A 123,189-nucleotide genomic window follows, 5' to 3' on the forward strand; every position below is an offset into this window, starting at 1 on the left:
TTCCTGGGGGAGCTAAGCATTCGACTGTTAAGGTCTTCAAAGCATTAGATGATATCTACCACATAGTGGCCATTCACCCACTTTACTCCAAATCAACTTCTTTAAATACAAATATCATAAAGGAAAAATAAAACTTTCACAAAAATACCAGAATAACGCTTGACCGACCAAGTATCTGGGCAATGTGGTCCAAGCCAAGTTAACACATAAAATTAAAGTTTAGTAATTTTGTAAATCTTAAAACCTCCTATTTCTCTCACCGTCTCACATGAAATGTCCCTGGTGTCTTTTTTTATACCCGTCAGTATCTCTGACATCACACTCAGACCATCAGAGTGGCTACAGAGACAGCTTAGTGGATGAGACCGTTTGCAGAGCAAGCAAAACTAAGCAAAGCTGGATCTGGGTCCCAGTGTAAAAAGCCAGCATGGCCATGTGATGCCTGTATCCCCAGCGCTGGCAGTTGGGGACCAGAGACAAGAGGGTTTCTGGAGCTTGCTGGCTGCCCGCCTGCCTAGATCCAGATTCAGGTGACACTGTCTCAAGGAAATATGGTAGAGGATGATAAAACAGGAGATACGCTGACTTCTACATCTGCACACACAGGCACACCACACACACACACACACACACACACACACACACACAGGAACAGAGAGAAACTATCATTTTCCTCAAACTAAGAATACAATGGTAAATAAAACACATGTGACTATGGGTGTCTTTAAATTTTTTGAGCACTATTCTTTATATTTTGGGGGGACACTATTCCCCACAAAGCACTCAGTCGTTTCTCAGGAAGTCTAAAGGAGTAATTTTAAAAGAAGGGGAGGAGAAGAAGTGAGGAAGGGACAGGAAACATGGAGGGTGGCTTGCTGGACCACTAGCTCACAATACAGCCTCTGTCAGCTTTCCAACTGCTCTTGAGAAAGCCCCGCATTTATTCGGTCCAGCATTATTCTCATAAAAAATTTACCAAGCACCTTTAGTCTCTCAGTTGCTAAATCCAGCTGAGCTGGGAACATCAGCTAAGGCTGACTTCACGTTGGGGTGCTCAGAGGCCAGGTGTTTCACCGGAGATAGGGATAAACACACAGGTGATTGTGTGTGTGTGTGTGTGTGTGTGTGTGATGTGTATTTAGACCCAGCAAGATGGCTCAGCAGTTAAAAGAGCTTGTCACTCAGTCTGATAACCCCGGTTTGATTTCAAGCACACACGGTGGAAGGAAGGAACCAACTCTGGAAAGCTGTCCTATGACCTGCTCAGGTATAGCTTATCATGTGCCTGTGCATGCATATGCACATCTGCACACACACGCACATTTTTAAAGATATGCATTTAGATTTTGATAGATTTTCAAAGCCATCCTCCATACATGTTTCACCAATAAACATTTCACCAGAAAAATAAAGAGTTGCTTTGCCAAATCAGTGTTTTGTCAAATATCTGAAGTTTTGCCTATACAAATGAGAAAAGTGATATTTGAGCATTATTTAAGTTTATACATCTTCTATTATGAGTGGTACGGAGACAGAACTCAGAAATTAAGAGCATGTACCACTCTTGCAGAAGACCAGAGTCTGATTCCAGAACCCATATAGGATGGTTCATAAATGCCTGCAGTTCCAGCTTCCGGGAACCTGAGGGGTCGGGAATCCTCTGGTGCCTATAGCTCATATACCCACACAGAGAGACATATACAAATATACATAACTTAAATAAACAAATAAAAATACATAAATAAAATAAACCATACAAATGGTAAACAAGTACATTAGAAAATGCTCACTGGCATGACCTGTCAGGGAAATGCTAGTCAAACCATAATGGACGTATCATCTGGCCATGGTTGGATAACAGATGAGGACTCTTGTGCTGTTGGTGGGAATGTAAAGTGGCCTGTCCATTATGGAGCAGAGTATAGAAGAGCCTCAAAAGCTAAAATACAGCTGCCAAATCTAAATATTCCAGTCCTGGGTTATATTCCAAGGAACTAAGATCAGTATATGAAAGGCTGCACTGTCGTGTTTCCCACAGCACAATCCACAACAGCCAGTCAGGGCTCATCAACAAATAAGTAGATACATTGTGTATATAAAACAGTGAAATATTATTGAACAATTAAATTAAATTATGTGATTTTCAGAAATGTGGATGGAACTAGAGGCCATCGTGGTAAGTGAAACAAGCCAGCTGTGTTTGCATCTTCTCACTGATGTATAAACAACTGATCCCTCATTAAGTCGGTGTTCTGCTGTTGTGAAGAGACACCATGACCACAGCAAGTCTAAGAAAAAGCATTTAACTGAGGGTTCTACATTTAGATCTGGGCTTGTCTTAGGCTTCTGAGGCCTCGAAGCCCTACCTCAGTGACACACTTCTTCCAACAAGGACACATCTTTTAATTCTTTCAAATAGTGCACTCCCCAGTGACTAAGCTCTCAAATAAATAAATGAGCTCATGGGGGCCATTCTTATGCTTGAAAATGTCATAATGAAGCCCATAATTATGCATAATTAATTGTAGTAGACTGAATGACAGTGAGCTTCTAGGCTCCTATATGTAACCCTTGGTTCCCAGTTGGTGGACTGTTTGGGAAGGATTAGGGGGTGTGGTCTCATGGGAAGAGGTATAACAGTGAGATTGAACTTTGAGGTTTCCAAAGCCCATGCTGTTCCCAGTTAGTGTTCTTTCTACTTCCTGTCTGTGGATATAGATGAGAGCTCTCAGCTACTGCTCCATTGCAGTGATTACCTGCCTACCGCCACACTCCCAGACATGATGTTCATGGGCTCCAGAACTCTGGAACTGAAAGTCCCCAATTACATGCTTTCTTTTATAAGTTGCTTTGTACATGATATCTAAAGAAGAAACAGACTCTGGGCTTGGCTTGGGCTTCTGAAACACCAATGCTCCTTACCCCCAGTGACACACACTTCCTCCAACAAGGCCACACCTCCTAATCCTTTCAAATAATGCACACGCTGGTGACTAAGCTTTCAAATAAATAGATAAGCCTATGGGGGGGGGGCATAGCCATTGAAAAGTAACTAAAATATCAATCTATGCTAATAAAATCATTTTTGCAGGTTTTGAAAAAAGTATTTAACAACTATGTATACTCTTCCTGTGGTCTCTGGTCATAGATAACATCGTCGTACGTTTCACTAATATGTCAAAGTTATTTCATTGTCTATAATATAAATGGCAAATATTTTACAACTTGACCTTTTACATTTGTTTTACAAATTTACGTAGAGTAGATTCTGTGCAAATCTTTTGCTTTTGTTAGATCATGTTTTAAGAATAGTTTTAGTTAGGAGTTGAAGTGATGACTTGAATTCATAGGTAAAGCATTTACCATACAAGCATAAGGTTCTGAGTTCAGGTCCCCAGCACCCACATAAAAATTGTGGTGGCCCATACTTGTAACCCCAGGGTGGATGGGTGGATTTGTGGAACTTACTGGAGAGCCATTGTAACCTAACTGGCAAGCCCCAAACCCCAGTACAAGACCCTGTCTCAAAAACCTAGAAAAATGGCTCCTTATCAGGAACAACACCAAAAGTTGTCCTCTGGCCTACACACACACACACACACACACACACACACACACAAGGCATGGGGGGCTGAATAAGCAAATAAATATATAATTTTAGTTAGGTTTGATCCCACTTTGAGGCGATCATATGAATTTCCTATTTTCTAATATCCTCAGAGGTTAGTTTTTTTTCAGCAACTTTTGGGCCTTTGAACATGTGAGGTTGGCAGACTTTTAAAATATTCCTTATTTTTGTGCTCAGAGTCATGGGCTGGTTTTGTCAATACAGTACATGGAACACAGCTGTGCTCACATGTGTGTGCATGTTTTACACTACAACAAAGACAGTTGGGCCCATAAGCCCTAAAATATTTAGCTTTCTGGCCTTTTATAGAAAAAAAATGACCATATCCTGATATAGGGGGAGAAAAGAAATGGACTGATTACTCTTGTCATAAACTGTGCAAAGAAAAAAAAGTCACTAAAAAAAAAAAAAAAAAAAATAGAACCGTGATAGTGGGTTTCTTTCCCCCATAGGAGCTGGGGCACTGAGCCTCGTTTTTATATTAATCACACTAGTTCTCCTTTGGGAATACCTCAGATTTCTCTTCATTTTCCTGCCAGCTTGGCCAGAAGCCCAGAGTCTCCCACTTGATCAGGTACTAATGAGATGTGGGTGGGTCTCGGGGGATCCCAGGGCTGTGGCAAGCAGGGCTCCTTTGTTTCAATCCGGTCCTATGGAATCCTAGGTTCCACCACCACTGGAACCTTTCTTTCCCCTACGACTGACAAGAACCCCCTTTAAACTGGCATTTCTCATTTCTTAAATGTGTCGTAACAGGAGCCGAAGATTTTTTTTTTCTCAGTATAGTAAACAAAGGAATTTCCCTGCGGGTCTCTGTGGGCTGTACCGGCCTTTAAAGCCCCAGCTGTTTGTTCTTTCTTTCTCCGAAGCTGAAGCTGCGCTTTTCTCCACTACTAATGAATCTCATTAAGCCCATCCCTGCCAGCCTGAGACAGCTTCTCCTTCTAGCACAGTGGCTCTGAAGAGCTGCCTCATATTTAAAGGAAAACTTACAGAGAACCTCATGAAGAAAGAGAGCTAAAATGAAGCACAGGTTGAAATGCTTTGAGTTGAGCCATCTTAGGGTGACAAACTCAAAAGCACTTGACAGATGTTTAATTTACTTTCTATTTTCATTCTTTGTTCAGTATAATGTTCAGTCCTAAACTAGAAATTGATGAGGGTAGGTGGAAAACCCAAGGACATGGCTAAGATACTAGACATAAATACTGTGCGGAAAGAGCAGTCACACTTCTCCAAGTAGTTTCCCAGACAGAGCTCTATTGACTTCCATGGTGATCAGGTGGGCAGAGGTGCCCAGAAGAGGAGTCATGGGTAGAGATGAAGCCGGGGATCTCATATTTGCTATGCAGGAGGCCACACCCCACTCTGGATTATTGTTCTTCTATAGGGGAGACCTTCACCTTATTCAAAATTCTCACATAAGCACAGTTCATGACTGCGGAGAATGACTCCCTTCTCTCACCCTCACCTGCCCTGTTCCTCCCGTTCGCTCTACATCCTGCTGGAGATGCCACATGTGTATGTATCTATCTACACGTGGCTTCCCTTCTTCTTACATGAATATACTGACAGGGGCATTATTGAGAAAACTCAACACTTTTCTCAGTGGCGTACCCAAAGGTCTTTCCAATGGTATCTGGTAAACTTACTTTCTTGTATGGTCTCATAGCATTTTATGAGTAAACTTTGGTCTGTCAGCATCGTTAGTCTTACGACCATTATCATTGTTATTTTCAAGGGTAGGGATTGAAAATAATATCAAGGCTCCTGGATATGCTCAGCTAGCACTGTGACCCCCTCCCCCAATCTCTGCCCCCTCCAGCCCTTTATGATTTGCCTAATTTTTTTATATTTATGAAATTTTAAGTTGCTTCTGATCATGTTTTCTAACGAGTAACCTTATACATGGGTCAAAACTCTATACATATGTAATGTATTTTAAAAGCCTTCAAGTATACCAAATTTCCATTCTAACTGTAAGATAGAACTTTCAAGTAATGGAGACAAGACTTTGGAACATTGCAGGAGAAAGGCTGTTGAGTGTTGAGAACTCAGTGGGATGTCCTGTAGGAGATTGGAAGATATGAGTGTTGAGAACAATGCAGATGATTGAGGAGGGCCTTGTGGAGTCTCAGAGGAAAGTTTAAAGACTCCATCTGAGACAGTTGATATTTTGGATTAAGAGTCCATGACTCAGGTCAGTTGGAACTAAAGAATCAGACGTGATTAATAAGAGACCAGAACTGCTGACTCAAAACCTTTGCTTTACTGGGACAATTGATGCTGTTCAGCTGGAGCTAAGAAATTAGCAGTGAGTAAGAAGAGACCAGCATCTCAACAAATGATTTTGGCTGAGGTTCATCTCGAACATAAGGCAAGAAGATGGTGGCCGCAAAGAAGACGAAAAGTCTCTGGAGTTGATCAACTCTAGGCTCCAGCTTGTTAGAAAAAGTGGAAAGTACGTGCTGGGTGCAAACAGACTCTGAGATAATCAGACAAGGCAAAGCAAAGTTGGTTATCCTCTCCAATGACTGCCCAGCTCTGAGGAAATCTGAAATAGAACACTACGCCATGTTGGCTAACACTGCCGTCCATCACTACAGTGGCAATAATACTGAATTGTGCACAGCGTGTGGGAAATACTACAGTGTGCACACTGGCTGTCATCAACCCAGGTGATTCTGATATTACTAGAAGCACGCCAGAACAGACTGGTGAGAAATAAACAAGAAAGTTTTCCCTTAATAAAACTTTGCCAGAGTTTCTTTTGAAAAACAAAAAAGAAGAGACCAGCATCCCTGAGGTGAAATTTCCTGAGAAGTGTTTTCTCAGAGTCAGCATCTGCAAGACGTGTTCAGAGGAGGTCAAGGTTGTGTCTCGAGTTTGCAGCCAAACTTGGTAATGTGTAAGACTCACCCAGGTTCTGGGTATGGGTACTGATTCTGATTTTGATGGTATAAAAAAATCAACTGAGGCATGACAATAGGTGAAGCATTAATGGTGCAGCCTCAGTAGAGAAGACTCAGGATTAAAGAGATCATGAAGAGAGGTCATCAAGCTGACACTTGGCACCATGAAGAGGACCCAAAAGCTACTGGTTGCGGTAGAAGGCCCTGGCATTTTGCAGATGCCAATACCATGGGATGACCTCCAAGAAGGGCAACAGCAGTGGCGTGCAATCTGCATGAGCCTAGAAGATCATCTGTGTGTGTTGCAGAAGGCAGAGCCAGGAAAGTGACCCAACCCCCTTGGAGGAGCCCAGAAGATCACGAATGAGTCAGATATTTGACACTGAGTTACTTACATTGCTGGAGTGTAGTTTTGTTTTGTTCATATTGTGACTGTGCCCTGCTTCTTCCCTCTTGGCAGTACTTAATTTATTTCTACTTTTACAGGCATCCCTACTTGAGAGATTAAAGAGATTTTGGAGTTTTACAGAGACTTTGGATTTTAAAGGAGATTAGATATTTTAAAAGAGAAAACTTGTAAAGTATTTGGACTTGTAAGCTATGAGACTTTTTAAATTTATAAAATTTGTTTATTGTGATACCTTTATTAAGGTGTGATCTTGGGGAGGAACAAGAAAGGAAAGATTGTGATTTGTTTTTGTATCAAGTTGACAAGGGGTCCGCTGTGCTAGCCTGCGTTTGTTCACTTGACTCAGACTAAGGTCAACTGAGTAAAGGAAACCTTAATAGAGAAACAGATAAGATGTAGGAGTTAAGGAAGACCTTCCCAAGATATTGTGGCCATTAACACCTCTTGGCAAGTTGTATACAATCTTTAGCAAACACTTGCCTTGACCTCTTGAGCCACTCTCCGTGGTGCTGACAACAGCCCACTGGCTGAAGCGTAATTGCTTTTTCAGTTCCTGGGGGAAGGCACAGTACTCACACAGAAAGAGACAGACAGACAGATACACACACACACACACACACACACACAGAGAGAGAGAGAGAGAGAGAAACATACATACACACACACACACACACACACACACACACACACACACAGGTGTACCTCTTAGAGAGATACAAGACCTTTAAGGTTAGATGGAGAAAGGGGTGGGGAGAAGTTGGTGTATGGTACGGTGTTCTTTACCCATTGTCATAGGTATTGAAAGATAATTCTTCCTCCTCCGTGGTAGGTATGAAGAGCCTAGGCATGCTAGGCATACGGCAGTATAGGCATGTTGTCCCATGCTCTTTGAGACAGCATAAATGAGTCCCCTGAGAACTTAAAGCAAAGCGAGGCTATTGAAACCACTGTTGAAAGAGTTGTATCAAATTTCTTGAATGAGCGATTTCAGGTGTAGGATGGATTGCCATCTGCCTGAGCTGCTTTCACTGTAATCCTGCCAAAGGCTGGGAATAGACTGGATAACCTCTTGAGACCCTCGTGGTATTTGAAGTTGGAATTTCAATGAAAACATTCATCCTGTTCTTGCTCTTCATCTCTGAGCTTCGGGCACCCTGGATTTAAACTAAAGTAACATCACAGGTTGTCTTGTCTAAAGTCCGTCACCTTCCCGTGTTGTTTTAATAAAAGCGGACGTTAAAAAAAAAATGACAACAAATAAAGGAATAAGCATGAAATACTTTCACATGGAGAATATCTTAATTAAAATTTTAAACCCCACTAGATTATTAGAAAAAAAAATGAAAGTCTCTGTCCTTCTTAGGGGAAAAAAAAAAAAAAAATATATATATATATATATAGCACTCTCTCAGAGTGTGGTACACCTGGACCTCAAATCATTAACAATCCAAAAGCTAAAATAATAGCCTCATGGCAATTTTTGGTATTCACAGATCATTATGCTTAATCTATACCCAACAATAAATCTGTTTCCATGTTAAAAAAAAAAAAAAAAAAAAAGCGGACGTTAACAACTCTCTCAACCTGTCACGTGTTCACCTAGCCAGCGTGAAAGGAGAACGCAGAACACAAATGCAATAAACACTATTCGTCACTCAGTGCCACCCTGAAATTGAGCAGTCTCCTTTCTGTTCTGATTATGTTTGAAATGTCTTATATTTCACCACCAAAAAAGCAATATCATAGAAGATTTCAATATAAAACCTGCCCATTTTTACATGCCTTCCCTTGGTTTCTTTTTCTTTCAGGTTTTAAATTGGAGAGAATATACAATGTTAAGGACCAGAACAGATAATTTCACAAAACGCTAGAAACGATTTTCCAATGTTTTAAAAATGGCCTCACTGGCAATGCAGTTGTCTGTGTTTGCGTGGCTATAATTGTTGCTATGGGACATGTAGGTTTTCAAACTGTCTGGACACAGTCTTGCCTATGAGCAGAGAAAGCAGCGATAAGCATCAGGTCACTAGACACAGTTCCCAGGGACTCTCTATCAGTGTGTCCTTACTGTGTGAGGTTTCGCCCTAAGCCTCTGGGAAGATGGCTCATTCTCTGAGAAAGCCGTCTGAGTCTGCTTGTGAGACTGATCCGTAGCTCATCTGATATCCTAAGCTTAGGAACTGTCTTCAACTTGTTCTCCAGCCCCTCCACCCCCACTGTGACTCAACTCCAATCTCAAATCCATCTGAGAAAACTATTTAAGGAGAATAAGATTGTCCTCCCTACAGATCACTGTCTCTCAACCATTCCCTAAGTGCCTGTAACCCATGTGGTTATTTCTCATCACACTATGGTGATTCTCTCTGTCAAACACAGGTGACAAAGACTGGATGGTATGTCCCTTTCTGTTCCACCAAAGCTTCTCAGAACAGAGGGACTGGTGAACTTCACGTTTTCCTGATTTTCAATATGTCCTCTACAAGACAGTTTCATTGTACTCTTTCCTGTTTCTGTACAACAGAAGGCCAACAAGCACCAACAGAAGCCCCGGGAGTCTGGGTTAACTCAGCCAGTGGGGACCGTCAGAAAAACACGAGGGGAAAGCAACTGACAGGCCAAGGACTCTCCCTTCCTGGATCTCACGGGGATTCCCAAGATAGAGTCATCCTTTTGTTGTTATGTTTCTTTGAGATATGGTGGCACATGCAGGCCACTCACTACACTACATGGCTGGGTATGAGTGACAGCCCATAAAAACCAGAAGCACAACTTGCAGGCAGTTTTTTTGAGGCCCTTACAGGGTTGGTATATTGAGGGAAAAGGGGGTTGGTGGTGGTAATGGTGGTAATTGCTTGGTTGGTGTTTGTGTTTTGTTTTTGTTTTTGTTTTTGTTTCTTGAGACAAGGTTTTCCTGTGTAGCCTTGGCTGTCCTGGAAATCACTTTGTAGACCAGGCTGTCCTCGAACTCAGAGATCCACCTGCCTCTGCCTCCCAAGTGCTGGGGCTAAATGTGTGTACCACCACACTTGACCCCCCCCCCCACGGTTTTAAATATTTCATCTCCCATGTACCATTTCAAACACACACAGACACACACACACACACACACACTAGTTGAGTAACAAGCCATTTCTGCTCCACAAAGGGGAAAGTGTATACCCAGGACTGTTGAGTTTTTTGAAGCAGAGTAACATTTCCATAGATGTATTAAACAAAAAATTATAGTTTAAATAAGAAAACACATGCCAACTCTCTGAGATATCAGATGGAAAAGAAATTTCGGATGGAAACTGAAATTGCAGAAGGACCAGGATATCCCCTTCCATAGAACAAAGCCAGTATAGACCTAGCATTCAAATATCAGGAAGTAGCCAGGCAGGATGGCTCACACCCATAACTCTAGCACTTAGGAGCCAGAGACAGACAGATCTCAGTAGGTTGGAGGCCAGCCTTATCTCCACAGTGAGTTCCAGGCTAGCCAGGACTACACAGTGAAACCCTGTCTCTAGTACAAAGCAAACAAGCAAAATTTAGTGTTATTTGGAAATCTCAGGGACAGTACAAACCCCAGGAATTTCAAATATTAAAAATGACTGCCATTTTCAGACAGACATATGCATCCAAAGCTACCCTCAAACTCACTAGCTATTAGCCCAGTATGATTCGAACTTCTGATTCTCCTGCCTCTACTTCCTGAGTAATCCGATGACCAATGTATGCGATACTCAGGTTAGCCTCTTTCCTATTGCTGAGATAAATCACCATGACCAAAGCAACTCACAGGAAAGGGAATTTCTCTGGTATTATGGTTCCAGAAAAGCAATAACCCATCATGGCAGGAAGACAAATGACTTCTGAATCCTCGAAGCCCACCTCAAGCAGCACACTTCCTTCAGCAAGACCATATCTCCAAAACTTACCCAAACAGCACCAACATATGGGGACCAAATATTCAAATATCTGAGCCTAAGGGGGGCATTCTCATTCAAACCACCACAGGCTCCAACCCAGCGTTGTATTTGCCTTTGGATCTTAGGAGTTAGCAGGAGAAAGAAGAGACCACACTACCTCTGTAATAAAGTCTAGCAAGTTATTCAACGTGGGTCTCTCTCTCTCTGTGTGTGTGTGTGTGTGTGTGTGTGTGTGTGTGTGTGTGTATCCAAAACAAAGATATTGTCTAACTTTCCCAATTAAAAGGGTTTTGTTTTTCAATTACATTTAATATGTGTCATTGTGTGAGTGCATGGTTGTGTGTGTGCACATGTACACACATATATGTGTTGTAGTTCCCATGTGGATGTCAGAGGACAACATGTGGAAGCAGTCCTCTCCTTCCACCTTTACATAATGGGTTCCTGGGGTCAAACTCAGGTCACCAGGCTTGCACAGAGAGCCCTTCACTTGCTGAGCCATCTTTGTAGCCCCAGCTATAAGCCAGAGCTGGTACCCAAACAGTGTAGTTCAGTGGTTAACTGCTTGCCTAGCATGAATACTTCTCAGAATAGGAAGGGAAAAAAATCCAGTGAGTGTTCCTTAACGGCTGTTGCTGTCCTGTGATGTCAGAACAATCTCAGAAAAGGATGTCAGATTGTTTCCGACATACATACAGGAGCAGAGCCCACGAAGCAGGAATGTAAGGATCAGCAGTAAGGCAGTACTAGCCGAAGCCAGAGATAAAGAGTCAGGAAAGGGTGCAGAGGGGCGGAGGCTCTGCAGGCTATGAATATGTGCTCTTTGAGAAGCAAAGAAAGATTATTAAGCATTCGTGGGGTCCCTTCACTGTGTTGAACCTCTGTCCATCACACATTTCAGTGACTCATCCATGCCTCCAGCCATCTTTAAGGTTGAAACAAGTGGTGTGGGGACTGAGGGTTTCTTCCTGTACTGTGAACTCGTTGGCTTGCACAGTGGTCTTGGTGGGTGTGCTGATTCTCCAAAGAGGCACAGAAGAAGCTGTGCCTTCCAACACAGAAGGCTGTGAAGGGGCTGTCCTGTAAGACTCTGAACAGCCAGGCAGTCTCCTTAGCATTCATGACTTTCTTGTCTTTAATGAGATCCCTGATCTCCACCATCTGAAAACCAAGGGTGCATCACCCAAAATGCTCCCCTGGAGCACAGCTAAAGCTCCGTGTTAATTGATGCACCCACTGTCTAATGTCTCTGTTAACCTTTTCTACAAACCAACTCCCAAACAAGATGAGGGCGGGTGACCAGGATATATATGTTTCTAACATAAGGGATTAGGTCAAAGGTGGGGGGGAAAATCATTAAAAGTAAACCTGCCTCCATATTCTATCCAGTTGAGGCTCAGATTTGAAAGAGGGCTCTGCTGCTCTGGTCCCCGTGTGTCAGTAAGATTGCAGGGGTCCTGGCAGCCATGTGTCTGCTATAAGAAGAAAGGGACAGTGCTCACTTCAGCAGCACATATACTAAAATTGGAATGATACAGAGAAGATTGGCATGGCCCCTGCGCAAGGATAACACGCAAATTCGTGAAGCGTTCCGTATTTTTATACATCTCCCCCTTCCATCTGACCAGATTCTCATTGTGAGGTGTAGTACTTGGATGTTAGAACCTATTCTTCTGTATCAATTTTACTTTAAAGTTCATTTGCTTACTTCTGTTCCATTGATTAAAGCATTCTAAATGTAGAAGAAGAAGAAGAAGAAGAAGAAGAAGAAGGAGGAGGAGGAGGAGGAGGAGGAGGAGGAGGAGGAGGAGGAGGAGGAGGAGGAGGAGGAGGAGGAGGAGGAGGAGGAGAAGGAGAAGGAGAAGGAGAAGGAGAAGGAGAAGGAGAAGGAGAAGGAGAAGAAGAAGAAGAAGAAGAAGAAGAAGAAGAAGAAGAAGAAGAAGAAGAAGAAGAAGAAGAAGAAGAAGAAGAAGAAGAAGAAGAAGAAGAAGAAGAAGAAAGGGACAGTGCAGAAGAGAAGGAGGCTGGTCAGAAGCTGACAGCAGAAGTCCCAGCCCTGTCCTCCAGACTGTTTTCCTTGGGCCTTCTGACTAAGGCAATGAGATACAGACTCCCCAAAGAGTGCAGACCGGCCTTCTGAACTGTAAGCTCCTCCAGAAGCCGTGAGGTTAGTCAGGTTTGGCTTGGAACCCTAGATCCAACACTTGTTACTGGCAGAGCATCTTCAAGTTTATTCTGCCCAGTCTGCCATGCACATCAGCAGAGCTAGTGTGTGCAAAGTCCCCGCCGCTGTGCTGGGCCTCATGTGTACCCCAGGGAGCTCATCAAATGTGGTCGAGAGCTCCCTTCCTTCCCTTGGAAGAAAATGCTGCTGCTTCTCTATGTGCTTTGTTCTGTTTCATTTTACTTGCAAACTTCAGAAACAGTCTGAGTTTCTATGAAATTTATTGCTCTGAGGTTGAAGCTTAAACCACGAGTCATGGTATAGCTATGAATGGTTGAATTGTGACACATAAATATATACATAAAACGTAATGACCTGTATCTATTAATAGAAAGTAAATGAAACATCCAGAATTCTTGTAGTCTTGGAGACAGCAAAGCCTAAGGTTGGAGCCTTGTTCGCTTAAGTAAACTGGAGTCAGCTACCTCTAGACCTCGGGGACATATCCCCCAGAAGGAACGCCATTCCCTCCTGGAGAGACTCATCAAGAAGACCAAAAAGCCAGATGGTGTTGTACGCTCAAGGTGGCAGTAAGGTAAGGCCATGCCAGGATTACTCAGCCTTTTTTCTTCTCTTCTCCAAGCATAGGTTAGTTTCAAAGTCTCAGTTGTGCTAAAAGGTCAGGCTGCATTTGCAAAACAAAATATTAAAATGAGTCACATATTCAAGTGGCCAGAGGACTGTTTACAGCACTGGCTTGGGGTGGAGGGGAGGGAATCACAGCTGACTGACCCTAAGCAAGCATCTCAGCGCTGACTGCACTGTGAGCAAGAGCTTGTGGGAAGTTGGAGATGGTAGCTCTCTTCTCATGTCATTTGAGCATCTGACCAGTGCAGTGGCGAGCATCCATCTGCCGTGGCTTCCTTCTGGTGACTGCTCCTCAGTCCATCGACTGAGTTTTCTAGAAAAGCATAGTAGTAGCTCCAACAGCAATAAATGTGCAACACACAGTACTCTTTGCTACGGTGTGTGTGTGTGTGTGTGTGTGTGTGTGTGTGTGTGTATGTGTGTGTGTGTGTTGTATGTATGTGTGTGGTATGTGTATGTGTGTGAGATGTGTGTGTCAAGTGTGTGTCAAGTGTGTGTGGTATGTATGTGTATAGTGCATATGTGTATATGCATGTGTATATATGCATGCGTAGTGTGTAGTGTGTGGTGGGGAGGGGTAACTGTGTGTGTACCTGTGTGTGTGATGTATATGTATGTGTCTGAGTGTGTGTCTGTGTGGTGTGTTGTATGGTATGTGTGTGTTATGTGTGTGCAGTGTGTATATGTCTGTTGTATGCATGTTTGGTGTGTGGTGTGAGGGGTGAGCGTGTGTGTGTCTGTATGATATATGTGTGTATATATCTGTGTGGTGTGTGGTATGGTGTGTGTTGTATGTATTATGTGAGGTATGTGTATGTGTTTGTGGTGTATGTGTGTGTTCATGTGTGTATGCATGTGTGTTGTGGTATATATGTGTGTGTGTGGTATCTGTATGTATACATGAAGATGTGCCTGTCACTAAGTTTGTATAGATCTGGTTTCAGACTAAAGTCACTGATAAATACTCTCTACTCAATACTTGCTCTCTAGCCTTAATTTAAAAGGTTTGTTTTACCAAAACCTGGAATGATTGGTGTGTCATGGAATATGACCATCCGTAAAAGAAAATAAACTGTTGGCTGAAAGTACAAAGACAAGGTACCTGGTTGACCAGATGTCTAATAAGGATGCTGTTCCCACTCTGGAGGCTCCACCTCCATGACCTGACTAATTGCATCCCAACAATCCAGTCTCTTGCCGCCATGCCTGGCAAACATTTTGATGTACAGTCGTTGTTTATAAAGTAGGAGAGGAAAAGAGCAGAGCCCTCAGAGTAGCAAATATAATATAAGGTCAGTTACAAATGCAATTACACAAAATCAGGCAGTGACATCATATTATAAATTACAAGTCCCTTCTGAGGATATAATTTTCCATACTGGAATGTTATCCCATTTACTCAGAAGTTGCTCCTAAAGTATCTAGTGGCCCAATCCATGCGCGGCAGGAGCCTAGGACCTGGAGGATTTACTTGGCCATCCAAGACCCCTTACAGGTGTTCCAGTTTAAAATAGTAAAAATATTTCCATTCAGATAGGAACTGTTGCCTAAATAAAATCCCATTTCTTGCTTTTTGTTTTCATTTGTTCGTTTATGTTCTGAGACAAGACCTTATTCTATAGTGTAGGCTGGCCTGGAATGAGTTATGTAGACCAGGCTGGCCTCAGCTCACGACAGTTGTCTTGTCTCGGTCTTTTCTGTGCTGAGGCTCCACAGCCAGTTGGTTTTCTCTTCTTTTATAGAGGGATGGACACATAGCTCAGCAGCGCCTTCCTCAAGTGTGGAAAACCCTGGGTTCGAACCCTGGCACTAAAAAAAAAACAGGCTTCTAATTACTAAACAATAGTTTGGTTTATCTCGCACTGTGGTCCTGGAAAAAAGAAACCTGCACTGAACCTAACAATACTGAGCTATCTGAAAGAAGGAAACCGCTTCCCTTCTTGTCCGTCTAAATATGTACCTGGGGTTTACCAACACAAACGCACCATTGTAAAATGACCTAGGGAGCTAGTTGACTTGGGCAAAGTTCCCATTTACAACCAGACTAGGCAATGCTGTTCAAACATATCACCTACAGAACATATTCTTAGCAATAGAAACACCTAGGCCTGTCGGCTTTCTGGCCACGTGTGTTTCTGTCCCAATACACGGAGTCTGTGCCACCTGTTTAGGGGGGTTTGTTTAGACTAAGTGTAATGATTTCATACCAAAAGTACATAAAAGCGTTGTTTTACTCTGACATTCAGTGACTGAATTCTTGAATAAATTAAAAGAGCAAGAAACTTTCAAATGTTACACAAATGTATCATTCATATACATATATATGAATATACATATAGGTGTGTATATATATATATATATATATATATATATATATATACATATACATATACATATACATATGTGCAAAGGTCAGCCTAATCTCCTTGCAGGAGACTTTGTATTACTTTAGTCCAAGCCCAACCATGGATGTAGAAATAAAGGAACACACTCAGCCTAATAAATTCCAGTCCTTGCTAAGAAATCCCCAGAAAACTTCCCAACAGCAACCTGGAAGCCCAATGAAGGCAGTGCCCAGTGCCAATAAGCCGGTTGACTAAGGCCATCTCTACTTGCCAACTAGTAGAGCCGCAAGGGAGAACACTCCCATGATCCAGCAATCCCTTGTCTATGTGGAAACTGAAAAATGCAGGCACAGTGAGATGAGCTGGGAGAGTCATGGCAGCAGGACTGGGGTGGGGAGTCTTTCGGCAAGAACTAAGACTACAAATTGCAGTGTAATTAGAGAGTAGAACTCTCAGAGCTGATAAGTACTAACGGCATAGATCACACTCTGGCAGCTGCTTCTAGGAACACAGAGGAGAATGAGAGCTGAGAGAAGCCTGTGGATGCTTCTAGAAACACACTCATCTGCAGCAAATGCACCAAAGCGCCAATATTCATATTTATTCAGAGTGTGAAAGCCCAGGACATTCTAACAGCCGCTGCACCTTCCTGGACTTACTTAGGTTTTCCTCTCCGCTCCAAAAAAATAGAATCATTTTGGAGTTTCATGTTTGCTTTTCCTGGTTGTCCGTCTCCACTGGAAACAACAAGTCTTATTTTAAAATCCCCTTGGTCGTGTAAGTAGAGCTCACATCCTTAAGAGAGAAAGGCAAGATAGTCGCATGCTCAAGGCTAGCTAGCTTACAGCCACATGAGTTCCAGACCAGCCTGGGCTACAGGGGAGAGAGAGACAGAGAGAGAGAGAGACAAACAGACACAGAGAGAGAGAGACAGAGACAGAGAGAGAGAGAGACAGAGAGAGAGAGACAGAGAGAGAGAGACAGAGAGAGAGACAGAGAGAGAGAAAGAAAAACAGACAGGGGAGAAGGGAGGAGGGAGAGAGGGAGGATGGGAGGAAAGGAGAAAGGAGGAAGGAGGGAGGGAGGGAGAAAGAAGGGAAGGAGGGAGGGAGGGAGACAAAACAAAATGGAAACAAACAGGAATAATAAATACCAGGTTAAGAAATAATATGGTGTGTGCTGCAATCCCAGCTCCCAAGGATACATTAAGGTTTCAGTCTGGGCTTCATAGCAAGACCCTGGTTTCCTGCTGTTGTTTTCCTTGTTGCAAACAGATTTCTAAGGATTTAACTTAAGTTCCTTGACAATTACTCTCAATAACTTGAAGTTTTTGTTTATTTAAGTGTTTTTAAAGAAGTTGTTTTAAGAGTCATGATATGGGACTGGAGAGATAACTGAGCAGTTAAGAGCACAGGCCACTCCTTCAGAGGAGAACCCAAGTTCAATTCCCAGCTCATATGACAGCTCACAACTGTCTGTAACACCTGTTCCAAGGAATCTGACACTCTCATACAGACACACATGCAGGCAAAACACTAATGTATGTAAAATAAGTTAGCTTGTTAAGAGAAGTCGTAGTATACGTTTATGCTATAATCACTTTGAAAAGATTTTTTTAGATAATAAATTGAATTTACATAAAAGCTGATTTTCTCTTAAACTCAAACTCTCAGGTCCAGATTCACAGTCAGTGCAACTCTGACCTGCTACTGTAGATAGATCAAGGCCACCTTGGTCAGAGTTCCTTTTAGTGTATAATGCTCCCAGACTAAACTGGGCAGGAACCAGTTCTAGCTACATTAGGTCCCAGGGACTCAATTCTGGATACTGAGAACCACTGGGAACCTATAGCCAAAAGGGACCACGGCAAACATCCCCAAGACCAAGAAATAAACTATGACACCATGTGATGACCTACTAGGATGCTCTACCTCTTTGGGTTTAACTCTGATCTTCAAGATGAGCCAAAAACACAGCTTTTGTGGCAGGCCTACAATAGAAATCAACACAAAGCTTTCATTGAAGGCTGAAAGGAAAGAATCACTTGGAGAACGTTGCAGGCTAAAAGGAAGGGAGGCCTGGGTCTCGAGCAGTTGCCGGGCGAAGCTGAAATCCAGTGAGAGCAAAATTGTGGAAGTAGGGGCTTCCCACAAGCAGCTGAGCATACAGACAGCCATGGTTCATTTGAAGCCCATGGGGGGAGGGGGAGTTATTCCCCCAATCCTCTTCCTGAAGCCCTGCTATCTTTTGCTCCTTGACTTGACCAAAGTCAGTCGCTACAAGTCTGGAATGTCTGGGAGAAGCAGTCATCAAGGCAGGGCATTGAACAGGGCAGAGAAAAGTGGAGAATGGTTCTCCTGTGCCAAGCAGCAAATGAAAAACATCTTCCCTGAGAAAACAGAATGTTACCCAAATGCCAGTAGCATCATCTCATTGCCAAAATGCACGTGTGGCAGAAGATGGAATATCCCAAAGCCTTTTATCTGTGTTTCTTAAGTGTTAACTGATGTCAGAACAAAACAGTTCATGTTATCCAGTTACAAAAAAAAAAAAAAAAAAAAAAAGTGACCTAACCTTAGTTTTAACAGTGTATTGCAAGTAAAACCAGGCAAAGTTGAGCATTCCACTGGGGTGTGCCCTTTTAGATTGGGAGTAACTGATAACACCTTCATTACAAAGTTTCTAAGCTAAAATTTTGTCCTGTGAGGCAAATAGGAACTGGTATGAGCTTTCTTGCTCATACATATATACACAGGTATAGTGAGAATTCTGAAACTTTAAAACACAGAATATTCTAAGACTATGTTTTCCTTTTAATCTGGGTGTGGGGATATGAGGTTGCTTTTCAGTAGATGACTTACGATTTGCTGATTTGCCTCATGCTCTAGCCAAGGCATGAGGTAGTTTCTGTGATTATGTGGTGCTTGGAATTCTGGGAACTTTTCAGGGGATACATAAATGCTGGAGCCCCTATTGGTGGGGTGGATTGTTGGTTGGTTTTTGATTATCACAGTTTAGTAAGTAGTCATGTGCAAAGAAGAAACAACCAGAAGAAATTAGATAGCCTGACAGTGAAAACCAAACTTCCCCCAAAGACCTTGATGCACCTAATCAGCCAGAAATAATGTAAAGATAATGTCACCCCCTTTCCAACCCTTGACTTTATTCAGGGTTTCTTTCCTTTCCTCTCTATTTTTTCTCTCCTGTCTAGTTTTGGAGAATTGAAAGGATAGAAAAAGGGTGGAGAAGGGTAAAAGAAAGAACCCACAAAGTGACAAAAGACAGCTACATATAGGTATAGTCATGTACCACACACACTGTAAAATAAAAATGAGATGATAATGGACTGAACCCCTGAAACTGTGAGCCAGCCCCAATTTAGTGTTTGCCTTTATAAGAGTTGCCTTGGTCACGGTGTCTCTTCATAGCAATGAAGCCCTAACTAAGACAAATAGCAAACACTCTTGCTCACTGAGCCCAAAATCTGAGTTTTATACCCAGCACTCAAAGGTGCTGTGACAGGTTCCAGTGATCCCATCTCTGCTGAGGCCAAGACCCTGGTGCTTGCTGGCCAGCCAATCTATTGGAATCAGCAGACCTCCAGATTAAGTGAGGCCCCCCATGTCAAAAAATAAAGCCAGAATAAATGGAGAAAGAGACCTTATAATTATCTCTGAGAAAGGGCGGGGGAGGGAGGGAAAGAGGGAGGAAGGGAGGGAAGGAGGGAGGGAGGGAGGGAGCATTTCTGTTTCTAACCCTGATATTTTTTTTTCTTTCTACTGAGTCTTTAGACAAATTCCTTGACATCTACCCATAAATTCATGGGTTTTCTACCTTACTTAGGCTGTACTTCAAATTTCTCATTTATTTGTAAACTTAACATAGTGTCTTTTCTTATAAGTTGACCCAAAACTTCATTTAAAAAAAGAACTGAGACAAAAATAAATAAATAAGAAAATAAACATTCATAAAATGAGTATGTCCAATCCAAAAATCCCAAATCTAACATGCTTCAAAACTCTAGTGAGTGGCAATGTAATGTCACAAGTGGAAGCTTTCAAAAAAAATGTGACACATGACAGTCCAAATGCGGTAACACTGAAAATGCTGCATAAAATTGCTCCAGATATGATGTAACCCTAGCACTCAGAAGGTGGATTCAAACTGGCCAAGGATTCGAGTCCAATCTTGGCTACATAGCAATTTCGAAGCCAGCTCGTGCTATTTGAGACCCTGTTGCAGCAAATTAATAAATATAAATAATATACACATACATAAAATTAGCTTCAGGCTGTGTTTAAAATGTATATATAAAAATGGTTGCCTGTTTAGACATTGATTCAACCACTGAGATATCCAACTATAAATATTCAAATATTCCAAAATATAAAACACAATCCCTCAGCCTTTCAGATAAGGGATCCGTACTGTAGAAAGTAAATACAAAACCCTATACATACTGATAAGCACCCTGGTTTCCTGATTGCATTTATACCCATGTGTCAACAAAGTGTTGAGACACTGGCTGTCTTTCGTAAGCTCCATCGGACAATTTAAAGTTGTTTTCCTGTGTTCAAGCAGACAGCAACTACTAATTAGAAAGTCAATTCTGCAGATTCATCAGGAGAAGAAATCTTTCCCAAGTCCTCACTAAGTATGGGAGGAAATGAAACATGGCCACCAAGTCACTGAATAAGAATGATAGTGTTTCTAGGGATAATAAAAAGTGAACTTATATTCATTTTTGTGGGCTCAGCTTAGAAGCTCTATGCCCAAGTATTTGTGAATCGAAGAGCAAGTTTACGTAAACTTGGAGACAGGAAAGGCCATTCTGAATTGTGGAATTTTCCAAGTGGAATGGAGTCTTCTTATATTTGGAAAAGTGAAAGGTACCTGGGCAAGTGAGATCTCAGAAACACAGAGATGTTTCCAAGAGCCTTTGCAACACACTGACTGCCTCAGGGCTGAAATCAGGATCTTCAGGAAAGGGTGTCTCCAGCATTGGACACGGGTGACTAGTGCAAAATCCACACAGCCATTCAAACAAAGCCTACTGTGACAGGACCACACTTCCCGTTCCGAGGGACCACTTAGTTCATCTTTCAGCTAAAGAATACCCTTGAATATCATTTATTCGCCAGCTCAAGAGAGCATAACCCTCCATGGATCTCCATGCCCTCAGGGAAGACATTGCTGCACACAGACCAGAGCCATGGCACTGATAAAGGTCTTTGCTGGGCACCAAGATTTGACCCTGCCTTCAACTGATCTGACGGCAGCGTTGCGCATACCCACGCCCAGTGCTTATCGGCTCAGCTCAGCTGCCTAGCGCCTCAAACTCTCAAGAACTGGGCTCCACCCAGACCAGTTTATCACAGTGTCCTGGGCAGGGAGGAGCAGTACACATGAGTATTTTCTGAAGTTTCCCAAGTGGCCTTGATGTGTGCTGTCACTCCAAGTGGCCCTGCTGTGTGCTGTCACTGAACCCCGGTGCTATAGTTAGCGAAAGGCTCTTCTCTAAGGCAAAGATGTCCTGAGAGATCAGCCATTTAGAAACAGTGCCAACTGCTCTTCAGACCTAATAGGCTAGCAGCGGACTGGCCTTCCTCTTCCCCAGATATCCTTGCAATGGAGTGTCACTAAGTTCTATGTCACTTAGCATTTGTCACATACCTACCAGGAGCCAAGGAACAGGACAGTTAAGCTACTTCAGACCCTCCGCTCTCAGGGATATTTCTCTTCACAAAGTGTTAAGTATAAAAACTTCCTAAAGTTTCTTATATATGCATTGAATTTAGAATTGAGTTGTAATCTGAAGGGTAGACAAGAAGCAGCCTAGGAAGGCAATGTTTGATCATCACAGCCAAATTAGAAAAGAAATCCTTTATACGGGATAACCAACACAACCCCAAATGAGGTCTATGAAAAGGGAAAAATAAAAACACACACACATTTGTCAGCCGCCCACATGGTGTTAAGTTCTATTTCAGGACAGTGGTGACCCTGGGTGTGGGTCAGGACATGTTTACTTCTAACCACATCTTTTGCATCTTTACTTAATAACAGTGTACCAGCTCACTTCTTGCCTCTAGTGTCTGCTTTTGTGTAACATGTAAACTTGGGTGACAAAATGCTTGACCAATGTCATTTATTACCAACCTCTCAACTTAGCAATAAGTTATATAACCAGAATTTAAGTGTGAATGTGGGAACTGTAGCCACAAAATGATGAGATGGATCTTTTCTTATCACTGGAGGACCTGATGGTCATTTAAAACAACGTTCCAAGAACAGTTCTTCAACTACCAACCATTACTTTTTAAAAAGTGTGCATGTGGTAGGTGTGCCTGTGTGTGTGTGCTGTGGGGGAGGAAAATGTACTGTATGTGTATGTGTGCTGTGTGTATATGTTTGTGTGCTGTGTGTGTGTGTAGTATGTGAATGTGTGTGTGCTGTGTGTGTACTGTATGTGAATGTGTGTGTGCTGTGTGTGTATGCTGTGTGTGTATGCTGTGTGTGTGTGCTGTGTGTGTAGGTGTGTAGGTGTATATGGGTGTGTGTGTACTGTGTATGTGTGTGTGCTGTATGTGTGTGTGCTGTGTGTGTAGTATGTATATGTGTGTGTGCTGTGTGTGCTCTTTGTGTGTGCTATATGTGTATGTGTGTATGTGCTGTGTGTGTGTAGTATGTGTATGTGTGTGTGCTGTGTGTGCTCTGTGTGTGTGTTATATGTGTATGTGTGTGTGTGCTGTGTGTGTATGTGTATGTATTTGGGTGTGGGTATGTGTGGGTATGTGTGTGTGCTCTGTGTGTGTGTGTGTGTGTGCTGTATGTGTATGTGTGTGGGTGTGTGTACTGTATGTGTATGTATATATACTATGTGTGTGTGTACTGTATGTGTGTGTGCTGTGTGTGTGAATGTGTACACATGTGTGTAGACCAGAAGAAGACATTTGATCCTCTGGAACTAGAATTACAAGTGATTATGAACTGGGAGTGTTGGGGATCGAACTCTAGTCCTCTGAAAGAGCAGCTACAGCTCTTAAGTGCTGAGTCATCTCTTAGCTCCTGACATTTCCCTTCTTAAATCTTACTCTCACTTGGGATGTGACTCAGAGGTACTGTTTTTACCGTCATTCGCAAGGCCCTGGGTTTGATTCCTAGCACTACGAAACCAGTATACTAAGATGAAGATACACTTCCAGTTTTAGTTCCTTTTTAATAAGCATTTTAGGTCAAACTTGCTGTGATGGTCAGTGCTCAGATGTCAAAGCAGATTCGTTCTGTCTTCTGCAGACCAAGACTTCTGTGGTCTTAGGAATTCCTGCCAAGCAACTGTTCCAACCTCAGCTATACCTTCAGCCTCTTTGAGCTCAGAGTCACACTTAGCTTTTCCACACTGGCTTTGAACTCACTCTGTATACTGGCAGGCCTTGAACTCTCCAGCCTCCTGTCTCAGCTGCCCAGCAGCGAGGACAAGTCTTTGTGCCTGCCTGTGATCCTGCCTCTGACCCTGTCCCTGTCCCTGACGCTCTTCCTCTCCTCCTCCCCATCTCTTCCTTTCAAACACAGCTGTTGATTCCTTACTGCGCCTTAGCAGAAACTGTACCCTTAATCAAGGGCCACCATTGCAACATCTCTTCTGAGATTCAGAAATCTCTTAACTAGGAGCCTCTGGAAAAACAAAAAAGCAGGGACACATCCTCACAACACACAGTGGCACAGTGGTAAGTATTTCCACTGGAAAAACAGATGAGCACGGCAAAGGTCAGCCGGACAAACAAACCTAAACCATCAGGGAAAGCAATACATTCTGCAACTCCACACCCAGCGTGGGAGACCCAGTCACAATCTCGGTGTCAGAAGGTTCCAGTGGCCTGCCATCCCCAGTACTCATACAACCCCAGCAGACCACCCAACCAACCCAGACAGCTCCATTCTGTACCTACAGCTTTCCTTGGTGGACATCTCCCACCCCTGACATCTCCTGCATCCTGGGGTCTCCAGTGCAATGTAAAATTCACCTTCACACTATGGCCACTCAAGGCCTCCTGCTAGAAAATCTGACTCTGCCACACATTGCTTTCTGAAACCTTGGCGCAAACCTCCACTGTTCCTGCATCTCTTGTGCCTGCATAAGCCCCACTGCCAAGTTCTGCTGCCAACTTCATATGTAGCATTGGACCCCTAGGAGTGCGGCCACTGTGACTTGCATGTGCTGACCCTGGGAAGCATTTTGAGCTGGGAACCCCTTTATGTGCATTCTTAATTCAGTCTCTCTCTTTTCAGATGATTTTTTTTTTTTTTTTTTTTTTTTTTTTTTTTTTTTTTTTTGGAGACAGCATTTCTCTGTGTATCCCTGGCTGTCCTGGAATCCGCTCTGTAGTCCTGCTGGCTTTGAACTCAGAGGTCTTCCTACCTTTGCTTCCCAAGTGCTGGGATTAAAGTTGTGCACCACCACTGCCTGATGATTTTGCACTCTTATAAGCTGCAACCTTCACTGAGTGGGCTCTTGCCCTGATGTCCCAATACAAGATAACAGTTTCTTTTTTATAGTGCTAATCTCTAACAATTACAGCTGTCTGCACACTTGTCTTGTCTATAACCTTCAGTGGCTTTCTTGGCCAGACAGCCCATTTGTATATCTCCCTGCCCCATTTGCTTCCCTATCTTGCCTCATAAGAGTGGTGAAGAGAACCAGGTAGACAGAGTTCTACCCTGTCTTGAGATCCTGCACTAAGCAAATTACTTTTCAGTTCCCCTCATTTGTGGTCCCAGAACCCGGGCAGAATGTGAGCAGGTTCTTTGTGAGACCTTAACTCTGTGTTCCTCTCTGAAACCTCATGGGTTACTTTTAGCATCCTGGCTTTCCAAACTCTCCCCAGAATAGCCCACGAAGTAAGCTAGAGCTTTTCTAGTTCCGAACACTTCCATAGTCTGCAAAGCAGCTCTGAAGACCTAGGAACCACGTGGTCATGTTTTTTTTTTTTTTCAACAGCAGCACTGTTTTTCCTGTATTCGTTATTTTATTTATGTGCTGTAGTTATTAATGGCTGACAAAAACAACTTAAGGGAGGGTATGTCTAGCCTCACAGTTTAAGAGCACAGTCTACCATGGTTGGGAAGAGCTGTCATAAGGAGCTTGAGACAGGTGGGTGTCCCATGTCCACAGGGAAGAGTCTGGGAAAGACGAGTGCAGGAGCTCAGCTACCTTTCTCCTTGGAATCAATCCAAGACCCAGTCCTATGGGATAGTGTTACCCTCGTTCAAAGCAGGTCTTTCCTTTGTCTACACCTTTCTAGAAACATCCTTCCTGGCACACCTAGAAGACTGTTTTCATAATGATTTTAGACCTAGTCCAGTTGACAATGTGAGATCAGCCAGCAGAGTGGTCTAACCCTCTAGGCAATGAGTTACCTGTGGACAGGAGAATCAGTCCACTGTGAGGAGCTACACAGAAGAAGGCTCTGGATGCACAGATAACTTACATGAAGAAAAAGTTGCGATGCCTTCATGCCCCCGCCACCAGCTGTTCCACCTTTTTCTTCACAGTGTGCACCAATAGCCTCATGATCCGCTGACCAAGAAAGAGAAGACTTGGATCCCGCTCTACACAATATGCTAGCACCACACAAATGCAGACAACAACAACGGCTTTATAAATATCTCCAAGACATTCCTGGTGGTCACTGGTGAATCAAAGTGTCCCCCATGGGCAGAAACACAGGCAAACATCTGACTCGTGGGCTATGGTCAAGTACTTGACTGGATAGACTTTGAAGATTCATGAGTAACAACAATGGTAGCCAGAGATCTAGGGTAGATGTAAAGAATGTGATATTTTTGTCACCTGTGAATGTTCACTGAAAGGGGCCTTTGAAAGTACTTGTATAACCAAGAAAGTAGATGGCCCATTTTGTGAAGCTCAGATTCTTACACTACCCAGCCCTGGCTGATGAGTTTCAAAATAGCCAAAGGATCAGGAGCTCAGGAACATGGTCCTGTATGCCATCCTGGCCAGAGCCATTGTCCAGTGATCATGGCCAACACTCAGTCCCTAACAGTCACTGTTCTGCAGGCTGGCCAGCCCCTCGCCTGAGGAAGGTTAATTATGTTGAGTCTCTTCCATCACTGGAGGGGCACCTGCATCTGGTTTGTACTTGAGTCTGAAGACTTACTCTGGATGTAGATTTGCTTTCTCTGCTTGCAGGGCTCTGAACCGACGCTCTTCTGTCCTTTGTCCTCTCTCATGCTACTCCCCACAGCGCTCCTCACCAAGAAGTTCACTTCACAGCCACCGATGTGTGACAGTGGGCTTGGAGTCAAGAACTAGTTAATCTAGTCAAAAATCCCTATTATCCCTAAGCAGCTGGCCTAACAGAAGAAAACCAAAACAAAAAAAGCTTTGAAAATGTATTGGCATGTCAATTAGAGGCCAAACCTTTCCAGGATTGTGTCTTCCCAGAAGCTATACGTGCTCAGATATGGTGTCTGTCATTCCTCCAGTGGATCTACAGGGCCCAGAATCAAGGATGGCACCACTATTTCTCCCAGTGATTCACTAGCAAAAATTTTACTTCCTGCCCAAGGTCTCATGCTCTGCTCATCTACAAGTTTTGATTGTAAAAGAAAAAATAATTCCACCCAAACTGGGGTCTAGTTCAGTGACCCCCATGCTCCCTGCATCTGTGAGGCCTTCCTTTCCATCCCCAACATTGCAAGTAACAATGAAAAGAAAAACGATGGAGAAGGTGAGGAAGAGGGGGCTTCCGTCAGGAGACAAGGCTACGCTCCCACTGAACGAGAAGTTGAGAGAGTCACCAGTCACTTAGGGACCCTCGAACTTCTGCATCGAAGTTTGATCTTGTTCTAGTCAACAGCAGCACAATATGGCTTGCTCTAGTCAACAGTGATCTAGTTACCAGGGAGAAATTAGGTTGCCACTATACAAGGGACGTTAAGGCGAAGTGAGCCTGAAAAACACACCTCTGGACCAAACATAGTTGTCACACACCTAGAATCCTATCCCCTGGGAGGCTGAGGCAGGAAGCGGCCTCAGGCCTTAAGTTCCAGACTAGCCTGGGAAAATGGAAGAGCAGAAATAGAGAGGGGAAAAGGGAAGAGGGGAGGGGAGAGAGATGGGGAGAGGGTCGGGGAGGGAAGATCTCAGGGATTCTCTTACTACTACCTTGCTCCATGATTAAAGTCAGGAGACAGCTACAACAAACTTCAAATGAAAGCTCAGGTCACTATGCCAGTCTCAGACCCACAGCTAGATGAAGTGCTAACAGACAGAAAGAAAGTCCCCAATTGGTGAAGAAAAAGAAATCTGGAAATGCTAGCAGCAGCCATGTAGCCCTAGTATCTTCAATTGACAAGACTCAGTAATAATTTTAATAATAGCTAACATAAATGACAGGATACTAGGAGTTAGTACAGGCCCGACACAGTGACATACATCTGTAACTCTAGCTCTCAGGAAACAGAGGCAGATGTTCATGGTTCAAGGCTAGCCCAGGCTACGTAATATGCTAAAGACCAGCCTAAGTCACATAGCAAGACCCTGTTCCAAAAAAAAAAAAAAAAAAAAAAAAAAAAGAAGGAAAGAAAGAAAGAAAGAAAGAAAGAAAGAAAGAAAGAAAAGAAAAGAAAAAAGCTGGGTGTGATGGCACAATTCTAGGGCTCAGTAGACTGAGCCCTAAACTTGAGACTGGCCTACACTTTATACAGAATGAGGCCGTTTCCAAGACAAAAACAGAAACTTAAACCAAAGTAGAACGGGAATGAACAGCCTTTCAGACTGTGGAGCTTCTTCTGGGAAGTGTTTCTGTTTGTGTGCAACACACTTCTATGCTAGAGAGAGGCTATTGTTCATCTAAAGACAAAACATGCCTCAGTAATCTGAGACGAACTGCAGTGACCAGTTTACATGTCAATGTTAGTCCTCAGTTACCCCAACAGCAACCTAGTACACTTCGTGTCGGGTGGGGCAGGGGTGGGGGGCAATCTGTAGATACAGTTGAAGAGTACTCCAGATCATCTAAGGACAGACCTGAGGATTCTTATGGAAATCTACCTAAGGACAACTGTTTCCAGACTGCCCTTTCTGATGATCCCTGAATCGCTGCAGTAAAGATGTTGGGAGTCCAGAAATTTGTTTGATGTGTGGAAAAAGTTGGAGGGAGCATCCAGTTTAGGAAAACAAAGCAATGTGTACACCTCCAGGCAGGTAAGAGAAAGTAGGACTCAGAAGGTGTTGTTTATTCCACAAGTTTCCCCTCACATTCTCCCACCACCATCTGCCATTCAGGCATCAGATTTAAGGTTCAAGGCCATTGTGGTTTCTCAATCCAGGGTCCCAGAGCCCTGCCCTGCAGATGTTGTCCTAAGAGCACTGCCTGGCAACATGTAGACACCTCCCATCTCAGAGGCGTTCTCCCTAGCCAGCTTCACCAGTCATGGGCACCTTGGCAGAGAGCTGGCTTTCAGGTTCTGAGCAAGTAGGTATGCAGCCTTAAAGGCTTAAAGATGTCAACTAGAGGTAGGTGTGGTGGTACATGCCTTTATTCCCAGCACTCGGGAGGGGAACAAAAAGGAACTCTAGGAGGAAACCAAACCTGCTGCTAGCTGGCCTTTTAAAAATAGACAGTGTGTAATGTTCTGGTTAGTAGGACAAGATACATCCCTTAGTAACAGCAATGTTCACCCATAAGTATTGCTCAAGAAACACTTTAAACTCAACAACCTGCTCTTTCAGCCATTTATTTTTTATTTACAGTTTGTGTTCAATGCAAATCAATTCCATAACATGAGAAGTTACTATGAATCAAAGCATAAATACACAAACACAATATACAATCAAATAGGTGTACAGCATTCAGGTATGAGGCAAGGGGAGTGTTCATTCACACACACAGTAGCTTCGGGTCTGTGAGGTCACCTTGTTCCCGGGTAGGTTTCTAAAGATAGAGAAAAATGATTCTGGTTATCAAGACTACTGTGGCCTTAACAGAGACCAGAATGGGTAAGCATCAGTGTGTGACCATGCGAACAAAAGATATTTTTCAGGAAATGTCATGTTTTGGAAGAAGGTATGTGTATATCAAGGAAATTGGGGAAAACTGTAGAACCAAGCCCCCTTTCAGGCATAGGACCAATGTCAAACTATCTAAAAATATGAACTGATAACCAAAGTATTCCAAATGTGGCTATTCTGATCCATGGTTTTGTTTTTTTCTTTAAAAAAAAAAGTATTTACAGAAATTGTATAAAAGACTTTGAGAATTCAGTGAGAGTTAGCTTCCAGTCTTCACATCCCAAATGCTGGGTTTACAATTTTGGCTTCTATGCATATTTGCCTATAGAATTTCAAGACGCACAATTTCTGCCTTGCTAACAGACCACACTTTAAATTATAAAAAACCCTCAACATAAGCCAAAATAAAAAGAAGCATTTTGAAATTAGCCGAGACCAACATAATTCTGCTCTCTGGAACCAGTTTGCATAAGTGAACTTGGTACTCATGGTGAGTGAGAAAAGACAATGGGAAATGTCTACCATTTTGACTTTTGAAATCAGATTTATTCATTGGCGGCTGGATTTGGGGGTGGGTTCCAATCTGTCATTGGCTGGCACAGGTCAATTACTAGTAAAGGTCAAGTACAATGTCAGACCTAAAGCCACAGAAGTCGAGTGTAAAACGTTCATTACTGAAGAGAACATAGTTCAACAACATAGAACTTTACCTAGAGTTTAGCATATTAAATTAGTAGTAAGGAAACAACACATCAGGAATTTAAAAGTAACACCTAGTGGTTCCTTCCAACATATACATAAATAGCATCAGAGAAGCTTCTGAATATGACCTAACTGTGTTATGGCCTTATAGGTCGAATGAACCAATGAAAAATAATGGATCTCCATTCCACACCTCATCTGTATCTCTACGTCTAACCTATGCCCGATCTCAAGTGAGAGTTTTAAGTGTCCACATTTCTTAAGCCACATTCAAGGAAATCACATCAATTTTGGATGGTGTCTTCATCTTGGACATAAAACTCCAGCAGATTCAATATTGGCATGTCTCAGCTCTCAAACCCTTCACCGGTGAAATTTCAAATTTTCAGTGTTTTCTGTTGAGGTATGGTAATAGCCGATTTGATGTGGACCTGTTTCTTCCTGGTCATTTTGGACTTGTGGTTGCCATTTGGGGTGGGTCTAGAAGATGGGGAAGTCGAGACGTTTCTTGGCCTGAGTCTCTAACAGTAGAGATGTAGGAGAGAGAGAGAGAGGGCCAGGAGACCGGCTGTGGATTGCAGGGAGCTGCCACCCGCTCTGGTGGTAGCATTAGTTGAATTTGGGACAGCAGAGATACTCTGGTTACCAGAAAATGGTGTAGCAGATGTTTGGTTGCAATAGATCTAAAATACATAAGGAAAAAGAAGTCACAGATAAAATTTCAGAGCCATCCAGCTTGCTCCATTTGTACTCTGTAATAACGTTCAAGCAGATAATAATCCCTGTGGTCACAGTAGAAGTCAAACACAAGGTCTTAGGGACACTAAGTAGTCAAGCTCCACCACTGAACTACCCTCTCCAATCCCTGGTCCGTCCTAAGACTGCTTTTTCCCACACTGTTCTATTAGCCACAGTTTAAATTCTGAATTCTTACTTGGAATCATTCTCACTTGAAATCTCACCAAAATGATTCTCTTTAGTTTTAAAACTAGCTCCACAGATACCTGTGGAATAAAGAATCAAATAGTCACAACAAAAGTTCTAGAAGCCCAGGGTGGTGATGCATCTCAACACTTGGAAAGCAGAAGAGAAGAGTCAGGAGTTCCAGGCCATCTGTCTCAAAAACAAGGAGTCCTCCAGACTACATAAAAGTTTCTAGTTCTGCACAGTGTAATAAAGTATCTGCTTGGTCAAAGTTTCAGATAATATATGGATTGCCTGGTGTTGCAGGCAAGGTTTCCTGTTTCCCTAGACAAGGAGATATTTTAAAATTTTTGATCTTTAAAATACCGCAACTGAGCCAGGTCAGTGGTTCTGAGAATGAAATCTGAGAGATCTAGACCTTAAGGCCAGCTTAGGTTTTATGCCTAGACTCTGCCTTAAGAAAATAAAGCCTAGACTGGAGAGATGGCTCAGAGGTTAAGAGCACTGACTGCTCTTCCAGAGGTTCTGAGTTCAAATCCCAGCAACCACATGGTGACTCACAACCATCTGTGATGGGATCTGATTCCTGAAGAATGAGGGGAGGGAAGGAGAATATTTACATGTGGCCAAAAATTGTGGCACACACCTTAAATCTCGGCACACAGAAGCATTCAGATCTTTGTGTTAAAACAAAACAGCCCAGTCAGCACTACATGGTGAGGCTTATCTCAAAAAATAAGCAAAACCGTGTGTGTGGTGGGGGGTATAGGGACTGTGTGTCTGCACACACTTTTGTGCCGTGATTGAGATCTGTGAGTCTGTTGGGTCACAGGCCATCCAGTGTGCTGAGTCTCTGGCTTCACACTGCCTGGAAAGCATTGCCTTAAGGAAATATCTTAACATTTAACACTTAAAAGCACATATCTGCTCCTTTGAAATCTTAAAATTATAACCCTTCCCAAAACACCCCCCAAAAAATTTTGTCTTGAATTGAAAAATGGGAGCTGACCACCACCTAGGGATGTTGCTCAGTAGCAGAACATCTGCTAGTATCTTCATGCTCTTGGGCTCGACCGCCAGCACCAGGAGTTAATAATAACAATGATTAATTTAATCTGAATTTCAAAAACATATCGGAGAGTCCTTGTTCTACGGCAGGATTTCAGTTAAAATGCTCGCGCGCGCGCACACACACACACACACACACACACACACACACAGGAGCGCGCGCACAAGCGCGCGCGGCAGGGTTTAGTGTTAAATTTCACCAGCTCATTGCTGGTGACTAGCTAGACGCTGTGGCTTCTGCTTGTGTGGCAGCAACCTAGTGGCGGCATATTTCACCGCTGGTTTTGCAAGCCATGAAATGCACAGTCCGGCGAGGCACGTGATACTCTCCTTTGTCATGGAACAAAGGCTGATCCGAGTTTTCAGCCCTCACTGAACCGAGGGTTTGCCAGGGCTTGCTAGAGCTTCCGATTACAACCAAGAGGGAGGGCGCCGTGGCACCAAGTAAAGAATTTAGCCACACTTACTTTCAGCCACCCCTTGATCCAAGGATAAGCCTCCTACAGGAACATTACCTCCTTTTGTTCCACAGTCGGAAGGCCATTAAGCAAATATTGACTAAAGAAAGGTGCAAATTGTACCCAAAGTAGACTACCCACACCAAAATCCTGATCCAGTTCATTGTACTTACTGGGTGCCTACTGTGTGTAAGATAAGAAAGAGCCTGTCCTATCAGGAAGTGACATTCCCACAAAAAGAAAAACCTTAATATGCTAAGTTGTTTAAAACACGGATCCTGTCTTATGGGTACCGGAAAATAACCGTTCTTTATTTATACAAAGAGCTTTTAGTACAGCAGCAGGTGACAAAAAACAAAAAGAACTAAATAATAATGATGATGAGGAGGAGGAGGAGGATGAAAAGGAAGCCTAGTGCTCAATCTGCGTGCAAAGGTCCTCTCCAACACCATCAACAAATTTTGACATGTTAATTATTAAATTGGCATTAAACAGTTTTTCTCCAAGCTCCCTTGATTTGCTTAACCAACACTTGCCTCTCAAGGTTTCTATGGGGGAGGGGCTTGGGGAGAAGGGAATCTGAGTGAGACCAGTTTCAAGATGCCAAGCCCCTCCTTGATGGGGGTCCGGGAGGACTGAGAAAGGCCCCGAGGCACAGCCAACCCACAGCTTGAAGACAATGGGGTACAGTTACCCTGCCTGAGCTGGGGGAGACGAAGCGCGCTCCAAGCTCTTGGGCTGCTCTCCCAGGTGAGCCCGGAGCCTGGATCTCTAGGGACCAAAAACCTGACGTGCCCAACTTTTCAGGGGCGAAGCCCGAGGGACATCCCTAAGCGAACCAAAGGCTGTGGAAAGCCACCGTCTGCTTCTGTGTCCCGCCCCGGTCTCCCGGGCTCAGCTCCAAGTCTCATTCTGGGCGCGGCGCCTTCACCCTTTGGCTAACGCAGATAGAGCAGCGCCACCCATGGTGTTGGGGGGCGAGATAGGTAGCCGGGACAAATCTAAGAGAGGAAGCGGCTGTGGACTAGGACAAAGCCTGACGGAGAATCGGGACACTGAAGTTCTGACCTCCGTCTCTATGGTGCCAGTGGGTCTAGACTGAGATGGGTCCCCTAAGGTGGCCAGGGATGGAGGTGTGGGGTCTCACCGCGGGAGTTTGTGGAGTCGGGAGGTCCCTAGCTAAGCTTCAGGACTGAGGACTCCGGTGGGAGATAGAACCACAACCAGGGCTTCCTGGGCGATTTCCAAAACAGTTTGGACTGTGGAGGATGGGCGTGTGCCACGCTCCCCCGAAGGGGGCCTTCCCTTCTCTTTGTGTGGTTCGTAGGGAGCGCGAAGAGCATCCGTGGGAAGGGAGGGGGCGCTCTCTCGAAGGAGTCCACACCACGAGTTTCCCAAGTCAGTTACACAAAATTCTCTTCCTACCCCAGTGCGTGGCCGGAGGTAGGGACTTCACCCCTACAAACACACACACACACACATACACACACACGCGCGCGCGCGCGCGCCCTCAGGACTCGGCCCCATGCCACACCGAGAGCAGGGTCTCACCTGCGTGGGTAGGAGCAGTGCCAGAAGCAGCAACCCCAGCCCTAGCCTGGCCACCATCGCTCTGCCCATGTCCGCTCCGTCGGCGCGCGGGACTCTCTGGATGTTCGGTGCGGAGAGATCTGCTCGGCTCACGGGGGCGCAGGCAAGGTGGGGAGCGCGGCCGGCCGGCGGGACCTTATATACCGGGACAGCCACAATAGCCGTGACGTGCGGCGCCCGCCCACTCGTGCTCTCCTCCTCCCCCGCCGCCTCCCCGCCCCCCACCCCCTGCGCGGCTCTCGCGCTCCCTCCCCCGCCGCCTGCTCCGGGCCCCGGGTGACTTGGGATGTCCTGGGGCGGTCAGCGCGGCAGGTGGGCGGGCGCCCGGGGCTCTGGCTCCGCTAAGGTTTCCCCGGGCGGGCTGCGGGCACAGGCGCCGGCGACTCCCACACGGGACCCCGGGCGAGCACACGAACCACACAGGCCGCCCAGCCCAAGTTTCCTTTGTTTCCCCGGCCCTGCCTTCTTACCCCCCAACACGAAAAGTCGAAGCCGCGGGCGCCGCGCAGACTGCGCGGAGCTCAGGGCTGGGTTTTCTCAAGTGCCCGCTGCAAGGGGGAACTGGGCAGGCTTGTCAGGTCCCTGGGCCGTAGCGCGCGGGTTGGCGAGGAGACCCGGCGCCACCTCGCGCTGTCCCTTCGCAGCCGCGCGGCAGGGATCGCGGGGAACCCCGGGCCCCAGCCGTGAGGATGCTGGGCTGGGCGGCCGCCCCTCGCTCGGCTGCTTGCTTTGTGTCTTATTCTCCCCCCACCCCACCCCCCACAGCATCCACCCGGACCCAGAAAACAGCCAGCTGCGCACGGCCACGGGGCGGGACACTGTGAGGGACTGGCTTTAGGTCCCAATATTCTCCCCGTTTCTGGGGACGCGCTTGTTCTGTTGGAAAGCTTTCATGTTCAAGTCCTTTAACTCCAAAGTTGCCGTTTTAGTAATTTGACAAACCGATGCAAAAAGATTAGCCATCCGTCTGTTACATTTTAATGGGATCTTTCTTTCGATCCTTCTCTTGTGAGAACGTAAAAGCAAATTTTGAAATAATTTAGTGGTAGAATTTTTTTTGTGTTTTTACATTTTAATCGCAGGGTTTAGGACCTTCCTCTTTAAAGTCTAGCCCACGTGTTTTTAACAGACCGTAAGGTAAAACAAAACAAACCTAGCAACGGTGGAGATTTGTTTAAATTTCAATTTTTGCGGAACAGTCTCGTAAAAACAGTTTTATGGGAGCACGCTGACAATGGCTGCGTTAGTCTGAGCCTCACCGCGCCAGCCACAGCCGCTCAGTAACTTTCCACGTGTGAGATGTGCTTGGGCACACAGGAATTTTTGTATAGCGCCAGTGAACCTTCCTGTTTCACAGTCACCACAGTGTATAGAAAGGTCGTTCTGTGCCCAGCTTCGGCGATCTTCTCCCAAGGTGGAGCAAGGACTGACTCACCAGCGCCTAATCCCAAGGGACCGGTCTTCAGAGCTTCTCCAGGTCAGCAGGCTATGGGACGACTGGAGTTACGCCCAGCTTCCATTAGGTTTTGTCCTCGGCCTGTTTTTTCTGCCCCTCTTGTCAGCTCTCCACCACCACCACCCCGCCCCCCTTCCTCTTACTTCATCTCCCTCCCCTTTCTTGGTATTAGCTTAAGGAAATGTGCTGGTGGCAGTCGTTAACAGTACAGCCTCTGGAGCCAGGTATCCAGGTTCAAATGCTGTGAGATGCTTTTTACTTGGCAGCAAAAAGCTGGGGCTTCTTCCCCTGTAAAACGGAGATGATGGGGCTGGAGAGATGGCTCAGTGGTTACTGGCACTGACTGCTCTTCCAGAGGTCCTGAGTTCAATTCCCAGCAACCACATGGTGGCTCACAGCCATCTTAGTGTGTCTGAAGACAGCTACAGTGTACTCACATACATAAAATAAAGAAAGAAATCTTTTAAAACAAACAAAAGAACGAAGAACTGTAACCGATGAGTTATTGAGTAATTTCCCACCAGCTGTGGGAAAATCACTCCAAGTTCAAGGCCAGCCTGGTCTACATGAGCAAGTTCCAGGCTATCCATGGTTACAGAGCAGACCCTGTCTCAAAACGAACAAAGAAGGCCCGTTGTGTATGTAAGTGCTCTAGCACCTACCTCTCTTAGCTCTCTCCCTTGGCACTGGCTCCTTGGCTGGGGATAGCAGGGAACAGAAAGCGTTTACCTTCTTCCCTGTTTACCTCTCTGTGTTCTTTGTGATCTGAAAGAAACAGAGCTGAAACAAAGCCCCAAACTGATGAGGTGTACAGGATCGTCTCCACAGAATTCTGAGCAAGGCCCCCTTTTTTCAACTGCCCGAAAGCCCCCCTGGAACTTTCTGTGCTTACAGGATGTTGGCCGTTCTGTGCCCAGAAGGAGGTGTCCTGACCTATGACCTCAAGCCTCAAGTATAGGACTCTAGAAACTGACTGCTCTGAGCTGACTGTGGTTCCGTGTTCTTCCTGCCCCTCCAGCTTTTCGTGGTTTGCTTGTCTCTCAGCCAACGATAGCTCAAGCCGCTGCTAAAAGGAAGCTAACCACTTATCTCGGCTTTTCTTCAGAAAACATCCAGTTTTTATGGAGAAGCTATGGCACGGGGTGGTTTTGAAACTGGCTATTCACATATTAAGAAAGTCAGTTTCCTTTTGTTTTCTTTTTTTTCATAAAATTGTCTAAGACATTCTTTCTTGTGGCTGTTTGACAGTCACCGTGTAGCCTGGGCTGGCCTTGAACTCCGAATCCTTCCACCTCAGCCTCCAGAACGATGGGATTCCAGCATGTTAGGCATTTTGGATGTTGGTCCTGCCAACGCATACAACTCCTCTGTGCTCAATGGAGAGGAAGGCTGGCCCACCAGATGGATGCAGAACAAAAAAGACCCTGGGTCCAGCCTGTTCTGCCAGTCCCCAAGATCCTGTCTGACTTCTGAGGAGCTTCCCCACCTTACAGCACCTGGAGTGCACACCCGCCAGGTGTACCTATGTGCACGGGATGTGGCCTAACTGCACGTTTAGCAGAGTGCTCCCTCACAGGGTGCACCAAGCTGCCTCTGCTGTTGCTATGGGCATTCAGCCATGCCCCTTTCCCTCCGAGCATCTTTGTATTCTGTGTTTCTTTTCTTTTCTCTCCCTGCCCCATGTATTTACTATTTACTTCCTTTCTTATCTACATGTGCCCCAACACACATATGAAGGTCAGAGGGGTGTGCTGTCTCGATACCTTGTGGGTTTCAGAATTCGAACTCAAGTCATCAGCCTGGATGGTGACACCTTTTCCTGTCAAGCCATCTGTGTGGCTGAGTGACCTGAACTACCCCCGTGTGGCATTTTGTTTGTGCATCTGTGAGGTCAATATCACAGACAGCACCGGTATCTTTTTTTTATTCTGAGACACAGAGATGTTAAGAAACTTGGCCACAGCCCCTGAGCCAGTTATGATACCACCTCTAAAGTCACAATGTTTCCCCACCCAGGTTTCAAGTCCTTTCTGCTTAGCTAGAAAGAACGGAGCAGGAGTCAGGGTGGATGACAGAGCTCCGTGTCACAACGGCCTAGCATTTACAAGGCCCTGGGTTCGAGAAAGCAAGACTAGGTCCATCCCATAATCGCTTCACCTAGCACTCAGTATTGGGTAAATGGGGTAACATTAAAGAATAAGGCTCGTTTGCATATTGGTTTTAGAAAATAAGTCTTACTCTTCAGGAAAATATAAGATTAGATACAGAGCTAAATTATCTGACATTTTTAGCGAAAATGGGTGTGAAGTAAGATGTCAATACAATAAAGTATACTTTCTAGACTGTATTGTGCAATGACTGAAATAACCACATTTAATTAAGACCCCCTTCCACCTAATGATGCTGGTTTCACAACACTCCTTCCTTTCCTATCTCTATGCTGCTCTGCACTTGGCTGGCATTCAGTTCTTCAGTTTATCGTGGTCTTTTAGACAAGTTCTGTCTCTCCCTTTCATCAGGGCGGGGGAAGAGACAGAGTGGTATTAAGTCCCTGCTGAAGCCTGTTCAAACAGCTGCTGGCGTCTCCTGGACACTCTGTGGGGATGTGCTGCCCTCTGCTGGCCAGATGGATTGTTAGCGCTCATTGTCAAAATTGGATGGATGGATGGATGGATGGATGGATGGATGGATGGATGGATGGATGGATGGATGGATGGATGGATAAATGGATAAAATATTTTTTCATCTAATAAAAAAATCATTGAATCTTGTGCTGACAAAAAGTTCTAAATTTTTGATCCTCCGGAAGCTAATAACCTCAATGCGTTTCTTTTGGAGTTAGGTAGGTTTTTTTCTCCTATAGCTTTTTTTTTTTCCAATTTCTCCCAGATCTTCAGCTCCACCCAACAAGAAGACAACTGTAAATAGAAAAGGTTCAGACTATTTTTAGATGCAGATTAAGTAAGGTGGCCCCTGCTGAAGTGTCCCAGTGTGGAAGCATTGCTATTGTTTACGGGAATTAAATAAAAAGAAGGAACCTTCTTGATGCCTTTGGTCAATATGCAAGTTCAAAGTTTTAGGAATTGTTGTACTTCAGGGATATGAGAGGGGAGGCAGGAGAGGATGCAGCTATCGGTGTTAATATTGTATGTCCACCTCTAGCAACTCTAATGTGAAATATAGTTGAAAAATAAACTTGTACAGCCCAGTGGTGGAGCACCCTTTCATTCTAGCACTTGGGAGGCAGAGGCAGGTGGAGCTCTAAGGTTGAGACCAGCCTGGTCAACAGAGTGAATTTCAGGACAGCCAGGCTGCACAGAGAACCTCTGTCCCAAAGCATCAACTACAATAAAACTGACTTGTACAAAGAATCATGTGCAATGATTAGTTGCTATTCAGTAACTGACTGAAAAATCACATAATTATCCAAAAACTGAGCCCTAGCAAAAGAAATTAACATATCTATACTATTAAATAATATAAAGACACTAAGGATTATAAAAGAACATTATATTCTTTTATATAGTATCCATATTATGTGTATATGCATATATACTATATAGTCATGTATGTGTATGTATTGCATGAAAAAAATCTCTATAGTAAATTATTAACCTATTTTATTTTTACATGTATTTATTTGTTTACCGGGTGAGGGACATGTGAATGCAGAAAACAACTTACAGGAGTCAGTTCTCTCTTCCAGGGGGATCAAAGTCAAGGCCATCAGGCCTGTGACAAGAACCCCAACCTGGTGGACTCCAATGACCGTGTTTCCCATAGAGTTCATCATGTGCTGCCAATTACTCCTGGGCATGGGGCCGGCCCTGGGGTGTATAATTTATTATTGTATGTGTTTTATCTTCATGTATGTCTGTGCACTACGCATGTGCAGTGCCCAAGGAAGCCAGAAGGTATCAAATCCCACAGAGCAGGTGATGCTTGTGAGCACACACCGGTCCTCTGGAAGAGCAGCCAGTGCTCTTAACTGCTGAGCCATCTCTCCACCCCCAAACATTTTCCCTTTCTTTTTCTTCTCCTTTTTCTTTTTCTGTTCTAAACATGGTCTCATGTACTCTAGCTGGCTTTGACATATAGCTAAAGATTACCCTAAACTTTGTTTTGTTTTGGGGGTGGGATTTTTCTCTATGTGCTCCTGACTGTCCTGGAACTCAGTATGTAGTACAGTCTGGCCTTGACCTCACAAAGATCCACCTTCTTCTGCTTCTCAAGTGCTAGGAATAAAGGCATGCACCACTACACTCAGCTCATAATAAATTATTAAGTTTTTTAAAAGTCAGATCTATGGCATGAAAGATGGCTTAGCAGTTAGGAGCACTAGTTTCACTTACATAGGTCCCGAGTTCAATTCCAAGCAATCACATGGTGGCTCACAACCACCTGTAATGGGATCTGATGCTCTTTTTTGGCACTCAAGTGTATATGCAGATAAAGTACTCATAAGACAAATAAATCAATTTTTTAAATAAAAATCTGGAGTTGAAAAGATGGTTCAGTGGTTCAGATTGCTGACTGTTCTCTCAGAGGACACATGTTCAGTTTGCAGCACCTACATGTTAGCTTACAAGCTTTTGTTACTCCAGGTCATGGGCCTCTGACACCTTCTCCGCATCTCCATGATCACTAGGCATACAAGTGGTGCACAGACAACGTTTATACAGACCAAACACCCATATACATAAAAACAGTAAAGATTTTAAATCTTAAAGTACAAGGGTGTTATTCCAGCCCTCAGAAGACTAAGGCAGGAGGAGTATCATGACCTCAGTAGCAGAATGGGCTAAAGACAGAATCCAGGAGTCATTGGCCAGCCAAGCAAGCTGAGATGGCCAGGTTCAGGACCAGACTCTGGCTCAAGGGAATAATAAGATAAAGATCAATAGAGGGAGAAGATGCCTAACCTCCAGACTCTCCAAAGCCAGTATAGACATATAGATGTACAAACTCATTTTTTATGTTGTGACTTGCTCTGGTGATGTTTTCTAATATTGTATTCTGATATTAATTCTGCTTCCTCAAGAGAGGTTGTCCCAACAAGGAATAGATCATGTACTACTCTGGTGACCTCATGTGAACCTTCTCCCCATTTTAACTGGTCAAATAAAGGCCAGAACCTATGATTGAGCAGTGGAAGGGAAGGAGGGAGCTGGAGGTTCTAGGGAGTGGGGGAAAAGTAGAAAACAAGGGAGGAAGAGGACAGAGAATAAAAGAGCTTTAAAAGAAAAAGAACAAAATTGCATAACCTAGAGAATAACAAATAACAAGAGATTAGTGTAGTGGCAGATATGCCCAATCCAGGCATACAGCTTGTAAATATTATAACTAAGTAGTGTGTTTTTGCATGGATATATAGGGGTTGGAGATTTACTATAACAAACTGGCACCCAATGTGGGGCTTAAACACCCCCCTCCCCTGCAACTAACCTGAGATAAAAGTCCACACCCCCAAAAAACAGCTGGAGAGATGATCTAAGGCTGCAATAATATATAAATTAAAGGCTGATTGGGTCTGAGGGGTCTAGAGATTGCTACAGAGAGGCTCCCTCCCCAAGCCCCAGACAGACAGTTACAGCCAGGGTTGTCCCTCAGCCTGCAGCTGGGACTTGGCAGTGCCAGTGTCAGGATTCCCTGAGCCAAGGGAGGGACAGAGAACCCTAGAGCACAACTGCCTGAGAGGTGATTATCTGGCAGACACTGAGCTGATCGGGGAGGGCATCTACGCCCCGAAGGAGTCTTTCTGTGTTTGCTCTCCCATATCCCCCAAGTCTACACAGGACACTGGACAGCCAGACCTGCTCTCCCAACTGTTTGCCCTACAGGCTATCTGAGACCAGTGCACATGCTGCCAGCTGCAACCCAAACAAAAGATAGAGTGGGGGCCACAAGAACAGGTCTTTGTACAATCAGCCTCTCCCTGTAAATAAAAAGTTAAAGAGGACTGCAATGTCCTAAATAAAACAACAGAAAAAGACAAAGGAACAACTGAGTGTTCCAAGACAGCTTGACCAGTTCGTAAAATACCCTAGCTTCTGATAATACAAGGAGTTACTACTTCTGAAATCAGGAAGGTCCCTTTCCAGCTACGTGGTTCCAGTCCCCACCCCCACCCCCATCCCCTTGCTGTCAGATTGGAAGGACAGCACTCTCTCACCCCCTCCCCAATCATGTAACGCCAAAGCTGGAAAATGCCAGTTTATGCATACTCCTATATATATATCTCAAGCCCCTGGATGAGAGCATTGAGCATCGCATTCCTAACCTGTGGAGCAGGAAACGCTTTCGATCAGGTCAGACTCACATAATAAAGACCCTCTTTGTTCTTGCATCAGACTCAGTTCCTGGCAGTCTCCTGGGGTTCCCAAGAACTGGGCACAACAAGGGGACAGCCTCCTGGGAAGGCCTGAGCCTTCTTTCTGATAGAAATGGCTTCTCCTGCAGCTCCTGCCCACCCTGGGAATAATTAAGCTCTATAAATGAAACCCACTCTCACCTCACAAAAGGAGTCTACTGACCTCCAGAGTGCAGAGGCACATGACACTGCAGGTCGAAGCCAGTGATCCTCTATTCAGTCCCATAATCCTCTGCTCAGGACCCGTGAAATCCCAAGTGTACGATTCTGTGGATATTTTACACCACATGGTTTAGTCCCATTTTTACATCCTTCTGTTTTCTTCCATGTGGGGGCTTTATTTTGGTGGTTGGTGCTGGGCACATTTAGCTTAGGTGCTCTTGCCCCTGAGCTACCACCCACGCTCCTTTCTAGGATTTTATTTCGATGCTGGGGTTAAAGCAGTAGCAACTCTTAGGCTGTGAGAGATTAGTGAGGTTTGAAGTAGGCTGGAAAGTTGGATAGAATATTTTTATAACCCAGAACAATGGCATATTGGGGGAGATGTTACAGGAACCTGAATCCCAACCACATTTCCCATCTGTATAAAATCCCTTCTAAATTAGTTAACAGGGCTCTTCCAGGATCGCACTCAGAGTATCTAAAGCAGATGCTGACTTACATCTGGCTCTATACAGTGTTACCATGTCTAAGGAAAGAGCATTTTGTTCTTCTGAGCCATTAAAATAGGACCAGATGGATTTAATCATTTCTGCTGAAGTAGGTACCTCCATTAAAGTCATACAGAGCTCTGATTTAAAAAATAAATAAATAAATAAAGGTTCTTCCCAATATTCATTTGTACATTTCTTTGCAGGTAAAAGTAATACAGAGAGATGGCTCAGTAGTTAAGAGCATTGGCTGCTCTTTCAAAGGACCTAGGTTCAAACCCTGACGACTCATAACTCTTGTAAGTGCAGTTCCAGGGGATCCACTGCCCTCTTGTGGCTGGCTTCCGCCTGCATCAGGAATGCAAGCAGTGCACAGAATTCAGCACAGGCAAAACATCCGTACAGGGCATTTGTTTGTTTTTGTTTTTTTAAAGAGTAATACATGTTCAATACAGAATTTGGAAACTATATAAAGATATAAGAATATTATAGGGCTGGAGAGATGGATCAGAGGTTAAGAGCACTGACTACTCTTTCTGAGATCCTGAGTTCAAATCCCTGCAACCACATGGTGGCTCACAATCATCTGTAATAGAATCTGATGCTCTCTTCTGGTGTGTCTGAACACAGCTACAGTGTATTTATATATAATAAATAAATATTTTTAAAATAAAATAAGGATATTATAGAGGTCACTTACACCTTTAGTGACATCACTTTGGAGGCAGAGGCAGGTGGATCTTTTTAAGCTCAAAGCCAACTTTCAGACCAGTCAAGGCTACATAGTGATACAGTGTAGATGCTTGTAGATGCTTGGCCCAGGAAGTGGCACCATTAGGAGGTGTGGCCTTGTTGGAGAAGATGAGTTTATGGGGACTTTGTTTTCAAAAGGCCAGGCCCAGGATTGCTCTGTCTCTGTCTCTGTTGTCTTCCTGGTACCCGTAAAACCCTGGGCTCCATCAACACCACACATGTCTGTTCCCCACAATGATGACCACTAACCCTCTGAAAGCCTCTAACTAATTGCAGGCTTCTTGCATGCTTCTTTGTTTTATTCTTTTTTTTTTTTTTTTTTTAAATCTGAAACAAGGTTTCTCTGTATGGCCCTGGCTGCCCTGGAACTGACTCTGTAGACCAGGTTGGCCTTGAACTCAGAGATCCACCTGCCTCTGTCTCCTGAGTGCTGGGATTAAAGCTGTGACCACCACAGTCACTATGGATATAAGTCTTTCCTGTGGGTTTTTCTGTGACATGTTTGCCAATTTTACTTTTCAAAGAATCCTTTTTCCCCCCTTTGGTCTCATTGGTTCTTTGCTTTTTTTTTTTTTCTTTTTTTTTTTTTTTTTTTTACTTCATTAATTTCTGCCCGTTCTTAATTATTCTTTCCTCCCTACTGACCTGAGTTTGGATTGTCCTTTTTCCTGGGCCCTAAGGTATATTAAGGTTACTTAGTTAGACTGTCACTGTTTTTTTTTTTTATTTTGGGTTCGGTCTTTGCTTATTTCTCTTGTTCTTAGTTTTTGTCTTTTCAGTAGTATTTTGCCTGTGTGTGTTACAGCGCATACTTACCCAGTGACCATGGGAATCGGAAGAGAGCATTGGATTCCCTGGAACTAGAATTACAGATGTTTCTGAGCCATGTGTGAGTGCTAGAAACCAAACCAGGACCCTCTTAAAGAATAATGTAGTTAGCTTTTAACCATTAAACCAACCCTCCCCCAATTTACTTTCTTAAAGATTAATTTATTTATTTGACATATGGTTGCTCTGCCTGCAGGTACACCTGAATGCCAGAAATGGCCATTAAATCACATTACAGATGGTTGTGAGCCACCATGTGGTTGCTGGGAATTAAACTCAGAACCTTTAAAAGAGCAGCCAGTGCTCTTAACCGTTGAGCCATCTCTCCAGCCCCCTTCTCCAATTTCTTAATCTAGCTCTTGCCTAATTTCTTCAGTGATACATTTATCATCCAATAGTGTGTAGGTTTTTTTAGCTTTTTAAGATAATTTATTGTTATACGCATATGAGTCTTTTGCTTACATGCGTGTCAGTGAGCAATGTCCATGCAGTACTCACAGAGGCCAGAAGAGGGCGTTGGATCTCCTGGGACTGAACCACCACAGGCATTCTTACAATCAAATCAGGCTCCTCTGAAGGAGCAGCCCGTACTTCTAACTGCTGAGCATCTCTCCAGCCCCACAGATAACCTCAGTAAGGAGACCTTCATCCTTTCTAACTACTTTTAGCTTAATGTCTAGTTTGTCAGGTAAACTTGAACACTGGTAGCTGCCTTTGTTTGGTTTTGTTTTTCCTGGTCCCGTTTACTTAGAATATCTTTGTTTTTTTCCATTTTTTTCTCTCTAAAGTAGTGTCTGCCTCTTAGGATGACGTGTTTTCCTTGAAGGCAATAAATAGGAGGCTTCTGCATTTTAATCACTTCTGGTAGTCATCTGTCTTCTGGCTGGGGAGTTGAAACCACTTATATCAAAACTATTAAAATGTATGTCGAGGGCTGGAGAGATGGCTCAGCAGTTAAGAGCACAGACTGCTCTTCCAGAGGTCTTGAGTTCAATTCCCAGCAACCACATGGTGGCTCACAACCATCTGTAATGAGATCTGATGCTCTCTCTGGTGTCTGAAGACAGCTACAGTGTGCTCATATATAATAAATAAATAAATAAACAAATCAATTTTTAAAATGTGTGCCAAGCACTGTTAGGTTCATTTTGTGCTATGAACGTCTTTGTCTTCCTCGTCAGTCTGAAAGATTTTTTTTAACAATTTATTTTTATTATATTATATGCATTGGTATTTTGCCTGTATGTCTGTCTGTGTGAGGATGTCATGTCTTGGAGTTACAGACAGTTGTGAGCTGCTGTGTGGGTGCTGGGAAGCGAACCTGGGACCTCTGGAAGAGCAGTCAGTCTTCTTAACTGCTGAGCCATCTCTGCAGCACTGAAAGATTCTTTCAAGGAATCTTTCAAGGAATACTACATCTGAGTAAGGCCACGAACTCCTGTTTGTCTTTATCACATAGTTTTTCTTTCTCCTGTTACAGAACAATAATACCCCAGACTCACAGTATGCGAAAGCAAAGAGTCTTTATTCAGCTGAATTTCCTGCTTGTAGAGGTCTCCCTGGTTGGGAACGAAGACCTCTGGTGGACTCTCAGGCCCTGTTTTTATTGTCACAGAAGGGAATTCCTTTTACCTTGATTGGTTACCTCTGTCTCTAGGGGTCTGACTTGACTCTACAATTGGGTAGGCTCTGGAGACTTCCCAAGGGGTTGCTTACTCATCCTAGCTACCTATTCTTACATCAGGCTGGATGTCCTCAGATTGGCTGTCCACAGCTGTGGTTGGCTGACCACATGTTCCTGGATCTGGAAACAAACTTAGGCCTAGTCTCCCAAAACTGCCAGTTTGCAGCCTGTCATGGAGTCAACCTGGCTCTGGCTAATTCAGTCCTCCCAAGAGAACAAGATTTAGGGAATGCATTGCCCTGATGGAGTCTGTCAGCACCTGCACTGTGTGGAGGAGTTGACGCCTTCCTGCGGGCTTTGCTTGGCTGAGCTAGTGCTTTGTGTTGGAGAGGCTTATGGAAACCCGTGGCTTTCTGTGGCAATCTGTCTTCCACAGCACCGGCATGTGAGGGGGAGGGCTGGTTACAAGTCATTGCTCGGTGGTTGGTTTCCATATACCTCACTCAACCTCACAGTCTGCCTCAACATGTCTTCCCGAAGAGCCAGTGTGTGTGAGGAGAAGGATGTTCTGGGAATATGGACGCTGGTTAATCCAGGTTCCCATCTGTGCCAGTCCTTAGCGGCTCCCCCACCTCTCTGCAGAGGTCTTCCCTCCTGAGTGCGTTGGTTGCCTCTGGCAAGAGAGATTACAGTGTGTTTTCTCTCAGTGAGCCTTCTAAATCTTTTATCCCAAGTTTCTATTTTGTTTTGTTTTAAAGATTTATTCTTCAGACACACCAGAAGAGGGCATCAGATCTCATTACAGATGGTTGTGAGTCACCATGTGGTTGCTGGGAATTGAACTCAGGACCTCTGGAAGAGCAGTCAGTGCTCTAAACCACTGAGCCACCTCTCCAGCCCTCGTCTTGTTTTTAAGACCAGGGTCTTAAGTCTTCCAGGCTGGCCACTCTACATAGCTAAGGATGACCTTGAACTCCTGACCCTCCTACTTCCCTCTCCTGAGGGCTGAGACAGAGGTAATGCACCACCAAGCCTGGTTTATGCCGAGCTGAGGAATCAGACTTAGAACTTCACCCACACTAGACGAGTAAAGCTACCAAGCTCTTGGGCCCCATTTCCAGTTATTGAGTAAAATTTCTAGGTTAGAAAACTGTCATAGGCAGGAGTTGTTGAGAGGCATTTTTTGAGTCTGTCTGTGAGACTGACTGTGTATTTTACACTCACAGGGTATCTCCTCAGACCATCCATCAGTGGCCGCTAATTAGCAGCTGGAATAGTGGACCGCACTATCCTTTACCACCAAACCTAGAGCTGTGGAGATCACAAAGTATCCACACACTGGTGTAAACAAGCATGTGTTTGTATGAAGAATTCCATCTCAAAAGAACCAGAGGTGTGGGGAGATAAAAAGGTGAAGACGCGTTGTTAGCCGGGTGTACGGTGCATGCCTGTGAGGATAGAGAACACAAATGCAGGTCCAGGCTGGCCTGAAACTCAGTGATCCTCCTGCCTCAGCCAGCTGGGAGACTGGGGGTCAAACCCAGGACTTCACACAGTACTGTACCACTGGGGTATGCTTCTCAGCCCACCCCGTCATTGCTTACAAAGATCACTGACCTGCAATCTAAAGAAGAGTTTCTTTCTGTCTCTTAGTTCACAGGTACAGTTCATCTTGGCAGAGAAGGCGTGGCAGCAGCTGCTCACATTGTCCATAGTAAGGAGCAGAGAGAGAAAGGGAACTGGGCCCACTTTCTGCTTTTTATTCAGTGAAGGACCCCAGCACGTGGAATAGTGCCACCCACAGTGAGAGAGCATCTTCCCCCTTCAGATAACCTAAGGTAGAAACTCTTCCAAGGCAGGGCCAGTGATGTGCTTCCTAGGTGGTTCTAGGTCTGTCCAACTGAAAGGTAAGCTTAGTGGATGCACCTACTGAGTGTTCTCGGTGAGTGCACCTACTGGGTGTTCTCGGTGGATGCACCTACTGAGTGTTCTCAGTGAGTGCACCTACTGGGTGTTCTCGGTGGATGCACCTACTGAGTGTTCTCAGTGAGTGCACCTACTGAGTGTTCTCGGTGGATGCACCTACTGAGTGTTCTCAGTGAGTGCACCTACTGGGTGTTCTCGGTGGATGCACCTACTGAGTGTTCTCAGTGAGTGCACCTACTGAGTGTTCTCGGTGGATGCACCTACTGAGTGTTCTCAGTGAGTGCACCTACTGAGTGTTCTCGGTGGATGCACCTACTGAGTGTTCTCAGTGAGTGCACCTACTGGGTGTTCTCGGTGGATGCACCTACTGAGTGTTCTCAGTGAGTGCACCTACTGGGTGTTCTCGGTGGATGCACCTACTGAGTGTTCTCAGTGAGTGCACCTACTGGGTGTTCTCAGTGGATGCACCTACTGAGTGTTCTTTCAGCCTTCAGTTTTGCCTCTGTTCCACACTATTCAAGGAGTGGTTCTGAAATGCAATGGATCTTTGCATTTCTCTGTCATTTACAATCTGGAGATGGAATTGGAGTGTAGCTCAGTGGTGAGTGCACGCTCAGCTTACACAAGATTGTGCACTCAATCTCCAGCCTGCTGACACGATCCATTCTCCTGTCACTTGGGGCAGAAGGAGGGAATGGACAAGCAGTTAAGGCCACCTTGGACTACACAGCAAGGACCAAGACCCTGTCTTAAACAGAACAAAACCTAGGCCACATGGTACACACTGTAATCGCAGAACTTGGGAAGTGAGGAAGGTAACAATCAGAAGTTCAAAGGCATTCTCAGCTACCTGAGGCCTGTCTCAAAATACAATGATGATGGTGGTGGTGGTGGTGGTGGTGGTGGTGGTGAAGAAAAAGAAGAGGAGGAGGAGGAAGACCTTCCAGAAAAAAACCCCAAGCCAAGATCCTTCTCTGCTTGGATGGCTCCTGTGCTCTGGTGTTTTGTTTTGTTTTGTTTTGTTTTGTTTTGTTTTGTTAGACAGGGTCTCTCCCTTTAGCCCTGGCTGGCCTCAAACTCACAGAGAGACTCGGCTTCTGCTTCCCTAGTGCTGGGGTAAGAGGCTTGTTTTGCGGCAGTGCTGGCTGCACACGTTTAATCCCAGCACTCAAAAGGCAGAGGCAGGCAGATCTGCAGTTCATAATGCAGCCTGGTCTACAAAGTGAGTTCCAGGACAGCCAGGGCTACACAAACTTTGTCGCAAACAATAAGGACAAAAAGAGGGCATTGCCACAGCCCCGCCTCCTGAGCATTCTTTGGAGCCCAGGTTTGGTGTAGTATACTGTTGGCACCCATGGGTGATGCTCCCTTCTGTACTAGAACCATTCTGCAATGCCCCCTCTAAAGTCCCATGTCCCTAGATTTGCCTCTGTGAGTCTGTTCTGTGAACGTCTGCCTTCTCACCACCTAAGCTCCTTTTTCTTTTTCTTTCTTTCTTTTAATATTTATTTCATGTATGTGAGTATGATGTCGCTGTCTTCAGACACCCCATTACAGATAGTTATTGGCCACCAAGTGAGTTGCTGAGAATTGAACTCAGGACCTCTGGAAGAACAGTCAGTGCTCTTAACCACTGAGCCATCCTTCCAACCCTCAAGTATCTCTTAAATTAGGATATGACTAATCCCTCCAGACACTATTAGGTAGGTTCTTTCTTTTATCTTTATCTTTATTTCTTCCTTCCCTTATTTCTTTCCTTTAATCCAGAATACATCATGAGTTCAAAAACAAAAGCAAAACCAAACCAAAAAAAGACAACACAATTTTCAAAAATGGGTTATAAAAATAGCTAAAAAATCAAAACAAAAAAAAAAACTTTAAAGATGTTCAACATCCTTAGTGCTTAGGAAAATGCATATTAAAACTACTTAGATACTGTGGCTTATCCATTTATTTCATCTGGACCCTACGAGGCTGGCTGCTCCGAGCTTAGCACAACTCCTTATACTGTATTGTGTCTCCTATGAGCTGTCAAAGGAAGAAAATGGCCTTTATCCCCCTCAGCTCAATAGGTTGTGAAACCCATTTCAAAAGCAACCCAAAGGCCTTCAGTAACACAACTGGAACCAACTCCTACATTTGAGGAGCCGCAGTGGGGAAGGGCTGTTCCCCTTGCCCGTAGCGAAGATAGGTTCTGTGAAGCCCACTGGGATAGAGGGGCCCCGACTCAGATAAACCTGGATCCTTGACTTGAACGCGAAAAACAAGTTTCACAACGAGCCAGAATGAAGCGGAGTTAGACGTTATTAAGACGAGAAAGAGGCGCCCAGGAAAAGACACACACCTGGGCGCCTTGAGAGAGAGTCACCGTGGCTCAGTGGTAGACAGACACACCTTTTCAATGGCTTTCTGGTAAGAACCCAGTTACCAACTTTTTCCTTTTCCAAGTGAGAGTATAGGTTTCTCTAGAGATGCCTCGAATGGGAGGATAATTGGCTGAGGTAAAAACCTGAGCATATGGGACCACGCGAGGTTTAGGGTGTGCCTTTTGCTGTACACGCGGTATCTGTCTGGTGAATGTAAGAAATAGGTCACTAGAGAAAACTAAACAATGCGTTCCGTGGGACCTCAAAAAGGCAAGGGCAGACTTTTTGGAAATGAGAGGTTTGTGGCCCCAACCCTGTGGCTTAGTATCTGAGGATATGGAAGTGTAGGGCAGGGTCTGTGAAACTCTTTCTTTTTTTTATGTCCTGGAGAATGCTTGGCTCAACAGCAGCTCCCATCCCTGCCCCACCTTTGGGTAAACTGCAGGGTAGAAGACACTTCAGTTACCCTTGCTCCAGGGTGTATGATGGGGATCGGCCACTTCCCAGAATTCCAAGGATAGCAGGATCCTTGAAGGTCCAGCCTGTTTTATGGCCTTCGTTATGCAATGGGAGATTTCCTTTAGCTAGAATACCAGAAGATTGTAGGTTTACAGTGGGAAAAGGCAAAACAAAAGTTAATTGTGTTGGCATTCTTGGTTCTCAGTTCAATCAGACTCCAGAGTGAGAGCTCCTTTTTTTCTACATCCCATAGTTTTCTTGTCTTTCTTATTCTGCCTTAATTTTAGATCCTGTCGAGTGAACCGTATTAGCCATCACACGTTAATATCAACAGCCAATTTCATGAGATCTAGAATCACTAGACCATTTTGCATCTGGGCACACCTGTAGGGGGTTTCATTAAGTAACTGAGGTGGGAACAGCTGCCCACTCAGTGACACCGTTCCCTAGAGAGGGATCCTAGACCATAAGAAAGGGAGAGTGGACTGAGCAGGAGTATTCATTATTGTCTTTTTCCTGACTGTGGGCACAATGTGACCAACTGCCTCAACTTCCCCACTGCAATAGTTTGAGTAAGATTGGCCCTCATACGCTTATGAATATGAATGCTTAGTCCTTAGTTGGTGGAACTGTTTAAGAAGGATTAGAAGGTGTGGCCTTTTGGAGGAGGTGTGTCATGGTGGGTGGGCTTTGGGGTTTCAAAAGCCCATGCCATGCCCAGTCTCTCTCTCAGCCTCCAACTTTCTGATAGGCTCTCAGGCTTCTTCTGCCTGCTGCCATGCTCCCTGCTCTGATGATCAAGGACTCACCCTCTAAAACTGGAAACAAGTCCCCAATGAAATGCTTTCATTTATAAGTTGCCTTGGTCATAGCGTCTCCTCATAGCAATAGAACAGTAACCAAGACACCCACCATATGGGACTGTGCAATGGCTAGTCTTGGCTATCAACTAGACATATGTGGCAAAAGGGAAGTTCCACTGAGGACTGTCTCCACCAGATTGGTTGGTAGGTGTGTCTGTGGGGCATGCTAATTGACATTGATTTTCTATTTGATTTCTACATTGATTTCTATTTTCTAATTGATATAGGAGGCCCTAGCCCGCTGTGGATGATAACATCTCTAGGTCAGTGGGTCTGAGATCTATAACAAAGGTATCTGGGGACCTGGAGAGATGATGGCTCAGCAGTTAACACCATGTACAGGATTTCCAGGGTACCAGAATTTAATTCACAGCATCCGCATTGGGTGGTTGGGGGGATATGATGCCTTTGACCTCTGAAGAAATTTGCATTCATTTGCACATGCCCACCCACCTTATACACATAATTAAAACTAAAATGAAGGAAAAAACAGTAGCTGAGCAAGACAGAGAAAGCAAGCAAGCAGTGTTCTTTCCTGGTCTCTGTTATAGTTTGCCCACTGCTGCACTTGCTGATGGACTATAAGCTGAAATAAACTTCCTCTCTTCCCCAATCCACTCTTGGGAAATGTAGTATCATCAACAGAAAGCAGGGTTGGGGGTTGGTCTGGTGCTGCTGTGCATTCAAATGCTAAATACTGGCTCCCGGGATCCGGTTGCCTGCCTCCCAGCCCCCATCCCGCACAAACAGATCCTCACCAAATGATGCTATGTAAATCTTGCTTCCCAATTTAAAGTTAATTGGTTAATAAAGGCTAAAGCCTGTGATTGGGCAGAAGGGAGAGAAAGGTGGGACTTGAGGATGGAGTGAGGGGTCTCAGGAGAGAGGAAAAAAGAAAGGAGACAAAGAGAGGAGGAGGCCACCGTGAGAGAAGATGGTCCAAGATTATGTTGCCTGGAAGTAAGTAACAAAGTAACAGCAAGTAACAAAGGACATGTGACAGGATATAAGTTAGTGCAGCTCCAAGCCTGCCCAATCCAGGCTTGCAGCTTACGTGTAAAATACCTGGATTGTGTATCCTTTATATGAGCTAGCTGGAATAAGTAATTTGCTTTACAAAGGAGGCTACAACACACTGTATCCTTAGACTGTTATCCGAAATAACTTCTTTCTTCCTTAAATTGCCCTTGTCAGGGAATTTTATCAATACGAGGCAGGAAATTAATTCAGGCCCTCTCCCTGACATGGCACGCAAGGTGAACACATCAGCCGGCAGGGGCAGGAAAGGTACAGAGCTGACGTTGCCATGGCACCGCAGTTCCCACAGACCTGGAAAGTTTTGCATATGTACAATGACTTATGCAGCTACCAATGAGAGTATCCCAGAACCCCCCAGGGTCGGAGACAGAAGGTAGTGGTCTTAATGAGCCTTGGGGCAACGTCACCACACACCAATGTCTATGGGGGCATCAAGAGTCCTGAGAGAATGGGATAAAGAGATTCTGGTTACCACAATCCACTGTCCAGAAATCACCCCCAAACTCTTCAGCTGTAAATACTAGTCAGGTAAAATGCAATTCTCATAAAATAGGTCTTGTTTTGTTTTGTGCTTTGAGACAGGGTCTCCCTGTGTGTAGCTCTGGCCTCAAACTAGTGATTCCTGCTTTCCATCCCATACACCTGTCATAATTTTATATTTCTAAAACCAGGGTAGAAGGCATAGAGGTGTATCTCATAGGTAGAGCATTTGGCTCGAATGTGTCGGGCCCTAGGTTTGATCCCTGGTACCACCAGAGAGAAAGAGAGGAAGGGAGGGAGAGAGGGAGGGAGGGAGGGAGGTAAAAGGACAGGGAAGAAGAAAAGGAGGCTGGGAGGTTGGCTTAGCAGATGGGATGAAGCATCCCAAGCTTGAAGCATGAAGACCTCAGTTCATATCTCCAGAACCCATGTTAAAAGCTTAGCGGTTAAGTGGACATGTAATCCCAGTGCTGTGGGGGCAGGGAAGGTGAGGGAGATGCAGGAGAGATCTGCAGTTCCCACTCTAGCTCCAGCTCCATTGAGTGACTTTCCGTGCGACAGAGGAGTAAAAAACACAAAGAGAAAGCAGGAGATACAACACTGTCCTCTGACCACTACACACATGCACAGTTGTGTATACCTGCACACACTTGCTAATATGCATATACATACATACACACAAAAGGCAGGAAGAAGGGTAGGAAGGAGAGATTACAGTGGCTATGTGGTGTTTTGTGGCAAGAAGGTAAATGGAAAAAAAAAAAAAAAAAAAAAAAAAAAAACCCTAACTGCTAATATTTTGCCAAATACTCTTTAGGCAAAGATTTCACCTGGGTCTGAGGTAACACCTTAGTGACAGACAAATTCTAGTTGCAGAGTATAGGCCAATCAATACAGGCTGCCCTCAGACACAGACAAGTGTGACTCTGCCTTGGGCTCAACTCTGTCTTGGCGGTCACTTCTCAGGCAAGCTCTTTTCCACGACTCTTCCCCCATGTCCTCAAAGTAAATAGCACCTAAGGACAAACATCAGGACCATCATGCGGCTGAGGTGCCAATGGCAAAGTCTAAGGGGTCATCAATTGGGATTGTGCCAAGGCTACAAATGGCAGAAAGACCAGGGTAAAAGGAAAATGGAGTTGACCTGTCATTCTTTTCTCTTGGATAACAGTTGTTTTGTTGTGGTAGTTTGTCTTTCAAGACAGGGTTTCTCTGTGTAGCCCTGGCTATCCTGTTGACCGAGCTGGTAATAAGAACTCACTGGGTCCACTTGTCTCTGCCTTCCAATTGCTAGAACTAAAGGTATATGACACCACCGCCAGGGGGCAACTTCAGGTTTTATGTGCTGGATTCCATCTTCCCTGTTTTCTTCCTTCCTTTTTTGTTTCAACTCTCTGGGAAATTGTCAAGACTTAAGATGGTAGGCTACGCATTGGCCCCTGGCTGCTGAAGATCTTGCTATCTATTCTGCGACTCAGGAACCCTGACCCCAGTTCTTCACGTGGAAACAATGTATACTTCCAGTGCCAGAACAGAAATAACTTGGTAATCTACTTGCTAGTATTTAATTAGGGGCTAAAGTTGTGGCTCAGTTAGCAAGTTTCCACGTTCAGGAGATTCTGTCTCAAGGAAAGGAAGCAGAAACTCATAGAGCAGGACACCTCCCAAAAGGGGAAATTTAAATTTAATTTAATTTCAAAAAGATTTCTTCTTCTTCTTCTTCTTCTTCTTCTTCTTCTTCTTCTTCTTCTTCTTCTTCTTCTTCTTCTTCTTCTTCTTCTTCTTCTTCTTTGAGACAATGTTTCTCTGTTTCTCTGTGTAGCCCTGGCTGTCCTAGAATTTGCTCTATAAACCAGGTTAGCCTCTAACTGGAAGATCCTGAGTTCTGAGATGACAGACTAGCACCACCACCACTGTGGTGTTTGTTTCTTTTTAAATTTTCATTTTATTTATTATTTTATATGGGAGGTTATTCAATAGCACAGTTGGAGGGACGCTTTATGGAGTCCATTTTCTCCTCTTGTGGTGGGCTCAGGAACTTGACCTTAAGTCTCCACCTTTACTCACTGAGACATGTTACCACCCCTTGTTTCTTTCTTGAGACAGGGCCTCATATAAACCAAAATGGTCTCAAACTTGATACGTACTAAACAATGACCTTCAACTCATTACCCACCTTCCTGTACCTCCCAATTTCCAGGACTACAGGTCTGAACCATAATGTTTAGCTTCAAATTTTAACTTTAAAAACTGGGTGAGCCAGTCATTTTAAAAGCTGGGTGGGCCAAGCATAATAGTGCATGTCTATAAATCTCAGCACTTTGGGAGAAGAGATGGAAAGATCATGAGTTCAAAGCCAGCTTTGCCTATATAGCAAGACCCTGCTTCCCAAATCCCAATAAGTAACTATAATACTAATTAGCTTACAACATCCATGTTTCTATTTTTATGTCTGTTTTCTATCACTGTAACAAAATGTCTGTGGTTAGCAATTCTGAAGGAGAAAAGGTTATTTTTGTCTCCAGCTTTTGGCTGCTTTGGGACCCATGGTAAAGCAGCACTGCAGGGCAGGAGCCTAGAAGAATAGTGCTTACTTAACAGCCAAGAAACAGGAAACTGAGAAGATGCTCAGGTCCCAACATCCCCTTTGCAGCCTCCTCGAAGGCATGACCTCAACAGCCTAAAGATCTCTCAAGGGTCCCCATTTTTTAAACTTTAAAGTGTGCATACTCATGAGTGTTCCCAGGGCTTTGCACAGACTGAGTGTATTTTACCACTGAGCCATACCTATAGCCTCAAACTTCAAATTCCACCAAGCTTTTAATTCCTGGGCCCTTGAGGAGTATTAAGAATCTAAACTGAAAGATGGGAGGTGGTAATGTACACCTTTAATCCAGGACTCAAGAGGCAGAGGCAGGTGGATGGATCTCTATGAATTCAAGGTTAGCCTGATCTACAGAGCAAGTTCCAGGACAGCCAAGGCTACACAGAGAAACCCTGTTTTGAAAAAAAAAAAAAAAAAAAAAAAAAAACTTGTTTAAAAAAAAAAACAAAACTCTCCCAGAACTGTCCAGATGGCCCAGATGACCTGCATTTGATTTCCAGCACCTACATGGTGGCTTCACAACCATCCATAACTCCAGTTTCAGGGGACCTGACATTCACTTCAGGCAGAGACACATTTACAGAGAACACTCGTGCACTAAGATAGCTAGATGGATGGATGGATGGATGGATGGATGGATGGATGGATGGATGGATAGACAGATAGATGGATAGAATCCAAACCACACTTCCTGCCTGTTGTCCTGCTACTAAGAAAGCTGAGAAAAGAGGCCACTTGAGCCCAGAAATTTGTGACCAGCCAGGCTGGGCAACATTAGCAAGCTTTTTCTCTCAGCAAGCAAAGAAAGGGAACTTTAAAGAATTTTCATTTAGCAGGGCAGTCAGTGGTGGCACATACCTTTAATCCCAGCACTCAGGAGACAAGTGGATCTCTCTGAGTCTGAGGCTAGCCTGGTCTTCAAGGGGAGACTCAAGACAGCCAAGGCTACACAGGGAAACTCTGTCTGAAAAAAGAAAGCGAGGAAGAAAGGAAGAAAGGAAGGAGGGAGAGAAAAAAAGAGTGAATAGTTTCTGCCCCCCATGCCCGTCTGTTTCCTGTCTGCTCTCCCTGAATGTTGGGGTCTGGGAATCACCACACAAACCACTCAGACACCAGTCTCAGTCAAACAGGGACAATTTGTTGAATGCCACACCCCAAGACTGATCAATCAGGGACATAGATCAGATTTGGGAGCTGTTTGTGACCTTGAGTCAAGATTGTATAGGGCTTATTTATTTATTTGTATGTGTACACTGCCGCTGTCTTCAGACACACACTAGAAGAGGGTATCAGATTCCATTATAGATGGGTGTGAGCCACCATGTGATTGCTGGGAATTGAACTCAGGAGCCCCGGAAGAAAAGCTAGTGCTCTTAACCACTGAGCCATCTCTCCAGCCCTGTATAGGGCTTTTAAGCCTGATCTACAAGCATCTGTGCCAAGTTATTTCACCAATCAGGAATGAGGGTTAGGGATTTCCTTAGGTACATGTCTTTGTTGTACATTTATCCTGTGCCCACTGGATGGGGTATTCAACTGAGGCAGGGGACTTTCCCTGTCTAGCATTCATGTCTTCACTGGCCCACCAGGATGTCAGTTACCCACATACACGTCTCTTTCTGCCAAGTAGGATGTCAGTTCCCAGGGAGGTCTTGGGAACATAAACTTTACTCAACCCCCACTCAAAATGGAAGTGTTATTCCAAACCCTTTCTTATATTGGCGCAGGTGTCTCTCTTATGCTGGGGTCTGTCCCAGGACCAGCTTATAAAGGCAAATACCATAAAAGCTCATACACAGGTGCAGGAAGTGCTACTGGGTGGTTGGTTCCAGTCCAAGCTTATTGTGGGTAATTATACAAAACAGTTCTTCTGACTTCTGTCGTGATTGGTTTCCAAGGGCACAGAACATAACAGAATATGTAGTCAATATTGGCATTAGAAAGTCTCCTAGTAACAGCAGAAACAGCATATGAGAACGTTTTCTTATAATATTAGTAACAGCACAAAATGGCAGGCTCGCTAGGTAACAGTTACCTAGGCCTTAACATTCTATCTCGGCCTTAATAGTTGACCTAGGCCTTAACACTGCACATAAAAGAATTCTGCCCTTGTACCACATCACTGTGGGGCTGTGCCCGCCATTTTTCTTGCAGAAAACCCAGTGGGTCATAGGAACATTCATCATGTTCAAGAAAGTGACATAGGCACAGAAAGGTGTTTACTTATTTTTAAAGATTTGCTTTGGTGGGAGTGGGTGGTTGGGAGTGGGAGCATCTTCATGGAAGCAAGGGGAGGGGGAAAGGGAGGGGGAAAGTATAACATTTGAAATGTAAATACAGAGAATATTCAATAAAAATGATAAAAAAACAAAAAAGATAAAGATTTGTTTTAAAACTATGTGCAGACGCAGGGCAGTGGTGGTGCCCACCTTTGCCCACCTTTAATCCTTTACTCTCAGCACTAGGGAGGCAGAGGCAGGTGGGTCTCTGTGAGTTCAAGGCCAACCTGTTCTGTAGAACTAGTTCTAGGACAGCCAGGGCTACACAGAGTAACCCTGTGCAGAAAAAAAAAATCAATCAAACAAAATAGAACAAAACAATAAACTATGTGTGTACATGTATGTGTGTATATATGTGTTTATGCATGTATATATGTGTTTGTGTGTATGTATGTATGTATATGGGGTGGCTGTGTATGAGTGCAGTGCCCTGAGAGGCTAACTGGATCCCTTAAAGCTGGAGTTACAGTTGGGAGTTGCCTTCCATGTGTGATAGGAACCAAATTTCCGTCCTCTGCAAGCAAGGTATATGGTCATACCTGTAGTCCCTGGTCACTTATTTTTAGAAGTAAGCCTCATTCAGCCCAAACTGCCTAGAACTCTATTTACTCGAGGATAGCCTTGAACCCCTGACTCTCCTGCTTCTAAACTCTGGGATTACAGATCAGAGGGTATAAATCACAACACCTTGGGGGAGCAGATGAAGTCCTGAGTGGATGTGTATTGTTGGCTTGAGCATGGCCCCTGAGATCAAGGACTTCACACCTCAGACCCATGGGAATGGCAACAGCTTCTCTCCATCCAAGTCCAGATGCTAGACAAATGGCAGACCTGTAGCTAAAGCCAGTATTGCAGGAACTGTGGGCTGCCGCCCTCATGACCGGATGTTGACATGCATCAGTAACTGCAGCTTCCTCCTCATAGATGACGTCAGACTGAGACTTCCCTCTACAGCTCACCCAGCCTACCTCCTCCACTTGTGACATTTTCAGGCTTCTCCACCAGCATGCACACTCTCAGCTTTTAGGCTTGCAGTTTGTGGGAATATCTAGCTTATGTAATGCTGGGGCTGAAGTCAGAGTCTGTACAGGCTAGGCATTCTACCAACTGAACCACACTGTAAGATTGTACTGGCTGGTATTGTGTCAACTTGACACAAGCTGGAGTTATCACAGAGAAAGGAGCCTCCCTGAGGAAATGCCTCCTCGAGACCCAGCTGTAAGGCATTTTCTCAATGAGTGATCAAGGGGGGAGGGCCCAGCCTATTGTGGGTGGTGCCATCCCTGGGCTGGTAGACCTGGGTTCTATAAGAAAGCAGGCTGAGCAAGCCAAGGGGAAGCAAGCCAGTAAGTAACATCCCTCCATGGCTTCTGCATCAGCTCCTGCTTCCTGACCTGCTTGGGTTCCAGTCCTGACTTCCTTTGGTGATGAACAGCAATGTGGAAGTGTAAGCTGAATAAATCCATTCCTCCCCAACTTGCTTCTTGGTCATGATGTTTTGTGCAGAAATAGAAACCCTGACTAAAACAAAGATCTTGTTTTGCTTTTGAGACAGGATCTTTGTAGTCCAGGCTGGCTCACTCTGTAGCCTAAGCTGGTCCGGTTCTCCCAGAGGTTCAACTGTCTCACCTTCCAAGTGATATAGGCATGAGCAAGTCACCATGTCCAGCTTTGTTTTTAATTTATTTGTTATTTATTTATTTTTACAGAAACCCCGGACCACACATACACTCTGCAAGTACCCCACTACTGAGCATGGATGTATATTTTAAATAAAAGTCAGGTGTGATAGAACAGGCCTACAAAAGAAGAGCTCGGGAGCTGGAGGCAGGAGAACAAGAAATTCAGGCGTATCCTTGGCTACAGAACAAATTCAAGGGCAGTTAAGCTCTATGAGCTAATATTTGAATAGACATAAAATAAATGTTTCTTTAAATTACACATATAAAGGCTCTTGTATTTACTATGTTTTCCTTTCTACAGAATTACTAGTTGCTATACACAAGTGTTTTCCTATAATACCTGAAATATTAATAAAGAAAATAAATGTGTGTTCAAGTATTAATTGTGTGTGTGTGTGTGTGTGTGTGTGTGTGTGTGTGTGTGTGTGGTGCCCTCATTAAAAGAGGGATTGGTCTCTTGGAACTGGAGGTACTTATAGTGTAGGCCACAATATGGGTACTGGAAATCAAACTCACACCCTCTGGAAGAGCAACCAGTACTCCTAACCACTAAGCCATCTCCCCCGGTCCTCTCTATGTCATCTTAAAAAAAGATTTCACCCTGTGAGATGGCTCGGTGGGTAAAGCCACTTGCCACCAGACCTGACGGCACAAGTGTGATCCCTGGGGCACACAGCGGAAAGAACTGACTCCTGCAAGCTGTCCTCTGGCCTCCACACAGAGATAACATTTTTGTCTGTTTTGTTTGTTTGTTTGTTTTGTTTTTCGTTTATAGTGTAGAATAGAGTTTATTCAGGGCATGGGGAGGGGAGTTAAGAGGGTAGTGGGGCAGAGAGAAGGAAGAGAGGCGTAGAGAAGTAGGTACCAGTCATGAATATGTGGAGAGAGGGGGAGGAAGGGAATGGGGAGAGGAGGGGATAAAGCGGGTAAGAGGAGGAAGAGAACGAGAGGCCATAGCACTTGTTCTGTTTTTTGAGACAGGGTTCCTATGTGTAAGGAGCCCTAGCTGTTCCAGACTTCTATTTAGACTAGTTCTCAAACTCACAGAGATCCTCCTGCCTCTGCCTCCCTCGTGCTGAGATTGAAGGTGTGGGCCACCATACCCAGAAACCTTTTTATTTTATTTTTATTTTTCAATTCTCCCAAGGGGTGGTGAGCTAGCACAGAGGGTAAAGGCCTTTACTGCCCAGACTAAAGACCTGAGTTCCCTGGGTCCAGCATAATAGCAGGTGTTGACCTCCAAGTGAACGCAACTGTGTATCCCTCCCAATCTCACAATAGCAACAGTGTAAATGTATCATTTCTGCACTTGAAACCATTTGCAATCAAGCTTTCCTCTTACACAGGCACAACCAAGAAGCCACTGTGTGAACCTAGGAGAAAGATTAATGAGCAGAGCTCACATATAGACTTGGAAGGAAACGTCTGAGAAATAAGAAAACGAGCAAATGCCCCCCACAGACATTAGTGTAAACAGATCTGAACCTGGGGCTGGAGAGATGGCTCCGGAGGTAAGGGCACTAGCTGCTCTTGTAGACCAGCCAGATTCCATTGCTAGCACCCACATGGTGGCTCCCAACCACCTGTAACTCCAGTACCTGGAGATCCAATGCCCTCTTCTGGCCTCACTGGGCATATAGGCACATGGTACATGCAGGTAAAAACCACTCATACATATACAACTAATTACGTAAAAAATAAATAAATAAACCTTTTGTGAAACTGACTGTCCTCCGGTGTCCGGACTATGTTCCATTGGAGTCCCAAGGTTTGTTTCGGTTGTCCCCACAGGTCACACTAAACCATGTATTCCTAGACCCCTGACCCTGTCCAATCATTTCCTGTATGGCCAGAAAACCGAACAAAAAAGTGTGACTTAGTTGATTCTTTCCGGGAGTGAAGTGGGGGTGGGCAGAGGTTGATTTATTGAGACTGGGTTTCACATAGCCCAAGCTGGCCTCAAACTTTCTATGTAGCCATGACAAGTCTGGTGGCTTGATCTTCCTGCCTTCACTTCCCCAGTGATAGGAACACACCCAATGTGAGGTGTTTTATTCCTATTCATATTTAGTTCTTTGTAGTTCAGCCTGATCTCGAACTTTCTAGTCATGTACCCAAGGAAAACCTTTAACCCCCTCCTTCCAAAGTGTTGGTATTACAGGGTTACCTATACACTGCGTTGGAACTTAAACTCTGATATCGATATCCTAAATTCTGTAACATCAGACCGTTTTCTGGAAACAACATCTATAACTCAAGGCCTTTTGGCTATTCGAGAGAAAGAATTTTTGCTCTCAAACCAAGTCCTTCTGGGACTGACTGCTAAGCTTAGCAGGCCTGGAATGGTCCTCCCATTTCCCCCCCCCCACTTCCCCTCCCCCCATCCCCCACCAGGACAGCGTAGTCATCCAAGCCTCCGCGTCCAGCAGGGGCCGCTGTGACGTCGCCACCGTACTCAGATGCGCCTCGGAGTCCACTCTCGCTGCGCAGGTTTGGGCGGAAGAGGCGGGGCAGGCGCGGAGGCGGCTCCCGCCTGCGGTCGGCGCGGTCCGGGGAGGGACCAGCGGACTTCGCAGGTGAGTGCGCCCCTACTGGCCCTCCCGCTCAGACCCTCCGGGGGTGATTCGCCCTCGGCCGGTTTCTTCTCTGCAGCTCTCCGGTCAGATCTGCGAGCGCGTTCGGTTCTGCAGAGTCGGGCTTCCCTCGGGACGCCTCTCGAACCCCGGGGACCGTGGGAATTGAGCTGGCCCAGGCTGTGCGTCCCAGGGATTGGGTGCAGCTAGCTGCAGACACACTGACTCGGGGCTGGGCGGCGTGGGAGTGTCCAGTTTCCTTTGACCTTGGGGGACCTAAGGAGGTTCAGGATGGGAGAGCTCCAGGGGAACGAAGGGAAGGGTTTCGTGGCTGTAGACCCAACCAGCCGGGAACCAGGCCCGGGTCTTACCAAGCGGTGACAGGCTGAGAAACGTGGATCCACTCCCAGCATAGTGCAGGTCAAGGGCAGTTTTACTTTTGTTTCCTAAACACTGCTCTTCTGGCAGTCTTAGCCTTCGTTAGCAGAATCTATAGCTTTATAAAAATCTCACCGGAAACGAACTTTTTACGGGCTTTCTTTCCTAGTCATCTCTAGTGCAAACTCCCGCCCAAGGAGACTCCTGCCGGGTTACTTTACTACTAAAACTCTGTATCTCTGGGGCTGCCCGGGTCACCTCCAAACTTAGGTATATAAGAGATCTAGTGTCAGTCCAGGTACTTCGTTCTTTTTCTGAACTCATCCTAATGCAGCCGTCCTCTGGTCGTACAGTTATTCTACAAGCTCCTTTTATTTATTTATTATTTTTTTTAAAGACGGTTCCATTGTAGCTGGCATCTTACTCCATTTGTAGTGAAGGATGTCCTCATTGTAGGCTAGCAACAATCTTCCCAGCTTCTACACGTTTCTAATTTAATTACCAGGCACTGTTTCTGTGCACATGAGATAAAAAGGACAGGGATGAAGTCTAGTCTAGTGGAGTGTGTGCACATGCAGACAACATCTGGTTTAAGCGGCAGCCCTTAATTAATTCTGGGGGTGGGGTAAGTATAGTAAAGGGGGACTGGTTGGCCTGGTGGAGTAGAGTTAGAATGGGCAGGCCCCTCCGAGGGGATGTTTGAGTCTAGACTTGAAGTTGAGTTTCCTTGCAGATACCTAGGTGAGAGTGTTCTATGCCTGTATGGAACAAAGATCCCTGGTTTGGCCAGAATGTGTCCCCCGGGTTTCACGTGTTGGGAATTTGGTGCAGTACGTTTAGGAAGAGGAGGGTCATGAAGGTTCTTCCTGATGAATGGGCAAGTCTGCTCAAGGATTAGTGGTTATTAAGGAAGTATGTGGCTTTGTTATGAAAACAAGGTCTCTCTGGCGTGTTTACACTGTGTCTCTTCTTATCTTCCGTCTTGTGATGCGTCTGTGATTCGGCCAGAAACCCTTCCATCAGATACCAGCTTCAGTGTGTGCAGAATGGAAGGGTAGTTTGTTTGAGGGGAGGTTGGGGGAGTTAGATGCAGTTAACTTGAATTTCCCAGACTCTAGAGGCATGAGGTAAATAAATCTTGACCCTTTAGAATCACCCCAGCTCTTGTTCAGTTGTAGCTACGGAAAGCATGCTAAGAATAGTCCCTTGTGTATGTAGACCACTGTCAGTGTGGCAGAGGCTGAAGATTACCAACTAAGGTAGACACTTGTCATTGTCCAGTTTGTTTAGTTTGGATTTTGTGTGAGGGGATGTATCTCATTTCTGAGCAGTAACAGGCACTTAAGTCCTGACACATTAGTCGGTTTACACTTTAACTGACACCCACTGCAAAAAGAAGCTTTTCTGACTAATTATTTCTGTGTGTGTGTGTGTGTGTGTGTGTGTGTGTGTGTGTGTGTAAATAGTTAGAAGGCACTACAGATTTGTGTAGCAAAACAACAGGTTTCCCCAGCACCTTCTCAGTGATGGGCCGTTGGACCAGGTTTATAGTAGCACCTTTCTTAATTCTCCTAATTTTGATACAGGCTCTCATTAAGTTACCCAGGCTGGCCATGGCCACACTCTGTGGACTTTACATCATCCTGCCCCACTGGGCCCAGAAGTGTTCTTTTCTTTTGAGTGCTTTGGAGGAGCTGGTTTTAGAGTCTTGCCTGGTAGTTCATGCCAGCATGAACTTTTACCATGCCAAGCCTAAAGTCATATTCGCTCCCTGAATCCCATGCGGAAAAGCCAGATGTGTGGTGTGAGTACGCCGTTCTAGAACTTTATTGCCAAAATGAGAGGTGGGGACCAGAGATTAAGCCTAGAGTACACAACTGTGCAAATGAGAGACCTGCACCCTGATTTACAGACAGCACTTACACAAACAACAGAAACTGACATGAATAAGGAAACTGTCCAGGAGTGGACACCTGTAGTCCCCAGTCACCAACACTTGGATGCACAAGAGTTTCAGGGCAGCCTAGAGACTTTGAGCTACCTGAGAGCCTGTCTCTAAGCAAGATGGTGGAAAGTCATCAGAAGCAGGACAAGGCATGACGTGCTTGTAACCCAACATGTGGGAGCCCTGGGGAGGAGGGCTGTGAGCTGAGGACACTAGGGCTAGGTAACAGCACCTTTCCTTGAGGAAAAAAGAAAACTATGAGCTTCTGTTCTGAGTCACCAGACAGATATTTTATTAACTGAGATGAAGACTCCAGGTTCAGCAGGTCTGACATCAAGAGTGCTCTGGGTACGGTCATGTTGGACACTGTAGGTCTCAGTGTATAGCCGTACCCGAAACTGATTTATTACAACATGGGTTTATAAAGCAAAGTAAGGAAAATGGAGAGACATGGGTAAAAAGAAGACCAGGCCTAGTGTTATCTACCAGTCTGCCTTGGCATCATGGAGGAAGCATGTAGTTCCTCTACAACAACTTAGTGGCAGGCTTCCAGGAGAAAAGCTAGGTGTTCAGTGTGAATCAGGTCACAGTTTCAGTCTAGGGAGTCACCTCTCAGTTTGGAGAATGTGGGGAACTTTGCCGAAGCCCTGTTTTGCAGACAGTAGTCAGCACTGGCTTGGCAGCAGGCCTTTGTACAAACAGCAATCATGGCTCCTGTGCTAACTCTGCTCAGGTGTACAATATAGTAATCCGTACCTGGGAAGCCAGTACTAGAGGCTGAGGCAGGAGGATCAAAAGTAGCCTTTGCTACATAGTTTAAAGCAGCCTAGAGTACGTGAAATCTTACCTCAGAAGGGAGGTGTGGGGGCAGCGAAGGCAAAGGACATATTGGCACTACCACAATCTGGAAAGGGACAGATGGTAGGGGTGGCGGAAGAGTTTAGATAGTCAGGAGGCCAGACCAAAGGAAAAGAAGTGTGTGTGTGTGTGTGTGTGTGTGTGTGTGTGGTGTGTGAGAGAGAGAGAGGGAGAGGGAGAGGGAGGGAGGGAGAGAGAGAGGGAGAGAGAGAGAGACGGACGCTGGGTTAGGTCCTTAGGCCTCCATCACTGTCTGCCTCCTTGCCTTAAGGCTAGTCTCACTGAACCTGCAGCTCACCCCGTGTCTGTGCTCACCATCACTGACTGGGCTGGCTGGTTAGTGAGCTCACCCCGTGTCTGCTTCCCAAGGCTTGGATCATAGGTATGCACAGCAGTGCCCAGCTTATTACATGGGAGGGGGTCAAACTCATGTTCTTTGCAGAGCAAGTGCCATTAGTTGGCACTGAGCCATCTCTGGCCCTCGTTTGTTTTGTGTTTGAGATGGGCTCTCCTATGTATGTAGCTGACCTGGAACTTGCTGTGAAGTTGGCCTGGCCTCAGACTCACAGTGCTCCTGTCTTGTCTCCTAAGAGCTAAAATTACTGGCACTGTGCCTTCTGCCCCTGTTGGTGTTTTATAGTTTGGTTTGGATCCCAGATTGACCTTGAACTCCTGAGCCTTTATTCCCTGAGTGCTGGAACGCATCCGTGTTCCACCTAAAACATCCTATTTCTTCAAGTGGGTATAACTACTCAACAGCCACTGCGTTGACTTAAGCTCCGGAGCCTGGCCAGTCACATTTTCAGATACCCTGCTCCCTATTCAGGGTTCTCCCCACCAGCCTGTTCTCTGCTAGCATCTACAAATGGTCATCATCTCTAGCAAAAGCTAGAGTAATGCCTTCCCTGGGTTTTATGGGTTTTATACATTTTTATCTAGACTACATCATTTGGGATGTTTGCCTGCTGGGAGGTGAGGGAGATGAGGGAAAGGGAGTGGGAGTAGCTAATAAAGGTAGCATTTGGCTTAATACTTTGAAGCATTTGTTATATATACACATGAACGTGATTTAAGCTGGTCTCATCAGCTAGGTTTCCTAACATAGGTAAGTAAGCTTCTGCTTGTGGGGCTGGAGATGGCTCAATGGATAAGAACACTGGCTGCTCTTTCGGAGGACCTGGGTTCAATTCCCAGTACCTACATGGTGCTTCACAGTAATTCACTTGTGGCCTCTCTGGGCGCTTCACATACACAGAGCACAGATACGCTTGCAGGCAGTGCCCACAGGAATAAAATCAAAGTGAACAAATCTTAAAAGTTCGGCCAATGATGGGCACAGAAAGAAACACATCCAGATACACCCGAAAGGGCAGAGCTGCAGGCTGTGAAGCAGGGGTTAACATTCCTGTATGTAGTGTTTGTACACACACGAATGTAGAGGTCAGAGGACAGTTTGCAGGAGTCACTTCTCTCCTTCTACCACATGATTCTGGGGCCTGGACTCTGGCTGTCAGGCTGGATTGGTGACAGTACCCTTAACTGCTGAGGTGTCTCCCTTGGTCCCAAGCGAGGACTGAAGGGGAACATAAGACTGACCAGGACTGTCTCCTCCCTGGTGCAGGGGCTGCTGGGCATTTCTCAGGGGAGGTGGCAGGTCCCCCCCCCACATGCCTTTTGGGCTTTCTGCTCTCAGTTGTGTGACCATGAACTACAGCATCACAATCTCCTGCTGTTCCAGCACAGAAACTGTGCAGCTTCCTTTTCCTTTTATTCTGCAGTGCTAGGACCAGATAGGCAAACCGTCCATAACTGGGCTACATCTCCCGTGGAGAACTAGGGTATTTTTTTTTTTTTTCTTTATCCTAATTCTACAAAATTAAAAAAAAAATTTTTTTTGTGGGGGGTAGGTCTCTATTAAATGGGAATCCATTGAACTGTTGTTTCTTGGCAGGCATGGCTTCTGTGCCTGTAATCTCAGCACTCTGAAGCTGAGGCAGAAGGACCTCTCATCATCTGAGACAAGTATGGTCTACATAGTGAGTCCAGACCAGCCTGGGCTTCAGTATGAGACCCTGTCTCAGAATCTAAAACAAGAGGCTGGGAATAGATGGTTCGGTGGTTAAGAACACTTGTTGAGGGGCAGGTGTAGCGCACACCTTTAATCTCAGCACTCAGGAGGAAGAGGCAGGCAGATCTCTATGAGTTCAAGGCCAACCTGGTCTACAAAATGAATTCTGGGATAGCCATAGCTACACAGAGAAACCCTGTCCCAGATAAACAAAACAAGAGCACTTGTTGCTCTTACAGAGTCTTGGTTCGATTCCCAGCACCCAGAGGATGGCTCACAGTCATCTTGGTTCCAGTCCCAGGGTTATAACACCTTTCTGACTGCCACAGGGGCCAGGCATGCAGTTGGTGCACAGACACACATGTAGAGATGCATAAATGAAGCAATATATATTTCTTCTTTTTTATCTTTTTAAATTCTTAAATTTTTTATCTTTTTCTGTATTTCTCTTTTATTAATGGAGCTGGAGTGTTGGCTCAGTGGTTAAGAACACTCTGATCCTGCAGAGGACCAGGGCTGGGTTTCCAGCATGCATGTGATGGCTCATAGCCATCTGTAACAGGGAATCCAGCATCCTCTCCTGACTCCTGAGGGCACCAGGCATACACATGGTACGCATATGTGTATGCAGGCAAAACATTCATACACATAAAATAATAAAGCTAGAAAAAGAAATTTTCAAAAAAGAAAATCCTGGGTTAGAGAGATGGCTCAGTGGTTAAGAGCACCAACTGCTCTTCCAGAGGTCCTGGGTTCAAGTCCCAGCAACCACATGGTGGCTCACAACCATCTGTAATGAGATCTGATGCCCTCTTCTGGTGTGTCTGAAGACAGCTGCAGTGTACTCACATTAAATAAACTTTTATGTTAAAATAAGGAAAATCCTACTGATTTGCTTAGCTGTTCCTTTGACAGTACATCAAATAAATAAATACCATGAGCCCTGAAATTCTTGTACTTTAGGACTGATTGGGGTTCCAAGGATGGAGGAGTCAGAGCTGAGCCTGTGCTGTTTGCTTATTTTACCCTCTAAAGCTTAACCAGAAGTTAGAAGTAGTAGCCACCTGTGTGCTTTCTGTGAGCCACACAGACATTGTAACTATTGGAAGTTAGGAAGGAAAATCATGAGGCTCATTACCAAAGAAATAAAGGAAGCGAGTCTCAGACCCCAAATACGAAGAGAATGACATCGAGTATGTCAGGGTTTGTATATGTACGTATTTAAGCTTATGAAATCCTTTCTCTTTTTGGCAAATCTTGGTCTTTAAAACCACCTTGACCTGATGTGGTCCCACACGCCTTTCATCCCAGCCCTCAAGAGGCAGTGGTAGGTGGATCTCTGTATTTGAGTCCAGCTTGGTCTATGTAGTGAGTTCCAGGACGGCCAGGGCTAAGTAGTGAGGCCCTGTCTTGGATGGATGGATAGATGGATGGATGGATGGATGGATGGATGGATGCATACATAACATACATACATACATACATACATACATACATACATAGAAGAGAGAAAGAAGGAAAGAAACAAAGATAGACAGACATTTACATTTCGATTATTCTGGGATGCCTGCCACCACTAATAAGATGGGTTCTGTTGCATTTGTAGTAACTAGGATTTGGTTGCTCTCTGTGGTGTCCACAAATGACTGCCCAGTTTGTGCTGAGCAGTAGGAAGGAGACGCAGAATGTGCACAGCAGAGCTGACTGTCGCTCGCTCTTTGCTAGCCCTGATTTCCCAGGGTCTGGGTTGAAGTAAGGTTGGAGACTCACTGGACTTTATGAACTCCTTTGTTTGTTTGTGTTTTTTTTTTGTCCAGATAGGATTTCTTGTGTAGCCCTGGCTGGCCTGGAACTTAGAAATCCCCCTGCCTCTGCATCCCAAGTGCTGAGATGAAGGGTGTGCACCACCACTTCCAGCCTTTTTTTTTTTTTTTTTTGAACAAATCATTAATAACTACTGTTAATATTTTTTAGTTCGATACCCAGTGCTATTTGAGGTGAGGAAGAAGAACCAAAGCAGTGTTCCCCATAGTTTTGGGGCCTCGCCGGACCCCTGAGACAGTCGTATGAGCAAGCAGGCTGGTTGCAGCTAGAAAGCTCCCCAGAAGTGCTTGGCCTAGTGGACTGACCCAGCCTTGCGCAGGGCGAGAGAGACACAGTGCTTGTTATGTAGTGCCTGGGGCTCGTCCATGCGTGTGGCTCGTCCATGCGTGTGGCTCGTCCATGCCGGTTCTAAGCACCTGTGACAGTGCTCTTCTGACTTCCATTGCAGGTCCTGAGCAGCATGGCTATGCCTGGTGTTAGGCTGCTCACAGGTGCTCTCAGAAAGCCCGATGCCTGGACCAGACTCTGGGGTGTGATTCAAGGGACATCTTCACACAAACTTTGTGCTTCCTGGAACCGATGCTTATATTTTTCCAGTAGCAAGTTAAACACATTGAATTATAAAACGTTTTCCCCTAACATTTTCTCTCTGCGACTCCCAGAGTTTTTAGTATCTCCAGAATGTATTTTTCCATTTTCTATACGACTCAAAAGCAATATAAACTCCAAGAAATCTTCTAAAAAGACCCTGCAGAAAGATGCAGATGATGAGGACTCCGATGAGGAGACCAGTCACCCCGAGAGGAGCGAGCAGGAGGAGGAGCTTGAGGGTGAGCCCGGTGTGGCCAAGGACTACAAAGACCTGGAAAAAGTGGTACAGTCTTTCCGGTACGACGTCATCCTGAAGACAGGCCTTGATGTTGGGAGAAAGTGAGTATGACGTGCGTGTCACCATGTGACATGTGATATCACCGTGTGATACCATGCACCGCTTAGGTGGCCTGTCTTGGGGAGAAATACCATAGATGTGAAAGGGCTTTACAGGTGACAAAACTGCAGTTCACACACACAACTGCGGTGCTGTGAACCATTGATTTAATGATAGATTTTTCTTCTCCACAGTGCTGGGGATAAAACCCGAGTCTTGTACATGGCGAGCGTTCGTCCACTGAACCATGCCTCTATCCCTAGTAATAACCTCTTAAAGAGAAAGGATGCACAGCCACAGAGAACCACCAGAATTTCCCACTGCAGCATGAGAAAGTAATCCCAGAACCAACAGGAACAGGCGGTGGTAGTTAGGAGTGCAGGTGCTGGGCTAGCATGTTGGCTCAGTGGGTCGGAGTGCCTGTCGTTGAGTCTGACAACCCAGGTTCAGTCCTGGGAGCCACAGACATGTGTCACGGCAGACATGGACCCACAGTCACTCACTCATACATCGCCATATACATAAACCAGAATGCAGTTTCTGGGCCACTGAGGTCGCTCCATGGGTAAAGGTGCTTGTATATAAGTGTCCTGACCTGACTCTGGTTCCGGATCCCAGGAAGGAGCAGGAGAGAGCTGGTTCTTACAAACACACAAAGAATGCAGGATTGACCTAAAGCTCAGGGTGATGCCTGCAGTCTGAGCATCTGTGAGGAGCCTGCCTGAGATGCATATTTTGAAGCTGTCTAAAGGGAAAAAATGGGTTCTTGGGCCAGACTACTAGTATTTCATACTACTAACTAGTAAGCAACCTTCTGCATATTACTGAAATGTCCCTGATGCAAAATAGGACTGAGAGAAGCTACTTTAGACGGTAATGGCTAGGGCCTTTTTAAAAATGCATTAAATGTCCATGTATGACAGGCGGGGTGTGTGGACTTGGAAGACTGCTTTGTGGAGTGAGTTCTGTCCTTGCAGCTTTGGGGGTTCCACCTCGGAACCCCTTTTACCTTCTAAAGCCATTACCGCTCTATAGCCCATGCTGGCCTCACACTCACTGAAATTCTCCTGCTTCAGCCTCCCAAGTTCTGGGATTGCAGGTAGAAGCGGTAGGATTAAGGTCTGTGTACTAGGCCTAGTGTGCAGTAGGCTTGCGCTGTCACAAACACCGTGCCCCATGCAGTGCACAGTGTTAGGGTGTGTGTTTCAGTCATTCTGCTGGGTGCTGGTTCCTGGTAGTGACCCAGCCACTTGTTCCCTCTTTGTTCTCTGTCACTGTTGGGGTACATGCAAGTTAAGAGGGAATTTAAGATTTCCTTCTGTAATCATTGTGTGTCTTACTTCTTAAGTCCACAGAACATAAAAGACTGTAGGCCCTACTCTGAGCATCCTGATCAGGGTTGCTGGTTACTATCTAACATCTGGCTAACTCCTCTAGGGCCTGAACTGGCTGCTCCCTTTATTAAGCTGAGCCAGATGTCAGTCATCTGGAGTCAGGTCATGTCTGTTGTCCTCCTCTGGTCACCAGGGGGTTAAATTCAGAGGCGAATGGCTGTCAGAGTGGAATTACTCCACCCTCAGCACACACGCGCACACACTTACACACACGGGCAGGGCAGTTCCATATGTGTGATGCCTGGTTTCTCATTCTGAGTACCAGGCAGGTAGCTGAGGGGCAGGGAACACCCACTCAATCTGACCATTGTGACCCACCGGGCTACTCTCATGCCGTTGCTTCTAAAACCGCCATAAAACCCCATGTAACAGCCACCAGCCTGAGAAGCAGCAAGCCAAATCAGAATCGGAAGTGCCCTTTGGTCTCCCTGTTTAGATGTGTGTAAGTGATGGCCACTCTCACTTTGTGTCTCGACTTTCACTCAAGCTCAGGGTATTGTGGGGACTTGCCCAGTAGACGCTAACAGCAACTGTTTTTCTCACAGCTGTGTGATCGTTGAGTGTATTTCAGTTTTTAAGTGTTTTTTCTTTCTCTTTAATAGCAAAGTGGAAGATGCATTCTACAAAGGTGAGCTCCGGCTGAATGGGGAGAAGTTGTGGAAGAAGAGCAGAACGGTGAGCCATCCCACCTCATGACAGCCCGTGACCACGTCTGCTGCTCTGCTAGTCAGTGCTGTCCCCAGACCCTTGGGCCCTGGCACCTTCCTTCTCTGAGGTCCTGATGATGCTGGGAACCGTGTCCAGACCATGTCCCTTCTCAGCCACGGAGAGCTGATGAGGAAGAGGAGCTAGGACTCAGCCCCCCTCACTCAGACCTGTACAGTGTTAACATCAGCTGCACAGAGTCATGGCAAGTAGATGGCCAAGGTTGACTGAGGCTCACCTGAGCAGGGGTGTGACTCGGTCCGGTCACTTCGGCAGGCAGCTGGCAAAACAAGATGCCCAAATTTTCTAGCAAGTTCTGTCTCGTACACACACGCACGCACATGCACACACTCATGCTGGAAGGCAGAGTGAGGAAGATGACCACAGATCCAGGCAGCCAAGACTACATTACACCAAAACAAAACAGTGTGTGCACGTGTTAATATCCGCTCCATATATTTTGAATTAAATACCACTCATATTCTTCTGAGATTATTATGAGCTACATTGTTTTCAAATGCATTTTATTCTGTGTGTTTGAGTGCTTCGGTTATGTGCACAGGTGCAGGCAGTTGCTGTGCAAGTCAGAAGGTCCCCTGATACTAGAGTTGCAGACGGTTGGTTGTGAGCTACATTGATGGCTGGGAAGCAAACCAGAGACCTCTGCAATAGCAACAGGCAGCTGGCAAGAAGGTGCCCGTGACTGCTGAGCCGCCTCCAGCTAGTAGTCATTCTCTTCATGCTTTCTATGTTTTGAATTCTATTTTTTAAATTTATTTTATGTGTATAAATGCCTGCAAATATGCATGTGCATAATTGTGCCTGCCGCCCACAGAAGCCAGAAGAGGGTACCAAGTCTCCCAGAGCTGGGATTAAGGATGGTTGTGAGCCACTCTGTGTGTACTGGGAACCAAACCCAAGTCTGCAAGAGTAACAACTACACTTAGCTGCTGAGCTCTAGCCCTCCTCTGTTAATTTCCTTCATGCCTTTTGAATATAGCTTTAAAAAAAAATGTATTTAGTCAGGGAATGGGGAGTGTAGGGACATGCATGTCACAGCATCGATGCGGATGAAGGCTAGAGGGCAATGTGACACAGTGGCTTCTTTTCCTCCATGTTGGGTTTGGAGTCAGGAACTCAGGTCAGGCATTGCTGCAGGTGCTGAGCTGTCTCACCTTCCCTCTGAGATACATGAGTTTTATGTGTGTGTGTGAGACAGGGTCTCACTGTGTACATTAGGCTGGCCTGAGTGCAGAGAAACCTGCCTGCCTTTGTCTCCTGGATGCTGGGATTAAAGGGTGTGTGTGTTCTGCCACGTTTTTAACCATGAGATTATCACTTAACAAAACTCAATAAGGAAGATGTAAGAAATCTTTAATGAAACATTTGAAAGCAGGACGAGGGACACAGCTCACCTGGTAGGATGTCTGCAGAGCGTGTGAAAGAAGCCTGGGTTCAGCATCACAGCAACTTAACCCCAGCAGGCAGAAGAGTCAGAAATTCAAGGGCATCCCCACTACAGAGTGAATCTTAGGCCAGCCTGAGATACTTACGATAGATACTTGTCTGGGGTAGAGCGTGGCTTAAAACTAAGGCCCTTGCTTAGAAGCATAACCTGTTAGCATTGGGAGGTAATGAGGAGGCCCACTGTTTCGAAGGGTGGTTTTTATTTTTTATGTTCCAGAGGCCTGCTAGGGCAGGATCTGAGCTACCTTGAGTCGCCTTGGGGTGTGGAACATTAAGCGTGTCTGTGTGCCCCTGTGAACACTGAGATTCTTTCAGTGCTTGCTCCTGGGGACCATGCAGAACATTGCTGCTGCCCACATAGAAGAGGGGAGGCTGCCTCCATTCTTGTCTCAGCTGTCAGTCTGGCCAGGGAGCTCTCGTAGCCTTGGGCTGGCAGGTGCAGGCTGACCCTGCATTGTTCATTGAGCTGCACAAAGGCCAGTGCTCCAGATGGCCCTTCACCCTGCCCTGTTGCTTTCTGGACTGTGGCTGGGCTGCCTTCTCTACTGCTTTACCTCTGAAGGCCCCTCGTAGCTGGAGCCTCATTTGCAAACTCCATAAGCCTGTTTTTCTTCCCCCTGCTTTGAGGTATTGTTAACCACAGCCTAATTGCTCTGCTTCATCCTGCCTTGGGTGTTCTGTTGTCTCAGCCACTTTCCAGATTTCTCCTGAGGGTCAGCAAAGGCAAAGGCCAGTATTAACACTCTGCCTTGTTACTAGGAGGCCTGGTAGCCATAGAAACGGCAGCTAAGTGGAGATTTGAAATGTAGATATTTGAAACAGCCTCTAATCCCAGCCAGTTTTGCTTTGTGTCCGAGAGGAGCAGGCTATGGATGGGACTAAATAGCGCATGCCTGCTTCCCCAGCCTGCTCCGTGGAGCCAGGGCCTGGCTGCAAGCCCCGAGGGTCCAGCTTGTCCGGTGCTGCAGCTCAGTCCCCTACTCCCCACCTGTCACTGAGCAAAGCTTCTGTGTTCCGCACACTAGGCGGGGTCCAGAGGGCTGTGTTGACCCTGGTGACAGGGTAGCAGCTTGAGAAGCCTAAGGGAGTCAGCTGGGCTAAGAGGAAACGTTTGAGCCCAGAAGGGAGAAACGCCATCACTTTTTTTTCTATCTCCTTTTAAAAACATTTTATTAGCACATATTAATTTACAATAGCATTTCATTACGGCATTTTCATGCATACGATGTGCAGTGATTGTGTTCACCTCTCCATTAACCTCTTGTGCCCCACACTCCTGGCTTCCTTCCTTTCTCAGCTTTATGCTCTCTCCTCTTCTTCCTTTTCCTCCTCTTCTTCCTCCTTTTTTTTTTCTGTAGTATGAGCTTATTAAAAACTTGCAATCCTCCTGCCTCAGCTGGGTTTATAGTTATGAACCATAATCCAGCCTAAGTAAATGTTTGGGTTGTTGAGATGGCTCAGCAGATAGAGGGGTTTACTGCCAAGCCTCATAACTGAAGTTCCATCCTTAGACCCCATGTGGTTGAAGGAGAGAACCAGCTCCACAGAGTTAGATTTCAGCTTCCACACAGGCCTTGGCACACACGTGTGCCCTACACCCCAAAAGAAATGGTTTCAAAATTTTTAAGTTAGGGGCTTAAAAGACAGTTCAGTGACTAAAAGCGCTTGCGATGACCCAGGTTCGATTCCCAGTACCACATGGTGGCTCACAATGCTATAATTCCAATAGCAAGAGATCCATTCTATCTCTGACTTTTAAGGGAACCAGTCATCCACATGACACCTAGACATGCATGCAGGCAAAATGCCCATAACATAAAATCTAAAAAACGTAAGTGAATTTGAATGAAATATGCCAGTTTTTGCTGTGCATTTGTTTGTGGGAGGGAAGGCTTGGTTTCTTGTTTTAATATACTTATTTTAAAATTTTTAAATAGCTTATTTTACGTGAATGGGTGTTTTGCTCACATGTACATCTGTGCACCGTGTGCATACTTTGGTACCAGGGAGGCCAGATGAGGGTATCATGTCCCCTGAAGTGCAGTTGCAGTCAGCAAGAGCAGTGATCACTGTTAACCACTGAGCAATCCCTTCAGACCCAGTGGCCCACATATGAGTTGCTATAGGTTAATAAAAGCAGTTGGGGACAGAACCATATTCTTTCTGGCCTAGATTTTGTCAGAAAGAGCAGCATGTGGCCAGGCAGTGTTTAGCCCCGCTTGGCTAAATTCTTGGCTGGATTCTCTAATGAGCTATTTGGACCAGGTATCTACAAGGTGTTTCCCATGTACCCACCAACACGGACTAAGTCCTTGTAGCTGGGCCCTGGAGGTAACGTGGCTCTCCAGGGTGACAGCTTTAGCCGACAGTCCTCTGGTAAGGTTAATCTGGCCTCAGCCCCTGGATCCAACCCTTCCTCTTGTGTGCTGCCCACCTTTGGTGTGAAGCTAGTCTGTCCCTGAGTCTTTCTCATGGGGCAGCCAACACTAAAAGGTGTGGCTTACTTGAAATTCTCTGCAGCCAACCATGGTGACCAATGTCTATGAAACTGTCTCATCCCATTTTAGGGCATCCTGGGTAGAAATCAGTGCCGGCCTTCCTCCTGGTGCATCCTTTTGCACGTCCTTGCTTGCTAAGGTTGTGCCCCACTTTTCAGTGTTTTCCCAGTGTTTCCCAGACAGACAGATTTGTCCCCGTGCTCCTTCCATGACCTGCCTGATGACCTTCTAGCCTGGACTTCAGACGGGAGCCACTGTACTTGAGGCTCCTGTGTGCCCACCTACCATGCAGTCCAGAACCTGGGAGCCAGCCTGAGAGGAGCCTCCCTCTGTGACAGCCACCACATTAAAGCAAAGCAGGACTTTTACATTGGCCTAGGTTTCCCAGAATGGAGTAAAGGTTGTTTCCCTGTGTTCTCAGGTGAAGGTGGGAGATACTCTGGATCTCCTTGTTGGAGAGAACAAAGAGACAGGAACAGAGGTGGTGATGCGGATTCTCCTGAAAACCGTTTATGAAGAGAAGACGGAGAATGATAAGTACCGGGTGGTGTTGCGCCGGTGGAAGAACTTAAAGCTGCCTAAAAAGACTAAATAAACGTGGCTTCTCCTCCTAATGTCCGGGTGGGGCAGCATAAAAAGGACATTCTTGCTAAAATAAAGCTCTCCTGTCGTTTGTGGGGTCACTAGAGCACTCTGGAAGCTGGGATCTGTGTGGTTCCCTTCTGGGCTGGCCTATGCTCCCTTAGACATTCTGAGAACCCCCTTGTTCTGTGCAGAGACCAATTCTGGATGAGCCCAGGCCAGGAAGGATATTACAGCTTGCCTGCCATTTCCCACATTAACTACCTCAGGAGTCACTGTAAAATAAATTGGTCTTGTTTCTTTGTGGGTTCTGTTGTTTTGTTTTATTGTTGGTTTTTGTTTTGTTTCTTATTAGTGTGTCTTAGGGTTTTATAGCTGTGATGAGGCACCATGACCACAGCAACTCTTACAAAGGAAAGCATTCACCTGGGGCTGGCTTACAACTTCAGAGGTTTAGTCCATTATCATCATGGCAGGAAACAGAGGCACACAGGCAGACATGCTGGAGAAGCAGAGAGTTCTGCATCTTGATCTGAAGGCAGCAGTGGAGACTTCATTCGCCACACTGGGCATAATTTGAGCACATAAGATCTCAAGTTCGCCCCCCACAGTGACATACAACAAGGCCACACCTAATAGTGCCACTCCCTGTGGCCAAGCATTCATAGGAGCCTATCTGTGGTGGCTGTACCTGTTCAAACCCACACAGGGTCTCACTGTGTAACCCCGACAAGCCTCAAAACCGCCAAGATCCACCTGCCTCTGCCTCCTGAGTACTAGGCTTCAAAAAAGAAAGGCATCACCACACCTGATGGAGTCTCATAGCTCAGGCTGGCCTTTGGCTGCTGAGCCTTCCTCAAGAGTGAGGATTATAGAATAGACATTTAACACCATATCTGGCTTCTTGGTGCTTGTTTAAATATTTCCCTGGTATAGGGACTTTGATTCAGGCATCTTATGGCCAAAGCCAGCAGAGTCAAGGCAGCCCGTCAGGTCTTGACAAGACGAGCTCTGGAACCTTTTACCAGTTGTCTTGGATGTTAGTGTTGGTTCTTTTCTTTGTCTTCTGTAGTCTGGAAGGAGTAAAATTGTCCCCTCCATCCCAACTGGGCTACACATTTTATATTCAGAGATTCAGTTCCCATCACCTGCATGGTGGCTCACCACTACAGTCCTACCTAGGGGATTTGACATCTTCTTCCAGCCTTCATGGGTACCAAACATGCATGTGGTTCACAGACATATAAGCTTTATCTAAAGCACCCACTTATGTAAAGTGGAATTTCTTCATGTTCTCTTATATAACTATATTGTGTTTGTATACATATGTATATCTATATACACACATATAAGACCATTTGACCCACAAAGCAGACACTGTTTACTATCTGACCCTTCACCGAAAATGTTTAACTCCCGGCTCAAGAGAACAAGCAATTTAGTTTGAGGTAGCAATAGGAGATACACAAGGTCTTCTCAGGCTAGACCAGTGTGCTAACCCTCATGAGAGTTACACAAAGAACTGAGTCTACCTGGAGCAGAGTAGAGCCGAGCACAGGTGCACGCCGCACAGTATGTGTGCTGTATACACTCAGGTCTGTGACCTCCCCGGAGCCAAGCCTTAGCACCCGGTAGGAGCAGTTCCAAGAGGAGACTCATGGTTCTGTCCCCCAGAAGACTGGTTATCCCAGGTGGGCTCTTGTTTGTTCTCCATAACGTCCTGAGATCTGAGTCTGGAAATGAAGCTTCTAGAACCCAAAGTAGTTAAGTTGGAGGTCAGGAGTCTGAAGGTTTTCACCACTTTGGTTTGAAGAACCCGGGAAAATATATCTTTATCTGAGAGCTTTTAAATTCTCCAGAGCAAGAGAGATGCCTGGTGACCTATGTGAACTCAATCCTGAAACTCACATGGTAGGAAAACCAACTCCCCACATTTGCCCTCTGGCCACCAAACACATTCTAAGCTACAACACTAAAACTAGGTATAGTTTGCATAGTTTAATCCTAGTCCTGAATCTCTGAGTTCAAGGTCAGCCTGGTCTACATGGTGAGCTCTAGCCCAACCAGGGCTATCTAAAAAAAGACCCAGTCTCTCCAAAAAAAAAAAAAAAAAAAAAAAAAAAAAAAAAAAAAGAGGTTTTTGTTAAAACATTTAAAAGATTTAAACTCTCAGGAAGAAATGATCAATACTGTGTAAAGGTCAACATGGGATTTCTGCACAAATCACTTTGTTATTTAAGGTAGTGACAAATTACATTTTAGTTCTGTGTCCATACTTTACCTTCTCCATCTCTCTCCCCACTTTCCTCTCGGCTTCTCTTTGCACTTGAAGAAGCCTTGGATGGTGAGGTACAGTACGCTGAGGTACTGATCTTTAACCCACAGATGAGCTGTGGCCATAACTTTACCTTATCTCTCTCTCTTCTCTCTGCATCTCACAGTCCTTGCTGGACAAACAAGGATCAGGACAAAGTCAACGCAGGAAAGCCTTTGGCATTTTTGGAAGGCCTCGGTCAGTATGTAACTGGGGCTGGCCTTCAATGTGGCGCATAAGCCTTGACTGTCTAAGTGCTGGGATGACAGCTGGGCACCTCCATACCTGGTACCAAGAAGGCCATTTGAAAGCTCATTAGTAACTTGTACCTCACTTAACGGCTTCCCAGGTCAGACCCTTTCCCGACTAGAGTTTTTAAAAATCAAATTGAGCTGGGCCTAGTGGCACACACCTTTAATCCCAGCACTCAGGAGGCAGAGGCAGGTGGATCCCTGTGAGTTCAATTCTCAGCAGCCTTATCAGGTAGTTCAAAATTGCCTGTAACTCCAACTCCAGGGGATCCAATGTCTCTGTGGGTACCCAAACTTCCCATATACACAAAGACCCATAGTTAAATATAATAACTTTTTAAAACAACCAAACAATGAAGACATCTGGCCACAGATGATGCTAGTCTGGTCATAGCATGTGGCAAAGACTGATCTCAAGAGACACCGACAGTGCAAGGGACTGGAACATATTTATTAAAACTAGCAGACACTTAAAAGCCACTGGTGATGATTTTCATGGCACTGTTACAACTCACCATTACTGAGGTTGAATAACAGCTGCCTTTTAATGTGGCAAGACTTCTCCAGTCCAAATGTGAGCAACAGGTGATGACCGGTTCAAAGACAATCTCTGGACATCTTACAACACAGTCGTTCTCAACTGGGGCCATGTGCCCGTCCTCCCTGGGGGCATTTGACAATACCTGATATTTTTGTTGTCATGACAGACAGGCTGCTAGAGACCCCAAGAAAGGAGAACCTGAACATGATACTAAACATCCCATAATGTAAGCAGACCAACCTTACAGCAAAGGACTGTCAAATGAGCATCATGTCAGTAGTGTGGCAATAGGGAAAGCCTGGTCTATATTTCTATATAGGATGCCGAACGAGAAAATATTTTAAATATATCGTTTGGCTACAGATGCTGGTGCATGACTGGAATCCTAGCACTTGATTGGTAGAAGCCGGAGGATCAAGAGTTTGGGGCTATCAGGGGTGATATGGCCAAAGAAACCACCACCAACAACAAGAACAATACCACCACCACCAACAAGAACAATACCACCACCACCAAGAACAACACCAACAATAATACCACCACCACCAAGAACAATACCACCACCAACAACAATAACAAGAACAATACCACCACCACCAACAAAAACAATACCACCACCACCAACAAGAATACCACCACCACCACCACCAATACCACCAACAAGAACAATACCACCACCAACAAGAATACCACCAACAACAAGAACAATACCACCACCACCAAGAACAATACCACCACCACCAACAACAATACCACCACCAACAACAATACCACCACCAACAACAAGAACAATACCACCACCACCAAGAACAACACCAACAATAAGAATACCACCACCACCAACAAGAACAATACCACCACCACCACCACCAAGAACAATACCACCACCACCAAGAACAACACCAACAATAAGAATACCACCACCACCACCAACAACAAGAACAATACCACCACCACCAACAACAAGAACAATACCACCACCACCAAGAACAACACCAACAACAAGAATACCACCACCACCAACAAGAACAATACCACCACCACCACCACCAAGAACAATACCACCACCACCACCACCAAGAACAATACCACCACCAACAAGAATACCACCACCACCACCACCACCAATACCACCAACAACAAGAACAATACCACCACCAACAAGAATACCACCAACAACAAGAACAATACCACCACCAAGAACAATACCACCACCAACAACAACAATACCACCACCACCACCAGCAGCAGCAGCAGCAACAACCTACTTCTCATATCAAAGGATGAATTTTTTAACCAATATAGGGAGGCAATTGTTCATTGATTGACTATTCTTATTTTATTCGATTATGTATTTTTAGCTCATGTGCATTGCTGGCTTGCCTGTATATCTGATGAGAATGTAAGATCTTGTGAGTTGTCATGAGTGCTGGGAATTGAACCCAGGTCCTCTGGAAGAACAGCCACTGCTCTAACCTGCTGAGCCATCTCTCCCACCCCCATGAGTGTTCACTGCAAAGTCCTCAGCTCTAAATGGACTGGAGCTTGTATGTAGACGAAGCAGGCCTTGAACTCAACAAAAACCCAATGTGCTTCTGACTCCCAACACTGGCATTAAAGGTGTTCTTTACCGTGCTAGGATTTTTCAAGAAACTAAAACAGTTCAGTTCAGTGGATGCTCACCAACCTACCTAAAGGGTGCAATTATACTGAGCAAGGAAAAGGAACTCTGCCTTACCTTGGCTTTACAGTCAGAGAATTCCCAACTACCTGGTCTCCGGGGAGCAGCGCCTGGAACACTGTGTTCCCAGGACAGCAGGACTCTCTAAATGCGTGAGTCCCATAGCTTGCTCACTAGCTCCAATCTGTTTGGAAATCAGCAAACGCTGCAGATCAGGGTTCATTATTCCCCCTCAGCAACGCTGTTAAACATTCACCAACGCCCATGTGAGGCTTTCCTTACGAAGCACTTTGGCCCACTGTCCCCTTCTGAGGTCCCCACGTCCCCCCCCTCCCCCAACTCCTGTACACACTTCCACATCGTCCTCTCCTACTCGGACAATCATTTCACTGGTGTTTAATGGTGTCATTTTGCCTGTATGAAATTGTGAAATGCATTTCAATGCTTAGAGGAATTTTATAGAAGCTTTATTGTGTCCCATTGCATGCTCTTTGCCTTGCTGCGTCTTGAGCTCTAATTTGTTTCACGCCATTGCCCCAAAGTGCATTTACATGTCTCCAGCTTTCTTTCAGAGGGACACCGTCCCAGGCAATGTCCCCTTCCCCTGTTAAAGGCTTGCTTTCTCCATTAGAATGGCTCTGCTGGCTGCCTTCCTGTGAACACTACTCCAAGGTGTTTACAGACCCATTGCCTTACTAGGCTCCTGGCATTATCCAACTTTCTCATTTGCTGCCAGTGTAATCTCTAGCTCCTGGCACCCCTTCACTCCTTTTAACTAACTCATGATCCCCGGCCTCAGCTTCCCAAGTATTGGGATTACTGGCATGCACCAACAGACTATCTCCCCAAGACAGTCAAATGAAAGACTGCAGCCAGGGCAAACAAGAGTTTTCTAAAACAAATGCTTGTTCTTTAGATGTTCCAAAGAGAAGCAATACATGTTTCGGAAATCAAAGTCACTATTATACAACCTATCAACTTGGGGATGGGGGGCCACTGGTGGTGTATGCCATTAAGCTCAGCACTCAGAAGGCAAAGGCAGGCAGATCTCGTGTTCGAGGCCAGCCTAGTCTACAGAGGGAATTCTAGGATAGTCAGGGCTACACAGAAAAACCCTGTTGTAGGGGAAATCTCCTAGTTCTTGATTCTGAAGCAGAGAAATTGAAGGTTGCAATGCCAACTTTGAGCAATGTATTACTACCGATGGCCACAGGCCTTATGCATAGCAGAGTGCACCGTCTCTCCCCGAGCTTAGCAGCGGCAACACTGAGATTTTGGCTTGTCCAAACCATGGATGGAAGCTCCTCACACCTTGCAGCACAAACAGCACAAGCCGAGTTCTCACAGCATGCTCACCAACATCATCTCGGCCGTGAGGAACTGGAGGGTCAGGAAAGCACTTGCAGTTGTGCCTCAGGCCCAGTTCATTATGCCTGGCTTGCCTTCCTGTACATCAGCTTCAGGCAAGACCTGTCAGGTTCTGCACTAACTCAGGACCTCCCAGCCAGGCTGAAACTCTGCTTAACCAGTAACTAGGGGCAGGGCCAGTCAGAGCTGCAGAGCAGGCCCTCCGAAGGCATTTGCGAAGTGATGAGCCCCTTTCTAGAGGCAGCAAGACTTCTCACTGCGTTCACCCACTTAGGTTCAGCGGCACTCTGGCGTCTGCTTCCCAAATGCTAGGATAACAGGCAGAGCCACCAAACTCCATGTTCAGTGTGTTTAGCCTTTCCCCTGTAAAACCTGACTTCCTCCTATCCTGTTATGGAGAAAATTCCAAATCTAGAAATGAAAATTAAGCCAATTAAGAATTTAAATTGAGCTTGTAGTCCCCACTCCAGTAGCGAAGGAGTGTCAATTTAAGCTTACCCTCTGATAGACAAAACCAGCAAGGTGGTGGTGTGCATCTTTAAAAAAAAAAGAAAATCTACCACCCATCCATCCACCCACTCACCCATCTATCGTGTGTCCATAGAGGTTAGAAGAGGGTATTGGAACTAAAGCTAGAGTTGTGAGCAGACATGTAGGTGGCTGGGAATTGAACCTGGGTCTTCTGGAAGAGAAACCAGTGCTCTGAACTGCTGAGCTATCTCTCTAGCTCCTTGAGAACAGCGTGGGGCTTCAACAGTAAAGCCATCTCTCCAGCTTGATACATGCTACTTTCTAAAAGTTACTGATTTTTAACCAAGAGGGAAAACATGAATCTTTTGTTACCAGGTTAGCTTTAAGAAGCTCCATCCCATGTAAAATGGGGTCAAAGGGAAGTGATGTCCTGCTGGTACAGGCAGGGCTGGCACCAGGCCAGGAAGGAAAAGATGAAGAATTTATTTGGTGAGTTTTGCCACTTGCCTGTGGCCAAAACCTTGTGCCCCCACATCCAGATAGACAAATTCAGACACACTCCACGAGGCCTAAAGAAATGAAATGTTAAAGAGACCACAGTTTTTTCTATTTTTATATTTTATATAATTAATAAAACAGTGCTTGTATAAAAATTCACACAAAGTTGCTAGAGAGCATACAAGTTCCAAAAATGTCCTGGGTTTGTGGTACATTCAGTTTTCTAAGGGGACACTCAGATAAGTGTAACAGGCAGACATGATGTGGTATCCATTCTCTTTGGTAAAACTGTTCTTGTTACTACTTCTCACAGTAGTCATTCTGATACCCACTTTGTGCAGGGTCTGCGCTTCCTGGGCTGTCAGACATTAAGGCTGGATCTACAAGAGACAAGGACTGCCCACAGTGGTGACAGCCTCTGGGCTCTCAACCCCACTTCAGAATGACCCAGTGACCTCCAACCGGGGGTCTCCAGGTCCCTCTGAATCAGGTAAGAAGCAGTTACCGGGGGAATGGTAGAAACTGAAGCAATCTCTACAAGAACCCGAATGGCCACACTGTGGTGTGATGAAGCTAAATCCAGTTGCCACTAAGTAGATCCCATTGGTCGGTTGATGATTGCTGCTGATATGGACCCCTCACCCCTATCTTAAAAGGAAAGCAAGGTTTGGGGTTCCACACTGAAGGGGAAGGGCAGCGAGCACTAACAACACTAGACATGGATTCCCTGACAAACGTGTGCGAGACAGACACGGCCACATGAACTAAAGCAGGACTCAAACACTGTACATTCAAGAGTATCTTTAGACATTCTTCAACAGCTTACTAACTGAGAAAACCCAGACCACTACCACCTACCGTGACATACTGTTTTAGTGAACACCAGGATGTCGGGGCTAATCTTCAGTCCTCTGGATACAAGGCAAAAATCATCCAAAACACAAAGAATTTAGATGGGAATGGGGAAAGCAGTTGCCAACAGATTTCATAAAACCCATTAAATTCTGAAAAAATAAGTATTTTATATTTGTATTGCTTCATAAAAAAAAATGCCCACTGGAGCTACCTGTACGGATGGTTAAGTGAGGAGATCATACAGTCTAATAGGGGCAGGAAACAGCTCCCAGACTGTCTAGCTCTTTTCCCTGAAAGGGATGATGGGACTAGGGGGTGGGAGTGAAGAGAAGCCCTACATAGTTTAAAATTTAACATGCTCTGAGTTACAAAAAGTCCTGCTCAGTTTCTAGAGCCTGCCATTTCTCTCACCTGAACAGACGGGAGTTCTAAAAACCTCGTGGCCGACTGTGCTTCTGATGTTGCAGGGCCACACTCCACTTTCTAGAAAGCAGGACAATTTTCACATGGCTTGGAATCCTCTTGGTTACATCCTCAAGACCAGAGCAGATACCCTGGAACTGAAGCAGGGAGAGTGCCACAGCCATCTTTGGGGCAGCGTGCGTGCGTGCGTGTGTGACTAAGGCATTGGAGAGAGGCCAAGTGAGGGGAAAAGGGCTGCCTTCTGGCCACCCCATTACCTTCTTCCTGGGCACAAGAAGGTTACTTTGTTTGTGGGGCTTCTCACCTCCGTCTATAAGGAGATAGGTGTGCCCGGGTGGGTATGTGACAGTGCCACAAAGCCTCTGTGCACTTCTCAATGTCAATAACTTAGGTTTACAATTATAGCATAAATAATCTGAAAATGACAGTGAATAGAAGCTTTATAGTCCTGAAAACTGTTATTTTTTAAATGCCCATTGGGTACATGCAAAATTATATCATGTTATCTACTAGAACTAAGGTTCTTTATGAGAAAATTCATAGATTATTTCTATCATTTCTGCATATTAAGGTAGCAAAATATTACGTTATCACATTTGTAATGTTCCACGAGGGTTTTATGACTACCCTGGGCAACTCAATTCATCTTCTAGGTCAAGGATGAGATGCGTTCAGTGTGGGAAACACCGTTCCCTTTCCTTCTTAGGCATCTGGCCCCAGTGCAGAGGGAGAGAGATGTGCACTCCAGGCTAGGGGTGGGCCAGGGGAGGACAGCAGAACTTCCTACAAGGTTTGAGGGCAAAGGTCTGGTGAGACTGGGAAGGGGTGTGGACACTCCATTTAAGATGGTTTGGGTCCTTCCAACAACTGCAGAAGAGCCCAAAGCCTGGGCTTTGGAGGTTCAAGACCATGCTATTCATGGGAGGAGCTAACACTGAAGTCTGGGGACATGGACTTTGTACAAACACATGGAAAGTAAACAGTTCTTGGTGAACCCAAAAGCTCACCCATAAATCACACAAAAATGTCCCTACACATTGTGTTCCAATGTGTCCCTCTAAACCAACATCTCTGTGTGGAGAGGGAACGGGTCTGTGGGAGGGCACAGCTCCCAGGAAGGCCTAACGACCCATTCCTCCACTCCATCTACATTCATAGCATCTTCCAGTGTTCTCGTCTACACAGTGAGCACCGCATGGCCGTGGCGGGCAGGCTGGGCCACAGCAAAGGGAAACTCATACACAGTAAGAAAGGGGCTACATACTACTTAGAATCCGCCCCTTCTGCTGAATCTAAGGGGCCTCTGGACTCTTCCAAAATCAGATGTCAAACACAGGATTAGGAAATCGAGTCACTCTACCACCTGAAGCCAGTTACCCATAATGCCTGACTGAATATAGCATTTCTTAAAAAAAAAAAAAAAAAAAAAAAAAAATAGCACAAATCTAAAATCATCTTTAAAAATTCCAGCAACAAAAGTAATCTTACAGCATCTTGTCTCAAATATTTTTAAGATTTTTTTTTATCCTAAATAAAATGGCTCCCAAAGAGCCCAATGATTCTTTCAAAATTTCATTTTAATTAAAAGGAAAATAAAAATAGAAGATGTAAAACCTGGGGAGAGAAACAAGTTGCTGTGCTTGAATTTTGTCTTTTTTTTTTTTTTCTTTTTGAGACAGGGTCTCATTATTCAGACCTGGCTGGGCTGGAATTCACCATGCAGACTAACTAGATTCCAATGGTCTCTGCCTAGAGGTGTGGGCTACCACAACTGGTCTAAGGGTTAGTTTAGGGAGGGCACCACAGCCCTGTGAAGGGACCCTACCCTAGCAATTCTCTGATTTCACAGCTTGGCTACCCCCCAAACTCCCACTGTACCACCAGGGAACACAGAACAAAGTCATGAATACAAAACAAATTCAAGGCTTCTTTCTTGTGGCTCCATAGGTGTTTTACGTGTGCAAATGTAGGAGACCACTCCCCACTGGCATAAGGTGCCGGTCTGTTGGATACCAAACTAGAGCTTCAGAGCAAAGCTCAGTCCCAAGGGCACCCATTGCTCAGCCTGTGGTGACCCAAATCCCTAGGCAGCCCCAACCCTGTCATTTCTCCACTTTCTTGGCTTTCTTGAGGATGTCGCACTTTTTCCTGTTGGGGCGGCGACACCGCTCATCAATGCTAGGTATACATTCATAGTGCCACACCTCTTCCATCTTCTCCACGGGGTAGACAGCTTCCACGTAATGGCGGATGAGCCTCAGCCTCGTGGGGTCCAGCTGCTTCTTGTTACAAGCCCCGGAGTGGTTGTATTGCAGACGGAGGTTCTCAGCTGTGAAGAGTTCCGGGAAGAGCCTGACCAGGAGCCGGGCCGCGAAGTTGCCCACTGACAGACTCTGCTGCACGATCTCACGTACCTCCTTGTCTGACAGCAGGTAGGGGGAAGGCACCGGAAAGTCAGGTGAGGGGACCACCAGCTCGTCCAAGGGTATTTTGCAAAAGTCTTTGCTGCTCCTTTCAGGAGGCAGCGGGGGCCCCTCAAACTCCTCACGGAACCTCTCGGGGTTGATTGCATAACTTGCGAGATCCCGGCACTCGGGGCCAGGCACGTGGACCTTGCGTTGCTGCTGGTAGGAGCGGCGCTGCTCCGTGTCCCTTCGCCGACAGCGCTCGTCCAGCTTGCCCACAAACTCCAGGGTCCACACACGGTCGTTCTTGGCTCTGGGGTAGAGGAGCTGCACGTAGTGGCGGATCAGCCTGATGCGGGCAGGATCCAGCTGCTTCTTGCCCAGGGAGCCGCTGCAGTTATACTGCTTGCGCAGGTTCTCGTGGGTGAAGAGCTCCGGGAACAGATGCACCAGCAGGCGGGAGGCAAAGTTGCCAATGGACAGGCTGCTCTCATAGATGCTGCGCAGCTGCTCCTTGCTCAGGAGGCAGTCTGAACCCGGCATCTCGAAATCAGGCTGTGGAATCTCTAGCTTGTCAAAGTCAATGGGCACCAGCCAGATCTTTTTGGAGCGCCGGCCAGGCCGCTCACCTTCGAAGCTGTCCTCTACCTTGACCACTGAGATGTCGTCTGGCAGGCTAGAGGAGTCGTAGCAGTCGTCCCGCGGTGCCTCACCTTCGCTGCCTCCCTCCAGCCCCAGGCCCTCCAGCTCATCATTGAGGCGCTGGGCACACTGCTGCAGCCAAGCCTCCTCCTCTTGCATATCAGGAAAGTAGATCTCTGTGTAGTTGCGGATGATCTGCAGCCGCTGGGGATCCAGCTCCTGCTTACCACCGTCCCCATAGCAGCTGTACTGCTCACCCAGCTTCCGGTGGTCGAACAGCTCCGGGAAGAGCCGGTGCAGCAGGAACACAGCAAACTCACCCGGAGAGGAGGCTTCATCTAGGAACTCGGTGAGGTCCTGTGTGTCCACCACATGGTCCGAGGCGATGGTGCTGCTTCGGTCCAGAGACAGAGCTTCCTCTTGGTCCTTGTTGTCCAGGAAGTGGCCGGCATCGACTTGGTCAGCTTCAAAGAAGTTGGTAACCTGGCCGCCCGGCTGGCTGTCTTCCATTTCCCGCTGAGCCCAGAAGCGGCTGAAGAAGTCGTTCAGCTGTGGCAAGCACTCAGTTTGCCACACAGCTGGGTCCTTCACAGAGGGGTAGTAGACCTCCACGTAGTTGCGGATGAGCTGGAGGTGCAGTGACTCTAACTTCCGCTTGGCGGCAAAGCCACAGGCGCTGCAGCCACGGGAGAAATCCACGTCGCTGAAGAGCTCAGGGAAAAGCTGCACAAGCAGCCGGCAGGCTAGGTCGCCACAGGTCAGGCTCTGCTCCGCTATCTGTTTCAGCTCCGCAGCAGTGAGCTGGTACTCAGGGGGAGGCTGGAACTTGGCCATCAGCTCAGAAGGGCTCACCAGCTTCTTGATCCGGCTCACTTCGAGGGAGAGCACGTCCATCTTGCTGTGAAGTTGGGACATGTTAGACGTGAGTGTGTTGAGCATATAGAACATCTTCTGGATCAGGAAGTAGATATTGGGGTCCCCATCTGTGGTAACCCCGACACCACATTCCCGCTTCTGAGATTCGTTGAGCAGGCGCAGAGGAGAAGGGTTGTTACTGGAGTTTGCCTTCTCAAAAAGCTCATAGGGGCTGAGCAGGTCTCCCGAGGGAGGGTTCTTCTTCTCCATGATCTTGTGGGAGATGCCGTACAGAGGCTTCTTGTAGGAAGGAGTACTGGCCTCCGTGGAAGGCTCCTCTTCTGCAGGCCACACACAGCTCCCACTTCTGCTTCTGCTGGCAGGCTCTCCATTTCCCTGGCAGGGTGAACTGTTCTCACGGGTGCGCATGCCTGCCAGGAGTGCCTAAGAAACAGAAACCATGGTGGAGTTAGGTGTGCGTTCTGGATACACTGCACTACAGAGGGTTGGACTGCACTAAAGACCCAAGGTCAGTGCTTCCTGCTCCAAAAATTCTTCCCAGAACATTCTACAAACACACAGTAGCATCTGAGGGCCAACCTGTTCCATGAAGGGAAGTTTCTCAGTTACTAGGGGACACTTCAGCATTACCACTGCTACAGTATCCACCTCAGTATCTCTACTGCTACATCATCTACCTCAGTATCTCCACTGCTACAGTATCCACCTCAGTATCTCCACTGCTACAGTATCCACCTCAGCATCACCACTGCTACAGTATCCACCTCAGCATCACCACTGCTACAGTATCCACCTCAGCATCACCACTGCTACATTATCCCTGCTAGCCAGCATCCATCCTTTGTGACAGATGAACAGTGATCCTGAGTCTATGAAGTGCTGGCTGGGGACTACTTTCCAGCCTCCTTTGACCAAAGCTCTGGAATAAGTACTATGACAAAGGCTTGGGGAGGATGCCCTCCTCCAGCCCAGAGCAGCACTCGCATCGTTCTCCTCGAACTGCGTGCTCACACAAGCTCAAACTGCCCTTCAGAGGCTCCTAGACCATGCTCCTTCAACATTCCGGACCTCGATGCCTTCCTCACTGACTGCCACTGGCTTCAAACTAGACAACTAGAGATTTGTTTCTCTGTATGCAGAAAGACAGGAGACTTGTGATAAAGAATCAAGGGCAATCTGGGGGCAAAGGGCGAGTTTTTGATGAAATAATCTTAAACGATGGATATATGTATGTAATAAGGATTGAATAAATAATTTTACTCCAAACCTCAAGTTCAATACAAAATTAACAAAAATAGATCAGGCTTGATGGCTTTTAACTAATATCCCAGGAATTCAGGAGGCTGAGGCATGAAGTTTTGCTGTGAGTTTTAGGCCAGCCTTAAAAAACAAAACAAAACAAAACAAAAACAACCAGAATTTTAGATGATTTCCACCTGAACTTAGACATTAACTAGATAGTAATACATTATCTATAATCCTTGGATGTGGCTATGGGAAAAAAAAGAGGGGCCCCAGAGAGGTGAAGCTCAGTGGTAAAATGCTCACTAATATCCAAAAGACCCAGGGTTTGGCCCCCACCACTGTCCCCTGCTAAACAACCATCACACCAAGCAAACAGGTGAATTTTAAAAGTAGGCATGGTGGTACATGTCAGAGGTGCCGACACGTGAGAGGTGGAAGCAGCAGGGTCACAAGCTCAAAGCCATCCTAGGCTTCGAGACACCATATTTACAAAGAACTGATGAGCCTCAAAATAACTGTCAAGTGGAAGAAGCCATATTATCCAATGTCACCTAATAGATTCTAGAAACGACATCCAGTGCAGTCGGAAAGCAGATGGAGGGTGCCTTGGGGGGTAGGGACAGAGGGAAAGAAGAGACCCATAGACTGCTGTGTTGACTGACGCAAACACAAGCCACAACCTCACATTACGTACTTGACGTACTATTTACGGACCTCGGTTATAAGTTAGTAACTATTTTTAATAAATATTTAATTTGAACCAGGAACTTGCTAGAATATATATGAGAGTTTAATTAAACAGAAGTACTGACTGGCAGGTAGTGGCAGGTAGCAGAGGAGCAAGCAGCCTCCAGGTATACCCAAGGATGCTCCCTCCACACCTGGGTTCAATCCCTGATAAGCCCAGTGGTGCGGAAATTGTAACGCCCACACAGTATAGTTTCTGCTAACAGACTGGGAGCCGCGGCTCTGCATTAAATTCCTGGGTACTGGAGGCCCTCAGGACCTAGAAGACCTCAGTTTACCTCACCAGGGCAGATCAGAGTCATTTGTAAGTCCCAGATAACCAATCCCAGTACAAAACTGAATGAGTTCTTGGTAGCATCAGCAAACACAGGATAAAGATACTCAAGAAGAAAAGGTTTCCCAGGAAGAGGCAGGAAGGCAGAAAAACAGCCCCAACAAAACAAAGGCTCCTGCGCCTACCTCATATTGATGAGTGAGGGATTTCCTGGACTCCCTTTAAGATAAAACAGAATCACTCAACTCACAGAGACCTGGAAGAGATTCTTATTTTTCTAGGGATTGAACCCAGGGCTGTTTATATATGCTGTACTGCGAGCTACACTTCATCCCCCACCCAGGATTTTTTTCCTATTTATTTTGGTGGTTTTCAAGATGGGGTCTCTCCTCCTGCCTCCATCTGCCGAGTAATAAGAAACACAAAGGGATTCGTGAGGATGCCCATAAAGCTGGCCAGGTGACAGCTTTGTGCTGGATCTGTACAGGCTGCCACAAAGGTCAAAGGTCAGTGCCATCTACCCCCTCCTGACTCTTCTAACACATCTTCCTTCTTGAGAGCAGAAGGTTCTCTGGCTTGGGTGGAGGGAGAGGTTGTGTGGTCTGCATCTGCTCCTTCCCGGTGACTCCTCCTCTCTCCCAACCCACTCAACAATGAAGCACACCATTTCTGATCTACCCCACAACTAACAAAGTTAAAGACGGGGTGTGTGCTCGGATGTCCCAGAATTAGCTCTGCAGACCAAGCTGGCCTCAAACTCACAGAAATCCACCTGCCTCTGCCTCCCAAAAGCACGTGTCACCATCTCCTGGCATAGGGCAGATATTTTACCACTGTCCAACTCTGCCTGAGACAAGAACCCCTGGGAGCTAGAGGTGGAACACTGGTAGAATGCTTGCCAAACAGTCAAGAGCTCAGTTCTTGTATCTCCTACAACAGCATTACACTAGAAACCAATTCAGAGTCTGGAAGGGAGGATTATATAGAGATTGAGCGGAAGAGGATTCAAAACAATTTAGAGAATTCTTTCATTTGGCTATTTGCCAGAAAGGGAAAAAGGGATTCTTTCCCTAACCCCGCCAGGACAGGTATTGAATCCAGAGCCTCAGACCTCAGAGCCTCAGCTTGTTAGACCTCAAGCACTAAGCTACCATAATGCTCTACCACAGAGCTAAACCCAGCCCCTTACCTTTTATTTTAAATAAATGTACTTATTTACTCTAGGAGAGATAGCTCATTGGTTAAGAGGCCAGGAGACCCAAGTTCGAGACAGGTTTCTTTGTAGAACCCTGGCTTTCTGAACTCCAGCCTGCCTCTACTTTCTGCATGCTGGGATTAAAGGTGTGCACCACCTGGCCTGTAGGTAAACTTTTGAAAAGCAATGTTTCCTGACCAGCACTTCCAGCAGCACAGATGAAACAAGACTGCGTTCAGGTCCCCAGAGGAGCACTTACAGCAGAGAATGTTCTGGAGGGAGACTTGCCTTCCAGACAATATGGAAGGGAGGAGCCACAGGGTAGGATCAAGGCTGGACTCTCCCACATTCCTATGCAGGGTGAGAGATTCCTCCACCATTCTAACCCAGTCTCACTCCCTATAACACAAATATTGCCATTCCTACCAAGCATGATATAAATTCTAGTATCAGTGGAAACACTGCTTACTAAACTACTTAATAAAAAGTTGGGCGTCCCAGCAGAGGGCAATGTTCTTCACCCACGAAAACCCCAAGCACACAACTCAGCACAAACACAAGCATCAGAGGGGACGTCCTTAGCCATCCCTACACTGGGATCCTGTCAGCTCGGTGCTCAATTAATTCCACAAACGCTGCCAAGGGGGTAATGCGCTGGCTGTGTTTACTGCTGATGATAACAATCTCTGCTCAGCTGTCTAGGAATATCAAGAAATCTTTAAATCTGTGCTACTTGGCACACCGTATCTGGCTGACAGTTCCCAATTCTCCAAGGTGCATCTTCTAGCCAGATGGGAACTCTGCGGCACAGCTCCGGCTGATGCCAGCATCTTGCCTAGATCCTGACGGGTATTTCATTCAGAAGGGAAGGCCAGAAGACCAAGTGAGAGGCAGCAGACCCCCTGGGCAGACACCAGGGATACGGCCACCAGTGTACTAAGTACTGGTCACCACCAGATCTTAGAGCAGTTACTGACTTCAGTTCAGTGACTAATGAGCTTAAACAGTGTCCAGGGAGTCAGCCAAGTGGAAGGCCAAGAAGGCAACATGCCTGTGGGAATCGAGTAGAAAATTAATGTGACCTCAAGAGTAGGCTGTGTGATGCGGCAGGAGGCTAGCACCACCCTTCTGGAATCGTGAACCAATGTATACCTTGCACTTCCAACAGAATTCTGCACAAGTGCCCGGACCCACTGTGATAGGTCTCTAGGGTTTGTTCTACCTGCAGCTGATAGAAATGCTTGTGTGCCTGGGAACTAGGTAAGACCCTGGGTGCACTAGGAAGGAATCACCTCAGACTCCACCTCAAACGGTGCTTTCTCTCAGGTCTTCCTGATGCTGCTCACAGAATCTGGAAAGAGTCCCCATCAAGACTCCTGTGACACCTCACAAGCACCTCTGCAGCCCTCCCGCCACCCTACTAGCTCTTGACAGGGCAGGCTTGGCAGCACAAAGCTCTCAGCCTTCCCGTTTTCAATGGGAACAACTGTAATTCCCATTTGCCTCTGTCGCTGTGAGGAACCTTGGGAAGCCCAGATAGTTCACCAGTCACTGTGTGTAGCAGGGATGAGATGGCATCTCTGCTCTCCAACTGAAGGTCCAGCCACAGTCTAAGATGGTCTGGAAGAACAGAGCTAACCTCTACCTGGACAGTTCTTGACTATCACCTCCCCTTATGGGAACGGAAATGGCAAGGTTAGCTCAGCAGGTAAAGGGGCTTGCCAGCAAGTCTGAGTACCCAAATTTGTTCCCTGAGACGCACACAGTGGAAAGAACCAACTCCTGCAAACTATCCTTTTACCCCCAATACATGCCACATGCTTTGGTGAAACACCCACACCTACACCCACACAAAATCAGTCAGTCAATCAACCAAAGAAATTAAGAACAAATATGATACCAATAAAAACTCTACCTCCATTCCAGGGAGGGCAGTCAGTCCTTCCCACAGTCCCTGTCAGACTCTTCCAAAACCATCAGTCATAAAACAGCAGTGTCAGGGCGCTGGAGTGATGACCGGGTGGTAAAGAGCACTGACTGCTCTTCTAGAGGTCCTGGGTTCAAGTCCCAGCAACCACAAGAAGCTCACAACTGTCAATAACTTGAATTCCAGGGAATTTAACACCCTCTCTGACCTCCATGGCCAACAGGCATGCACGTAATGAACACACATACATGCAGGCTCAACATCCAAACACAAGGGTAAGTTTCAGTGAGACACAACTCTCCACAGTCCCTGCTTTGCCTCCTTCCACAGGCAGCAATGGATGGCCACCTGGGTGTCCCAGAAGGCTTCAGACAGCTTCCTAGGACAGTCCTTGCTAGTTTCCCTCTGATAAGTGCAGAAGGCGTGTGAAGACTGATACGTTGGAGAGTTAGAGCTGCAGGTTCGGGAAGAAGAACAGGGTTTGGCTTTGTTTTCTAAAGATTTATTAGCAGAGTGGTGGTGCACTAGGGAGGCAGGGGCAGGTGGATCTGAGTTTGAGCCTAGCATTATCTACTGACTGAGTTCCAGGACAGCCAAGGCTACAGAGAAAAATCCCTTTCAAAGCAAACAAAAAGTTTTATCTAGCTGGGTGTGATGGTGCACACCTTTAATCCCAGCACTAGGGAGGCAGGGGCAGGTGGATCTGAGTTTGAAGCCAGCCTGGACTACAAAGTGAGTTCTGGGATAGCCAGGGCCACAGAGAAACCATCTCAGACAAAACAAAAACGAAATTAAAATTATTTTTATTTATTTTGAAACTGTTTGTTCTCTCCCACTACGTGAGCTCCAAAGACCAAACTCTGGTCATCAGGCTTGAGTACAAGTGCCTTTTCTTTTGAGACAAGGCTGCACTTGAACTCACTACACAGTGCAGCTACCTCAAACTCTATCCTCTGTTTCGGAGGGAAGGAATTATAAACCTGAACTTATATAATCAGGCTTGTTGACTACTGTGGTTTAAAGACTGAACCTGGAGCTGTGTTCACATTAGACATGCGATACATCTTAGCCCTGTCACAGACTTGCTAACTGCTAGTGTGCCCCCTTGTACTCTTCCATGAGCACCTTCGAGCCTCCACTCCCCACACCCCACTCCCCAGATGGTCAAAGTGTAAGAGATCTTACGCCCCCTGCCTGGCCCCACTATCACACCCAGAAGGCTCAGGAACTCCAGGAAAAGGGTAAGCACCAACCCAATTTGACCCAGACTGGTGTTATTTTAGAAACAGCCCACACTCAAAAAAATTCAACAATTATTCTTCAGTCACTCCTGAAAATACTGACCTACTGACACAGAAATTTCCACAAACAGGCTGAAGCGATGGCTCAGTGGTTAAGAGCACTGACTGCTCTTCCAAAGGTCATAAGTTCAATTCCCAGCAACCACATGGTTGCTACAGCCATTTGTAATGAGATCTGATGCCCTCTTCTGGAGTGTCTGAAGACAGTGACTATATATATATAAAGTAAATAAATCTTAAAAAAAAAAAATTCTACAAACTTTCAAACAGGCAAATAGCAGCCAGCCACAGAGGAACACAAGTTAAGCACGTAAGAGGCTAATGCAGAAATTCTAGGATAGCCTGAGCTACAGAACGAGAGAGACAGACAGACAGACAAAAGTGTGAGAGAAGTAGTGATACATACCTGGAATCTCAACCCTTGGTAGGTGCAGGCAGGAGAAAAGTTCAAGGTCATTCTTGATTCAAATCGGTGCAGGAGATTGGGTATGTTGGCCTTTGACCCCAAGCACTAGTGTTACCTACCTCTCTGAACACTCTCCTGTAGGCATATATATTTTATACCCACTTTAATAAAGTGGCAACCTGCCCTCTAGCCCACCGTCCGCCAGAGGTGGGGAGGTGGAACTGTTTAGAAATAATTCTTTGGTGTGATGCCAATCTTTGTTGTCCTCAGTCCAGTTCACTAGCAAACACCACACACGACTCAGCAAGGGAAGTACAATCCAGAAGAAACCGAAAAGCTTGCCAATCAGCCTAAGTCTGCAGAAGCAGGAAGAAGCCACAGGAACCTCAGGAGAAGCTCTTCTGGCGAGTCCTGTCTACGCGAAGCCAGGAGTGGAGCTCAGCAACACAATGTGAGGTGAGCCAGTACGTGCGTGTCATCAGTGAAGACTAGAGAGGCGGAGCAAAGCCAACCAATGGTGTAGCTCCCCCTGTCTGTCCTCACATTTATAGTCCTTCTAAACATCATGCATCCTTTCGGGTGTGTCTGCCCCAGCAAAACGTCATAATAACCCAACTGAGTCTCCAAAGTAACTTCCACGTGGAGAATCACTCACACACGTGATGAGGTCTATATGTGAGGCTGGTGGTCCCTTAGCAGAAGTCATAACATTATAAAGAGACAACACCAATCCTTAGGAAAAACAAAATAAGCTGTTACCTAAAAGGTGTGACAGATGGAGTATATGGTCAGTCAGTAGTGCTTACTAGCAGGTACAATCACCACACACATCAACAGGACACACATGACACAACTGTAATCCCAGCACTGGGAAGTGGAAGCAGGAAGACCAGGAGTTCAAGATCACACTCATCTACACAAGAAATATGAAGACAGCTCAGGCTACATCAGGAGAGTCCAGGACAGCTCAGTAGTAGAACTCTGGCCTAGCATCATGCGGCCCCGGTTTTGAACCCAGCACCAAAAAGGAGAAAATGCAAACAGCAGCGTGCGTGAGGCCTTTAGTTCAAGCCCTAGCACCAATGGTGCACACAGACAAGTGAATGTTGAAAAGCCATGCAGTGGCAGCCTCCAATACTGCTGCTCAGGCTGTGCCCCCCCCCCCCCACACGCTGTGGCTACACCTGTCTGATGTTAACTTTCAGGCAGAAGGTTCCGATAACCACTCTGTGGCATCTGGAAGTCATTGTCACTGGGAATGACCACCTAAGCATGGCACCTTTCCCCAGATCACAGGGGAAGAGGAGAGGGCTGGAGTCAGAGTGAAGGGTGGGACATTTCTAAGTATTTCTTTATAAAAATGCTTAAAGGCAGTGAGGCATGGTGGCCACACCTTTTATCCCAGCACTCTGGAGCCAGAGGCAGGTGGAGCTCTGGGTTCAAGGGCAGCCTGGTCTACAGAGTGAATTTCAAGACAGCCAGGACTACACAGAGAAAATCTGTCTCAAAACAAAACAAACAAACAAACAAACAAACAAAAACCAACAACAACAAAAAAAAAACCAAAACAAACAAAAAAACTGCTTAAAGATGTGAAAAACATAAGCATTACAGTCTTTTTTTAAAAAAATGTCTCACTGAGGCTTGGGACACAGCTCAGTGGGTAACACAGTTGCTGGGCTTTGTCAAGAACTGAGGTGGGACCCCAGACCCTATGAAAAGCTAAACACAGTAGGAAACATCTGAAATACCACAGCTCCTAAGGCGAACTGGAGGTACAGACGGCTCTGTACAGACAGCCTGTTGTGCAGAGGTGAGCAAGGAAGAGAGCTGGTCAAGGTGACACACCTGCAGCTAGTCCACCGACTTCCAACCCAGAGGCCCTGTTCAGACACACCTTAAATTCTCTTACTTAAGTATCACTCCTAACAGATACAAAATGGGACCAAGGCAAAAGTCCATCAGTCCACGAATGGGTAAACAGGATGAGATGCAGCTACACAGACCTACTTACTATTTAGTCATAAAAAGAAACCGTGTTTTTGGAAATCTGGATCTCCACGCACAGAGCTTGGAAGTCCTGTATCATTTAACAAGTAAACAGCCTGAACAAGCCAACAAACAATTTTTCTAGGAGCCAGTTGGGGACCAACAGCCACCCCCTGAAACTGGAGAGCAAGCATAGAGAATTACAGCCAGGCAGAGGGTAGCCAAGAGGAGATCTCCAGGGGAGGCCAGGGCAAGGACGGGAAGGCAGACTGATGAGTCAGGAGGCCACGCCTCAGAGTTAAACACTTCACCAGGTCTGTCACAGTGCATCCACATTTTTGTGGGTTTTACCTTCAAAAGTTCTTGGTCTTCAGTGAATGTCAGAGAAAAATTCCTTTATAATGACAGCGGAATTAAAAACAGATCCACTTCGGAATGTTCTAGACCACTGTGTATTCCTCTGCACAGGTTTTATCAGAGCCTGTGAAACCTGGGGAGAGGGAGACTCCAGCAGCAGGGGAGCGTGGGAAGTGGGAAGGAGGACTCAGCAGGACCTCAGGCTGAGGACAGAGGCAGTACAGGTCTGCCAGACAACTGGGAGCAAAGCAAGACACTGCCTGTCTGCCTAGTGTGTATCAATCCTACACCTCACATAGTACCTATTCCTCCAAGCTGCCCTCTGACCCCAAAACCACGTGCCCTGCTGAGCATGAGCACTTACACACAAAGGAACAAGAGACGAAAACAAGAAGAGACAGAGACTCATGTGATACGTGCAGGAGTACTCTATGCGCACTTGTATTCCTGCTACTGAAGGTGAATAATAAATATTCTTTATAGGTTTTCAGTGGAGCTGGAGAGATGGCTCAGAGGTTAAGAGCCCTGGCTCTACTTCCAGAGGTCCTGAGTTCAAGTCCCAGCAACCACCAGCTCACAACCGTCTGTAATGGGAGCTGGTGCCCTCTTCTGGCCTGCAGGCACACATGGAGGCAGAACACTGCTTACTAAATAAATAAATCCTTTTTAAAAAATGTTTAAGTGTAGGTTGCATTCTAAGGCACCACTGGAGAGAAAAATAGTTGATACAATAAAAGAGAGAAAATGACATCATGCAAATGCTCAATTAAAACCAAAACAATAAAACAAAAAAGCCAGCGTGGTGGTGCCTGCCTTGGCCCTAGAAGAGAGAAGTAGGGAGTCTCTGAGCTTGAGGCCAGCCTGGTCTACACAGTGAGTTCCAAGACAGCCAGGGCTATGAAAAGATACCCTGTCTCAAAACAAGCAAGCATACAAACAAACAAACTAAAAAAGAGCCAGGTGTGTTGTAATCCCAGCATTGGGAAGACAGAGGCAGGCTGATCTCTATTGACTTTTAAATTACATAGTGAGCAGTTACCAAGGAGGGCTGCAGATGCCAGAGGGGCTACACCGTGAAACCATGCCTCAAAAAACCAAAACAACACACACACCACCAACACACAACTTAAAAGGAGCAAGGCACCCTGACAAATACCTATAATCTCAATACTCTGAAGACAGGCAAGAACATTGTAAATGTTAAGCTGTTCTGTGTAGAGCAAATTCAAGGCCATGTTGGCACATGCCTATGACCCAGCACTTGGAAGGTAACATCTGTTAAAATTAATATAAGAAACAGACAATCTGAATGTAGCCGAACATACTAGGGAAATGAAACGGTAATCAGTCTTCCAAAACCGAAGCCGACTGGCCCAGATGATCAGAGGTGCATTCCATACACACTTGGAGACTAGTATAGGTGTAAGTCCTCCCAGTCCTCCGAGGCAGGGCAGGAAAGCCAGAACCCAGGTCAGGGTTGCTCTCTGGCAGGTAGCTGCATAAGCTACGCAGTGCTAACTGAGCCCCGCATGGAACACATGCACACGAAGTCCCGGGTCAGGGCTGTACGGGTCTTATAATATGAAGATGTAACGAATGCCCCAGGCTGTCCTATGATCCTCCTGCCTCGGCTTACTAGCCTGATAGTCCATAGTGAGGAACTAGAACCTTCTAACATTTGGAAGAAAACAGTCTCCTCTCATCATTTCTGGTCAACATTGTACTAAAGCTAATAAAACAAGAAAAGAAAAGTGAAGTTACAGAAAGAAGGTAAAGCCTTTTCATGTCCTGGGGAGATGGCTCAATGGTCAAGAGCAATTCACTGGCAGCTCTTCCAGAGGATCACACTTTGGTTCCAGGAGATCCAATGTCCCTTTCTGCAAAAGGCAATCATGTGGAACACATACATATGTGCTGGCAAAAAACTGATACACATAAAATATAATAACTAAGATCTAAAGGTGCCTGCCCTCGAGACTAATGATTTGAATTTTAATTCCCAAAACCTGGTGGAAGAAGAGAAACTCCTTACAAGTTGTACTCTCTCCTCTCCATGCACATCAGGACATGTGCACGAACACACACACACACACACACACACACAGACACACATACACACACACACAAACTTAAGTAAATGGAAAAGAAAGAAAGGCTTAGGTATAAATGTACAAAGATCCATCTATATAAATACTATAAAAAGTTACTAAGAGCTGGTGTGGTAGTTTGGATAAGAATGGCCCATATATTAGTTCATATATTATTCACCAGAGTGGCACTATTCAAAGATTAGGAGGTGTGGCCTTGTTAGAGGAAGTGTGTTCACTGGGGGTGGGCTTTGAGGTTTAAAAAGCTCATAACAGCCCCTCACAACCACCACCACCACCAGCAGCACCAATCAGGATACAGCTCTCAGCTATTGCTCAGTACCTGCCTCTATGGAACCCATACTCCTCACCAATATATCATGATGATGGACAACCCCCTGAAACTGTGAGCAAACTCCCAATTTAATGCATCCTTTCATAGGAGTTGCCTTGGTCCTGGTGTCTCTTCACAGCAACGGAACAGTACCCAAGACAGCTGGCATGTAGCTCAGTTGGTATACCGTTTGCCTACCGTGCAGTGCACAAAGCCCTGGGTGTTCTATCCCCAGCACCGATGGCATACACCTATAGACTCAGCACTCCAGGGGCAGAAGCTTCAACTTCTGCTTCAGTGTTTAGGGTTAGCCGGGCAGCCCGAGACCCTGTCTCAGGGAAAATGAGTGAAACAGAGAGAGCTGAATCCTGACACCCGGAGGATGGAAAACTACAGGTTACATGCACATGCAGGTTGGAATGCATATCTGGTTCTTCCCAAGGAGCAACATGGCAAGGGGGTGTGGGCGAAAGGCAGATTTGGAGCTAGGTATGGGTGTCTGGGAAAATGTTTTCTAGAATAAGGGTGTTTGAGGGACCATAGAAGGCTTCATCCTGGGCTAGACACCTACCTAAGCCTCATTCCCGGCCCCTGTTACTTTATGTAGTACATTTTACCTGCCCCTTGAACTACAGAAGTACTGTGAGAGGCAGATGTGCCCATCCATTCTCTCAGCCCTTAGTCAATTTCAATACAACAGGCAACTTTCCATGTCTCTGCTGCTGGGGCTTGTTGCTGAGGTCTGTTTGACTTGCTAAGGTTTTCGTTTCCAGTTCCATCCTAGTTTGGGCTCCGCCCCCCCAAAAGATTTATTTATATATTTTATGTACACTGTAGCTGTCTTCAGACGCACCAGAAGAGGGCATCAGATCCCATTACAGATGGTTGGGAGCCACCATGTGGTTGCTGGGATTTGAACTCAGGACCTCTGGAAGAGCAGTCAGTGCTCTTAACCACTGAGCCATCTCTCCAGCCCCAGTTCAAGTTTTCTTAGTGACTCTATTTCTTTGTATTCATTAGGCTGCCTGGTGGAGTGTGCTTCTGACAAGTCCGTAGGTGGCAGAGATGAACAGAGATGAGCTAAGAGAAAAGGCTAGAGGACTTCTGGAAAGAACCAGGGGTGTCCTCACACCTTGAGGAGGTGTGGGTTCACAGGAATCAAGAGGTATGGCGAAAAGAGAAGATCCTGTATCAAGGCTGCAGTGGGCAAAGAACCACCTGGAGAGACAGGAATGAAAGGGCTTAGGGGACCCTGGATCTGACCAGGAGTTGGGAGGCTCCCATGAGGTTAGAAAATGGCACAGCTGGGTGTGGTGGTTATTAATTCCAGCACAGCAGCAAGAGGCAAGTGGTGCCCTGCAAGCTTGAAGCCAGCACTCCTAAGGCCAAGGCAAGTGCATCTCTGAAAGTGGGAAGGCAACCTGAGCTAGATCCCTGTCTCAAAAGAGAGAGAGAAGGAAACTGTGGCAGAAAGATATTTGCTTGGGACTTCCTTAGGAGCAATTCCTTTGTATCTATAAACACTGGGCTTCATCTAGGAAAGACCTGCTGCCCCAGCTTTCCAATGGCCAGCCTGGCACACATAGCCATGGTTGGCATCTGCTAACACTTCTTGCCATTAACAAACTCTTGCCCCCCACATCCCTAAAAGCAGCACAAAACAAAGAATTCAAAACGGTTCTCTTATGAAGACCCTGCTCTTCCCCTTAAAGACACAGCATTTCAGCTGAATCCCTTCTAAAAAGTATTCTCACTCGAAGCTACACGTGAGACGGCTTAAGTCAATCCCTTTTCGGACCCAAGAATCAGTGCCTGGCCAGATACGCCCCTGAGTGCAGAGAGCCACCAAAGGGAGTGAGTGAGATCCTCACCTCAGGTATCAACCGCCTCCTCTTCACACTGGGGACAGAGTCTGGCTGGCCGTCGCTGCCCATCTGCTTCCGCTTGCTGGAATCGTGGAGGGCAGTGAGGACGCTGTCCAGAGGGTGCTTCTCAGAGGCCCTGGAGTTCCGGGAGCAGTCCAGCGCAGCATCGCCGCCCTCTACCTTCACGGGGTTAGCTTTTAGAACTATGGCAGAGAAGAAACGGGGCTCAGTAGGGAAGATCAGGGCTGCGGTGTGGGCTACCCTCTAGCCTTGTCAGTAAGGATGCTGCTGACCGGCACCTCCCAACAACACGATCCCCCTACTCCCTGCCAATGCTGAACAGTCTGACCACATGTCAATTTAAAATGTGGGTTTAAAAATCTTTTGGGGTGTTGGGGGGAATAGATGGGTAATAATAAATGTGTGACAGCTCTTATCAACCAACACAGAGCCAAGGACTCTCAACTGAACTACAACCCCCACCCCTGAACATTACCACCCTGTACTTTTAAAAAGCAGCTGGGAACAGGTGTGTAGACAGAGAGGTGGCCAACAGTGGGAGGAAGGCTTTTCATTAGATGCTTTTTAAATTTGGGGCTATATGAATATATAACCTATTCGAAAATATTCAATTAAAAACGTTTTGTTTTTACCTTCATCTACATCTTCACTGAATTCAGTTGAGTTCATCTTCTATTCCACTAAATGAAAAGATAAAGACAAGGTCTTCATTGATTGCTTGATTTATTCCTTAATTTTCTTTACACACACAGAAACTCCCTCACCCCCAGTCCAGCTTTGGGACCAGTGATTAAAGGCTTTGCCACAGGTTTAAGTAAGTGTGCACCCCACCCACCACCTTTTTAGACAGACAGACAGACAGAGAGAGAGAGAGAGACAGAGAGACAGAGAGAGAAAACAGGGGGGGGGGGGTCTTACTGTGTAACCAGCTGTCCCGAAACTTCCTATTTAGACCAGGCTTGCCTTGAACTCAGAGTTCTGCTGATTCTTCTGCCTCTAGCACTGGGATTAAAGGTGATACCACCGTGTGTGGCCAAAGCACCCTCTGTACCAGGTTCACAGAAGCATGCCTTTCACCTGCTTAGAGCAAGATGCTGGCTAAGAGCCGCTTACTAGTAAAGTTCCCGAGCAAAGCAACCAACCTAAGACACCAGTGTGCATGGTCTCTTTCTCATCCCTGCCCAGGAAATCAAACATCTCAGCGGTGCACGCCTTTAATCCCACCATTCTCAGGAGGCAGACGCAGGCAGATCTCTATGAGTTCCAAGCCAATGTGGTCTACAAAGGTAGTTCCAGAAACCCTGTCTTAAAACAACCATAACAAAAAAAAGGTGGAGGAGGGAGACTGTGGTCTCAATAAACAGAGCTGAGGAACCAGCACTCCAGGTAGTCAAATACCTGTGCAACTAGTGAAGGAGCCACACATGGGACTACATACTCAGGACCTAGCCAAACGTAGATGCGCCACGGTGTCATGCTATTGCCTATTTAGACAGCCCAATCAAAACAATGTGAAACAACTCAACTGTATTGATCACACGCTGAAATAGTTTAGTCTTACTAAGCTAAGGAAAATCACTTATTAACTTCACTTACTATTCCCATCAATTATATTTCCTTATATGTATGGGTGTTCTGCTTGCAAGTATCTGTGCACCACACGAATGCCTGGTACTCACAAAGGCCAGAATAGGGCCTGGGATCCCTGCGTCAAGAATGACAAAGGTTGTCAGCCATTGTGTGGGTGCTGGAAATACCTAAGTGCCCTTAAGAGCAGCCAGAGCTTCTAACCACGAGGCATCCCTCCCAATTCCACCTGTTTTAGTCAGGTGATCAGAACATGTAAAACTGCACATGAGGTCCCACTGTGTTTTCATTACACACTCGCCTAGTCTAGTCTTTCCTTCAGAAGCAACACAGAAGGGAATCCAGAGCAAGCATGGGCTGAGGCAGGAGGAGGGTTAGTACTCTGTAGACAGAACCATCCTGTCCAACTGCATTGTCATGACCCGACCGGCTCACACCATCACTGAGACCACCAGGGAGTCTCTGGTATCCCCCAAATTCTACAAAAGCAGTTACAAGTGACGTTTGAAAAAAAAGTTTATAGCACACCCTTTAATATCCACACTGGGGATTTGTGGCTCCTACAACTGATACAGGTAAGTAATTTATACAAGAGATGCAACTACATCCAACAAACTAACTATACGGGGTGGCTGTGGCCTGAGTGATAAGAGGGAAGGAGAAGACAAGAACGACGGTGTTTAGCTGATCTGTTCACAAAATAAGATCTAGCACTCTGAAAAGAGGCAGGTGAGGCCAGGCTAGCCTGGTCTACACATCAAGTTCAGGCCAGCTAGGGATACAGAGAGACCCTGTAATAAAGCGAAACAACCCCAGGCAAACAGCTAAGGACAGCGCCCACGTGCACAGGAGCGGCGTTCTAAGGAGTCCGAGTACCGCCCGGAATCAGGCATCAGTCTGTGCGTAACCACTGGAGAGGACTAAAGTCAGATTTATTTGAAATTAAGAATAATTCCAGGGGCTGGAGAGATGGCTCAGTGGGTTAAGAACACTGACTGTTCTTCCAAAGGTCCCGAGTTCAATTCCCAGGAACCACATGGTGGCTCACAGCCATCTGTAATGGGATCTGATGCTCTCTTCTGGTGTGTCTGAAGACAGCTACAGTGTATCCATAACATAAAAAAATAAACAAACATTAAAAAAAGAAGAAGAATTCCCATGGGCTGGAGATGGCTCAGTGGTTAGAGCACTGACTGCTCTTCCAGAGTTCCTGAGTTCAATTCCCAGCAACCACATGGTGGCTCACAACCATCTATATTGAGATCTGATGCCCTCTTCTGGGGTGTCTGAAGACAGCTACAGCATACTCTAATACATAAAGTAAACAAATATTAAAATAATAATAATAATAATTACCATTTAGCACTATCTCACACTTGAAGAACAACATGAAGTGGTACTGACAGGAAACAAATGTCAACTTTTCGGGTCCGTATGCTAGGTTCAGAGATGGCTTTCAGTGCTAACTCCATCTACCTCAACAAGTAAACCCTGCTCTGAGCTGGGAGTCCCTCTGCAGTTGGGAAGGTTGGCAGTTCCAGGCAGCAGCTCAGGTACATTACCAGCCAGGAGATAGATGGGAAAACACACTTCAGGTCATGGGAGTGACCAAGCCTGCAGACTGCCCTTAGAAACACGGCCACAGTCACATGACCCATCCCTTCCAATCATGGGCAAAGGTGAACAAAAGAGCTTGGGAGACCGAGTGAAGGACATCAGAAGCAGACACCTTCCATAACTATGCTTTGACACAGTGAGTGCTGAGATTAGAAGCATGTACTACCAGGCCCACTTACACATATTCTTTCGAGAAAAGGTAGGAGTGGAAGGAGACAACGGATGTGACTGTCTAAACGACGTGCAAAGACTGGCTAAGTGGAAATCACAGAGGTCACACACACACAAGACACGGAAGATGGATTCCTTCACCATTACACCTGCCTACCTATTATGTGCTAGTTACAGCAGGAGCACCATGGAGCCAAGAGGCAAAGGAGGGGTAGTCCCAGCTGCTCCTGGAATCTGTCGGAATGAGCCTGAGTTCTGAACCATGTGAAACCACACCAGAAAATTTAGCACCTAGTTGTGAAGCCCGGAAGCTGGAAGCTGCATTCGAACCACCTGGAGAACCTTGAAGGACCCAAGAAGGCTTTAGCAAAAGGTAAATGGACTGCCAGTTCCTGGACATGCAGAGCGCTTTACAGAGCACTCCCCATTCCTATGTGGACCAGAAGCAGAGGCTAGGCTAGTGCAGAAGTAGCTCAGTGAAAAGCTAAGCAATTTCCCACTTAGCCTAGAAACCCAAAGCTACCTCTGCTTCATGAGGAGGGGAAGTACTGGTTGTTTTACATATCTGACCCACCTTGGCCCAGAGCAACTTAAATCCCAAAGCTACCAATATAGAATCCTGAGGCAGGGAGCAGGCTCGGTGTCCCACAGCAAATGGAGGCAGACAGGCTTGAAAGTCAGTTAAGGGTGTATCTCCTACCCAGGCAGGAAGGAAACAAATCACCAACTGTCCTGTAGGAAGTGCTTTTGGGGGATACAAACCCAGTTCCAGACTCAGATCTTGGTCCAGCAGCAATTAAGGGACCCAATTCTCCTTTAATTGTAAGAAAGCTACCTGGAAAACTAGGCAGATACAGGCTTGGAAAAAGACACATCACAGTGCAGGAAGCTTCCAAGTAGAGGCAGGGCGGGTCTATCCCCAGGCTAGTAGAATGAGAAGTGTATCTATCACACTGCTACCTCCACTTCCCGATCATGGGCTTAGTACAGGTCACATGCTCTTGGTGGGTGGATGCGGAAGACCCAGATGCCTAGCATGCCACAGACATTCCTTCTAATTGCAAAACTATAGGTTACGGAGGAGCAGCTCCCACCACCTCCCGTGCTGCCTGACCTGAGCCAGCCCGCTCTGTTTCAAACCCGTGTTCCTGAGCAGACCTTCTGTTTCAGAACACACACAGGCCCAAATCAGCTGTCTCCCAGTGGGGCAGTATCTATCTGAACAAGGAAAGGGAAAACCCGTCTAGCCGAATAGTGCTCATCTATAACCCCACAACCTTGAGCTCAAGGTCACCTGTGATTCATGGTGCTCTGGGGCAGCCTGCGTCCAAGGAACAGCAGAGGGTTGGGGGATGTCAATTAGTACAGTCCTTGTAGCAACACTGAGTCCTGGGTTGGAAGTCCAGCACCACGTGAACAAGAAAGACATGGGGGATAACACATGTTAACTTATACCTAAAGTCCCAGCATGTCGGATATAAGATGTTCAAGGCCATCTGCAAAGTCAATTCAACGAGCACACGTGCATACGAACCCCCACATGCAGGCGTGCAGGCGAAAACACACAAGCACACACCTGAAACCAAGAATGGTGGGCGGTACATGCCTGTAATCCCAGAAGGATAGGCTGGGTTGGCTACACACCAGTGACTTGAGGCCTTCCAAGGCTACTTGTATATAATAAGCATACAGACAGACAGATATATAGTTACATTGTGAAAGTGTTTTTGTTACCTGATAGTGGCATTTTTTAAAATCATCATAGTTAGTTAAAGATAATTTAAAAAATTTAGTTTTTGTCCCACCTCTTCCCCGTGCTGGCTAGTTTTATGTCAACTTGACACACGCTAGAATCGACTGAAAGGAATTCCATTGAGAAAACGCCGCCATAAGATCCAACAGGAAGGCATTTTTAATTAGTGACTGATGTGGAAGGGCCCAGCTCATTGTGGGTGGTGCCATCCCTGGCTGGTGGCCCTGGGTTTTATGAGAGCAGTCTGAGCAAGCCAGAGTAAGCAAGCCAGTAAGTGACATCCCTCCATGGCCTCTGCATCAGCTCCTGCCCTGACTTCCTTTAATGATGAACAGTGATGTAGAATTGTAAGCCAAACAACCCTTCCCTACCCCAACTTACCTTTAGTCGTGGTGTTTCATCAGTAGTACCCTCAACTAGAATAATCAGCTTCCCAAACGCAGGGTTTGGATTAACATATGCAACCCTACACCCATCCATCCATTCATTCATTCATTTATTGACAGGATCTTACTCTGTAGCCGAGATTGGCTTGAAATTTGCTGTGTAGCCAAGACTGGCCTTGACTTGGGATAATCCTTCTGCCTTGAGCTTCCTGTGACCATGACCTCTTCACCACTATGATGTTTTGGTTTTTTGAAACTGTTTAACTCCTGACTCTTCTGCCTCTACCTCCCAAATGCTGAGATTTAGATTACAGGTATAGGCCTCCATGCCCAGCTGCAATGTTTTTATTTATTTATTTATATTCATGTGTATATGGGGGAGTACTTCTGTGCCACAGGGCTCAAGTGGAGGTCAGAGGTTAACTTGTGAGAATTGGTTATCTCCTCTACTTCGTGGGTCCCAGAAACACAACTTAGATGGTCAGGCTTGATAGCAAAATATTTTTACACAGAGTCAACAAAACTCAACATAGATCCATGCAATTTTTTCTTTAATTTTTTAAACCAGAAGGGAATAACTTCGTCGATGTCCACTAAGATGTAACAAACTTTCTTATCACATTCCTATTCTGAAGACCTGGGACTAGACCTTCCTATTAACCACGTGTCCTCAAACACTGGAAACGTCTGGACCCCGAACAGGTCAACAGAGCAAAGGTCAGGAGCAGAGAACCGGCAGGAAGAAGGCGGGACAGAGGGACAGAGACAGACACACACGTATTCATCTTCACAGCCTGCCCTCGGCTGATGAAACACTGCTGTCTGTGGAGAGCACCACTAGCCTGTTAGTAACAGACAAACCGCACAAAACGCTGAGCAGGACATGTAAGCAGCGACCGTGTGCCCTGGGCTGCCTGGCTCCCATCACTGTTCTCTTCCCAGGACCCACAGCTATGAAGTCAAGGTCTACACATTTCCTAGGCAGGAAACTTGCAGTCCTCAACTGGCAGGAAGACACGGGCATTAAATTATGTAAAGAATTCAAAGCCAATTTTTCATTATAAGGCCACCCCATTAACAGTTACAAACTTCAGAGTTCACTAGGGATAGCCCAACTGTGTAATTTTAAAAGGCCATAAAGCACCTAGAGAAAATTATGCCAAAATGCTAATTACTGTCAATTAGCAGGATTGTGGATGACTCTTCAGAATTCCCTCTACTTTCTAAATATTCTATAGTAAGAATGAAACTCTTTGATACAGAAAATAAAAATTGTTTGGGTTTTTTTTAAGTGATTATATATATAATATTTATTTTATCTGTCTTCACATACAACCAGAAGAGGGAATCACATCACATCACAGATTGTTGTGAGCCATCGTGTGGTTGCTGGGATTTGAACTCAGGAACTCTGTAAGAGCAGCCAATTCTCTTAGCTGCTGAGCCATCTCCCCAGTCCCCTTTGGGGGTCCTTTTTGTTTTGTCTTTATTCTTGATAGGGTCTCACTACATAGTCCTGACTGGTCTGGAACTCACTATGTTGATCAGGCTGGCCTCGAACTCAGAGATCTACCTGCCTCTGCTCTCCCAGTGCTGGGATTAAAGGCAAGCAAACTTTACCTCCTCCTCCCCACTACATTTTTCAAAATAAGCTAAATTTCAGGGGAGGAACAAGCCTACTGGATGTGGACTAGGCCAGAATCCAACTAGTCATTTCCAGGGTTGTGAGCTGGATAAGGAAACTAGGAGTTTAGCCGAGACATCCACCCTGTGGCCCCTGGGTTGCACTGTGAATATGGCTCAACAACAAACTGTGAAATGTTTTTGTTCTGTAACTTGATTGTGCCTGTCTTCATTGGGAACTTTATAAACGTCAACTTTGGAGGGCCCTGGGAGCTGAGCAGAACAGGAGGAGCCTAGGAAGGCTGGCCAGGTGGGCGTGAGGAAGGAGCAAGCCATGCAGGAATTTGACCAGGGAACCAGGGCTTCCGGAAAGTGAGCACAGACACCTCATGGGGCAAGTCCTCTGGCCAGCCCTAACAGGACCAGTCACTTCCGTAGTTGGTCCCTAGGTTCCAGAAGAATAGTTCTCCAGTGTTGCCAGTGCAACACGCTAGATCGGCACAACACCCGGAGTGGAGGGGCAGCTGCTCAAGAGATGCCCAATACTCAGGACAAGCAACAGACCCAGGAACAGGAAGTACTTGAGGGCTTTGTGAAGCTTAGGTTCAATCCCAGCCGGCTGACTCTGGTCCTGCTTCATTAAGTCGGAAACGGCCATGAAGGCCACAGCAGACTGACCCACACGCCCAAACTCGCCATCCAGAGACAAGCCCTTTTCACTTCTAGCTCCATTTCCAGATGTAAACCAGACAGATGGCCTGGAGCTCGTGAGCCTCAAGAGCAGCACACACCTGGGCCATGATGGTCACACCTTTAATCCTAGTGCTAGGGAGGCAGAGGCAGGTGGATCTGAGTTCGAGTCCAGCCTGGTCTACAGAGTGAGTTACAGGACAGCCAGGGCTACACAGAGAAACCCACTCAAAAAGAAAAAATAAAGAAGGAACTGGAATTGTGGATAATGGGGACTGTGGCTCCTCACTGGGAAATAGAACCCCTCACACACAAAAGGCAAAGCAGTAAGAATATGCTCCAAGCATTTCAAAGGCTGTGCTACTAAAACAAACGTAAGGATCTGAAAGGCTTAATGAAAATTAAGATTCCTCCCACCCTCTCACCTCCGTCATCATTCTGTAAGACCTGGCTTCGAGGCAGCTCTGCGCTATAGGTGAGACCACTTAGCTAGGGTAGTCTCGGTGTGACTTCACATTCCAAGGGTTTTACACACAAGCCTCCCACCAACCTCTTACCATGTAGATGGGGACCACTGGGTCACCCTCTGGACCTCACTTAGAAGATAGATGGAGACCAGGAATCAAGAAGGGTTGGGCACAGTGTCAGATGGTCTCTCCAGCCTTCCAGGGAGACTGGAAGTGAAGCCTGGTTGTCACTTTCCCAAATCCCATAGGCCCAGATACCTGAACTTGTCAACCACGGAGGGGCTAGTGACCCTGACCTTTAACAAGTGAAATTTCGCTAGGTACATGCCTTTAATCCCAGCAGTTGGGTGACTGGGGCAGGGGGATCTCTTTGAGTTCAAGACCAGCCAGAGCTACAAAGTCGAGACCCTGATTCCAAAAATTAGATAGCATCTGGGCTGCTGTGATGGCTGAGCAGTTGGAGGTCAGAAGAGGCCTTAAATTCTGTGGAACTGGAATAACGTTCCGTGGGTACTAAGAACCAAACCCAGATCCTCTGGGAGAGCCACGGCCACTCTTAGCCCTGGTAGAACACTGAGCATTTTTAATCTTCATACAGTTCCTTACCTGTCTAAAACTCTTTCTTCTGTGAAACTGCACACACCCGCCTCAGCTCACAGAACTGTGCAAAGTATAACAACATAAAGAACATGGTGGTGTTGCACATTATAGCTTTGTTGAGTCTGAGGATAGTCCAGTCTGTAGTCAGTCAGAGGCCAGTCAGGGACCTCAACAGACAGAGACAAGTAAGTGCATGGTACTGGATGGCTCAGAGGGTAAAGATGCTTAGCATCCAGACATAAGTTCAGTCCACAGGATCCTTATGATAAAGAGGGCCAACCCCATGCACCTACCGAAAGACAGACACACACACACAAAGTAAAACAAATTTTAAAGTAAATCTTATTTTTTTCAGACAACAGCACTACGTAGCCCAGCTGTCCTTAGATTCATGATTCACTTACTTCCAATCCCATAGTTCTGTGATTTTAAAAGCATATGGAATATTTTACAGCCTCTAGTGATATTTCTTGTTTTTTTTTTAACTTTTAGCTTTCTTTTTTGTTAAAATAACTGTAAAGTTAGAACAAACATCTTAAAAGTTTTACAAAGTTGTTTATTATTATTATTATTATTATTATTATTATTATTATTATTATTATTTTAAATGGAAGAATCGAATCGAGCTGGAGTGAAATGAAATCAAATGTCCTCCCAAGGACTGGGAGACTGTTCCCATGCCATCTGGCCTCATGGGGTCTGTCTCTGAGTTCATAGGTCGGCTGGGAGCCTCCGCTCTCTCAGAACAGGCACTCTTGGCAGCAGTGTCCGACCCATGGGATTTGCAGGACATGTTTGCAATTTGTTTCTATTTTTAGATACAACTGCAAATGCAGTTTGAGAAACACCAGTCCTCAGAAAACCAGAGTAATTGCCCCTGAATTTTAGTAAAGCTGTAAATGTTGCTGCCTTCTGTTTGCAGCCAGGGCACAACCTCCAGTCCAGCAGTCATGGAAGGGCCCTCACACAGCCCTGCCTGCTGGCCCACACGCCCAACAGCCATGGTCTAATCCACTAGTCCCTGAGCTTTTTGAATCTGCCTAAATGTCATCATATTTTTGTCTGTTAGCTGGTTCTACGAAAGGTCTCTTTCGCCTCAGAAAGGGCTCACCCTCCAACCTTGGCATCCAGAAACTAGTTCAAGGAGGAAAAGACAGCATGCACTCTGAGCTGGACAAAGGGGACTCACTTCCCTAAGAGTCAAAAGCAGAGTTTCCTTTGTGTTATCCACTATTTCAAGTGTTCGATCTTGGGAGCACATGAGCTAATTAATTAGTGTCCTGGGCACAGCCTGGCTGCTCCAGGAAAGCTTTGGTCCAGCACTTGCTCCATGCTCAAACCAACAAACAGTCCTTGCGTGTGAGTGACCTATGCAGCTACTTAGTGATCAACCACAGACGAAAATCAGATGGACAAAGGAGAAAGCAAACACACAAACAAACAAAGGTTAAGAGGTTGAACAGATTGGGTTCAGGACCTGTCTGTCTACAGAGTGAGCCCATCTCAAACAATCTTCCCTTCAGATTTAAGGGCACTGGCTTTAAATATATGTTGTAAGAAAGTCTCTGCTGGGTGGGCTGGAGAGACGGCTCAGCAGTTAAGAGCATTAACAGCTCTTCCAGAGGTCCTGAGTTCAATTCCCAGCAACCACATGGTGGCTCACAGCCATCTGTAATGGGATCTGATGACTTCTTGGGTGTCAAGACAGCAACAGTGTACTCACATACATGAAACAAATAAATCTTTAAAAAAGAAAAGAAAGTCTCTGCTGGTGGCCTTGGAATGGTAGAATCCCAGCACTGAGTAGCAGAGACAGGGGAATCATGGGTTCTGACCTATAATAATACACAGAAAGACCCTGAGCAAAAGAGGGTCTGAACTCAGCTGCATGAACCTGTATGTCTGTGATCCCAGCATTTAAGACAAGGGAGAACTGAGTGTTGGAGATACACTACAAGAAGCAGTCTCAAGCCCATCCCCCAAATAAGTAAGAAGTGACAGAACTTTAATAAAGCAGTTGCTGAGCAAACCTTAGTTCTAAAACAAACATGCATAAATCTGCTTTCCAGACACAAGTCTCACTAACGCGCCAGGCACGCACCACTACTCCTAGAGGAACAGCCCCTGTTTAACACACTGGAGACAATGCTAAAATGCAGAGCTCTTGGCTTGACTTGTATGTACCTAGTTCCAGAACTCACAAGTTTGGGGTGGAGATGTTCAAAGCAATGCTATATTGGAGCCTCAAGAAGGGGAGGAAGGTCCTGTGGGCTCTGAAAATGAGAAGGGCTGAATGCAAGGTGATACTCACAAAACCAAACACATCCATTTTTGCCAATGGATGTTTTGGGGTGGTGTGTGTGTGATTTATCTGGAAGCGATGGTTAAACAAGTGAAGGTGCTTGACTCTCCAGAACCCACAGTGGATTCCGATAAGCAGTCTCTGAGCTCCACAGGCAATGCAGGGGTCACGTGCACACCTGTGCACGTGTGCACATAAATGGATGAGTCAAGGTTACCTTTGGCCCTAAGAGTTCAAAGCCAGCTTAAACTACCTGAAACCCTGTCTCAAACAACAACCACCACCCAAAGAGGTGTGGCAGTACACTTCCATAATCCCAGCCCTAAGGAAGCAGCAACAGGAGGAATGCCTCAAGGCTTGGGCCAGCTTGGTTTGCATAGCAAGCTTCAGGTCGGTGAAGGGCTGGAAAAGATAGCATCACTGCAAACTCCAAGGTTCTGCTACTCCAAAAAATGAGTTCTAAAACAGATGCCAAGTTATGCTGGTCAGCATTGGGTATAGGATGCTTAGAGTGGCAAGCATAGGTTCACTTAGCAAAATTAAAACATGCACCCCCGTTCCCTAGTCTCCTGTAAAAAGTTTTACTGCTGGTGCCAATGCCATTCTCAATCCATGCTGCTCCCTTTCTGTTGCTTTTGGGATTTTTTAGGTAGCTCTGAAGACGGTCTCCTACAGGATCTTAAATTCTCACCCAATCAAACATCTGTCAGGGTTGAGTCCGACTTCCCTCTTCCGAAATATTCTGTCCCCACCCTTGGTGCCAAAAGGTCCCCAGATAACCTGTTGAGCTTTAAGAGACTGGGATGCTGGCTAGTCTGTCTTCACAGCTAACTGGTCTTCTTGTGTGTTTGGAGAAACAACACTAACACTAACTTCACTGTCTAACGTCACTAAAATGGCATCTCTGATATGTCACTGTGGCTCCTACTTTTGGTCCCAACACTAGGAGGAGAAAGGGGGATGACAGGTAGGTAGATTCCCTAAGTTAAGTGCCAGCCTGGTCTACAGAGAAACCAAAGGACAACCCCAGTGTGGGAAACACAGTGAGACCCAGTCTGAGAAAACAACAAAAGCCAGGTGGTGAGGACACCTTTAACACCTTCCCCCACCCCCTACAGGAAGACTCAGTCCGGTCTCAAAGTTTAAGGCTAGCCTAGTTTACATAGCAATTCACGGACAGGACTGAATTTAGGGACTCAGTTTCAAAAAGACCAAACAACAACAACAAAAGCCAGGTGTGGGGGGACCTTGAATGCTAGTGTTTAGAAGGCCTAGGCAGGAGGATCACACCAAGGCCAGCCTAGTTAAAAAAAAGCTCCAGGCCATTCAAGCAACGGTGAGACGCTGATTAAAAAAAAAAAAAAACAAAGAAACAAAAAGCATCTCTAGTAAAACGCATGATTGTACTTATGTCTCAGTCTGATGAGAATATATATATTTATATGTAAAAGTTTAGATTTAAAAAATATACAAATAATAATCATGGGGCTGGTGACATAAATATTTGCCCTAGAGTAACTAAAGTCCTAATTTCCATCAAGCACCGCAAAACTTGGGTTGGGTAGTTTGTACTTAGAATCCCAACTTGATGGGTGGAGGAAACTCAGGAGTTCAGGATCACCCAGGCCTATATAACAAACAAGGCTGAGGCCAGCAGGGGCCACAGGAGACTGTCTCAAAAAGGAAGGGGATAAAAATCCTGGCCAAACCCTAGAATTGGAGGATGCTGAAGTCCTGTAAGGTTACAGATAAAACTATAAACTAGGGGCTGGAGAGATGGCTCGGCGTTTAAGAGCACTTGCTGCTCTTGCAGAGGTCTTGGGCTGGGTTCCCAGCACCCACGTGGAAGCTCACAACCATCACAGAATACCAGGATATGGTGCACATGTATGATATATATATATATATATCATACATATATATATACATCATACATATATATATATATATGCAGTCAAAACACATACACGGAAAATAAAATTCAAAAACAAAACCCAAACACCTATAAATTAAAAGTGAATAGTCAAAAAGAGAAAAACTGCAGGCAAGGAACCTGAAAAGAGGAAAATCTAAAACCTCTATCTTGAACATTACAAGCTTTCTCCACGTTCTCAACTCTCCAGAGTTTTCTGGGGTCTTTAGATTTCTGGTACTGTTCCCTCGACCCCGTGCCGTGCCATTTGTAGGAAAACATTCAAAAGTTGCTTTGAAAAGGAAGTTTTCTGACTCCCAAATAGTGAACCCTAATTCAAAGCATCACTGGCTGGCCTCCACCTCCAAAATACTCCCCAAGTGGGCCACCTGAGTGATCAAACTTCTACTTCAGTAAAAACTTAGGAAAAATAGAACTCAAGATGAGCCGCTCCCGGCACACAAGGCCCTCACAACTCCGCACAGCACAGCCCCAACCACAGCCAAGTCTGCGTGGGAAATCACGCCGATCGCAGCGGGCACAAGTCACGAGGGGCGGCGAGCGCCCCGCGGCCGCCTCCATCGCGGGTCAGGAAGGCCTCGCGCTCGCCGGGGTGCACACCCGGAGCGCCGGGCTGGGCCCGCCTCCAGCCCGGGCAGCGGGAACCACGGAGCGCCGTGGAACGGCCCGGGAGGGCGCCGCGCCCCCTGGCGGCGGGGCTCGCCCCACCCCGCTCCGGGCGGCCGGCGGCCTCGCTCCCTCCGCAGCCTCCCCGGGGCAGCGTCCCTCGGAGCGGCGGCTCTCGGGCCTCCGGCGGTCCGCCCCTCGGCTCCCTGGGACACCCCTCCATCCCCGCCACAGGCCGGTAGAGCGCGAGCGCCCCGGCGCCGCGCAGCTGCTCCCCGGCCGGCCCTCGGCTGCTCCATCGCGGGCCCGCCGGGGGTGGAGAGCCGGCGCGCGGCGCGAGTGGGGCCGGCCTGGCGGCGGCGGCGCGGACCGTTCCACCGTGCGTCCTCCCCTCCCTCCTCCTCCTCCTCCCGGGCCGCGGCGCGCGTGCTCCCGGAACGCCATGGAGTCGCGGCGTTCCGAGCGGGCACAAAGGGGCGCGCGGCACAATGGGGCGCGACGAGCCCGTGGGCGCCCGCTCCCCCCCTTCCAACCCGCACGGAGGCGGCGAGCCGCTCGCGGGCGGCCCCCGCCGGGGCCCGCACTCACCTGGGAAGAGAGTTGCTACTTTGCGGAGCGGGGCCCGCGCCGAGTTCGGGCGCCACGTGCGGGGGGCGGGCGCGCGGGCCGCAGTGGGGGCCGAGCGCGCAGGGCCTGGCCGGGGCGGCCCCGCCGACTGGCTGGGGGCGGCGGGCGGGCGGGCGCCGTGTATTTTCCCCTCTCTTTGTGTGTGTCCGTGCGCTGCGCTCTCGCGTGACGTGACGGGACTCCGTGTGTCATTTCCGCACAAGGACACAGGAGCCCCCGCTGCAGTGGAACCTCGAGCCCTCCGCCCCCACCGCGCCGCCCCTCCCCCTCAGCGGGGCACACGCGGGACCGGCGGCGGCGGCGGCGCTCGGGCGTGAGCGACCGCGGCGGGGAGCTAGGGCGCGCTGCGGGGCGGGCGCGCTCGGCCTGCACAGCGCGGCTCCACGTGGGCCCGCGCCGGCTGCCGGCCGACAAGGGCGGCTGGGACCCACGGGAAGGCGCATTCTCCGCTCCGTGCTCTCCGGGTTGGAGCATGGTCCCCGGAGCCTCTTTCTCTACTTTTTTCCTCTCCCCTCCCCCCGGGGGGTGGGGGGACGAGGCAACGCGGCGTGTCTTTTTCCGCCCGCGCCCCCCGCTTTTGGGACGCTCGGAGGTGGCGCTGTACTCTCCCCTCGCGCGGACCTTCCCGCGCCACTCCGGGCACAAAGACTTCGGGGTGCGCTCTCCCCCCTCCAGATCCGTGTTTGGGGGACTACGCTGGAGAGCGACCCCAACTCTGGGGGCGCCCTGGCCACTCCCCCGGCTGGGTGGCCGCCCTCTCCGGTAAAGCCTGAGCTCCGAGAGCCCAAGTTTTGCTGCTTGAAACTGCTAAGCGAAGCACGCGCTCGGGGACCCTCCACCAACTCCGACCCACGGGGCTCAGCGCGGAAAACAGGGAGACTTCCAGTCGCCGACTTAGTTAAGACCGACTGTCTCCTCGCTTCCCGGACTGCAGAGTCCGAGTTGAGAATTAAGAAACCTACCCCTCGCAGTTCCCCAACTTTCAGAGACTTGGGGTGGGGGGCGGGGGGAGAGAGAGAAAAGCCCAAGTCAACATTTAAGCCGCGTGCGTGGTTTTAGTAAACAATGAGGACGAACTTTTTTTTTAAATCTTTTAATTTGCCGATGGAAAAAAAATGTATAAAAAGGAAAATGCAAATGATCCCATCTGCTGCCTACAGCTGACTGGCTGCGAGAGAGGACCATGTGGCCCGGCCCGGCGCGGTCAGTGAATACGTAAAATAGGTTTTAAAAGGACGCACATGCTGGCTCCTAGCAGCCCAGTCGCGTCCGAGGGTCGGAATTAACGTGTAGTCAGGGATTACTGTGTCTTCACACAAACTGAGAATTTAATCATTACACAAGTTCCTCCCCTTCTGGTTTGAAATCTAAAGGGACAGAGTTGGGTTATCTTTGGAGGAACTGTGGAATGTTCTGGAGCGGTGTTTGGGTTGCAGACTCGGAGAAGTCAGTACTAATTGCTATGCAAAATTAGCTAGCAGCTTGGAGGAAGGAGCCCAGCATCCTAGGGGTGCTTTTATAAGAGAATCTATACGTGCTCAGTGTCATTCAAAACAGGTTGATGAAAACAATGGGCCCGAGATAGCGGCCCTTCAAATTCAAAAGGCTTGAGTCGCCCTATCTACATTTAAAATAGGGAGGAGGGAGGCAGGGAGGAAGAATGGTTAATTTATACATTCCCGGGAGACAAAGTGGAAGCACTTGGATTTCTTTAGGGAACTTGACTTTTGCACTTGTGCATTAAATAACACGCATGGTATCGCACTCCACTCGACTGCGTTAACTGTCGTTGCGGTTTTATCCTCACCTTCAATTTAATGTGACAGTTAGAATTAGAATTATAAAAGGGGACGTTGCATTTCTTTAGTTTAGTTTTCTGGATTTCCCAGAAGAGTCTGGAAGAGTTGGAGTAGAAAGTAGCATCTCAGCTCATTTTGCATTTAAACCGCTCTGCTGTGTTGCTTTTAAGAATGTAAAATGACCGTGTGCGGTTTTTAAACAGAACAACATCCCGAATTGTGACGGGCCAACTGTTCACTGAGAACTCGAGTGTCTAAGAAAAATCCAATAGAAATCGTCTCTTCCTTGTTCATAGTGATGGAAACCTAAGCCTGGGTCAGATACTAGGTGTTTTGGTTTTAGCATTCTAGGTAAGTGGAGCAAGTTGTGTGCCCCAAATAAGTCATCAGAGCTGCGGTGGGGGTGCACGGCCGAGACAGAGGTGGTGGGATTTTTCTTTAGAGAGTGCCAGGCCAGACTTAACTACAGGGTGATATCTTGTTTCCAAAAACAAAGAAAAAGTGGTGTTTTTAAGAGGAGGGTGTGGGGGGGGGTTAGCAGAAATGAAATTCCTCTCCATCTATAAAAGAAACTTAGTTTCATGTTCTTATGAGCATTTTGTGTTTTTTTTTTTTAATTCATGTGTATGTGTTTTGTAAACCACATGTGTTGAGGTGCCTAAGGAAACCAGAAGAGCTGAACTTACAGACTGTTCTAAGTCATTGAATGTGGGTGCAGAAATGACCTCTGGCCCAATGGAAGACCAGAAAGTGCCCATAAGCACCAAGCCATATTTGCCACCTTATGTCCCCATGGTGTGCACATGCTTGAAAATAAATCTGATCAGGGTGTTAGTTGCACACACCTTTAATCTCAGCGCAGAGGCAGGCTGGTTTCTGAGTTGAAGGCCAAAATGGCCTGCGGGTGGAGTTTCAGCCACTCAAACTAAACTAAAAACCCAAAATATTAAAATAAATAAATAGATCCAGTCCTGCAAATAATCCCAGCATTGCAAGGTAGGGAACATAAGACCATGGGTTTAAGGCCAACCTGGGCTACATTCATAGTCAAGGCTATCCTTGCTTTGAGAGCTTGTCTGGGAGGGAAAAAAGTAAAAAAGTTTCTGGGAGATCTGCTTGATTGGGGTGGGGGGTGGTTTATTTTTACGTGTTTTGACTTCAGCAAAGTACAAGAGCATGCAGTTCCCACAGACGCCAGAAGAGGGCGTTAGGTTCCCTGGAACTAGAGATACAAAAAAAGGTGAACTTCCTTGTGGGTGCTGAGCCATTTTCCCTACCTTTTGTGTGTGTGTGTGTGTGTGTGTGTGTGTGTTGTTTTGTTTTGTTTGTTTGGGGGGTTGTTTGTTTTAGAGACAAGGTTTCACTCGCTGGCTGCCCTAGAACTAGTTATGACTTCCTCCAACTGAGAGTTTCCCCTGCCTCCACTTCAGGAATGCTGGGGTAAAAGCTGTAGACCACCATACATTTGAAAATGTCTTACTTAGAAAGCTTTTTGTTATTAGGGTTTTGGTTGGTTAGTTAGTTATTTTTGATTTTTGTTTGTTGAGACAGAGTTTCTACATGCTAACAAAGAATGGCCTTAACCATCTGATCCTCCAGCCTCTGCCTCCCAAATCCTGAGATTACAAGCCTGTGTCACCACACCTGGTTTAGGAGAAGTCACCTTGTTTCCCACCCTTCGTACCAGGGCTTGAGCATGCTGAGTTCATGCTAAGGAGGCTCTACCTTAATGTATATTCCCAGCCCCTCGTTTTATCTAAGTACTTGCAAATTGCTTCCTTGGCCATGTAAGATGTTACAGAAAGCATCAGGTGGAAAAACAAAATGAAAATTACGCAGCATTTAACAACAAAGGCTGTAAGTGCACCACACACACAAAGGCACACATTAGGTTTCAGATAGCTTTATTGTTTCAGCTTTTTAACCATTGCTGGGATGTATTTATAGTTGCCAAGACAACATTTAGTGGGACTCTTTCTTTTCTTTTTTGTAGTTAACTCTTGAAACAAGGAAACAGATTTTACTGTTCCTTGTAAGACATTTCTACTTTATTTCTCACCTGATGGATGTATAAGTTTGCCAAGTCTTCCACTTTAAACCGAAAGGGGTACCCGATACAGATTCTGTCTGTGGTTACTGGGGTGTGGGGGTCTGACAGGACAAGACTACTAACTACAAACAGACACACCTTAAGACAGACCCACTGTGTGAAGGGTTGGGGAAAGGAAGTCTGTGTTAGTGAAGTGATGGACAGATAATATACAAGTCACTTGCTGTAGAAAAACATAAGGTCAGCTTTGAGTTGGGAGCCAGGGATGAGACCCAGGGAAACCTGAGAATTCACAGCTCCCCCCCTTGGGTTCTCAGTCTCATTAATAAAATTATAGATTTAGCTGGGCATGGTGGCACACACTCAGTCCCTGGGTAGATTCAAAAGCAGGTGGAACTGTGTGAGTTGGAGGCCAGCCTGGTCTACATAGTGAGTCATAAGACTGTCTTAGAGCATATGAACACACAATGGAGGACAGTTTTAGACTGAGAGCAAAGCCCAAAGAACCGAAAACAGAAACGTGGTTGGCAGGAAAAGTTTCCAAGACAGGATCATGAACCTCAGGGCAAACTGTGCAGGAGCAGGCAAACATCCTGGGAGGGAAAAAAGGAATGTCTCATTGAATAATTATTTCCCTGGCTGGAGAGATGGCTCAGTGGTTAGAGCACTGACTGCCCTTCCACAGGTCCTGAGTTCAGTTCCCAGGAACCACATGGTGGCTTGTCACCATCTGTAATGGGATGTGATGCCCTCTTCTGGTGTGTCTGAAAACAGCTGCAGTGTAGTCATATATAGTAAATAAATGAAAAAACAAACAAAACACCTCCCTGCTCCTCTAGAGGATTTAAGTTCCGTTCCTACGTACCATTAGCGTGGCTTAAGGTGAGCCTGCCTGCGTAGGGGCAGTAGATCCTTCCTGAGGGGGGGCCCCTTGTTCAGGGGATTGACCTACCCACCTGGAATGTTAGGTCTCCACCCAGGCCAGATTCTAGTCTCTTGATCAGGAGTGTTCCCTTAATGGCCTCATTGCTACTCAGACACCGGGACTTTGTACATGTCAAGCACACACTCTAAGTCTTCTCCCACCAACATGAGAACAGGAAAGAAAAGCTACGAAAACTTTACCCCGGCACTTTGTTTACGAGTCACCTAACACAGCTATTGAGCTCTGGCTTTGACTGAGACTTCATTAGCACACAGCGGTTCCACAAGGTGAAACACTGAAGAAACCACACCGCTACGCGCCCTCACGCTCTGCTTCAAGCCCTTGAGAAAACAAGTGCCAGTCTGAACCGGAACTCATTGCCTAGAGGCACCAGGGCCCCGGAGAGAAGACCCCCGTGCCCGGGGGATGCCCGAGGACCTGCAGGCCGGTTCCTTTACACTGATCACGTGTCCGAAAGACACACTAGCAGGTCTGAAGGTCGAGGGTTTCCTTGCCAATCAAACACTTAAACGGGAAAAAAAAGTGACAGGAGACCTGTCCAAGTTGATTGATAGGATTTTTTGTTGTTTGTTGAGACTTTCTTGCTCTATAGCCCTAGCACCCTGGAATTTGCTGTGCACCCTAAGCTGCCCTTAAATTTAAGGTGCCTGCTATAGGCTCCAGAAGACTCAGACCATGGGCGTATGTCACCACGACTCGAACGGAACTGTTTGTTTTGGTTGGTTGGTTGTTGTGTTTTGTTTTGAGAAAACTGTCCTCAAATTTGCTATGTATTCAAAGCTAGCCTTAAACTTTTTTTTCTTTTTTAAGATTTATTTTATGTGTGTGAGCACACTGTCACTGTCTTCAGACAGACCAGAAAAAGTCATCAGATCTCATTACAGATGGTTGTGAGCCACCATGTGGTTGCTGGGAATTGAACTTAGGACCTCTGCAAGAGCAGTCAGTGCTCTAAACTACTGAGCCATCTCTCCAACCCTAGCCTTGAACATCTGATTCTATTTCCTGTACCACCTATGAGCCGGGATTACTTTGTGTACTACCAATGATGGTCATGCTGACCGTTCTTTTAACCATTATTTAATCAGGCTGTGGTGGCATATTCTGAACCCCTAGCTATGTAGAAGGCTAAAGCAGGAGGACCATTTGAGACCAGTTTGAGATCAAGCTGGACGGTGTAGTGAGTCCACTAATGGATAAATGGAAGAATAGACAGATATAGATTGTAGTGAGAAATATGGAATTTTGGGTTCCTTTACAATCACATTACAAAAATATGTTTTCATTTTACTTATTTTTTAAAGATTTTTTTATGTATATGTATGCACTGTAGCTGTCTTCAGACACACCAGAAGAGGTCATCAGACCTCATTACAGATGGTTGTGCGCCACCATGTGGTTGCTGGGAATTGAACTCAGGACCTCTGAAAGAGCAGTCAGTGCTCTTAACCCCTGAGCCATCTCTCCAGCCCCATGTTTTCATTTTAATTCCAGGTATGGGGATTCAGGGCTGCTCCGCAGCAGCTGACTATGATTTGCCTCGTGCTATAACAGAGGGATGGTGT

The 123,189-nt window shown here is 46.1% G+C and overlaps 3 protein-coding genes and 1 pseudogene across 6 annotated transcripts; 2 read left to right on the forward strand and 2 right to left on the reverse strand.

Annotated features, from left to right (window-relative positions):
- The first annotated feature begins 6,013 nt into the window (after positions 1-6,013).
- Positions 6,014-6,356, forward strand: LOC308436911 (large ribosomal subunit protein eL30-like; annotated as a pseudogene). Its single transcript has one exon. The product of its transcript is annotated as a large ribosomal subunit protein eL30-like (transcript).
- Positions 6,357-28,779: 22,423 nt separating this feature from the next.
- CD24 (CD24 molecule) lies at positions 28,780-33,891 on the reverse strand. Its single transcript, XM_080938223.1, has 2 exons — positions 33,757-33,891; positions 28,780-30,438 (listed from the first exon to the last, which is right to left on the reverse strand). The coding sequence occupies exons 1-2, from the start codon at positions 33,823-33,825 to the stop codon at positions 30,277-30,279; spliced, it is 231 nt and encodes a 76-aa protein (XP_080794349.1). The 5' UTR covers positions 33,826-33,891; the 3' UTR covers positions 28,780-30,276.
- A 27,794-nt stretch (positions 33,892-61,685) lies between these two features.
- On the forward strand, positions 61,686-76,700 carry MTRES1 (mitochondrial transcription rescue factor 1). 3 transcript variants are annotated; one of them, XM_080937636.1, is made up of 4 exons: positions 61,686-61,750; positions 69,269-69,750; positions 71,745-71,817; positions 76,234-76,700. In XM_080937636.1, the coding sequence occupies exons 2-4, from the start codon at positions 69,281-69,283 to the stop codon at positions 76,405-76,407; spliced, it is 717 nt and encodes a 238-aa protein (XP_080793762.1). In that variant the 5' UTR covers positions 61,686-61,750; positions 69,269-69,280; the 3' UTR covers positions 76,408-76,700. The 3 variants fall into 3 exon arrangements, with proteins under 3 accessions (XP_080793762.1, XP_080793763.1, XP_080793764.1); XM_080937637.1 differs by lacking the exon at positions 61,686-61,750 and adding an exon at positions 61,781-61,929; XM_080937638.1 differs by lacking the exon at positions 61,686-61,750 and adding an exon at positions 62,057-62,167.
- Positions 76,701-86,268: 9,568 nt separating this feature from the next.
- On the reverse strand, positions 86,269-116,924 carry BEND3 (BEN domain containing 3). The gene is made up of 4 exons (XM_080938455.1): positions 116,791-116,924; positions 103,100-103,139; positions 102,453-102,649; positions 86,269-89,142 (listed from the first exon to the last, which is right to left on the reverse strand). Exons 2-4 carry the CDS (start codon positions 103,134-103,136, stop codon positions 86,899-86,901), a joined length of 2,478 nt encoding a protein of 825 aa, XP_080794581.1. The 5' UTR covers positions 103,137-103,139; positions 116,791-116,924; the 3' UTR covers positions 86,269-86,898.
- Positions 116,925-123,189: the final 6,265 nt, after the last annotated feature.

Source organism: Micromys minutus (genome assembly GCF_963924665.1).
Source record: "Micromys minutus genome assembly, chromosome: 25".
Taxonomy (NCBI): Eukaryota; Metazoa; Chordata; class Mammalia; order Rodentia; family Muridae; genus Micromys; species Micromys minutus.

Coding starts and splice junctions, on each gene's coding strand:
- CD24 (XM_080938223.1), bottom strand. CDS start 33,825: ATGGGCAGAGCGATGGTGGCCAGGCTAGGGCTGGGGTTGCTGCTTCTG. Junction 30,439..33,756: donor CACTGCTCCTACCCACGCAG/GTGAGACCCTGC, acceptor TATGTATTTTAG/ATCTATTGCAACCAAACATC.
- MTRES1 (XM_080937636.1), top strand. CDS start 69,281: ATGGCTATGCCTGGTGTTAGGCTGCTCACAGGTGCTCTCAGAAAGCCC. Junction 69,751..71,744: donor GGCCTTGATGTTGGGAGAAA/GTGAGTATGACG, acceptor TCTCTTTAATAG/CAAAGTGGAAGATGCATTCT. Junction 71,818..76,233: donor TGTGGAAGAAGAGCAGAACG/GTGAGCCATCCC, acceptor CTGTGTTCTCAG/GTGAAGGTGGGAGATACTCT.
- BEND3 (XM_080938455.1), bottom strand. CDS start 103,136: ATGAACTCAACTGAATTCAGTGAAGATGTAGATGAAG. Junction 102,650..103,099: donor CAGTGAAGATGTAGATGAAG/GTAAAAACAAAA, acceptor TCTCTGCCATAG/TTCTAAAAGCTAACCCCGTG. Junction 89,143..102,452: donor GGAGGCGGTTGATACCTGAG/GTGAGGATCTCA, acceptor TCTGTTTCTTAG/GCACTCCTGGCAGGCATGCG.